Raw genomic sequence first — 131,757 nt, forward strand, 5'->3', positions numbered from 1 at the left:
CTTATTCTGAGAAGACACACCAAAATATGACATTAAGATTACCTGTCAGTTTGGTTCAGCTGATGTATTTCTAGCAATTGCAAGTTACACGGTTCATTTCTTTGGTATGATGTGCCTTTCAACAGATCTCTTGGCTGCTTCCCTACAGATGATGTACTCCAATCCTCAGGGATTCGTGGACTAACGAGTTCAAGAGTTTTATTCGCATATATGCTATTAGTATAAGCTATGGGAGGGAATTTTTCCCTCCCAAGCCTCAGTTTCTAGTAGATTACTTTAAATGCAGGCGTCTGTAAAGAGCAGAAAATGCCCATATGGTAATGTTTCACCTGAGTAATCATATTTCCATTACCTTTACTTAACCTCAAGGCAATTTAGCTCAAAAACAGATAAATGTAAAGTTTGGAACTGTGTATGTTTTCCTATGTTTCATTATTGAAGAATAAAAGGCCATCAGTGAAAGGAGTCACTGGAAAAGAAAACAAAAACCCTCCTATATGAAAGCATCCATCAATACTTAGGAAATGCATGACTTTTAGGCATTTACAAATAAAAAGGCCCATCTCCCCAAATCCCTTAAAACTAAGTACATTTATATCCAAATAGTCCCACCTAGATTATTTTCCAGCATTAAATATACAAATATGTGTGCTCTAAAAATGCTCTTAAAAAGTACAAAGATTTAGAGGAGTCTGAAAGATTAAAGAAACATTAATGAATAATTTTTCAAAACTATAGCTCTTTAAAGAAATAATTTTGCCAGCTTTTGGTACAGGAAGATTTCACATAAAAATAACTATATCGTGTTTTTCACACAATTTTATCCAAAGGACCATTAATATAGTATAATATTTTAAAGCCATATCCTTTTACTTCACTTTTGTTCTTTTGCTTGTACTTATCAGCGACCTAAGTAAGACAAAATTACAAATATACCGAATATACACAAAATGATTCTATTTGGTTCACATTTTAACATTACCTTTTTACACCATCTGCCTCGGGATTTTCAATAAAAATTCTTTTAGTTTGAAAATCTTCATCTTTGCCAAAAGACAGTTTCTAGAGCTTTGGAAAGTTGTCATGCTAATACAATCAGAAAATGAAACGGCACGGAGCAGCTTAGGAAGACACAGGAGAGTGGGTGTTTTATTACATTTCTGTACCAGATCATTGTTTCTAGGAGGTAATCCATAAATTTTTAATCCTTCTAGTGTTCTTGAGCAATGTAAAAAGGACTGCTCCTGACCTAGTTCAACCTCCTTTATCACAGTAGTGGCAACAATTTTATTGCACAAGAGAAATGGGTTTTTCTATTATCTTTTGGGTTAATGTTTATTGGATAGCTAAGGGTAATTTATGTTCTTCTCCTCAGATAGTGAATATTGATATCTCCTTCAAGGTCCAGAACAGGGAATAGTCCTTAAATTCAAGGCTGCAGGCAACATACAGATGAGTGAATGGTTTTTAATATTGTGACAGCTAATCTCCGTTAAATTACAGCATTTCCATAATTCAAAGTGCTTTTTAGTGTACATTATTTTGTGTTTAACATTATTTTATGTTATGAGTGCAATTGAGTGGGGAAAGATAGGATTAACTAATATTTGTACCTTCAGGATAAATGTAATCAAGTTTACCAAAATAACATAAACTATTATCTGGCCCATATTTGTTATTCCACAAATCATGTAATAATTGATTTACACAAGAAAGCCTCCCACGAATCTTGTGTCAGTTTTGCCTCAAGCTCACATGTTGGATCACATATTGGATACCCAAATTAAGACAATATGTAAGCAGAAAAAACAAAGCATTGAACCCTTTAAGAATGTAATACTGTGTGGGGTTCCTGGGTGGGTCAGTCAGTGGATTCGAGCCCCTCATCAGGCTCTGTGCTGACAGCTCAGAGCCTGGAGCCTGCTTCGGATTTTCTCTCTCTCTCTCTCTCTCTCTCTCTCTCTCTCTGCCTTTCCCCCACTAGTGCTCTGTCTCAGTCTCTCTCTCTCTCTCAAAAATAAATAAACATTAAAAAAAATGTAACACTGTGATTTTACCTCAAAGTGGGAGGGTACAGTGAAGATACATATTCATTGTGAGTTTTTTAAATGTTTATTTATTGGGGGGGAGGGGCAGAGAGAGGGAGACACAGAATCCAAAGCAGGCTCTAAGCTCCAAGCTCCGAGCTGTCAGCACAGAGCCCGAGATGGGGCTCAAAGTCACAAACCTCGAGACCATGACCTGAGATGAATTTGGGCACTTAACTGACTGAGCCACCCAGGCACCCCAATACATATTCATTCTTAAGTGTATCTCTGTGCACATCCAATCCATAAGAGTTCAACAATTTATTAATATGCTTTAGCCACTGAACAAATTTTGTGTTGAAGGGAGCTAAGACTCATTAAATGAATTAAATGCATATGTAGAAGTGATTATGATGGCAATTTCACCAGATAAATAAATATTAGTAAATGAATAATGGTTATATAAGACTAGAAGCAAACCAGAACTAAAACTGGAAAGATATAGAAAAGAACTCGTGAACAAAAAAAGTCTCTAAGTTCTGTTGTCCGTACTTAGTACATTTCATATTAATCTGTAGAGTCAACAAGGAAGATTTCAGGTTACAGAGTTAACACAGCAGATTGGTGCCTTTAAATTCTTTCTTATTGTGTTGGCTTAAGAAATACAGTTGATCCTTTAGATGAACAAATAAAAGATGTGAGATAGATATAGATATATATCACATATCACACATATCATATAGATATGAATATATATTCATATATATCAGTTCAATATAACTGATTGAATATATATATGAATCATATATATATGTGTATGTATATATATATATATGATTCAGCCATAAAAAAAGAATGAGATATTGCCATTTGCAACAACATGGACGGACCAAGAGAGTATTTTGCTAAGTGAAAGAAGTCAGAGAGAGAGAAAGACAAATACTATATGATTTCACTTATATGTGAAACCTAAAAAAATAACACAAATGAATAAATGAACAAAAAGCAGAAACAGACCCTTAACTACAGAGAAGAAGACGGATGGTTGCCAGAGGGAAGGGAGTGAAAGGATGGGCAAAATGGGTGAAGGGGAGTGGGAGATACAGGCTTCCAGCTATGGAATGAATAAATCACAGGAGTAAAAGGTACAGCATAGAGAATACAGCATAGTAACAGTGTTGTGTGGTGACAGATGGCAGCTACGCGATGGGGAGCACGGCATAGCGGATACACTTGTCAAGTCACTATGTTGTATGCTGAAACAAATGTAACATTGGGTGTCAACTACACTTCAATAAGAAAATAATAATACAAGAAGATAAAGGTGCTTTAGAAGTGGGGGAAAAAAGAAATACAGTTGATTCTTGAACAACACATAGGTTGGAGCGGCAAACCCCCACACAGTTGAAAACCCAGGTAAAACTTTCGACTCCCCAAAAACTTAACTGCTACTGTTGACAAAGCTTTACCAGTAACATGAACCGTTTTTGTATGTTATATGTATTATATGCTATCTTCTTACAGTAAAGTACGCTAGAAAAAAGAAAATGTCATTAAGAAAATCATAAGGAAGAGAAGACATACTTTTTCAATATTTTAACGTTTGTTTATTTTTGAGAGAGAGAGAGAGAGAGAGGAAGACAGAGTGTGAGTAGGGGAGGGACAGAGAGAGGGAGACACAGAATGTGGAGCAGGCTCCAGTCTCTGGGCTGTCAGAATAGAGCCCAACACAGGGCTTGAATTCATGAATCAGGATATCATGACCTGAGCCAAAGTCAGATGCTCAACTTACCAAGCTACCCAGGTGCCCCAAGAAAATATATTTATAGTACTGTTACTATATTTATCAAAAAAAAAAAAAACCTTCCCATATGTGGACCCACACAGTTCAAACTCATGTTATTCAAGTGTCAACGGTACTTGCATTTTAATACGCCCAAGGGAGAAAGACAGAATTAAAAGAAGTCTGAGAGCATCTGTGGCAACTGTCATGCAGAAGTACATTTTAAACGCCAGCCTCCCAATTTGGCTTTAGTAGGTTATTTCATGATGCAATTGCAAGATCAATTGCCTAATGGTATAGGCAAGAATATTTTTGGTCTTTAGCCACTTTGTGACTCTGCAAATTTGTGCTTATAACTGATTGCTAATGCAGAGCTCTGGCTGGAGTTCTCTTAAAGTCTTGACTTATTGTCAAAGCACTAAGCAATCTTCTGGTAAATCATATGCTTAATTTTAATTCCACTTCAGAAGCCTGAAGTTTTATTGCTGACTTTCTGAACAATCTGGAGCAGTACAATTAGTTGGGATAGGCTAGACCGAGGTAACAAAAAAGTACATAATCTCCCAAAGTACATAATCTCCCAAACCCAACACAGTCTACTCAATCATCTAACAGTCTGAGAAGGATACCCTGGACAGCAAGCACCTCTCCTCTTTGTGGTGATTCAGGGTCCCAACCCCTTTCATCTTAGGTCTCTGCCATTCTTCATGGTCCCACAGTTGCCTGCACCCAGACAACAGAAAGGGGAAAAGCAAGTCAAGGGGGAACATGCTCCTTAAAGCTGTGGCCTGGAGAAGCCACACATCACTTCTGCCAACATTCCACTGGTCAGAATTGGATCAGAGAGCTGTACCTAAGCTAAAAGAGTTTGGGAAATTAAACCTATCTGTGTGGGGAAGGCAACAGAAAAGGATAAAAATGACTGCTGGTGAATAGTGTACAATCTCTGCCTCAGGGAAATCAGCTCATCTTGTACCTTTGGATGCCTTCATTTACAAATGCGTAACAATTATCTACATCCATATACCAATCTTGAGAGTTTGTAAGTATACCTATGAAGCACTTTGCTGTTCCATGGAGAAGCAGTATGTATCAGTTTTGAATATACTGCTAGTGTTTATACCACTGCTATGCTATGGTTAATTTGAAACGTTCCATTGGGTTAAGTAACGGCAAAGGATGTAGAACTTTCTCCCAAAGAACATTATCAAGAACACCATGTTAAGCACAATAAACAGATTAACTAAATGGTATGCTAATCCCATGTGTTTTTATTCCAGTTACATTACCCCATATGGAGATTTCTTTCTCCCTGGTTGAAAGCATTAGTATGTCTGCTCCAGAACTGACAGACTAAACTAGTTCACATATCAGAAATGCAATTCTAGAAAGCATCTAGTACCTTTTAGGATACTTTCATAAAGCTATGGGAAACCCAAAAGATTCCACCAAAAAACTGCTAGAACTGATTCATGAATTCAGCAAAGTCGCAGGATATAAAATCAATGCAGAGAAATCGGCTGCATTCCCATATACCAACAATGAAGCAACAGAAAGAGAAATCAAGGAATCGATCCCATTTACAATTATAGCAAAAACCATAAAATACCTAGGATTAAATCTAACCAAACAGGTGAAAAATCTATACACTGAAAACTATAGAAAGCTTATGAAAGAAATTGAAGAAGACACAAAAAATGGAAAAATATTCCATGCACCTGGGTAGGAAGAACAAATATTGTTCAAATGTCAATACTTGGGAATGCAAGCTGGTGCAGCCACTCTGGAAAACAGTATGGAGTTTCCTCAAAAAACTAAAAATAGAACTACCCTACGACCCAGTAATGGCACTACTAGGCATTTATCCACGGGATACAGGTGTGCTGTTTCGAAGGGACACGTGCACCCCCATGTTTATAGCAGCCCTATCAATAATAGCCAAAGTATGGAAAGAGACCAAATGTCCCTCAATGGATGAATGGATAAAGAAGATGTGGTATGTATACACAGTGGAGTATTACTCAGCAATCAAAAAGAATGAAATCTTGCCATTTGCAACTACGTGGATGGAACTGGAGGGCATTATGCTAAGTGAAATTAGAGAAAGACAAAAATCATATGACTTCACTCATATGAGGACTTGAAGAGACAAAACAGATGAACATAAGGGAAGGGAAACAAAAATAATATGAAAACAGGGAGGGGGACAAAACAGAAGAGACTCATAAATATGGAGAACAAACTGAGGGTTGCTGGAGGGGTTGTGGGGGGGGGGATGGGCTAAATGGGTAAGGTGCACTAAGGAATCCACTCCTGAAATCATTGTTGCACTATATGCTAACTAATTTGGATGTAAATTATAAAAATTACAAAAAAATAAAAAAAAATAATTGACATGCATGAAGCACAAAAGTGACAGGTCTTCCAGGGAAGAGGAAGACACTTTCCCATCTCTGACCTGCCCAGCCACCTCTCCCTTCTCCAAATAGTCTCCTCCATGGCCTTATAGGCGTTGGGTTTGAAGATGGCATTCACTCATGAATATTTATGGAGAATCTACTCTATGCCAGGGGCATAAATACTAAATACTAGAGACCCAACAAAGATGCAGTCACTGCCCTTAGCCTGTAGTCTAAGACACAAGAAAGATCTTAAGGTTTGGTTCACAAACACAAGGCAAAACCATGCATCAAAGCAAAGGGGGAAGAGTTTCAATTCCAAAGTATTCACATTGTCCTTAATATATCTTGAGAACTGTACAGAGCATTACAGTCAACATTAACACGTTTTGGGCCATGCAAACATGCATTTTTGAAGCAATTTTCCATCTGAATATTGGTAAATCTATGTAAGAAAAAAATTAATGAATAAGTCATGGGGATGTAATGTACAGCATGATGATTATAGTTAATAATACTATGTTACATATTTGAAAGTAGCTAGGAGAGGGGATCTTGAAAGTTCTTACCACAAGAAAAAAAAATTTGTAACTAGTCATGGTGACAGATGTTAGCTGGACTATTGTGGTAATCATTTTGCAAGGTATACAAATATCAAATTAGTATACCATACACTTGAAACTAATACAATGCTATGTGTCAACTATACCTCAATAAAGTAATAATTTTTTAAGAGAAAAAAATCACTTAAGTTTCAGGTGTGTCTTTGAATTTTATTCCAAGGGCTTGCATTATCTATTCAAAAAATACATATATTTCTTAAATTAGGGCACAGATTTTTAATTATTTTATTGAAAGTAGGTGGGAGTAAGACTCATTCTCAATGATGAAGAAAGGTAGCCATGGTGTATAGGAAGGGAGCCCTGGGGGAAGGCAGGAGTCTCTGGATTCTAATACCAGATGCCCCCAGACTAGTGTGGAACTGAGCCAGTGATTTCTCCATCCAGCTTCAATTAAATCACCCGTCAAATGAGGATGATCACACCTTCCCTAGCTCACCATTAGACTGTAAAATGAAAGGGAGCCCTTGCCTTTCTTCTCTGGTGAACTCCTACTCACCCCGGAGCACTAATGCAAACATCATCTCCTCCATGAAGCCTTCCTAGACTTTCCTGACCAGATGGAGTGAAATCCTCTGGGTTTCAAGAGCAACATCTCTAGCCTGGTCCCAGTTTCCTTACATTGTCCAACTTGTTTCTCCCGGAGCCAGGAAGTTGTCTTAAACAGTCTTTAAAGCTCCCGAGGGGCTACCAGTGAAAAGGGAAAGGGTTAACATTAGGCAGATAGAGATAAAGGACCTTCAGGGAGGCAGACTGCAGCTACAAGTGGGAGGCTGAAGAAAAGGCCAGGTTTGGAAGAAAAAAAAAAAAAAAAAGGATGAAGGTATTCCAGACCTACCTGGGCTAGGTGCCATGCATGCAGTCTCACAAACTTTCTGATAAGGTCCCAATAAGAAGTCAGGGACAAAATTCTTCAGCAGCTACCCAGCCGGGACACATCTCACTCTTTAGAGCGTTATACTTTCCCTCAAACTATCGCTTCGCTGTTTCCACAAGATTCATTCGACTCCGTGAGACAAAGACCAGCGTCTCTCCGACCCTCCTGTGACACCAGCTCACACCTAAAAGTTCCAGATACTTAAGGAACAGTGAATGACTGACACGCTTCCTGTCTGCCTTTGTACACGCTTCTCACGTGATACTGCAAAGAATGTAAGACATGAAGTCTCTTCCCATTCACAAATGTAAAATCATAAATACAAATATTACAGGGCTTTTTTTTTAAGTTTATTTATTTTGAGTACGAGTGTGAGTGGGGTAAGGGGGGGAGAGAGAGAGAGAGAGAGGAGAGAGAGAGAGAGAGAGAGAGAGAGAGAGAGAGAGAGAGAGAGTGAGTGCGTCCCAAGCAGGCTCCATGCTGTCAGCCCAGGGCCCCACCACCGTTTCAGGAAACATGAGATCATGACCTGAGCTGAAATCAAGAGTCGAGGCTTAACTGAGCCACCCATGCACCCCGGGGTTTTTTTGTTTTGTTTTGTTTTGTTTCCTTTCAAAAATTCAATTCCATTGGGGTATCTGTTCAATGTAAGAATAAAAAAATTTTTAAACAAGTTGAGTGGTGTGAACAGAGCTCCGTATAGTCTCCGTTATTTGTTTTACTCTTTAGCTAGTACCTGACTCTTCAAAATGTGTTAAAATGCCCAACAGATGTTTGCTAAAATAATGTATTATCTTTATCTTTTTAGAGCTTTAATCGATATAGGACAAACCAAGGCCTTCGTGCTCTCCTCCCAAGACCGGATGGAAGGAGTTACATGAGACCAAGACGAGGAAAATGAGCAAAAGTGAATTGCACAAGACATTCCTGTGTAGTTACAGGAGGCTTAGTTTGGCTTTTCTCAAAATTTTCCTACAGAAAAACACCAAATTGCTGGCGATAGTGATCCAGTGAGATCCGAGACCTGGGGCAACTTTCAGGGTACCGCCCTCCCTGCTCCCAGCTTCTCGGTGCTTTCCCCCCACGACCTGTGGAGTGCCGCACAGGCACAGCCGGCTTTTCGTTCCGCGGCCCGGCCTGCGCGTCCTCAAGCGCAGGCTGCCCCCGCGTCGGCCTGCTGCCTCGTCCGGCAGGAGCCCGAAGAAAGCTCGAGGGCAGCCTCGATCCCGCCGACAGGACATTTTAACCCGAGTACAGGATGCGCCTGCGCCCCGCCGGCAAGCTCGGCCGCCAAAGACACGCCGGACCCTAGGAGCCCGACGGTCCCGGAACCCGGCGCCCGGGCCGTGGACGCAGCGGAGCATAATAGCTGTTGTACCGCCCCGCCGCGAGGCCCGGAGGAGAAGCGGAAGTTGAGGGTGCTGACGCAGCTGGGGGAACCTTGCCTGGATGGCACCATCCTGCCAGCGACTCCGCCCCCGCTGGAGGGGCTCCGCTCCGGAATTCAAGATGGAGTCGCTGAGCCGAGCTGGGCAGGAGATGAGCCTTGCGGCCCTGAAGCAGCACGACCCCTACATCACCAGCATCGCAGACCTCACGGGCCAGGTCGCTCTGTACACCTTCTGCCCCAAGGCCAACCAGTGGGTGAGTGCGGCCAGGCCGCTGAGGTCGCCCGCCCGGCCACCGCCTCTTAAAGGGACCGCGCGGACTGTCCTGGGTTGGGGAAGATTCCGGAGGCCAGGGCGGCAGAGGAGAGGCCAGGGACTGGAGAAGAGACAGGCCGGTCCCTGAAAGGTGTCAGGGGCTTCGAGGATTGGAAGAGAGGAGCGAGAGAAGTAGGCCCAAGACGTCCCGAGGGAAAAGCCGATAGAGGGGAAGATTGCAGGAGGATCAGTCCCATGGGGTCGGGTCCGGGGACATGGGCGATCTGCCTTCTTTGCATATGTGTTGGAGGATGAGAACGGTGGGGTCAGAAAGATACCTGAAAGATTGCGTTTGAAGCTGTGAGGGTTATTAGGTAAAGTACATATACATAATCTATAAACACCCGTGCTCTCCCCTAACAAGCACGTAAATAAGAGCCCCCTTCATAGAGGTCATTTGGATTTAAAGCTTGAAATCCAATTAGTTTCAATTCTTGGAAGGGAGGTGGTGGGGATAAATCCGGCTTTTATCTAACTGCACTCTGTTTCCAGAGTTTTGGAAAAGATTTCAAGGCACTTAGGAAAAGGGCTTCCATGTTAATTGGATTCCCTTGAAACCTTTGGAAAAGAGACCCTGTAAATGTGTTTCGTTCCAGCTGTGCTGCTGGTGATGTCACCTCTGAATGCTCCCTTCAGACTAAGTACTTTTTGGCTTTTTTTGCACGGGAGGGGGTCTGAAAAGTTACATTCAATCTGTTCTCTGACTTGTGAACCCCTGTTTAAAAGTAATATAATTTCCAGTTTTCTAGTAATTGACCCTCAGTAATTTGCTCATTCAGCTTTAGGCTTTACATTTGTCAAATAATCTGTAAATGTTTGTTGGATTGAGTTCATAAATGACTAATGTTCACATTTCAGTAAGAAATGAAATGCTTATACTAACAAAGCTCTGAAATATTGTAATATATTCTTTAAGGTATAAAACAGAAACATTGGTTATATTTAATCAAGAATTTTGTAAGAATGATTTGACATTTATAAACACTTAATTCAGATGAAGAAAGTGTTCAGAATCCTCTTGCTTTACTTTATCTTCTTTCCTTTACCTCCTGGAAGAGAAGGAGATACGGAAAGTCAAAAAGAACAAAATTATAGAATTTTTTTTTTTTTAGTGTAGCTGTTTTAGACATTGCCTTAGTTTGAATTGTTCTGAATCATTTTACTTTATTTGGTCTGCATATAAATTTGTGAGCTGTGAATTGCAGACAAATGGTGAAGACTTGGGGGCAGGAACTTATGACTAACAAGCTTTTATTTCTAGTTTTTCACGGATTTTCAGTGTTGTGGAATTTTAATTGTGGAGTCCTGCTTTACATATGAAATGCAAGCCATAATCTGAATTGAAAAATAAGCCGCCGTTATTCATTCATTTGGATAATGGCACATAGAACATAAGCAAAACTTTTTCTTTGTTATTTTACAATGAGTTGTAACTTCTCACAAACTATTTTGCTTCAATGAACCAAAGATAAAATTAAAACTATCATCAATGTTTTGGGGCACCTGTTAAGCGTCCAGTGGTTTCAGTTCAGGTCATGATCTCGTGGTCTATGAGTTTGAGCCCCGAGTCAGGCTCTGTGCTGACAGCTCAGAGCCTGGAGCCTGCTTCCGATTCTGTGTCTCCCTCTCTCTCTGCTTCTCCCCCATTTGCTTGCTCTCTCTCTCTCAAAAATAAATAAACATTAAAATTTTTTTTTAATTTTAAAAAGAAAAATGTTGCAGATAATAGACATGTTGCTGTATTGAACATTGTGTATACATTAGTATGCATTAATAGCATAGAAAGGATAAGAAAGAAACTGGTAACAGTAGTTTGTGGAGTAAAAGAGTTACTTGACCTGTTCCCAAGTGAGTAATTTTAAAATAAATAAGCTCATTTTAAACATGAATTATTTCTTCTCCATTAGGACCATTTGGGGTTGAAGTATGGGGGAAAAAAACTAATTGACTCATTGTCTATTATAGGAGAAGACTGATATAGAAGGGACCTTATTTGTATATCGAAGGTAAGCTTTTTAAAAAAATGATACATGTCTATTTTTAATCTAATGGTGAATAGTGTCCTATAAAGTTCAGCGTTGTTGTACGTTTGTCTTTGGAACCTTCCTGCTTGTCCCTATTCATCCATTTGTAGCTGTGAGATTCTAACCAAGTTATGTCCCTTCTTTGAGCCTTCCTATGATTCAGAGCTAGTAATGTGTAATTTTAGCTTGAGAGTCATTTAGAAAGCCTGGATTACTCAGTTGCACACTTTATATTTTCAACTTTTCTGAGAGGTCATTATGTAAAATAGGATTGGTTTACAAACTACAGCTTTTGTTTTATTAGGCAACTTTTGTGTCCTAACTGTAACTGACAGGAAAGGATAGTCATGAGTCCTTATTTTTCTGGATCTCCCTTAGGTCTTGCTCTGACTGGGGCAGGTTCCTTCCCATGGTTTCTAAAGCAGAGGGATTCAGCAGGAATTATTACTGACATCTGGTCCTCCCCACCTTTTTGTATTAGGAGTTATCTTTTAAGGATTGCCTTTCTCCATTGATGGTAATTAACAAGAATTTGTCAAATATTCTCTAAATTCTGGTGTATGGCTTTGAGATCTTGTCCAAATACACTGCTTTTTTTTTCCTTTGTATGTAAATGCTTTGATATTACATATTAACTATAGCAGCTCTTTAGTCTTTGCCACTTTGTTTCCTGCCCTTCATCTTTCTCCTTTAAAAAAAAAAAAAAAGGCCTTTATCCTTCACCTACTTCATTATTCTTTATTACCTATGTAAATCTCTAGAAACTCATTGTAGTTAGAGCCTCGGTATCTATGATATTTGGAAAGTACTTTCCTGGCCTTACTGTTACATAATAGTACAGATCCACTGTTTGTAGAAAATATGAAGTTTAGTATAATAAATGATTTGGTTTAATAATATTCATAGAGGCTTACACAGTGTTGATCCTAACAAAAGGAAACCAATCAAACTATTTGGGAAATGTGAGAATATTTTATGTGCCTTGGATTAAGGTCTGCCACAGTGTCAGAATATCACTTTGCAGAGACCTTAGTCTAGAAGAAGCCTGGATTTGGAGTCAGAAAACCTAAAGCTGAATTCTAGTCACATTATTTGTGTGACTTTGGACAAAAGCCTTAATCATTCTGAGTTTATTTCCTAATCTATAGAGTAGTATTCTAAAATCTCTCCCATGTACACAGAGAAATGAATGAGAAACTGAAATGTTGTATACATATGAGGAGTGTCTAAAGGGTCATAAACTGACTCACCCTGATAGGAGAACCAAGGACATTTGCTATTATAGGATTCGAGGCATTTTCTGTCTAACTCAGGAGAACTGTGGAAAGACCTGTTTGGTGTAAGAAACAATCATGATTGTTATGGTTGACAGTCTATACTAAAACCAAGTCTGTACCGTATTTAAAATAAGTGATATTTTTGTTGAGCGAATGTTTATTAAACATCTACTGGCTATCTATCTTGGGATACAACTGCAAAAAAACAAGACAAGAACCCTATTTGTGTGGAGTTTACATTCTAGTGGAGAAAGACAGTAAATATAAAAAATAATAAGTGGTATGGGAAAAAAGAGGTGGGCTGGAGGTATTGAACTTGAGAGCAGGCTGGGAACCTGAGAAAGAGTAGTTCTTAGGTAAGTGTCACTGAGAAAGTGGTATTTGAGGGGAAGCTTGCAGGGGGTGAGATAACTAGATTCGGGACGAGTGTTCCAGGCAAGGGTCTTTAGGTAGAAGTGCTCTCCTGTAGGGAAAGTGAAGAGCTCGGTGTGGCTGGAGCAAGAGAACAAGGGAAGAGGCAGAGGAGAGGAAGGCAAGGAGGACACATACCAGCCAAGGCCCTGGTGGCCTTAGCAAGGCCATCGGCCTTCAGTCTGAGGGACTAAGCCCTTGGAAACTTCTGAGAAGAGGAGGGATATGATCTGTCTTAAATTTTTTTTTACAATTTTAAGTGCTAGCAATATTGTGTAATGCAATAATGTAGTTATTCTTTGAAATGGAAATAAAGAAGTAGATAACATTTCTGTGAATTAAACAGTGACTACAGGGTTGTTTGGTTTTTGTTGTTGTTGTTGTTGTTTTTTTTTGTCAAATCTAAGGTCAGCCTCACCTTACCATGGTTTTACCATTGTGAATCGACTGAATATGCACAATCTGGTTGAACCAGTGAATAAAGATTTGGAATTTCAGCTCCATGAACCATTTCTTCTGTATAGAAATGCAAGCTGTAAGTATATCTGTCTTATTATGGTTCATATGTTTACAATTAAAATTGAGTGACTTTAGTTTCTATCACACTATTTTTGGATTTGCAAGTTAATAATAAAAAACATAATCTATGCTCTTATGGTTATAAATGAGTCTCTTAGTAAGATCAAGCCTTTTAAATTGAGCTTCTAAAATTGAAACAGTATACACTTTTGTATACAGTAACATTTATATTGTTTTAAATAAACTATTCCATATAATAGCATTACATTATATTCCTATTGTTTGTTTTATGAAAGTAAGTTTCACCCTTTGTTTTGGTTGTGACATTCAATTATTGGCTGTCCATGCCCCTGAACAACAGAAATGGAACTTAGTTTGAGAGATACAGGATGGGGACTGATACTGATATTTCTATCCCTAAAGCAAGTACTGTCTTTTGCCCTGGGAGTGTTATTTTTCAGTCTGTTTATTGAGTGTCTGCTGGGTCCAAATTCTGGACCACTAGCTGTTGTACTCACTGTTAATGATACAGTAACCTACGTACGGCCGGAAGGCAGTTAAGTCAGCTGTGACTCAGATGCAAGTGGCAGCTACTCAGTTGTAGAGCAACTTCTAGAGACCTTTCAGGCATTTTACAGACTCCTCAGAATGGTTGCATACAGTCCACAAAGCTCTTTCAAGAAGTAAGATACTAAAAAGTAACCTCAATTCCTGTATTTCAGTATGGGTGTTGAAGATATGAGTGTTTGAGGGCAGAAGAAAGGCAGTGTGTTTGGCACTGAGTGTAGGTAGATCAGACCTGGTTGTGGTAGCAGAGCGACTGTCACTATCATCCAAGGAGATTGCCAGAGAGATGTTACTTCTCACTTAAAAAGGACAAGTTACTCTTTGGATTTCACTTGACTGGGCGGTAACTAGTATTGAAGGAATGTCTTCAGTGTAAAATAGAAGTAGCTCTGGAAATTAGGCAGCTTTTAATTCCCTGAGTGAGAAAGGATGTTGTTTCAGAGACAGAAGCCCCAAACTCTTCTCCACAGCTCACTTTATGTATCTGAGTGAAATAGAGTCTCTTGATTTTGCAGTGAACTATTTGTCCAGAAAGTTCCTCTCTGAGATTTAATTTCTGGGGACATACTGGAACTAATGTTAACAGCAGAATTACTTCAGATGGCAGCTTTCTTTGTGCTGAACTTTCTATTAAAGGGAAGATTCTACAGCGAAACACAGATCCAGTTTTTTGGTTTTTTTTTTAAGGGAAATTGGCTTAATTCTGCTCCTTACTACCTGGAAACTTAATCTAGCTATTGCTTCTAACAAAAGTTTGAAAGTAGTCTGGAAAATTATCAGAGACCCATGGATTTCATAACTATTTAGCATAAGCCTAATGTGAATCATAGTATTTCTTTCACAAGCAAAGGTTCCTGTGGAGTTGAAAGTGCAGCATAGCACAAATAGAATTAAATCACGATTAACCAGAATTTCACTAATCAGAGCCTCGGTTATCTGGAAAGGTAGATCAGACTTTTTTTGTGCACATCTAGCAGATACCTGGAGTACAACCTGACGTCACCATAAAAATGTGCTGTAACTTTAACCCCACTATAGTATCCTAGATTAATTTGTTGTGATGGTAAGAATTTAAATCGTCAGGAGTGTTTATTACGTTAATTAGAATATTCTCAAGCAGAAAGGTACACTAATGCATTTTATTCTAGAAAGATTTTCAACAAGAAGTTGAAACAAAGGTTTCCTTAGTTGAACAGAAAACTCACTTAACCAAAGTTGTCCAATCCCCCAGTTAGTTGAGGCACTGAATTATTTTCTAAGGGCTGTATGGTTTCTGGTATTGCTAATTAGAAATGCAAGAGCACATCAGCTTGTTTTCAGACTAGAGAAAGGCCTGAAAAGGTCAAGTACAACTCTGTGGGTGTATTAGAAACAGTCTACAAGAGGAGCTCGGGGAAGGTATTTAAAGGAACAGCTGTATCAGGGAGAAGTGACAAGGCAGGGTGAAGTGATTCTGGGAGTGTGATGGCCTCTCTGGGGTCTATGTTTTGTCTACCTAGTCTCAAATGTGGAAAACAGTCTTGTCAAGGCTGCAAGCTATTGAGTTGTTAAGGGATTTGTTCTTTAAACAAAAAGTTAATTAGTGTCTGATTGTGTATACAGGTAATTATACCTGATTCTGTGCCTGCTCTTCTGGCATTGTCTTGTGGGAAATATCACTAAAACACTGACCCGTTTCACTCGTTATACCTTCAGATCCAGCTTCTTTCACTCATGTCAGTTTTTGGAGTTACTAGAAAACTGAGCTCTCATTTTTCCCAGTTCTAAATAAATTGTTTTGTTTTGTTTTATTTTTTAGTTTTGATTTATACAACACCCCACCCCCACCCCCACAAGGAAAAGGTAAAATCTTGCAGAGAAAATGCCTACACTAGCCAAGGGTTTAGGTTGGTGATTCTGTTGAATATTCTGGAAGTAGTATATTCTATACTCATCAAAGGGCCTTTTGGCAGTCATGAGACCCCTATGAGGCTGTGGCGAGGGTTGGGAAGACTGCACATTCTGTAATTGATTAAGCAAAGGTGTAGTTCCTAACACCTTATTTCTGACTTATAGTGAGGAGACAAGAGTCCCAGAGAAGTTAAGAAACTTGCTCAAGAGTCACAAGTTTGTAAGTGACATAGGCAGAATTCAGATCATCAAAGCCCGTGTTCTTTCTGGATGGCTGCAACAATAAAATTACTTAACTTCATCAATCCACGTTCTAGAGCAAGGCTGTCAACTAGAACTCTAATAATGGGAATAATGGAAATGCTCTGTATCCCTATCCCATAGAGCAGCCACCAGCTACCTGTGACTACTGTTGAGCATTCAAAGTGTGGCTGGTGCTACCAAGACATTTTCTTTTCCTTTTTAGTTTATTTAATTTAACCAATTTGCATGTAAGTAATCATATGTGGCTAGCGGCTACCATAATGGACAGAAGAGATGTAAAGCATGCTCCAAACACACCCTTTTGTTGTGCCATGTCTGAATTTGGATTAGATTTTTATGCCTCTCATTTAGTCATTCTTTTTTAAAATTTATAAGTGATTCCTAGATACAAAGGCTGCAGAAGATATCCCTGAGGGTGGCTTTGCCATGGTAACACTCTTTTGGCATGAAATTTAATTTTCGGAAAAGAATTCTATTCTAGGCTTTGCCATTTTCGGGCTGTAACCTTGAATAAATCATGTAAACCACTGATCTGACCTGCTTATCTTAAAAGAGCATCATATACATGAAGGTATTTTGTCAGGCACTTATAAATATAAAATATTATAGACTGTGTCTCCATCTCGGACCCAAGCCAAGTGATCTTTTTAAAAAGTGGAAGAGTTGTAAGGGATTTTAATATTATCCAGGTTCTCTTATAACCCAGGCCCGTAGTGTCCTTCTTCACATCCCTTCTAACTGGCACCAGGACAAGCTGGAGACTCTGTTTGTCTTTACAGATATTATTTTCGGATGTTATAGGGGCCATTACCAGACAGCCTGAGGTATGATAAGTTGAAAATCTATACATGTTAAAAATGAGAAATATTAGAACGTACAAATTTTTTAAAGCTCTCAACAGAAGCAGTTCTGGTCAGTGGGTCACAGTGTTCATTTTGATCAGTATACTGGAACGCAAAGCACCCTCCTGTCTAAAACTTGGGATTGAGGTAGGTGTTTTATTTGTGGACACCTCTTCCTAAAAAACACTAATGATAGTTTGTTTTTGTTTTTTTTTTAGTTTTTTTTAATGTTTATATATTTTTGAGAAAGAGAATGACAGAGCGTGAGCAGGGGAGGGACAAAGAGAGAGAGACACAGAATCCAAAGCAGGCTCCAGGCTCTGAGCTGTCAGCACAGAGCCCGACGCGGGGCTCGAGCTCACAAAGTGTAAGATCATGACCTGAACCGAAGTCAGACGCTTAACCGACTGAGCCACCCAGATGCCCCCAAAACATTGATGATAGTTTTAATTTTATTTTTGATTGGTTGAAGAAACATAGTTTTTTTTGCTGTGTAAATATGCATTTCTACTGATCTGCTAATCTTCTCTTCTCATTTGTAAAGAGAATCCATGTTACCAACTGTATTGTAAAACCATTCTTTGGAGACTCTGAACTTCCAGGAGTTCCATGGCAGAGGCACATCAAAGTAAATCTCCTTCAACTCCTGTCCAGCAGTATCATGACAGAAAACCTTCCTCCTACAAACATTTAGAATTGCTGTATAAAATATTAAATGCATAGCTTAGGCAAAAAGAGAATAGGGGACATTTCAGTGGCCAGCATCAGAGTGAGAGCTGAGGGCTGAAGTGAGGAGCTTATAAACTGACACTGGCTGCCAGCTGTTAGAGCTTCTTATGTATGGAGCTCTCCTTCAGTAAGGACCCCATTACAGTGACACGGGGCCAGGAGACAAGGCCATGAACTCTCACAGGTGGAGAGGTGGAGCTGAGACACCTTTATATACATACAGCCAGGTCCCCTAATGCGCTACATATTAATGAATCAGAAAGATAGCCCACCAACCAAAGAGGAGGACAAGGCAAGTTTATCTATCTCAGTATGGGCGGTGGTTAGAGGGAAAATGTCTCCCCCTGAAAATTGTGGCCATGAGCCTTCTCTCATACAGGATTTGGGGTTCAGGTTATACCATTCATTTGGTATAATTTCTTACCCAGGCCAAAAACTAACATAACAATTGATCCTCAGCTGGTGAGTACCCTAGGACACCTGGTAAAAGCAAATGCAAAATTCTTCTAGAGGGACAACCAGATTGCCCAGGGAGCTCATTGATAAGCCTCCTGGTCTAAAATTACTAACAAGGAGTAATTATCTACAAGGAGATAATTCACAAGGAGTGTGCATTATCTACAGGGAGATAATTCACAATCAGTAAAAGGTAGAACACAACAAACAGGATTAGCCAAACCTTCCCAGGAACTTTAGTTAATGAAATGATCAGAGACGTTAATGGATGTAAATGTCACATGTGTAAAATAAAGTGACAGGTAGCTTTGAAAAATAACCAAGTCGAATTCCTAGAACTTAAAATTTTAATTATTGAAATAAACTCTGCCTGGACTCAGCAGTTAATTTGTAACAACAGAAAAGAGAATTGAAGAATAGAAAAGGACATCTGAGGGAATTCTCCAGAATTCATCCAAAAAATGAAAAGAAATGGAAAATGGGACCAAGAGCATAGGCTTGGAAAGTCTAGCATGTAACAGAGAAGAATTTCAGAATATAAAATAGGTTTAAGAGAGACAGTATCTGAAGAGATTACAACTAAGAATTTTCTAGAATCCTTGAAAGACATGAACCTCAGATTTAGGCAGTAAAATAAGGCACCAAGCATAGTAAGTAGAAATCACAAAAAGAAGCAACCAAAGGCTACTTGAGACTAATTACTTACAAAGAGCACCAGTTAGCATATTTAGTTGCAGCTCCTGAGTTCGGAAGACAAAGGAATAATGTTTTCAGAGTACTGAGGAAAAAACAACCCACACTTCAGTAGTTCAGGAGAACAAAATAAAGACATTTTTCAACAAAAACGGAACTTTTGCCTCCAGCAGCCCCTTTCTGAAGGTGCTTCTAAAGCAGTGCTGCCTGGTACAATAGCCACTAGCCGCACATGGCTGTTGAGCGCTTGAAATGCTCCTAGTGCAACTGAATTCTGAATTGTATTTAATTTGGTTCAGAAATAAAATTGAGTACAGAAGTAAGAAATGAAATTTACAAACTATAATGAGCAAAGAAAAGGAGGTGAGTCAAAGTAAGCATGGACTGTATAAAACAGTGAAATGACTGACGTGAGCAGAGGTGCTAAACAGGTGAAGCAGGATGGTGGGGAGGCTCAGTCGGTTAATCACCCGACTCTTAATTTTTGGCTCAGGTCATGATCTTGCAGTCATGAGATTAAGCCCACCTTGGGCTCTGCGCAGACAGCAGGAAGCCTACTTGGGATTCTCTCCTCTGTCTCATTCTGCCCCTCCCCTGCTTGCATGTTTTCTCTCTCAAAATAAATAAATATTTTTTAAAAAGGTGAAGCAAAAATACTAGACACTAATAGCTTAAGGTAAAAGCTCTTCAAACCTAAAGCATCCCACGACTCAAGTAAGAATAGATAAATTGATTAACCATAGACTTAAATCAAGCTGTTTGTGTTCAAATGATTCAGGGTAACCACTGCAAAACAAACAGGATGTCTTTTAAACCAGTGCAAACCAGGATGGGGAAAGAAGTGAATGAACATGGGAAATAGAGAGCCCAACATAAAATGACGTGAATAAATCAGTAACTAGAACAAAATGTTAAGTGAACTAAACTTGCCAGTTCAAAAAGATTGTAGGACAGGATGAAGATAACAGAATTTGTGAGTAAGGCTGTTTTCAAAAAACTTAAAACTCAAAACCTGGAAAGATTGAAAGTAAGGGGATGGAATGCAATCAGGCAACTGTTAACCGAACAGAGCTGCTGCAGCTGTGCTAATCATACCTGATAGATTTCAGGTGAAAAACATCAGGGGCTAAAGTTGCCACATAATGAGAAGAGGAATGAATTACCTAGAAGATAAAACTACCCCATATGGGATATCCCATATCCCATATGTATACCTAGTATATGCCAGAAACACATATCAAATGTTAAAAATCCATAATCATAGGGGGAGATTTTAACAGGCCACCTCAGTAATTGGCAGATAAAGCAGATGGTTGTGAGTTACTGAAACAGTACAGTTAAACTTGATCTACCGGGCATATAAAGAACCCTGCCTGCTTCCAGCAATTCGAGAATTTGCATTTTTTTCAAATACATATTAGAATTTTATAAAAATAACCATATGTAGGCCACCCAGCCCAAGAAGTTAAGAAAAAAGAGAAATCTGGGTTAAGTTGGAGGAAAATACAGATGAGTAGCAATTAACTGCAGAACAAAGAAATTTCACTAGAAGGATAGAACGAAATCAACAGCAAAAACTCTCCCCCATAACCTGATTGATCCAACAACAACAAAAAGAGTGGGGATGGGGACAGATCGGGCAATATTAGGAATAATCAATATATTTTTTACATATTGCAACTAAATGTAGGAAACACGTTTTTTTTAAAAACAAGAAATCACTATGAAAAACTTTCTGCTTATATGTTTAAGACTTAGATTGTATGGTTTCTTAGAAGAAGCATAGTATAACAAAACTTATTCAGGAATAAAGAGATCTGAATACACTCAGAAACAATAAAATGTTGCGTCAGTAGTTTAAAATCTTTCCCATCACATCTAAATAAAATGCTAAGAAGAATGTCGTATTCAGTAAGTGGTACGAGGACAGTTACTCTCCATTTAGAGACTGGCCTCTGAAAAAGCAGATATAGGATCTGTACATTTCTGATCTTCTCACAGGACACTTATCTCGACAGTCCACTCTTCTACAGTGAGGAGATCATGATTCTATTACCCATTATTCCTTCAGCAAGCATTTGGCAAGCCCCTGCTACACGCAACTTAGCTTACTACTCTGTTTCTTCTAGAAAACGCTTTCCCTAAGACCAGTGTCAGGAGTCCTTTGATTTCCACTTCCGTGGAAATTTAATTTTGGAATGCCCCAAGACTATTCTCTGTAAACAGGGTTCTGAGCAATTTTTTTTTAATCCAAAATTTGGTATTATATCAATCAACAAAAAAGTAAAAGTAAGCAAAATTGGTTTTTCTCTTTGTTACAGCAAGACAGTCTCCATCGTAACTTGGTTCATTGAAAACATTAAAGTAAAGGTTTGTGGTCCCAATAAGCTCTATAAAGTCAATTCTGGCATTCAGTGATTTCCTTTTGCAAAAACTATTTCGGTATTGTCTTTTACTCTGTTTTTAAACAAACAAGCTGATTATTTAACTCAGACATACACCTTAATACAGTGATACTTAATGAACATGTGTCATTTACCAAGCACTTTACCAAGCGCTATATATACCATTTCGATTAAAACTATAAGGTACTTTTAAAGAATTTTAGTTATTTTTTTAATCCTTAGGTTCTGTTGCATTTTCTTAGAAAAATTATAAGCAAGAAGTCATTAAATTGTGTTAGAACTCTACCTTTCTGAAAGGGTCAGGATTCTTAATGAAATATGTTACTATATCAATCCCAGTGCTATGACTATTACTCCTAAAACAGCTCTGTTAATTAATGGTAAAACTTAATGATTTAAAATCTGTGATTAGAAATATCAGCTATAAGTTTTAATGATTAGGCTAGTACTAGTGAAAATCTGATCCACCAGAGACTGTGGAGGAATTTACATGTTTAGGGTTTTTTCCTGGTCATTTTTAGCAGCAACACTGATCCATTAATTAGAAGAAATACACAGTCTAGATTTTGTCTTCTCAAACCTAACTTTATTCCTTCCTTAGATCAATGTATGATGGTGGTTTTAGCCAAAAAAAAAAAAAAAAAAAAAGGTTATTTTACTTTATGTGTATGTTAGACTTTGCATTTTTTTTTACTGAAAGATAAACAAGGACAGTTATTCACGTTTCCTGCATCCAACACCTCAGGGCATGGATCTCCCACTGAATGACACTTTTCATTTTTTTAAATGTTTTCTATAATCCAAAAGCACTTTTGGAAAAATGAGCAAAGTATGTTGCCCTGTAACCTGCGTAACAACAACAAATCACTGTAACAAGCAAGTGAAAATAAAAACGTTATTGCTATTGAATATTTTTAAGAACTTACCTCCAAAAGTCTGTGAGAAGTACCTCTTTGTTTCCGCTTCACTTACAACTTTTCCTTTATATCGGGCATCAGTCTCTTGATAGAGAGCATTTTTAATTAAAATTAGATCACTAGAAAAGGCAGGGAGATTCATTTCCATAGTGTTGAAAATACAGCTGCCAAATGGAAAGTTTTAGTAGAAGAAACACTGTAATGTGTACTTTTTTTTTTTTTTTTTTTTGTCTCTGCTTGCCCTTTCTCAGTTCAAGGGCAAGACTCAGAACAGTAGAGATGGTAGGTGGCTCCTGGCATTTGCACAGATCTTCAGACTCCAAGCACAGTGCAGGAAGTGTCCTTGCAAGAGAAGTTTACAATTTGTCAGGTCAAAAAATGTGACTTCTACCTCCAGACTGAAAGAGGAATTTATAAACAATTCTAAAAGCTCCACAGTCCATTCCCTGTGATCTTTGAATGCAGCACAGTGCTTCTCGAGCAGCCTGAAGAAAGGCAGGCGGTGTTCGCCATCTGCAGCAGCAGTGCTGTGGTTGGTGTGATTCCGTAATCAGTGGAGGAGAAAGGACCTGTGGCAAGTGCATTAATCTGGCCTTCTGGACAAAGATAAGGAAAGAGCCTTGCTGTTGCCACGTTAGTAGATTGAGGAGGTAGAAACACCATGAAAACATAGAGTGTAACTGAGACCCCAAGGCTGACTTGGTGACGCTGTCAGGTCAGACATTTCAAATGTCTCTGTTGCTCTCTCTGTTGCAGCCACTGTTTGGTGTTCTAATAGAGCCTGTAGTGTTCCAGTGGAGTCTCTAGTAGGGCCTCTGCCAAGTACCTTCTGGTTAACTTTGTAAGTCCGTGAACATTTCAGAATTTCCAAAGCAGATTCATTTAGTGTATCTCACTAAGTACTGGCTTTTTTCCCCCCTAAAGTAGAGTTGTCAGGTAAAATGCAATTTTATCTTTGTTTTTTATTGTGGTATTACCATAATTATAAATATTTTAAAAGTTAACCATGCATGCACCATTTATCTCTTTTAGATAATTAATAGTTTCTCTTCTGAGAACTCGCAAAGAAAAGCATCAATTACTTATAGCTAAGTGGCAGAAATGTGTTCTTTATATATATGTATACAGGTTTTCACCTCTTGTTTACAAAGTGAAGTTCATTGTGGAGGTAAAAATTGAAACAGGGGTGCCTGGGTGGCTCAGTCGGTTGGGCGTCTGACTTCAGGTTGGGTCGGGTCATTATCTCACAGCTCGTGAGTTCTAGCCCTGCGTTGGGCTCTCTGCTGACAGCTCATAGCCTGGAGCTTGCTTTGAATTCTGTGGCTCCCTCGCTCTCTGCCCCTCCCCCGGTTGTGCTGTCTGTCTGTCTCTCTCTCTCTCTCTCTCTCTCTCTCTCTTTCTCTTTCTTTCTCTCTCCCTCTCTCTCTCTTTCTTTCTCTCTCTCTCTCCCTCCCTCCATCTCTCTCTCTCTCTCTCTCTCTCTCTCTCTCTCAAAAGTTAAAAAAAAAAAAATTTTGAAGCAGAGTAACCACTAAAAGATTTGAAGCCACTCTGAAGTAGGCAGAATAAACCTCAAGACTGAGGTTCAGTCCCCTGGAGGGTCCAGGCAGATCTGAGCTACTTACAAAGTCACTACTTCCAGGGATGCTCGGCACTTTTTTTTTTTAAACAGAAAGGCATGGGATAAGCATTTGCTACCATTTAAAAATGACATTTTACACAGACACCTGGATTTCTACCTTTCCTTCTTATGACAAAGTGGCTGTATGGCCATACAGCACCTGCATCCCTGTAAGCACTGATAGTCAGGAACTCTGGGTAGGGCATGCCCCCCACAGCCTCACTGATCCCACCACAGCCTCACGGATCCCACCACACCCTGTGTCTCTTAGACTATCATGGGCATTTGCCTTACAACCCTGGTTTGGATGATCTGTTAGTAAATCGGCAGAGAAATACATATATAGCAGAGAAGTTAGGGAAAGGAGAGAAAAGAAGTTCCCTCTTTTCTCACCTACTATTTGAACTGTTTCCCAAAGCCCTAAATGTGGATTTTTGGGAGCACAGAAAACAGGAACTCAGCTCCTTGGAGGCCAGGGACCATGCTTCCCAACCTTTGTTGTCCCTTCTGATACATAAAAGTGATCATTTCTGTGTGGGACACTGGGGTGAATAGACCACTAGGGGTCGGACAGGTCCAACATTTGGCATACCCATAATCACTTGCAGCGACCCACCCCCACCCCCAGGGGAAGCTCTGCCTTGAGAGCAGCAAGTACTGTGTGGCAGGAAACTCTTAACAGCAGGCGTCAACCCTGGTGTGACTCCCAATTTTGTTTTATTTACTTAGAGCTGCCATTATTTAAGAATAGGAATATTGTAACTGGAAACGATCAGTTGTAATATTCTTTGGGTTTATTTTCTTAATTTCCCAAAAAAATTAGTGGTCATTTCATGTATCTGAATCCCATACTAAGATTACAGTGTTTAAAGGGACTATGGAAGTGATATTGCCAGTAAATGGTTTCAGGCTTGATTTAATTTAGAGAGGGGCACTAAATGTGAAAATACTAAATCAAAGAGTATGCAGAATAACATTTTAAAATTTCCTGACCTATGTCTTTAATCAGTGTTCACTAAATAGACACTGCATTTTTTTTTTTATCATTTATTTATTTTTGAGAGATAGAGACAGAGCATGAGCAGGGGAGGAGCAGAGAGAGAGAGGGAGACACAGATCTGAAGCAGGCTCCAGGCTCTGAGCTGTCAGCACAGAGCCCGACTTGGGGCTCGAACTCCCGGACCGCGAGATTATGACCTGAGCTGAAGTCAAGACACTTAACCAACTGAGCCACCTAGGTGCCCCTAGACACTGCAATTTAATTTAATTTTTTTTTAATTTTTAAAAAGTGTATTCATTTATTATTTCTGAGAGAGAGAGAGAGAGAGGGCGCACACGGACAGAGGAGGGGCAGAGAGAGAGAGGGAGACACGGAATCCAAAGACACAGAATCCGAAGCAGGCTCCAGGCTCTGAGCTGTCAGCACAGAGCCCACATGGGGCTCAAACTCACGAACCACAAGATCCCACCTGAGCCAAAGTCCAACGCTCAACCGAGCCACCTAGGCGCCCCTGCAATTTAAATTTTAGAAAGTACACTCTCTCTTCTATGTTTGTGTTCATTGGTGTTTTAAGATGTGTGTTCTTTGGCCATAACAGGTAAGCTGCTGAGGTAACTGAATCCCATTTACCAGCTACATGTATGGATTCATAGCATTTTCCTGCCTGCCTGTTTGCCACCTACCACAGTTCCTGTCAAAATCCTAGGCCAGCCAGGCTGCGGCCCCACACCCTTTTTCCTGTGTTCTACTTTCCACCTCGGAGCCTTTCTCTTCTCTCTTTCCTTTAATGTCGATGTGGAGCCACCAGGCTAGGCTTATTGTCCTAAAGGAAATGATCTTTCAAGGCAGGGGCATTTGCTGTTTCACTAGCCGGGGCAGGCTACTGTTTACATAATCTATTCCATTCTTACATTACTTTTATAATCAGAAGGATCTTCCTTATGTTTAGAGTAAATGTTTTTGGCCATATTCAAAACACATTTTCTTGTTCTTCCTTCCTGTGTAGAGGATCTTTGTCAGTATCATCTTTAGAAATTTTATAACTCTTAACACCATTGCCAAAAAGCTTTTATCAAACCCCTTTTGTGTTTGGCACCATACTGAGAAAATCTCCAACCTCCTCAGATCCTTTTAGAAAGTAGGTCAGATCTAAATAATAAATGAATCAAAAAGACAGCATGTGCACGAGAGTGATTCCCAGCTCTGTTCTTGTGACATTTCACAGCATCTCAAGAAGTCTCGAGGGATTTTACAAAGCCTCCAAATTAATTTGGATTCTCTTGATCTTATACATGCCGTATACCATTCCAGATGAGAAGCAGAATGAGATGTAACATCAAATCATAACGGGCTGCTGGATCTGCAAACTGCGCTCTCTGAGAAAATGGAAAACTCTTGCTCCTCAGCTTTTTCAGATTTCTCAATATTGGGGCACCTGGTGGTTCAGTCGATTAAGCATCTGACTTCAGCTCAGGTCATGATCCCGCGGTTCGTGAGTTCGAGCCCCGCGTTGGGCTCTGTGCTGACAGCTCAGAGCCTGGAGCCTGCTTCGGATTCTGTGTCTTCCTCTCTCTCTGCCCCGCCCCTACTCGCTCGCTCCCTGTCTCTCAAAAATAAACATTAAAAAAAATCTTTAAAATTTCTCAGTAGTAAGTAATCTAATGGCTTTAATCTTTTGTCAGTCTTGTTTTTCATGATTTTAAAAGAAAGATGCTGTCATTTAAAAAGCAAAGGAAACACTTAATTTTCGATATTCTTTTCTGCATTTTGATGTTTTTCATGGAAGTACAACTTAAAAGTGATTAAATATCCTACCACACTCCCTAACTCTTTGGTGACTTGCCTGTACTGCATGACTTACTTGGGACAGCCGTTAACAGCTGCAAATATGGTGGGGGGTCCAATAGATAGATAGTTTGCTTTTGTCTTGAGAAAAGCCACTTATAAATCAGGATGCCATCATTATTTGCCACAGCAAAATAATACTATATTGTCAAATCCTTAAATTGCTGTAGTTAATCAAGGAAAATTATGTCGGGATGTTTCAGCAAATGAATTGTTCACGGTATGTGTTGGGCCTTGGAGTGGAAGTTCTCTTGAGGGAAGAATACTTGGCTTTGGCTTGGAGACAGGCCCTCCATGATCTGAGCTATCTGGTAACTTGTCTGTCTTTCCTCACCGGTGACAGTGACAGGCTCAGGGGCAGCTCTCAGGGCATTCTTGCCAGTTGCATGCACTGTGCATTTGATATGTTGGCAGACAGAGCTGATTCTTGGATGCGTGTCTGAACCTCTACAGGTCCACTTTTGGCAGAATCGAGTGTGACTCTTATCCCGTACCCATTAAGCTATCGTTATGGCTTCCTTATCTTTATTTCTTCTGCAAACATGCCTTTAAAAGTGTTTGGGTCTCTTTTGGCAGTTTACTTGATAATGTACAAGAGTGGAAGGCGTGTGTCTTATTTCTAAATTCTAGAGTATTTCTTTAAGGGAAAAAGAGAGGATATAAGTAAAGTTTTGTCAACGTAAGTTGATAGTTCTGCTGGGTTTATTTTGATTATCCATATGGAATTCTTTCTTAAGAGTTGGGCTTTCAACCCCCTATGAAAACATTATTAAATGCCCCTGTTCAGCCCAAAGAATGTTCTGAGCCTAATGTATTGCATATCACAAACTTTCTGATCAGTCTAAGTTACATGGGTGTGTCCATCAGAGGGAAACTGGAATCTTGTATTTGGACTCTTGTGTTTTGTGTGTTCTTTAGCCAAGGTTGGAAGAGGCATATTTAAAGAAAGATAGTTGCATGTACTTGCCATATATGGAGTCTTTTCAAAGCCCAATCTGATTACTCTATGTAGGAGCAATCCTTAGCCGCAAGGAATAGGAACATAACCAAAGATACTGCGGAAGATACTGCTTATATCTTGTCTGTAACAGAGCTTCCTTTGTGTTCCTTGTCAAAGGGATGTCAAAGCTAAATTTAATCTGTTTACTTACATGTAAAATATTCCAAGATTACTTGTTATTCATTAGACATTGATTCTGCTTGAAGCGTTGGTGGTGTTTTATAGTTCTGTGAACAGAAGAGGGGCTGTGAACCTGGATTCCAAACGTGGAAAACTCTTCACATCAGGCTGCATGAAGGCTCAGAAAACAAAAGCCAACCTGGTAGTGTGGTAGTTAGTGTGCACAGTCACCTGCAGGACACATAGCCAGACATGGAGCCCAACAGTCAAGGACGGTTTTAGTGAAATTGAAGGGTTTCTCTACCAGAGAACAGGTTAGGAAAAAAATTCACGTTGATGATTTCATTCATAAAATGAAGCCATTCACTCACTGTATCAATGTTTTCACTCCCTTTGCAAGGACAACTGAAAAAAATCCAATTAAACTTTTATTTCTGTCAAAAAAGGAACTTTAAAGTTGTGATTGGCCATGAATGTTTTTGTAGAATATAATGACGTTAATTCAGCATGAATAAAAATTTGCCATTAAAAAGCTTTTGTACACTGAAAACTATAAGACATTAATGAAGGAAGTCGAAGAAAACACAAAGAATTGGGAAAATATTTCATGCTCCTGGATTAGAAGGAGTAATATTGTTAAAATGTCTATACTGCCTTAAGCAATCTACAGATTGAGTGTATTTCGTATCAAAATTGCCATGACATTTTTCACAGAAATAGAATAAACGATCCTAAAATTTGTATGGAACCACAAAAGACCTCAGATAGCCAAACTTGCGGATGAAGAAAAAATCCAGAGGTATCACAGACCCAGATTTCAAGATAAACTACAGAGCTGTAGTATGCAAAACAGTATGGTACTAGCACAAAAATAGACACGTAGATCAGCGAAACAGAAGAGAGTACCCAGCAGTAAACCCACACATATATGGTCGAGCTAATTTCCAACAAGGGAACCAAGAATATACCATGGGGAAAAGACAGTCTGTTCAGTAAATGGTGTTGGGGAAAGTGGACAGCTACCTGCTACTATCTTATCTTACACCATACACAAAAAATAAATTCGAAATAGATTAAAGACTTGAATGTAAGACCTGATACTGTGAAACCCTTAGAGGAAAACATAGGTGGTAAGCTCCTAGACATCAGTTTTGGCAATGATTTTTTGGGTTTGACACCAAAAGCAAAGGCAGAAAGAGCAAAAATAAACAAGTGAGACTATATCAAACTAAAAGCTTTTGCAGAGCAGAGGAAACCTTCAACAAAATGAAAAGGTATCCTACCAAACAAGAGAAAAATGTTTGCAAGTCATATATCTGATATGGGGCTAATATCCAAATTATATAAAGGACTCATGCATCTCAATAGCAAAAGAACAATCTGATTAAAAAGTGGGCAGAAGATTTGAACAGACATTTTTCCAAAGAAGACATACAGGTGGCCAACAGGTACATGAAAAGATGCTCCACATCACTAATATCAGGGAAATGCAAATTAAAACCACAGTGAGGTTACTCCACACATGTTAGAATGGCTCTTGTCAAAAATACAGGAAATAACAGGGACACCTGGGTGGCTCAGTCAGTTGAGCATCTGACTCTTGATTTCAGCTCAGATCATGATATCATGGTTCGTGATATCAAGCCCGGCATCTGGCCGTGCACTGACAGCACAGACCCTGCTTGGGATTCTCTGTCTTCTCTCTCTGCCCCTTCCATGCTCAAACTCTCTCTCTCTCTCTCAAAATAAATAAATAAAACTTTAAAAAAATATATAAGAAACAACAGGTGTTGGAGAGGATGTGGAGAAAAGCAAACCTTCATGCACTGTTGCTAGGACTGTAAATTGGTGCATCTACTATGGAAAACAGTATGGAGATTTCTCAAAAAATTAAAAATGAAACTACCATATGATCTGGCAATTCCACTTCTGGGTATTTATCTGAAAAAAATGAAAACACTAATTTGAAAAGATATATGCACTTCTGTGTTTATTGTAGCGTTATTTACAATAGCCAGAATGTGGATATAACCTAGGAGTCCATCAACGGATGAATGGAAGAAGAAAATGTATATATACACAATGGAATATTATGCAGCCATTAAAAAATTGAAACCTTACGTTTTGCAACAATATAGATGGACCTTGAGGACATCATGCTAAAATGAAGTAGATCAGATAGAAAAAGATAAATATTATATGATCTCACTAATGTGTGGAATCTTTAAGGAAGAAAAAAAAAAAACAGGATGCCTGGGTGGCTTAGATGGTTAAGTGTCCAACTCTTAATTTCGGCTCAGGTAATGATCTCACAGTTTGTGAGTTCGAGCCCCTCATCAGGTTCTGTGCTGAGAGCACAGAGCCTGCTTGGGATTCTTCCTCTCCCTCTATCTCTCTGCCTGTCTGTGCTCACTCTGTCTCTCTCTCTCTTTCAAAATAAATAAAAGCTCATGGATATAAAGAACAGATTGATGGTTGCCTGAGGTGGGGGGAGGGGAGATCAAAAGGTACAAATTTCCAGTTACAAAATGAGTAAGTTATGGGGATGTAATATACAGCATGGTGACTATAATTCTATATTCTGTCATCCTTTTATTGTATGTTTTTTAACTTATTTATACTCTTTTATGTGTTAGTTTAGTCTATAAGCATAATTAAAGCTCATTAAGTTTTTGTTTTATAAAAAAATGTGTTCTTTCATGTAATGAGGCAATGGCTGTGTGGTGTCAAGACCACTGGCCTAAGAGTGAGAGTACCTGAGTTCTAGCCACAGTGCCAAGACTGTTTTCTTCTGATTTGTAATAAGCTATTTAGCCTTTCCATGAACCTCAGTTTCCATCCATAAAAGTGCACAGTGAGACTTCTGATCCAAACAAGATGGCCTAGACTTACTTGTCTCTCCTTGCTTCTCCCTGTTAAGTACAACTATAAAACCCAGAAATAACACAAGAGACAATCAGTAGAACTCTGAAAGGTGGAAAGGGGAAGACTCACAACTGGCAAAACAGCACAGCAACAGGGTCTTACAACCCTCTCGCCCAACAGAAGGTGGGGACCCAGGCCTGGTATTTGCTGACCTCCAACCTAGCAACACAGGACAGGTCAGGTAGGCTCATTCCCCTCCTGGATCAAGTGGTAGTCCTGCCAACAATATCAGGTTTCTGCCAGAAAAACTGGCAGAAAGGATTAGAGGAGCCCTGCTGACAATGAGTGGCCACCAGGGGGAGTGCTTTCCCTCCCTCCCACGAAGGGGAGGGAGGGGTGGAGGAGTCGTCACATCACTGGCCTAGTCTGGGAAGCAGTCTTCATCTGTGAAAGTCAGAGGCTCTCTTCCAGGACAGGCACACCAGGTGGCCTAGCCATGGGGAACTCCTCCCACACCTTCAAGATACTTGGCTGAGAGCTGACTAAATTCTTACTTCAAGAAATTATAAAGAGAAGAGCAAATTAAGCTCAAAGCATACAGAAGTAAGGAAAGAATGAAGATAAGAGCAAAAGAAATCAATGACATTGAAAATATGAAAAGAGAAAAATTAGTGAAACAATAAGCTGGGTTTTTAGAAAACTTTTAAGTTTATTTTGAGAGAGATGGAGACAACACAGGTGGGGGAGGGGCAAAGAGAGGGAGGGAGAGAGAAAATCTCAAGCAGACTCCTCACTGTCATTACAGAGCTCCGTGTGGGGCTCAAACCCACGAAGCAATAAGATCATGACTTGAGCCGAAACCAAGAGTTGGACGTTTAACTGACTGAGCCACCCAGGCACCACAAATTAAAAAAAGATCAATAAAATTCACAAACCTTTTTAGCAATACTAAGAAAAAGAAAACACAATGTACCAGTATCAGGAATGGAATAGTAGGTATCACTATAGATTCTCCAGACATTAAAAGGGTAATAAGCTAATGCTGTGAACATTTAAATAGTTTATTTTTCTTTAATTTTTTTTTTTACATTTTTTAAAATTTATTTTTGATAGCACAAGTGGGGGAGGGGCAGAGAGAGACAGAGACACAGAATCCGAAGCAGGCTCCAGGCTCCAAGCTGTCAGCACAGAGCCCGACACGGGGCTTGATCTCACAAACTGTGAGATCATGACCTGAGCCAAAGTCAGACGCTCAACCAACTGAGCCACCCAGGCACCCCCTGTGAACAGTTTTATAGTCATAAACTTGATAACTTGGAAGAAATGGACCAGTTCCTTGAAAACCCAAACTACAAAATTCAACCAAGACAAAATAGATAACATGAATAGTCCTATAGCCATTGAAGAAATTGAATTCATAATTCAAAAGAAAAAAATCTCCAGGCCTAGATGGTTTTACTGGAGAATTCAAAGAGGAGTTAACACTAATTTTACATAGTTTCTTCCAGAAAACAGACAAGAGGGAACAATTTTCAACTGATTTTATAAAGCCAGTATTACTGTGATACCCAAACTAGGCAGACAGTACAATAAAAGAAAACCACAAACCAGTATCTCTCAAGAAGTAGGTTAAAAAGGGGGCGCCTGGGTGGCTCAGTTCATTGAGCATGTAACTTTGGCTCAGGTCATGATCTCACAGTTTGTGAGTTCAAGCCCTGCGTTGGGCTCTGTGTCGACAGCTCAGAGCCTGGAGCCTGCTTCAGATTCTGTGTTTCCCTCTCCCTCTACCCCTTCCCTGCTTGCACTCTGTGTCTCTCTCAAAAATAAGTAACATTAAAAAACAAAAAAATTTCTAGAGAAGTAAGTTAAAAAAAAATCCTCAGCCAAATATTAGCAAACTCAACAATATAGAGAAAAGGGTTTTATTCCAGATCTGCAAAGCTGGTTCGGTATTAAAAGTAAGGGACGCCTGGGTGGCTCCCATCAGTTTAGCACCTGACTCTTGGTTTCAGCCCAGGTCACGATCTCAGTCATGAGATCGAGCCTCTTGTCAGGCTCCGCACCAAGTGTAGAGTCTGCTTGGGATTCTCTCTCTCCCTCTTTCTCTGCCCCTTCCCTACTTGTGTGCACACACATACACACTCTCTCAAAAATAAACATTAAAAAAAAAATACATTGAACATCAGTTTAATCCACCATATCAAAAGACTAAAGATGAAATAGAAATATCACATGATCATATTTAGTGTTTTTGATTCAGGGAAAAAACCCATGTCCATGCATGATAAAAACTCTTAAGTTGGGAATAGAAGTAAATTATGTGATCTTGATAAAGAGCATCTGCAACAGACTTACAGCCAGCATTATACTTACAGTGAAAGGATGAATGTTTTCCCTTTAAGATTGAGAACAAGGCAAGGATGTCCACTGTCAACACTGCTGTGCAACATAGCACTGAAAGTTCTAACCACTGCAATAAGGCAAGAAAGAAAAGTAGGCCTACATATTGGAAGAGAAAGGGGAGAAAAATAATAAAAATGTTATTCGCAGATAACAGACTAAGTACAAATTCCTAGAACTAATTAGTGAGCTTGGTAAGATATGAGAATACAAGATCAACATTCAAAACTCAGTCACAATTAAAAACTACCATTTAGGGGCGATGGCTGGCTCGGTCGGCAGAGCATGCGCCTCTTGATCTTGGGGTCATGAGTTAGAGTCCCACAGTGGGTGTAGAGATTACTTAAAAAAGATAACCTTAAAAACAAGCCACCATTTATAGCCCTTACAAAGAAAGTTAAGTACTTAGGCATAAATTTAACAAAACATGTACAGGATCTGTGTGCTGAAAATTACTGATGAAAGAAATCAAAGAAGATCTAAATAAATGGAGAAATAGACTGTACTTGTGCATTGAAGCATTCCACATAGTACAAATTCACCTATTCCCAAATTGCTCTGTAGGTTTAAAGCACTTTCTTCTATCAAAATCCTAACAATGTTTTTTGTAGGCATAAACAAACTTATTCTAAAACTTCTATGGAAAAGCACAGGCCGTAGAAGATAAAACAATTTGGAAAAGCATAAAGTGGGGGGAATTATTAAGGCCTACTGTATATATAGCACAAGAATCAAGACAGTGTGGTACTGGTGGAGGAATAAACACATAAATAGGATAAAATAAATCTGGAAATAGACCCACACAAATATACCCAACTGATATTTGACAAAGGTACAAAATACTCCTCAATAAAGAGAGGAGAGCATTTTCAACAAATAATGCTGGATAGAACATTTAGACCAAAAGAAAACCTTAACCTAAACCTTTTTATACAAAAATTAACTCAAAATCAATTACCAACTGATGGAGCGCCTGGGTGGCTCAGTTGGTTAAGCGTCTGACTTCGGCTCAGGCCATGATATCATGGTTCTTGGGTACAAGCCCGCATCAGGCTCTATGCTGACAGCTTAGAGCCTGGAACCTGCTTCAGATTCTGTGTCTCTCTTTCTCTCTGCTCCTGACCCTCCCCCCCCCCCCAAATCTTTCTCAAGAATAAATAAAACATTTTAAAAAATTGATTACCTACTGAAATGTAAAACTATAAACCTTTTAGGAAAAATCATAGAAAATTTTGTTACTGCGGGTCCATCAGGAAAGAATCCTTGACACCAAAAGCATGATCCATAAAAGGAAAAATTGGTAAGTTGGACCTTGTCAAAATTAAAAATCTTTGCTCTGGAAGGACCTTACTAAGAATGAAAAACAAGCTCCAGATAGAAAGTATCTTCAAACCACATATCCAACAAAGGCCTAGTATCTTGAATATCTAAAGAACTCATAAAATTCAACAGTAAAAAACGTCCAATTAGAAGGGGCAAAAGACATGAACAGACATTTGACTAAACAGAAAATATGGATGACAGAGAAGCACATGAAAAGATGTTCAGCATCAGTAGCTTCTAGGGAGATGTAAACTAAAACCACAGTGAGATGCCACTATATACCTTCAGAATGGATGAAGTTAAAAATAGAACAGATGCTGGCAAGGATGCAGAGAAACTGGATTGCTCATATGTTGCTGGTAGGAATATAAAATAGTACCAACACTCTAGAGAACAGTTTCTTCTTTAAACTGGACATGCAACTTCTGTGACTCAGTAACTGTGCTTTGGGGCATTTAACCCAGAGATGAAGACTTACATTCACACGAAAACCTGTGCATGAACATTCATAGCTGCTTATTTGTTAATAGCTCAAAACTGGAAACACACCACGTGTCCATCAGTGGATGAACATTTGAACAGGTATGGCCACACCATGAAATACTACACAGCCGAAAAAGAGAGTGGGGGTGGGGATGAACAATTGGTGCAAGCAACAACTTGGATGAATATCCAGAGAATTATGTTGGGTTAGAAAACCCAATCTCAAAAAGTTGCATGTTATATGATTCCCTTTATATTCTGTAACATTCTTGAAATGACAACATTAAAGAAACAGAGAACAGATTAGTGTGTCTGCCAGGAGTCAGAGATGGGGGAGAGGGACCAAGGGAAGAGGGTGTGGCTATAAAAGTCCACCAGGGATCTTTGTGGCCACAGCAATGTTCTGTAACTTGACTGTATCAGTGTCAGAAGCCTGGCTGTGAAATCATACTATAGTTTTACCAAACGTTACCAATGGAAGAAACAAAGGGCACATACAGTCTCTGTTTATTTTTTCCAAGTGTGTGTGAAGCTACAATTATTTCAAAATTAAAAGTTTAATTTAGCCCTTTTCCTTTGGAGCGCCACTGAAAATCATGGTGTCGCCATGGTGTTACTGGTATTGTAAGAACAAAACATACCCAAAGTCTCACTTCGGCAGAAGTGTCCCTGATGCCAATATCCACATCTTTGACCTGGGGCAGAAGAAGGCAAATGTGAATGGGTTCCCACTATGTGGCCACATGACGTCAGATGAATATGAGCAGCTCTCCTCTGAAGCCCTGGAGACTGCCTGTATTTTTGCCAGCAAGTACATGGTGAAAAGCTATGGCAAAGATGGTTTTCATATCCAAGTGCAACTCCACCCCATCCCCATCACCTGTATCAACAAGATGTTGTCCTGTGCTGGGGTTGACGGGCTCCAGACAGGTATGTGGAGTGCCTTTGGAAACCCCCAGGGCACATGGTTAGGGTCCACAGTGGCCATGTCATCATGTCCTTCCAGAACCATGTGATTGAGGCCCTACGGAGAGCCAAGTTCAGGTCCTCTGGCCACCAGAAGATCTTCATTTCCAAGAAATAAGGCTAAGTTTAATGTGGACAAATTTGGAGACATGATGGCTGAAAAGCAGCTCATCCCAGATGGCTGTGGGGTCAAATACATCCCTACTCATGGCCTCTTAGACAAACGACAGGCTCTGCACTCATGAGAACCTCAGCACTGCTCCCTCCTTATTCATGCCCACCAATAAATTCTACTTCCTGTCTTAAAAAAAAAAATGTTTAATTTTTAAAAAAAGACATAATGATATCTGCACTGCCTGCACCAGTCATTTTAAGTATGAAGGAAGGTGCAGCCTGGGCCAAGCTGTGAGTATCATGGTGGGCGCACGTGGTAGCAATGAGCCATAGCTATTCATGTTTGTTTTGACTTACAATTTAGTATTTCTGTCCCACCTTATCCAGAAAGTGTTTACAGTGGTTTTTATGTATTGTTAACCTTTAATTATAAAGTTTGTTTATCTATTCACCAAATAGTTTTTGAAGGGTTTCTTAGTGTTGATCACACCACACGTGCTGGGAATGAAAAAGGAAAAGAAGTGTGATAGACTGAGCTCAGCCCCAGCATTTCCATTTCCTGCTTGAACGATGTTGATCATAGGCTGGACCTGGAGCTGGTGTTTGTTTTTATTGTAATTACTGATTCCATATTTCAAGCTTCGAAATATTGATGGAGGTTCTGTTGTTTGGTTCTGCTGGTGGGTGAACTTGGTTTTCGATAATTAAAACACTTTTTTTCACATTTCACTGTCAATTTGAAATGCATCTCACAATGTTGATTCTTAGTTTAACAGCACTTTCCTTTCTTGGTAACACAGAAAATAATGGTACCTCTTACACTTAGTGGCACCTTAGGCTCAATGAGATCTGGAAATCATGTCTGAAAACTTTCTTTCGCAATTTTCATCTGAATATTTTACCTATCTTAATTCTATTAATTATTTTATTAAGCAGTTTAAGGGAGAGGCTTTTTTTTCTTTAGAGGAACTCTTAACAATTTGAGGGTTTGATGGTAAATTCTGTTGGTGGTTAATTCTCTGACATTCTGTGGTAATAATATAGTATTTACGTATACTCAAATGTTGAAACCACATTTCCCATTATCTTTTTTTCTCCTTTGTTTTTCAAGTGTCGATATACAGCATCTGGTTTTACGATAAGAATGACTGTCACCGCATAGCCAAACTCATGGCCGAGTAAGTATTTCTTTTACAACATAGATCTAATTAATGATATATGAGAGATGAAAAAATTACTTTCCCCCTCGCTTCTGTTTGCTACTGAGTCTACTAATTTGTTTCTCCCCTGATTTCCTGCTTATTGTCCAAAAATTGGAAGAGGCAGAAAAGCTTAAAACTAGAATTATCTGTAACCCTACTACTCCCATTGTTAGTGTTTTAGTCTGTTTCCTTCCCGTCTTTTTATTTGTACATTAGGTCGTGTGTGGTGGTTTTTTACAAAAATAGATCACCCTGTACCTCCTACTTTTCAGTTCAACAGCCTTTTTCCAGTTTACGCTAAAGAGTCCTCTGTGGTATTTGTAATTTTATCCAGTCCTGAAGACAAATCTTAATTTAACCAAACCCTTATTGTTAAGCATGTGCTTAGGGCTGACCCCAGAGGACGCTATCACGCCCAGGGCACAGGCAGGCGGCGCTAGACTCTGGCGAGACGAGTGGTGCGGCGCTGCGCTCCGCAGCCAGTAGAGAACTCCTGCCCGCGCCTCCTTGACGTGAACTCCGCTGTGGCGCCGACTCTAGGTGTAGTGGCCCCCCAGTTCACTGATGGGCCGATGCTTTGTATGTCAGAATCTTGGAATTGGAAAGCAATTTCATTGAATGAGAGTTCTAAAGGGTGGCTTACTGTCTTTTCTCAAGCTAGCCCACAGGAGCCACCCCTCATCTGGCTTCTCTGTGCTGCTGGTGCTGCTGGTCTGGGTTCTGGGAGCCCGAGACACCGTGGCGCTGGAGGGGCCTGCGGTGCTGCGGCCACCAGTGTATTCTGGCTCACCTGTGTTTCCTTTTCAGTTTTTGCCTAAATCTCCCCAGAGATGTGAATGAACCCCCACCCCATCATCGGAATTCCTTTCGTTCTCCTGCAAGGTTTTTATCTACATCTTTGGAAGAAAACGGTCTTAATTTTTTAAGAAACAGTCCAATTTCACACTAATGTCTGTAAAAGTGTAAATAAATAAGCCCCAAACCTCAATTCCAGGCATATTTGCATTTTAAAAGAAGCCCATATGGCTAAAGCAAAGTTTTAATCGAAGACCACTGTCATGTCCTGATTGGATGTCTGTCCGCCTTCTGCTTTGATGGCTCTGGCCATGAGCTCACAGGATAGGCTGTGTTTATTACTGTGGGCATACACCCCTGAAGACATTGTTCCAAATGAACTTGCATCAGTCATGTTGGAAAACATGTTGCCTCTCTAGAAACACCCCTCCTTCCTTTCCTTTCCTTTCCTTTCCTTTCCTTTCCTTTCCTTTCCTTTCCTTTCCTTTCCTTTCCTTTCCTTTCCTTTCTTTCCTTCCTTTTTTTTTTTAATTTATTTATTTTTTTAATGTTTTTATTTAGTTTTCAGACAAAGAGAGACAGAGCATGAGCAGGGGAGGGGCAGAGAGAGGAGGAGACACAGAAGCAGAAGCAGGCTCCAGGCTCTGAGCTGTCAGCACAGAGCCCGACGTGGGGCTCGAACTCACAGACCGTGAGATCATGACCTGAGCCAAAGTCAGACGCTCAACCGACTGAGCCACCCAGGCGCCCCCTTCCTTCCTTTCTTTTAATGTTTTACTTATTTTTGAAAGAGAGAGAGAGAGAGAGAGAGAGAGAGAGAGAGCGCGCGCGCAGGGGGAGGGGCAGAGAGAGAGGGGGACAGAGGATCCGAAGCAGGCTCTCTGGCTCCGCACTGACAGCAGAGAGCCCGACGTGAGGCCTCAGCTCACTAACCTCAAGGTCATCATCTGAGCTTTGCGAAGTTGGACACATAGCAACTGAGCACACTTTATTTTTACAACACCTTGTCCCTGGAAATGAATTAAAACTACTTTTTTTACAAAGCCATTTACTTATTTGATGACTACTTTTTGTATTTTTGAAAGTGACAGCAAAGGCAGTTTACTTCTAATTACTTAGAAGACACAGATATATTGATTCTTGGTTATCCTGAAATCCAGAATATTTTTCTGAAATATCTAAACTTTGGAATATGTTAGTATATAGACTTTCTCCTGCAGGTTGAGAACTTTTGGGCCCCAAGTAAGAAATATGTTTCTTTTAGCTTTAATAGCTACTTACAGGAAACCATTTTGAGCTTTTGTCTAAACTGTCAGGGCCAGTGGTACCCCTCATACAAGACTTCAGGTGGTAAATGAGGCAGAAGACTGAAGGCCTATCTGAAAATATTGTACTGAAACCAAAAGTAGGATGAGGAAGTAGAAACAGAAAGCAAAAGGGAAAAGGAGCATTTGAGTTTCTTTCACAAGAAATGCCCAAAAGAAGCACATTTGCTTATGCTTCCAGCTGGTTTTACTAGAAGCAGGGGAGTTATTGAAAGTGATTAGAGAGTGCCCTCATGAAACTGTTAGTAATGAGTTTTCAAGTGCCTGGCCTATTTATGGCCGAAGAGAACACCTTATATGTTAACATGAACTTTGTGATAAATGGTGTCGTGGTCACCAAAGATAAAGAAAAGACTACTTTATCTTTCTTTGCTCTGACTTTGCCTGTGTACAGCCTCTGTTTGCTACATAATTCAGAATATTATCTCTGCCCACCAGAAATACAGGTGTGTGTTGGCAGATTGTGTGTGTGTCTCAATAAATGTGCCTGTCGGTGCCCATTCTGTTAAATCACTGTTTCAACAGCTGCAATATAATAAAAATTCTCCAAGTAAAGAAGTTGACTTATTCCAAAAGATGTTTATAAAAACTGAGAAGCTCTGTGGTAGAGCATGCACACCTCTAGACCTGTACTGTATCCGAATTTAGAAATCCTCTCTGGTCAGTGGCAGGGTTGAAAATCCACTAAACTTGGGAAATGCTGACTCTCCTAAAGAGGAAATCCACCCTGCCAGAAACTCTTCCTAACAATAAATACTTGTTTGAACAGTTGCCTACGAAGACTGAAATTTGGAGAACTCATGGAAGTGAGCCTTATTCCTGATTTATGGGTAGTCTTGAGGGCATATTTGAGAAGAGGGTGCTCCTAAGAGAGTTTGGATTGGAAGAGGCCTGATAGAGTCCCGGCATCTTTCCTGTCCCTTCTTGCCACCTGGACATGCTGTTGAAAGCAGAAGTGAACATTGTAAAGAGGCCTGTTCCACCGGTCTAATAGTGGCGACTATTAGAAATGTTTCTGGGGCACCTGAATGGCTCAGTGGGTTGAGCGTCCAACTTCAGCTCAGGTCATGATCTCACAGTTCACAAGTTCAAGCCCCGCATCGGGTTCTGTGCTGACAGCTCAGAGCCTGGAGCCTGCTTTGGATTCTGAGTCTCTCCCTCTCTCTCTGCCCCTCCCCCACTTGTACTCTGTCTCTCTCAAAAATCAAACTTTTTTTTAAATTAAAAAAAAGAAAGAAAGAAATGTTCTTTTGGGGGGCGCTTGGCTGGCTCAATCAGTAGAGCATGCAGTTCTTGATCTCAGAGTCTTGAATTGCAAACCCCATGTTGGACATAAAGCTTACTTTATTAAAAAAAAAAAAGGAAAAACTGAACCAAAATTACAGATCCAGATCCAGTCTGGAGCAGGGATGAGGGGAATACCAGGATGGACAAACCAGGCAGCCTGGCAAGAGGGAGGAGAAACAGGCTGTGTGACCAGAGTCTTCAATGAAGGTGAATTCAAGCTGGTGCAGCTTGTAACTGAGTACAAATACAAGTCTCTTGAAATAGCACTCTTTTTTTCCCCCTCATTATTAAAGGAGTGCCTGTTAATTATGGAAAATGAAGGAACGGACAAAAAAGGAACGGGAAATTGCTTGTGATCTGCCATCAAGAAATAACCAACGTATATCTCTCCAGTCTTTTTCTCCTTTGCAACAGGTCTCACAGTTGGGGCCATATAGTCTTTCTTGTCTGGTATGGATATAAATGAGACAATATGGATGCTAATTGGTCTGACCTTCATATCACATACCAGTCTTCTTTCATTCTACTGTAAAGTCTGTGACTGTACATTTATTTCAGAAATAATCATCGTATTCAGAGCTATAAGCATCTAGATAGAGAAATAACACCATTACTTCAAAGCAAGATCTTCTAAACAGAAATCTTGCCTTAGAAGATTCTGGTCAAGTAAATTTGGGGAAATGTATAAGCTCACCCTTCTTGGAGAATCAAATATACTTTAGTACGTTAAAAACTCAGAATGAGTCTGCTGTTTAAAAAAAAAAAGTGCTTAATACTGTTTAACCCAGTGTTTTCAAATAAAAGAACCATCCCACGCACATGAATGGGAGCTCCTAGGCAGGTTGTTTTAAAGCAGTGAACTGACACTGAAGTGGCCTATTCTTGTCCTATTCCTGTTGTTCAAAAAAACCCAAGGGGGCACCTGGGTGGCTCAGTCGGTTAAGCGGCTGACTTCGGCTCAGGTCATGATCTCGAGGTCCGTGAGTTCGAGCCCCGCATCGGGCTCTGTGCTGATAGCTCAGAGCCTGGAGCCTGTTTCAGATTCTGTGTCTTCCTCTCTGTGACCCTCCCCCATTCATACTCTGTCTCTGTCTCAAAAATAAACGTTAAAAAAAAAATTAAAAAAAAAAAAACAACCAAGAAACAGATGTTCTGCTACTGAATTGTTTTATTGCCTGTCCTTATCACCATCCAGAAAGTTTTCAGCTTATACAATAATCAAGTTGTCCTGTGCCCATAATATCCTGTGGCAGGTAATCCTGTTCATTAGAGCTGGGATTAAAACCTAAATGAATCTTAAAAAGAAAAAGACCCCAGCCCTCTCTGGCATTCTTAACCCTCAACTTTTCTTGCTTTATTTTCAAGTGCAGAATTAGCCTGAGCACCAATCAGAATGAATAGCACTGCCATGATCACCCTGACCTCACCACCCACTTGGTGATTTCTAAGGAGAGAATAAGGGAAACCTTTGAAGATTTGCTGAAATCTTTTTTTTTTTAAGAACCTCCTCTCCCTCCCTCTCCCTCCCTCTCCCTCCCTTTCCCTCCCTCTCCCTCCCTTTCCCTCCCTCTCCCTCCCTCTCTCTCCCTCTCTCTCCTTATCTCTCCTTCTCCCCCCTTCCCCCAGTCCAGTGTCAGTACAGACTTTCCACAGTGGTTGCTCAGCTATGCAGCCTGCCTGTGTGTTGCTGACTACATGCTTTTGAAAATGTACTTCACCTGGTAGTTTGAGTTTGAGACTTCAAAAAAGAGAAATAATTTGGTCATTGTTAACATATCTGCTCCTACCATCTCTAGAAAAGAATTCTGTACTCTGCCCTTCTAACAGTGAGACACATCAGTTGGCATTGTTGCACATGAGCTGGTAAAGCAGTTAGTTATGTACTCCCAATACAGACCGAGGCCCTGCAATTGTGTTCGGAGGAAGCGTATCCTATGACGTTCTTCCCGTATCCTCGGAAGACAAACACCAGGAGAGTTCGTGGGTCAGATTGTGCCTAAAGAAGTCTTTCTAAAATCTGGTTCTCCTCCTCTAGTGTGGTAGAAGAGGAGACACGGCGGTCCCAGCAAGCTGCTCGGGACAAACAGAGTCCCAGCCAGGCTAACGGCTGCAGTGACCACAGGCCCATCGACATTCTGGAGATGCTAAGCAGAGCCAAGGATGAATATGAGAGGGTGAGATGGACTGGGAGGACCAAGAGGGGAGAAGGAGGCAGGCGGGGAGTAGGGGGAGGAGGCGTGGGGGCATGTGCTGGGGAAGTCACCTCTAGGCCAGCAGAGATAATTAGTCCAGAAAGAATACATGTCTTACAGTTTTTAGCCTAAAAGGGAAAGAAATTTGCTTACGTCCAAGCCCTTGACTTGGTGTGAAAGTTTAGAATGCTCTTTTTCTGTTCCCATAAAACTACTGAAAATGGTTTCAGGGTGCAAAAGTTAGCCTGCAGCAGGTAGTTCTTCAAAAGCTTCTTGCCTGTTCTTCACCCCTGCGGCCTCTGCTAGGGCTTAGGAATATGTGTAGCCTGATCATTTGCACCTGCTAATGCAAAGGGTATATTTATGGTCTGCAGTTGATGGTAGGTTCACAGCCTTCATTAAGCATTATTTGGAATTCTACCCACGTGTGAAGCTTTTCTAGATTTTTTTTCTTTTCTGTATATTAGTTTAAAAGTGAAAGGATGGCGTTTTCTCCCTGAAATTGAATAAAATGGAAGTTGTAGTGCATTTGTTAACTTATTCACTACACACTTACGAACCGTCCACTATGCGTCAAGCAGTGGGCATTTCATTAGTGGTCTTCAAACTGCGTGGCTTTGGAACTGCCCTGACTTTTCACTTGACATGGGCCCCTGAGAGCTTCACGCTTCATAGGAGGCAGACTGAAGGTTTCCACTGCTGCACTTTGTTTCAGTGGAATTGTAATTGTCACCTTACTCTTTACTCATATGTGATTAAGTACTTTTCTTTTGTTTTTTGTGTAATCCTCACCTCACCAAAAGTTCCAGGGACAGGTGTGAAAAGCACTCTCTATGGTGTGTTTCCCAAACAATTCTGCTCTAACACTAGCCTCTACATAGTTAACAGGTGACCCTTAGGAAAGGTTCCAGTTGGTCAAGTGAGTTAAGGAAATGTTGTTAACATGGCTCCTCCTCCCCCATCCTCCTGGGGCTTTGGGCTTTGCAATGCTCAAGACTCTGAGGGGCCCTACAATAAGTACAGCAGCACCGATTCCCAGGTTGATCGAACTATGGGACCATTTTTCTCATATTCCACTTCAGCATCTCAAGAATCTAGAGTTTAGGGAGCAGACTTTGAAACAGTGCTCTGGAAGGTAGTTTCCTCCAGCAAAGGAAAAGTCCTATTCAAACACCAAAGGAAATCTCACTTCTGAGGTAGAGAAGTGTACATTAGAGCCCCTGAGAAGTTCAAGTTGCATCAAATTCCTCAGTGTCTCATAGAGAATTAAGAGGAATTTATGGAACTCTGAAAATTAATGTAGGAAAAGCAGTCATCTCTGTAGTGGATGCATAAACACTTAGGATCCTAACTGGATGAGAATAAATTCCGAGAATAATTTTCTGTTCTTTTAGGTCACCTTATATTCCCCCAAATTCCCTCTCATATCCTTAATGAGATCTGGCTATCTATATAGATGCCTTGTTCTGTTTTTATAGAGGCCTTTTTGTGTTCTGAGAACAGGTAGCTAATAAATCCAGGGCTCTGTCACGCATTCCTAGTGATGACTAGATCATGGTGCCACATGGGACAGAAAGCGTAGGTGCTGTGCACCAGAGCTGGTGCTCTGGGAGGTGGCCTGGCTTACTCCTCAGCCTAAGAAGCAAGTAGCCACAAAATGAAAGAAGGAACAGAGCCTTGGTTTTGTCCACAAAGCTATAAAGGAACTCTAGGTCAAGCAGGCAATCTGAAAATGTGACACATTGCAAAAGGTAAGAATGTGGAGAGCACAGTAATTACCGTTGTAAAGAAAATTCCCCCATGCTATGGAATAAGTAAAATGATGTCTATGGCTAGATTAAAACTAATAAACCTTTGGGAATTTTGTAAATCTTTGGTACTTCCTTTTTATAATGTATTCTTTCTGGTTTTGAAAACTATCTGTAAATAGGTGGAGCTTCCTGAAAGAGCAGGTTTTTTTCGTGTCTACACTTGCCTGTCGTCCAACCAAATGGGAGTTGGAATTCGCAGTGACCCATGAATTCATAGCCAAGTGTTTGCATGGGCGCTCTCAGCTGCCTCGCAGCTCCAGATGGCCCTTTGTTTATCTGTAGTAGAGACTTAGATTGACAGTCTAGGGCAGAGGTGCAAGCCATGCCTCAGTGATGGCATGTAACCCCAATCCTAAATCTCCCCCACCCACCATGAATGAAATTCCACGCTTTGGGGTGAAGGATTTATAGTAAAGACTGTTGGGAAATTAAAACTCTATAGTAAACGTTTTCTTCTAAAGTCCTATAGTTTGTTTTAACCAACTTACCTTTTTTAAAGGTAAGAAACAGGCCCCCAGGTGGCTCAGTCGGTTGAGCGTCCAACTTTGGCTCAGGTCACGATCTCATGGTTCATGAGTTTGAGCCCCGCGTCAGGCTCACTGCTATCAGCATGGAGCCCGCTTTAGATCCTCTGTCCCCCTCTCTCTCTGCCCCTCCCCTGTCATACTCTCTCTCTAAACAATAAACAAAACATTAAAAAGTAATAATAATAAAGGTAAGAAAGATAGCTAAAGCCACAATCCTTTACAGCGGCCCCTTACTGAGTTGCTTGTAGCCACAGGATATAATCCTGGATTTTGGTTGAGAGGTTGTTTGTATTTCATATTTAAAGATTAGAGTAAAAGAAAAAAACATAATCCCACCACCTAGAAATAATCACTGATAATACTTTGTATCCTTCCAAAAATATGTGTAAATGTGTCCCAGAGTGTGTGGTATGCTTCTCTACACTAGTTTTATTATTAACTAGTTTTAAAAGTCGCTTTTATTAACTCTTTTGTAACCAGTTTTTTTTTTCAAAGAACAATACCTTGATGACAGTAGCTATTTATTCATCTCACAGGGGAGTCCCTGTGAGATTTCTTTCGGTAGAATGAAAACTTTTTGAAAAAGAGAAGAGTGGTATTAATAGCTGCATGTTTTTTCTCCCGTGCTTTACATAAACAATATGCTGTTCTTTTCTGATTCTCTTAAGAACTCAGAAATATATCCTGTGGCTAAGTCTTCGTGTTCAGCATTTTCTGTTAAGATAAACTAGTTGAAATACAATTGGTAGATCAAAGGATTTTGTCATTTTTAAGGTTTTCACTAAATATTATAATAAAATTACCCTCCAGAAAGTTTGTCCATTTCCCCAAATCTATACAAATAGCAAGTGTCATCTACAAACTCAGATTAAACCTTCCAAGAACAGCCCTGCACATGTATAAAAAAAATGTCTGAGACCTTTTAAAGTACAGCCCATCTTGTAGTTCATGTTAAGTAGAGGAGACTAAACTGCCCCAAAAACCACATGGGCCATGGAAGCACATGTAGTGGGTGGGCCAGGGTAGCCCTGATGCAAACAGAACCTGGCCCTGCATCAGAGAGTCATGTGCAGCTCAGCTCCAGCCAGTTGTTGCAAAGGTGTCCAGCTTCTCTCCGAAAATAACAAGCTGGGATTTTTTTTTTTTTTTCAACGTTTATTTATTTTTGGGACAGAGAGAGACAGAGCATGAACGGGGGAGGGGCAGAGAGAGAGGGAGACACAGAATCGGAAGCAGGCTCCAGGCTCTGAGCCATCAGCCCAGAGCCCGATGCGGGGCTCGAACTCACGGACCGCGAGATCGTGACCAGGCTGAAGTTGGACGCTTAACCGACTGCGCCACCCAGGCGCCCCAGAAGCTGGGATTTTTATGTGAAAAACTCCCAATTTTGAAAATGTTTCTGAACATTGTATACCCTCTGCTCTTAGGAACTTGTTATGAACATTGTTTTGAGCTTTTCTGTGATGCAGTTTAATTCCAAGCATTCTCCATAATGTGTTAGTACATATTGATGGTGGTGTTGCACAAAGGGGTAGAAAATAAGATATTTCATAGGCAGTTGAAGGGGGTTAAGAAGTACAGACTTCCAGTTATAAAATGAGTAAGTGATGGGGATGAAAAATACAGCACAGGGAATGTAATCAGTAATGTTGTAATAACTTTGCATGGTGACCACACTTGCCTGGGTGAAGCCTGTGTGATAGGTAGAATTGTCTAATCACCATGTTGTGCACCTGAAACCAATATAACATTGTGTGTCAACTGTATTTCAGTAATAGATGTTTTTAAAAAGATATTTCATAGGCTGTCCCAGGCTATTTCACCTCTGTCTAAATGGATAACACTGAATAAAAAGTGTTATAAGGATTATGTCATTTGAATAGAATAAATGCATTTTAGCCATTCATTTAACATTGGAGTACCTAACGCTGTGCTAAGCACATGTACTTATTCTCTGCTATCAAAATTAATGTGTCCCTGGACTGAAGTTTGGGGCTTCGTTTTTAAATCTGGTCTCCTGAGTGTTCTAAACTGTTTCTGGTGTCCATTGTGACATGGGTAATGGATCACATAGCCCAAATATAATAACTTCAGTTCCTAAGAATTCATAATTCTGTGCCCACCTAATGATCTGTTTTTAGGATTCTCTTTAAGACCAAAAGTATTTTCACTTTTGGTGTTACATATAAGTTAACAGGAATTTTAAAACATTTAATGACTGTCATCTTGATGGTGATGCTTAGAGATCTTTTTAGTTTAAGTTTTAAGATTATACAGTGATTTCAACCAATAGTGTTGGGAACAATTGGCCATCCACATACAAAAAAATAAAAAAAAATCCACAACATAAATGTAACACCTTATACAAAAATCAACTCAAAATGGATCCTAAATCTAAATTTAAAACTACAAAAATTTAGAAGAAAAATGCATTTTACCATATGACCTAGGTATACCACCGCCAGGTATTTACTCTAGAGAAATGATGCTTTTGTCCACACAAAAACCCGTGCATGAGGTTTTATGAATATAAAAGCTCTATACGTAATTACCAAAAACTAGAAATAGCACAAATGACCTCCTATGGGTGAGTGTTCCATAAGACAGTAATGTGGTCATGCAGTGCAACACTACTTAGCAGTAATATATGCACTTCAAGGGATATAAAAACAATTGTCACTATTATCTAAAACCAAGTGCTCAACTGTGTAGAAATTTTATTTTTTAAGTTACTTACCTGAGGGTCCAAAGCAAAACATTTGGGGGAATTTTTGCTTGTTTTTAAAATAGCATTGCTGATAACCTCAGATGTCTTATGAGCCAAATAGTAGTCAGCAAACTGTTCACATGATATACTTTTCCTTTTAATTTCAGAATCAGATGGGCGACTCCAATATCTCCAGCCCTGGGTTACAGCCAAGCACTCAGCTCTCCAATCTGGGAAGCACCGAGACTCTAGAAGAGACGCCATCTGGGTCACAAGATAAGGTTTGTACAGTTAAAGCCCTAGCTTTGCCCAGGGTACAAAACACAGAGTAATATTTTATAAGGATATCAGTGAGGTACAAAAAATATTTGTTGTTTACCTGTCGAGGGGATACATACAGGCAACAACATGGTAACTCCTGTCATTTGCCCTGTGTTTCCGTCTGGATTTTGCAAGAGCCTCCACTCTGGTTATAGAGCTTTTGCCATTGCCACTCCCTTCCCTGCTCTTCACCCAGCAGCCAGAGTAATCCTGATAAACCAGAAGTTAGAGCACGACATCACTCTGCTCAAAACCGCCCAGTAGTGTCCCATCGCCCTCCATTAAAAGCCAGGGCCTTGTCACTGGTCCATGGCCTCCTGACCCCTGCCTCATCTCTTACTTCCTGCCTTGCTTGCTTGGCCCTGGTCTCGTTGGCCCTTCTGCCTTTCCACAAATGTGCCAGGCTTGCTCCTGCCTCAGGACAGGCCTTTGCACTTGTTGCCTTCGCCTGGAGTACTTTCCTCCCATATAGGGCTTGCTCCCTTTCTTCCTTCAAATCTCAAGCATTCTCCATACAGGTGAGGCCTTCTCTGGTCACCCTGTTTTAAAGAACCCTTACCCCTGTCCTCCCATGCCTTATTTTCTCCCTAAGGCTTCACCAGCTAACCTGGTTTGCTGTTTTCTTACTGTGTGCACTATGTCTCCTCCCCATCTGAATGTAAGCTCCTGAGGGGGCAGGCACTTCTGTCTGCCTTGTTTGTTGCCATATCCCCCGCACTTAGCATTGTAAATATTTGTTGACTAAATTAGTTTTCTTTATAACCAATGGCTTGATAAATGAACAAATACCAAGTAAAACCCATAGCTTTTTAATTAAACTTCTTATTTTGAGATAATTACAGATTCACATGCAGTTACAAGAAATAATACAGAGGGGCACCTGGGTGGCTCAGTAAGCTAAGCGTCCAAGTCTAAATCAAGACATCTCAGGTCATGATTTCATGGTTCGTGAGTTTGAGCCCTGCATGGGGCTCCGCACTGTCAGATTGGGGTTCTCTTTCCCTCTCTCTCTGCCTCTACCCCTCCTGCGTGCACACATGTGCACACGTACGCTCTCTCCAAATAAACTTTAAAAAATAAATACAGAAAGATCCCATTTCTGTATTTACCCTTTACCCATTCCCCCACTGATGACAGCTTGCAAAATAAAGTACAATATCACAACTAGGATACCGGTAAAATCTACCCATCTGGTTCACATTTCCTCAGTTTTATTCACATTCACTTCTTTGTTTATGTGCACGTCTATATTTCTGTGCAATTTTATGTCATATGTAGCTTTGTATATCCAACACCACAGTCAAGATACCGAAGACTTACATCAACACAAGGATCCTTTGTGTTGTGCTTGTATTCTCACACTGACCCCCCTGTCATACTTCCTTTCCCTCTCCTCCCATCCTTAACCCTGGTAGCCACGAAGCTGTCCCCGTTTCTATAATGTCATTTCAAGGATGTTATGTAAATGGAATGACATAAAAACCTTTGGGATTTTCTTTCTTCATTTAGCATGATTTCATTGAAATTATTAGGTTTTTCAGTAGTTTGTTCCTTTTTACTCTTCCACCCAGTCAAGTAGAAGTACCAAAATGTGTTTAACCATTTCTGGCAGTTTGCCTGTTGAAGGACATCTGGGTAGTTTTCAGTTTTTAGCTGTTGCAAATAAAACTTCTGTGAACATTTCTGTACAGGTTTTTGTGCAGAAATTTCCATTTGTCTCGGATAAATGCCCAGGAGTGCAGATGTTGGGTCATTTGGTAATTTCATGTTTTAGTTTATTAGGAAACTGCCATAGTGTTTTCCAGAAAGGCTGTACCATTTTACATTCCCATCAGCAATATATCCATAATGTTTTTAGATATTTAGATGATGATTTAAGCCAGTTTTTTAATACTATATTCCCATGCTTCATTTTTACTGTGTTTGCATTTAGAGTCCTGAAGGTCAAACATATATTAAAAACTATGCTATATAAAATGCAATTTTTGCAAAACATGTGTTGAGGGAGAGAAGGAACAGCCTGCCTGTGTTCCTTCTGGCCCGGCTTATCAGCCCTGGGTGTTCAGTGGAGGCAGTCACTTCCCCTTTGCTTTCTGAATGATGGGCTTAAGGGTTCTTGCACTGCCAACTCCCAGAGTTCTTGTCAGAACCAAATGAAGAAACAGACCCAGGACCCAGAGAACCATTTAGAGCACAGACCTTAGGATAAAAGAGGTTTCCTATTACTGATCAGTATTATAATTCAAACCAGGCTCAGGAAGTCAATGCCTGCTTTCTGAAAGGGTAAACAAAGCTTCCCAGAGCCCTGCCCAATATCCAGAGTCTGTCCTCAGCACTGCAGCAGAGTACTCTCACGTCTCAAGAGTACAGCAGGTGGCAGGCCACACTCTTCTTGGCTGGATAGGTTTTGCAGTGGGTTGGAGCAGCACTCCAACCACGGCCAGGAGAAAGGCAGGGAGGAAATGAGAACTACGCAGAGATTTCCAGGCAATTGCAAACAATCAAAATGCTCTTAAGCTTTGTTTCTTAAGTCCAGTAGCACCTGGTGTCAGCATTTTTATTGTACAGAGAATAGCTCTTCACATGGCAACATAAATTATATAATCATGAGATGAAGGTAGCATTAACACCAGTATTGTATGTGTGTGAAAACTGAGACCCAGGCTAATTTTTTTTTTAATTTTATTTTAAGTAGGCTCCACATCCAATGTGGGACATGAACTCACAACCCCGAGACCAAGAGTCACATGCCCTATTGACTGAGCCAGCCAGACACCCTAAGACTCACATTAATTTTGTAAAACTCTAGCTGCTCTAGGATTTGAACAGTTTCTTACTGGGATATAATTAATACATAGTATACATATTCAAATATAAAGTGTCAACCTTGTAACATTTTATAAATGTAACTTAAACATTGTAACTACCACCAAGATCAAGAGATAAAAAATTTCCATCACCTTAAAAGCAATAAAAAATGAGTTCATTTGCCACAAATAGGGCAACTGCGATGAAAAGGAGAAAAAAATCTTAATCATTAAGTTTATTTTTTTTTTTTTTAACGTTTATTTATTTTTGAGACAGAGACAGAGCATGAACGGGGGAGGGTCAGAGAGAGAGCGGGAGGCACAGAATTTGAAACAGGCTCCAGGCTCTGAGCTGTTAGCACAGAGCCCGACGCAGGGCTTGAACTCACGAACCGCGAGATCATGACCTGAGCTGAAGTCGGACGCTTAACCGACTGAGTCACCCAGGCGCCCCTTAATCATTAAGTTTAAAGACATTTATTTTTATGCATAGCTTCCATTGTATTATACATTAGAGGCTCTTTGTAATAAACTTTCAAACCAAGTTAATAACAGGGGGAGTGAGAAATGGACCCCAAAGAATGCCTTAAGAACCATAAAATACTGTCCATTGAAAGATGAAGGAAGAGTGTGAGGGGCACCTGGGTGGCTCCACCAGTTAAGCGTCCGACTCTTGATTTCGGCTCAGGTCATGATCTCACGGTTCATGAGTTGAAACCCGGCATCGGGCTCTGCCCTGACGGCTCAGAGCCTGCGTGGGGCTCGTTCGTTCTCTCTCTCTCTCTCTCTCTCTCTCTCTGTCTCTCTCTCTCTTTCTCTCGCCCCCCCTTTCCTCTCTTTCTCTCTGTCCCTTCCCTGTTCACACACACTCACACACTCTCTTTTTCTCTCAAAATAAATAAACTTAAAAAAGAAAGAAAGAAAGGAAAGATGAAGGGGAGTTTGACGAGCTGTAGCTGCTCAGCCTGTCAGCAAAAGCTCCGGTGTTGGATCTGTGGGCACACAGGGTTCCGCTGGGCACACAGAGAATTGTACCCTCCCGTGAGAATAGTGCTGCCGCTATTCCCTCCTTCTCACAGTCTTCTGAGATCCCAGTTTATAGGTCAAAGTGATCTGGATCTTGTCAGAAGCCATGTGATTGACTAAAATTAGCTTAAATCCATAATCAACCCTCCACACAGATTGTACACGTGTTTAGTAACACTGCCACCTGGTGCTGAGGAGCAAATGCTGTCAAGTCCCGATAATATTCGGTTCCATTTCAGTTTCACAATTCACAAGTCCCTTGGGACTCTTTCCCTGGTATGTTTTATATTGCTTTTTGGTTCCTAAATAATACATAGCTTCTGGTGTGCCCAGTACACTTGACCAGGTCAGAAATCTGACATGGACACCATAGGTCCAGACAGAAATAGGAAATTCCCTAAGTGACAAGAGCTATGGGGTGAGGAAGGGATAGAAAAGCCTAATTCAGTATATTGGAATTTGGCAGTGCGCATACTCTTCCTCCCAGAATCCCATTTCACAGGGAGAATGGTGAGACTAACCCTTGATGTAAGGGAGGCATTGCAAAACATGGAGTCCAGACTTGAAGCATATTCAGACATGAGGGAAGAAGAAAATTCCCCTTTTCTGTGGATGAGGCGAGATGAATCCATGAATAAGTAAGTCCAAGTACCAGAGCAGTGCAGCCAGTTTTTCTTGTCCTGGGCAGAAGGTAGAAGGGTCCTCTCAAATGCAGAGACCGTAAAGCCTTTGTGTGGAGAAGCATGCTTCCTTCTCGTGTCTCTTGTGACTGATTCAGCAGCCGGGTACATATTTCCAAAAGTTGGGCACGGTTTGACCTGTAGCCATCTCTTAGGTGTATCTCTGTTTTCCGGAAGTCCTTACCGTTATCCAGTTGAGTAGGTGTCCTAGACTATACTTATTCGACATCTCAGTGCAGGGGCATAAGGGTCAAGAGCATGGACTTACTGTTAGCACTGGGTTGGAGTCTGGGTCTGTCGTACTCGGGTGTCACCTACAAAGTGGCAGTGCTGCTAGCACTGCCCTCACTGATGAGTGATGCGTGTCAGGTGTGCAGCACAGGGACCCCCCCCCCCCCCCCACACACAGTACATGTCCTGTCTGAGGTCAGTCTTCCTGCTGTCGTAACTTCGTTTATCTCTTCTTACAGAGATTCCTCTGAAACCCTATGAATTACCACACATCCTATTCCAGAGACAGTCTGAGAATGTTTCTGACCTGGCAGAAGTTGTAGGGAGGCTGCATGGAGAAATCTCGAAGCTTTCTGCTACTTTTGCAATCAGGGTTCAGGGCTCTCCAATATGGTTTCTTTTTTTTTTTCTTAATTTTTTTTTTTAATATTTATTTTTGAGAGAGAGTGCAAGTGGGGGAAGAGCAGAGAGAGAGCAGACCCCAGGCTCTGAGCTGTCAGCACAGAGCCCGACACAGGGCTCGAACTCATGAGCAGCAAGATCATGATCTGAGCCTAAGTTGGACACTCCTCCAACTGAGCCACCCAGGTGCCCCAGTTTCATTTTTTAATGTGAAGTCAATTTTAAACTGTTAGAAATACTTTTTTTTTTTTTTAAGCATAAGTGTAAAAACATTCAAAATGTACATGCAGGTAATTTTAATTGTTCAAAAGTCCATTTATGTTCCACTAGACAGGTAAAAATTGCTACCTGAGTCATGCCATTTTTGAAGCCAAAGGTGTATTTCATGTTGAGTTATCTCTATGTCGTGTTGTTTGATTGCTCCTTTTCTTATAATGTAAAATATTTGTATTCTTACCTGGGAAAGACTCAAGTTTTTGCAAAGTAGGATAGCCCCAATGTGGTCTGTATTTCTCAAAGTATGTACATCCACACGTTGTTTTGTGTGTATATACATACATATAAAACAGGATGTGGTGGTTAAGACTGACATAATTTGTATTAATGAATAAAAATTAGTGTAGTTTTCCAGTACTTTTTGCCAAGCAGTCTTGACCATTTTGTTCTAAACGTAATGTGTATAAAAAGAGAATTAACCCAACTCAAAAATGGGCAAATGACTTACATAGTCATTTTTTCAAATCTACAAATGGCCGATGTGTTGGCAAGAACGTGGAGAAGTTAGAACCATTTTGCATCATTGGTAGAAATATAAAATGGTGCAACAGCTTTGGAAAACAGTTTGGAAGGTCCTCAATTCTATTCCTGGGTGTATACCCAAAAGAATTGAAAACAAGGATTAAACATACTTTACACCAGTGTTTGTAGCAGCATTATTCACAATAGCCAAAAGGTGAAAACAGCCCAAGTGTCAATGCTCAGATGAATGGGTAGACAAGATGTGGTATATGCATACAAATGGAGTATTTGTCAGCGTTTTTAAAAGGAAGGAAATTCTGACACACGGTACAGCATAGATGAATTTTGGGGACACTGTGCCAAGAGCGAAGTAAGCCAGTCACAAAAGGCCAAGTATATGATTGCACTTAAACAAGGTACGTAGAGTAGGCAAATTCATAGGAACAGAAAGTAGAATAGAGATTATCAGGGGCTGTGAGTGAGGAAGTAGATAATGGTGGTAGTTATACAGCATTGTGAATGTACTGAATGCTGCTGAGTTTTACACTTAAATATGGCTAAAATGGTAACTTTGGTTATGTATATTTTGCCATCCCTGTCAGAAATCGGTGGGGAGGAGTGGAATTATGTCTGTGCTCATCAGTGGACATTTATGATGTCAGAGATCTAAAAGTGAATCAATCCTAGTGCCCATCTGGGGAAATGGAACCTATGTACCCCTGCTACTAGTTATGTGTCCTGGACAGAGAGGACGAGAAGTGTGTCCCAAATGGGAATTTGCTGTCTGTTTTTGAATTACCTTGAATGGATTTGAAATGATACCAGTGAGTTTTAAATAAACAACTATGTCTTTTTTTTATATTTAATGTTTATTTTTGAGAGAGACAGAGAGAGAGAGAGAGAGAGAGAGAGAGAGAGAGAGAGACAGAGCACAAGCAGGGAGGGGCAGAGAGAGAAGGAGACACAGAATCCTAAACAGGCTCCAGGCTCTAGGCTCTGAGCTGTTAGCACAGAGCCTGATTGCTGGGCTTGAACTCATGAACTGTGAGATCATGACCTGAGCCGAAGTCAGACGCTTAACTGACTGAGCCACCCAGGAGCCCCAACAACTGTGTCTTTAATGAGTCATTGCATCAGGGCATGACAGATTTATAATACTACAGCCTTGATAGCCCATCAGGTGGTAGTGTTATTTTGCATCATGGGGTATGATATTCCAGAAGGATTTGATGAATTTTTAATATTCTAACATAGTATTTGATGTTTCTTAAAACATATACAAACACAGGTTTATTATGATTGCTAGTAAGACTGTCTGGTGTTCATATAATGATAATAGCCAACTTCCATTTATCGAATGCTTGTTGGGCACCAGGTATCATATTGAGAAATTAACTTTCACATCAGCTCTGTGAGAAGTAATTGCCATAATTGCCCCCATTTTTCAGATGAGGTAACTAAATAGACTATAATTTTCCCAGCTAAGCTGGGAATTAAATCTGGGTGTCTTTGATTTCGGATCCTAAACTCTGCAACTTTTTCAGAAGTAAAAACATAAGGAAATTAAACCGTATACAATCTTTTGCATTTTTTTTTTTTTTTACCTCCACAGTTTATAATAGATGTTAGTGCTACATTGTATTTGAAGTAAGATCCTGAATCTGGAAAATTCCTTAAAGTACAAGAAGTGTTGTGACTACAGCATTAATGGGGGGGCGGGGGGGGTGGGGCCTGAATCTTGCCATTTGAGAATCCCTTCACTTAAAGCCTTTTGTCCCATTAACTTGCCAAGAAATATTACATTAATTCTCTTTACTGGATATTTTCTAAGAAGAAATGATTCGGTATGGAATTACAATTTTCTTTTTTTTAATTTTTTTTTTTAACGTTTATTTATTTTTGAGACAGAGAGAGACACAGCATGAACGGGGGAGGGGCAGAGAGAGAGGGAAACACAGAATCGGAAGCAGGCTCCAGGCTCTGAGCCATCAGCCCAGAGCCCGACGCGGGGCTCGAACTCACGGACCACGAGATCATGACCTGAGCCGAAGTCGGACGCTTAACCGACTGAGCCACCCAGGTGCCCCAGGAATCACAATTTTCTACAACTAGAGGAAGTTTCTGCCTCTTCTGCACAACTGTTCCTTTGCCCCACCTCCGTTCTCTCACCCAGCAGGTGATAAGGCACCCCAGTGGCACTCCCTTTCCATCCACCCCTCACAAGTGAGCCACCCTGCACACCCCCTCGGTACTGGCCTCCTTTCCCCGGTTCCCTCCACAGCAGAGGGAGCCTCAACCCCTCCCCTAAGAACCTGCTGCCAGTAAGTCCCTCTCTTCCCCACCCCACGCATCTCAGCACAGTGTCCTGGGCACCTGCTAAACCCGATACAGGTGTCCCCACCGTCCCCTTTTCAAAAGTTCACATTAAGCCACTTTTGCTTTTAGGAAAGACCCACATCGGTAACTGTTTTGCCAACCGAAAGAAATCCAAAGACAGTTTTTGCTTGTGTGAAAAGAGGTAAAAAGTGAAATAACATTGGACATTTGAGCTACTGATGCAGTGGGCACCCTGGACAGAGGGCAGCCCTGCCCAGCCCCTTCCCCAGGAACCACACTCAGCACCCCAGCCTCAGGCCGCCACAGCCTTGACCTGGGTCTGTGAGCACCTGTTAGCAAGATGTGTTCTAAGGTATCAGAAAAGCCGAAGAGAGGGGCGCCTGGGCGGCTCAGTTGGTTAAGTGTCCAACTTCAGCTCAGGTCATGATCTCAACTATTCATGGGTTCGAGCCCCACGGCAGGCTCTGTGCTGACAGCTCAGAGCCTGGAACGTGCTTCAGATTCTGTGTCTCCCACTCTGATCCTCCCCTGCTTATGTTCTGTCTCTCTCTCTCTCTCTCTCTCTCTCTCTCTCTCTGTCTCTTTCTCTCAAATATAAATAAACATTAAAAATTTTGTAAAGAAAAGCTGAAAATGGATTATTTTGGGGACCCAGAGATACTCAAAATTTTTCCATATGAATCAATGGTGATTGCTTCTTCACTTTCTGCCATTTTGGCTTAGAAACATTTCCCAGGAACGCTCCCCCTTCAGATAGCAGGGAAACCTGTAACTACTTGTCACACGGATGCAGCAAACACTTGCTTGGGAATACCAGTGCTTTTTTCCTGTAGAAATGTGGTCACACCATAGTGCACTCATCCTTCTGCTTCAGGGGCAGTGTAGTGTCGGGCCTTTATCAGCCTTCTGAGGAACTGAAAACCGTGTGTTTCAGCGACCGTCTTTTTCCACGTGAATATATATCTGAGCAGCTAAGTAGTGTACACGCTTATGGAATAAAACCATATGTCGAGGCTGTATGTGTTTTCAAAGTACTTAGGTTAGTTCCCCACTGGAACACAAGCCCTGTCAGGGTCAGACTTTTTTTGTTCCTCCCTACTGTGTCCTGGGGGCACAGGTCAGCGCAGGTCCTGGCACCCTGCAGGCACTCTGAAAATAAAGGGCAAATGAATATGACCATAGCACATGAAGGGAAGGTGTAGGAAAGCTCAGGAGTGGAAAGCGTAAATATTCCCCCTCCACATCATTGCAGTAGTATCAGTAAGCCAGACCACTACAGCAGATGCAAAGTGAACATTCTCAGACCTACATGTCTGCTTCTTCTGAAGGAATCTGTGATCTTGTAGTAGAAAGGAGGAAAGGCCTGCTATTTTAAAAAACAGTTCAGTTTATTTTCTGGTACTTAAGACCTAGTCCTCAAGGTGCAGTGCCTAGCTTTTTATCAAGAACTATGAAAATAAAGATAGGATTACTTACTCAGCATTTGGTCCCTCTGTCCTCTTGAGTCTTACTTCCTTGCTTGTGTTACTGGTACAGGGCAACCAAGCACTATTTGTAATATTTCTCCTTTACGTTATATCCCTTTGCCAAGAAAACAAGGTGATTTCTAACACTATCCTGGGAGTCCCTAAAACTTGGATCTTAGTACGAATGCAGATTTCTGCCCACCAGCTTGGGGAGACAAGATGCATTTTGGCCTTAGTCCCTAGCACATCTTCAGTTTGTTCCATTTCCTTATTTTCAGACTCCATCTATCGTTGCTTCTGCAAAATGTTTTGGTTAATGGGAAAGAAGTCTGGTTACACTGGTTTGCAAGAGATTTCTTTCATTGGGCAGTTTGATTTGTTTTTCAGTCTGCTCCATCTGGACACAAACACCTGACAGTGGAAGAATTATTTGGAACCTCTTTGCCAAAAGAACAGCCAAGTGTTGTGGGTCTGGATTCAGAAGAAGTGGAGAAGCTGCCAGGAGATGCCTCCCAGAAAGAGCCCAGCTCATTCCTACCATTTCCCTTTGAGCAGTCAGGAGGAGCCCCTCAGTCGGACAACCTGGGTGTCCATCCTGCCTCCCACCACTCAGTCCAACCTGAAGTCCCCACCCCGGTGCTGATCACTCCCGCCTCCATCACACAGTCCAGTGAAAAACAGGCCCCCGTCTATGCCGTCCCGTTGCGCCCTGTGCTCAGTCCGACTCTACCAGCAGAAGCTCCTACGGCACAGGTTCCCCCCAGCTTACCCCGAAACACCACCATGATACAGGCGGTGAAGACCACACCAAGACAGAGGTCTCCACTCCTGAGCCAGCCAGTCCCTGAGCTGAGCCACGCCAATCTGACTGCCACCCAGAGCCCCTTCAGGGCCCCACTGAGTGTGACAAACACAGCTGGTACCTCGCTCCCAAGTGTTGATCTTCTCCAGAAACTCAGGTTGACCCCACAGCATGACCAAATACAGACGCAGTCACTTGGGAAAAGTGCCATGACATCCGGCTTTTGTTCAGCAGCCGGCCAGCTGGCCACACCTGAGAGCTTCATAGAGCCTCCCCCTAAGACTGCAGCCGCGCGAGCCTCAGCATCCCTCAGCAACATGGTGCTTGCTCCCCTTCAGGTACCGGCAGGAGGGTGGGGGGCTCTAACTGGGTAGGATGGGGCTGCAGAGAGGCCTTGATGTTGACGCCCATGAGACAGTCGCTTCAAAGAGACGACTGTTCCGTACACCCAGGGCCAGAAGACAGGAGGTGGAAAGTCCAGTAATGAACAGCTAGACCGTTGGTACACGGTGTTGTGACTCAGTTCCACTTTCCCAGATATCTCAACTGATATAAGCTAAAAAACAATATCGGTATTTTCCTGTCAGGGCATGCGTTGTAGGGGGTTTTGTTTGTTTCTGCCTGACAATTCCAGGAGTCTGCATTTGACTCAGGACTATAGATCCAGATTATCCCCAGCGTTGTCTCATCCCCAACTCCCTTGGTACTCACTGAGTGCCCACCTCGGGCCATAATCACATCCCAGATTTGGAGATACGGGATCAAGTAAAACTTCCCAATGAAGCTCATATTCAGCTGAGATCTGAAGACTCAGTAGGAGTTAGTCAGCTCTTTCCTAGACGTAGAGAAAGTGTTTGAGGTCAGGAAAATAGTGTGTGCAGAGGCCTGGAGATGAGAGGCATTTGCTGAACTTAAAGACCTGTAGTGTGGCCAGGCCTCCTCTGGGAGGACCTTGGGGGCATAGGTACTGGCTGAGGAGCAGGACTTTGTAAACTCTGTGAAGCAGTCCGAGGCTTGTTCTCACAGCCCCAGGGGGCCTTTCTAGGGCTTTAAGGGGAGGTGGTGAGCTGGGAAAGGAGAAGCTGGAAGTAGGGCCACCCGAAGGAGGCCAGACAGTTACCCAGGCTTGAACTGGTGCGGCCTGACTTCGAGAGTGTGGACCAGCAGGTTGTTAACAGGTGTGGGCAGTGGGGCCTGGTGGTCGATTGGGGGTGGGGCATGAAGAAGAGGCTTGCCACTCAGAGAGGGATGAGGCTGGTGAGTGTGCAGATGAGAGTCAGCTCCAACTGCGGTGATGCGTACGAGATCACACAGCTTCTCGAGAGGGGCAGAGTCTTCTGCTTGAGAGCAGTGTTGCTTGCCTCCCAAAACTTCAGTCCTGTGCCCTTTGATAAGAATCCACAGTCTTAACATCATACCGAATAGTATTATACAGACGAGCCCATCATAATAATCATGTGTGATTTCTTAGTTAGTGGACTGTTCTGTTCCAGTCCTTTAAAATCTTGCACAGAAAGAAAGGGAGTTCAGTATCTTGGTTATATTGTTCAGTTTTCATTTCGGGCCGTTTCTGTTGAGGTTCTCTGTAGTATAAGCAGAGAGAATGTTATAACAGATTGGTGTCACCCCCTGACACACCCGTGCCACCACTGTTCTGCCCCCTCCATGTTTTGGCCTTGGGGACAGCTCCCAGCTCTCCAGTGAGCCTCCTCACAGGGAACACTTACATACGTGTATATTTCCATTTCCATTTCATTTAAGGCCTGGGGCTTCACTGAATTCTAATGCATTTGCTCTACAGCAAGAAGTTCTTTGTCTCCCAGTGAAGGAGGACAAAATGTAGCAAGCACATGGAAGGAAGGTGACTCTGCATGAGGACTGTTTAGTGCCGCCCTGTCCAGAGTCCACACGGCCTTAGCAAGGTCTCGTGCTGCCAGAACATGGCGTCTCTACAGACTCAACAGCAAAAATGTGCTTGGGCTGTCCCCAGCTCTTAGATACAGGTTTCTGCTTTCCTTAGAGACCTCTTGACGGCTCTGCACACAGCCCCTCTCTTAGGGAACCCGAGCGGTTCGGAGGCTGTCCCAGAGCCCTGGCCTCACAGATGACACATTGGTTACATTGTTAAATGTTCCTGTCAGTCTCTTCCCTCAGGAATCTAGGAGCTAGTTAATGTCTGAACTATTCCTTATTGCTAATGTGGGTTTATCCCCGGTCGCTGGGAAATCTTCATGGAAACTTGTTAGGTCTGTTCATCTTTTCTTTTTAAACATTGCAGTCTATGCAGCAAAACCAGGATCCTGAAGTCTTTGTCCAGCCTAAGGTGTTACCCAGTGCCATCCCGGTAAGGACCCCCTTTCTCTGAAGAACACATTATATTTAAGTTCTTCTGCTGTGTGTGCCATAGAACGTTGTACCTTTCAAGCCTAGAGCCCTCTTAGATGCCCCTCCTAGGTCAGGTTCCCCTGCCACCCCAGCCGAGTTCATCGCCACGGCCCCTGTGGGCTTCCAGTCACCCAGTCACCCTGGGCCTCCAGTCACCATCTCTGTACTGATGTCTTCCCTGACAGTACGCAGGGCAGGATCAGCCACCAGCTGGGCTGGGCGCTCTGTGTGTGTCAGCTGAGTGCACGTCAGCCTGGTTTCCGTGAGGAGGAGGTGCTCTTTGCCCCGGAAGAGCTGTGATGCCCTGGTTACGAGTCGCTGTTGTGCTCTGGGCGCTCATTGCTTCCCGCAGCTGTAACAACAGCGCCTCCCGGGCCTGTGCACTCTGTCCTCTGCTTGTTCTCTCCTGCTTCACTTTTTAAATGTTTTCCCCACCCTCCATTACCTACCAACCTCAAAGTGCACACTTATTTTTTTCAGTTCCTAAACTTCTATGTTCCCATTTGCCTTTGAGCCTTTGCACCCTCCTCAAGTCTTAGAACTTCAACTGCAGCCAGCTCCTGACTGGTGGTATGAACTGGTCTTCCCTATATCTCATCCTGCTGCGTGGGGATCAGCAGGGGCGTTCAGCCTGGCGTGGCACCAAACTGTGGCAGTTTATGAATGGGAGGGGTGACAGAAGAAAGGAATGTAGATGTCTGCTGATTGTATCAAATGTGGGAATTATTAAAAATGCTGATTATTACTGGCTTAGTGTATTCTGATGGTTAGCCATCGTTAGCATAGAAGCACATCTAAATGGGGGTAGATGTTCATTTTATTTGTAAGAGGTTGTGTCTTTGTTTTTTAATTTTTTTAAGGTTTTTATTTATTTTTGAGAGAGAGCAAGACAGACTGTGAGGAGGGGAGGGGCAGAGAGAGAGGGAGACACAGAATCTGAAACAGGATCCAGGCTCTGAGCTGTCAGCACAGAGCCCGACACAGGGCTCAAACCCACAAACTGTGAGATCATGACCTGAGCTGAAGTTGGATGCTTAACCAACTGAGCCACCCAAGTGCCCCAAGAGGGTGTATCTTTGATACCTGTAGTGGTATAATAAATGTATTAAACACTACAGAAGAAACTAATGCTTCATATAACTGGATTTTTTTATTCCCCCCCCCCCATTTTTTTTTTTTTGAAGTAAAATACAGATAAAGTGCAGGTGTTTTATGAGTTTTAACACACATATATTCCTTGGGTAACCACCCAGTCAAGACATGTAACATTTCCATCACCCCAGAAAGTTCTCTCTTGCCCTCTTCCAATCATTCCTGTGCTCCCCATATAAAACTTTACATTTTTAATTACCATAGGATTGTTCTTACTGTTCATATCTGGCTGTGGTCCTATTTCCTTTCTATGATGATCAGACTTGGCATCCCAATAAACAGGCCCTTCGTCCTTTAACAAGCTTTGTTCATGACCATTGCTCCCCTGCAGGTCGCAGGCCCCACGCTGGTCACTGCAACAACCATGGCAGTGTCCTCAGTCCTGCTGTCCCCAAGTGTTTTCCAGCAGACAGTTACAAGGTCCGCAGACCTTGAGAGGAAAACAGGCGCCCCCTCTCCCCTGACTGTTGGAACATCAGAAAATCAGAGAAAGCCTTCCATTATTCTCAGCAAGTCTCAGCTCCAGGATACATTAATACATCTAATAAAGGTATGTAGGACATGAATGGAGTCTTTAAACTTTCATTCTTTAATTTAAAAAAAATATGTAAGTTCTTCTTAGAAAATCCGTTCATAAAGTAAATTCAAGCCTAGCCAGGAGTAATGTTTCTCTCTTTCTGAACATACACTCCTAATGGAAAAGTGACTGAGTGAATTCCGAAGTATGGTTTGCACTTGTCTCTGGGTGGTGAGATCCTTTGGGTGATTAGTTCTACAAAGCATTATACAGGTTTTTTCCTAAACTTTTGTCAAGGAAGTAAGTTCTACTGAGGTAAATGAAACATTACCATCTCTTCCAGAATGATTCCAGCTTCCTCAGTACACTTCACGAAGTCTACTTGCAGGTTCTGACCAAGAACAAAGACAACCACAACTTATGACTGGAGCAGAATAAATCCGAAGGCAGAATGTCGACCTCAGAAACAAATAGGCCTCGTCATGGAAACTTCTAAACAGAACTTTAAGTTGTGAGAATCCTGAAATTGAGCCTATGAGAAAGAGACTCATTCCTTAAAAATGTTTTCCAAGTGACGTTCTCAGTGATAATGGAGGTTTCACTGTGAAGCATCACCAGCAGACCTTTGTTTTGACAAAAAAAAAAGCAAAAACAAAAACAAAAAAAGACCATTGTGTTAAAGTTGTGTGGGTGTTTTCATCAGCTCTAAGAAAGGATGTGAAATTAGGAGTCTGATTTTCAGCTTGCTTTCACTTTCAAGGTCTTAGGAGGGGTCACCAGCCTTGCAGCAGAATTCAGCCCAGCCGCGCCCCTTCCCCTGCTCCTCCCCACCGTAGAAACTCGAGTCTTAGGCTCATAGTCAAGTTCTGAAAAGAGCAGAAGTCTGCTCTGTGCAAAGTAGCTTTGAGTTTTAAGGATCAGAGTTTAAGTTGGCGAATTAAGACTGATTTGTTCCAAGTGAAGTATATTTTATATGAATGCCCCATCTGGGCCTTAAAAGTTCTGAAATTTCTCAGTTGTGCTTTGTTTCTAAGTGTCCCCCGTGCTGCCATGCAGCGGCTCCCAGGGCAATGATACCATGAGAAGAGGGCCCCGCCAGGCCCTGTGACAATATGGGAGTAGCATGTCACACCTTGGAAGCAAAGGCTGGGGCTGGTAAAGACCAAACGCGATCAGAAACCTTCACTTTATGTTAAACTCTTCAGTGGTTTGGACAGTGTTAAGTTTTGTGTGAAGTGTAGCCTTATTTTCCTTTTCTGTCTAAACGCAGAAATCATTGTTGATTGTTTTCCTTAACACTTTGACAAAAGGACCAGTGGACCAATCTGACAAAGCCATTCTGGTTCCATTCCTCGAGTCTACTGAGAGTAGTTTTAAAGCTATGCAGAAAAGGGAGCTTTTATTCACACTGCCCTTACTTTATTGTAGAATATGGAGGTAAAAACAAAGTGTGAAATTCAGAACTTTACCAATGTATTCCTAGGCTGTGAGTACTTGTGCAGCCCAAAGTGTGAAGATGTGTAAAGATGCTTTGTTATGCTGCTATTGACCTGCCATGATTTATATTTATTCTTTTATGGCATGTAATGGTGATTAGTAATATTTTAATGTAGATTTTGATTTATTTCAGCAATAGTAATTTTAAGATACTCTTTGAATGAAAGTGTCTTCGTTTCTATGATACAGATCATTTTGTAGTATTTAACCAATTAAGATGCACTGCTTACTTTTCTGAGCACTATTTAATGATGGGGTAAAAACCCAATTGGCTCAACCAGCTAGCATAAGGATTAGCTATGAATAATGCTGATGGATGTGATGGTTCCTCGGAACAATCATTTAAGCTTTAATGGTAACTCAATCATAAATCCATAGATTTTTTTTTTTTCCTAGCTGAGATTTTAGAAAACTACTTGTGAATGACATACTTGTTTTAGTTTGGTCTTAGTTCTTTTTTAGCATAAAGAATACTTTAATTGGCTTTTGTTGGTCTAAACATGCTTCCTGGGCAACTTTTCTGCTTGTCAACTTAGTGTCTTCTCTTCCTGTCTACCTGGTTATTTGTGAATTGTTCAAAAGTCAGGGAAGCTCATACATTCTCATACTCCATTGGGAATAGTTTGTTTTCAAAAGTAGTGTGTAAATTCAGCAACCAAAAATGAATTGCTCGTATGTCACCCAGGAAGGAGAACATCGAAGTAAGATACAGCGTGTTACAGCAGGAGATGGTGTTGGGGGAGCCCATGTGACTCCAGAAACAGGTTTTCTCAGAGAAGAGGTTTGACTACACCCCCAGTGTAGCTTCAGTGGGCTTTGGCACGTGGAAGAATCAAGGGATTCTTGTTGTGATAGGCATTTGACTTGAAATGCCTTGAGTATGTATATAATATTATGTGGGAGTTAAGAGCGACTATCTTAAAGAGGGTCTGCAGTCAGATCTGTTAATGTTCACCCTTTAATTCCAAGCAAGGAATATGTTAGAAAAGAGAATCTATGATAAGGTTTCTTTAGTGGGAAAATAAACTTTTAAGTGCCCAAGTCATGGAGACCTGAAAAGGGTAAGCCTGTTTCAACTCTAAGATTCATGTATGATTAACTTAAAATTCAGAAGCCAGAAGTTCACTGTCACGATTACCAGGAAGTTTAGGCCAGAATGAGTCCCCAGAAAAGTCAGGCTAAGCCTGAACAGTCGCAGTTGTATGACCCTGGCCCGGAAGTCACAGCTCAGTTGCCTTACTCCTCGGTCACACTTAATATCCAGAACCTCATGCTGGCTTAGGTTGCATGTTTACGTTGCTGCGGTGACTTAACTGGAACCTTCACTTCAAACCTTAGTTCAATCAGAATGGACATCAAAACACAGATGCTTCTTGCTAGTTCTGCATTTAGGCCACCATGTCCATCTGTGCGCCACCCCCCCCCCCCCACCGCCCCAGGCCAGTGGGTGGCCCTGCTCTTGTGTTGTAGTCACGTGGTGTCCTGAATGGACTCCTGCACCTCCCAGACAGCCTTGTTCCTTTAAGGCAGAAGCCCCTCCTTGTCGTGCGTCTCTCCAGAGTTCCTAAGGTGGGACTTTGAATCCTAAGTTTCCAAGTGACTGTCAGTGTCAGGAGACGCCTCTCATACTGTCTACATGGGAGTGTCCACAGCTCACCTTCCAAGGCTTTTCAGCAGCCTTCACAGAGTGGTGTCTTGCAAAGAGCCCAAGTTGACTTGGGTCCTTCTCTGCTGAAGGCTGCACACACCTTGTTTAGAATGTGTCCGGCCCAATTTTGCATGTCAAGCATCTGTTCTTTGCCTGCCTGTGTTTCCTTGTAAGAACTATAAACCCTATCAAATCCTGTACTAGGTAAATATGTTTAAACCATGCAGCTTTATTCTTCCCCCCACCCCCCCAAGAATGTAGCTTGAAGTTTTCTCATTTGGGTAGAAGAGGCCATAACTGCCATTGTATTACTAATAATGCAACATGAAATTGAAGGTGCCTAACTGCTTAAAAAACAAAATCAGCCATCACACAGTAACTGGGCAAAAGGTAGAAACAGGAATGAGAGGGGGCACAGGCATGGGGCGTCTGGTCCACGTGAGTGAGGACAAGGATTCACGGGGACAGGTGTCCCGCATTCTTGCTGCATATTTGCTGCTGAGCACACGTTTCTTTCTTACCTAGCTTTGGTTTTCTTCGGTTGTGTTCAGAGTACCTTCTGGAACCAAGAGTGCCCTGTGTTTTCAGGTGTATAAAATGTTAAGATCTAAACCAAGTAAAGCACCTTGCACGGGCTTTTTAAAAGCTGTGCCTGAGAACATTTCCCTGAGTGGGCCGGGGCCTCAAGGAGCCTGTTTTCCAGCAAATTCAGCAGGAGAGATGTGTGCAATGTTTCGCTCGGTTTTGTATTTGACATCATTTGAAATGCTAAGATGCAATATCGTTCACTTTGGGGAAAATGCAGAAGCGTGTTTCCCTTTTACCTGTGTGATCCTTAAGAAATGTGTTTTTAAAATATGTGTTCTAAATGGTTTTTTATTCTGTATTACTGCTTTGGCCATGTGGCTCTCATGACTTTCCGTGTACCAGATTCTCTGCTCCCTGAGGCGTGGGGGTGAGAAGCTCTGGAATTACAGCAAGATTTTGTTCCATGAGCGCAATACTTCATCATTAACATTTTTAATGGTATGGATTTTATATCATCTGTGTATGTTTGCAAATATTAAGTTATTACATGTTTTCAAATGAGCATTTTTCATCCTAAATTTTATATGTTTGCAAATATATTTTTTTAATAAAAGTTCAAAACCAAGTTTTAGCACCTACTACATTTTAATTGTGTTTTTATTTAATTTATAGAAATGGAACTTCTAAATGAGTTGCTACCGTTTGCCAGAGCCTCGCACTGGTGAGATGGGTTAAGGTGAGAGAGCAAAGCTGCCAGAGAAAGCCTTTGGCTGTGTGTTTCCATCCTGGGCCCGGCCAGCTGGGCCACAGGCCACACGGGCTCCTGGGCCTGAAGACCCTGAGTCCTGGCGTCTGTGGATGAGCGCCTCCTTCCCTGGTAGCTAAACATTAAGTGTGTAAATTCTGTGAGTAGACAGCTAAAGAACTTCATTTACTCTGCTGTGGTTTCCCCAGATACAGAGTATGCTTTTTCTTTTTTCAAAATTTTATTTAAACTCTAGTTAGTTAACATACTGTGCAATATTGGTTTCAGGAGTAGAATTCAATGACAACAACTAGTGCTCACCATGATAGAGGGTATGCTTTTTTTTTTTAGAGAGAGAACAAGCACAATCCAGGGAGAGGGGCAGAGGGAGAGAGGGGGAGAGAGAATCCCAAGGAAGCTCCATGCCATCAGTACAGAGTCCAACACGGGGCTCAATCTCATGAACCGTGAGATTATGATGTGAGCCTAAATCAAGAGTTAAAACACTGAACCTACTGAGCCACCCAGGCGCACTGAGAGAGGATCTTAAGCAGGCTACACGCTCTGCATGGAGCCCAACTCGGGGCTCTATCCCATGACCCTAGGATCAGGACCTGAGCTGAAATCAGGAGTCGACCACTCAATTGAGCCACCCAGGTGCGTGTAGGTTACGCTTCTAATCACAGACAAAAACACTGTTCTATGGGAGACTCTACAATCTGGGGTCAGTTCCCACATTCACTCCATTCATGAGTATCAAGCTATAATGTGCCCAGCATCCAGGATGGTAAGGGAAGAAAGAGGGAGGAAACTAGAATATAATCATTATAGGAAATAGAGAAAAGTTTAAAGAGGAAAAAACTGGTTAATCACCCATCTCCCTAACAACTGTTAACATTTTAGTAAAATCCAAACGAAATTTAGTTTAACTAAATTGTCAACAATTTAGTTTCCAAGCAAAATTCTCCATAAAATGTTTGTTATCCATGCCTACTTTCTTCAGAGGATAAGCTAGCCTGTCCTTTATGGCTGTTTACACACACACACACACACACACACACACACACACCCAGTCATGTACAGCCGCATGCTCCTTCAATACGGATTGCTGTTCCTTATTTTCTTGGATTTTCACAGTGAACCATTTTAGGGAGAGGAAGTCGAACCTGAGAGCAGCTGGGGTTATGTGCCAAAGGTTGCTTATTAAGCCAGAATGGGGTCACAGACCTGAAGCCAAGCAGGCCGGAGAGCTGGTCTAGAATTCCTTTCTTGACTCTGCTGTCTCCATGATCAATCATCCTGGATTGCTTTTTGTAGTTTCTTGGGTCTCGTTACCACCTCTACCAGTGTTTGTTAAAAGCTAGAGTGGTCTGCTCACCTGCTGGTTTGTATCTGTCGGCGCCTAGGAAACCAGGTAACTAGGCTCATTGGAATTTCTTGAAAAACTAAGGTCAGTGGGTCCTGAATAAGAGCTGTAGCAGATGGGTTTTAGGTTTCTTAGTTGTCTCTAATGACGTGTTTGTGTGTTTGGTTTTTTTTTTTTGGGGGGGGGGGGTTGGCCAGAGGCACTGGTTGTGCTTAGACTGATGTCAGTCCATCAGTCTGAAAAGGGCCCCAGAATGTGGATCCCAGAAGACAGCCACAGTCCACAGGAACTGTTTTCTTACCAGGTCCCTGTCACTCCAGAAAAACGAGTCTGGTGCTGCCTGAGCCCTGGCAAGGCCTGGGTGGCTCCCTCAGCCAAACCGCTCCCCCCCCCATTTTCTGTGAAGTCTCTCGAGATTTGGCAGCGGTGCCCTGGTTTCTGAAACAGGTGCAAACCTGAACCCCTGCACACATTGCTACCCAAGCCCCACTTTGTTGTTTCCCTGACATGTCCCCGCTCCCAGAGATTGTCCTTGCCAGACCTCTCACGGGCAGGGGTCTCTGCCCGAACAGAGCTGGACACCCTCTTTGTCCACTGGCACTGAGAAGCTTTCCCGACTGAGGTCGGACCCCTACCCTCCACCAGGCTCTCTGGGTGGGGAAGGGGAGTCTAGTAATGGTGTGTGGGCTGTCGCCCCCGTTGAACATGAATGTCCAGGGGCTCCACCCCAGCAGGCACCTCGCTCCCTTTTTAAACAAATATTTTGTGATTCCTCCTTTACCATCCTGACCTGGAATTCACATAGAATAAACCTATGCCTGCACACACAATTTTAAAATAATATCCTGGGGCACCTGGGTGGCTCTGTCAGTTGAGCATCTGACTTTGGCTCAGGTCCTGATCTCACACTTTCATGAGTTCGAGCCCCACGTTGGACTCTGCTGTCAGTGCAGAGCCTGCTTTGGATTGCCTGTCCCTCTCTCCACCCTTCCCCTGCTTATGCGCTCTCTCTCTCTCAAAAATAAATAAATATTTTTTTAATAAAATAATATCCTAATTGTGATATAAAGGAGAAATTTTAGGGGTGCCTGGGTGGCTCAGTTGGTTAAGTGTCCTGCTCTTGATCTTGGCTCAGATCATGATCTCATGGTTTGCAGGTTCAAGCCATACCTCAGGCTCTGTGTTCACTGGGCAGATTTTCTCTCCCTCTCCCTCTCTGTCTTCCCCTACACTGCTCACGCACATGCACACTCTCACTCTCAAAAATAAATAAACATTTAAATTTTTTTTTAATTTAAAGGAGAAATTTTTAAGTATTATAATGAAATGCTCCATATTAAGTATGTAAATGTTTGAGCACAACGACACACATTCCCCAAATTTGTAGAGAAGCCCTGCTTCACTCTGACACTTGTCCCCAGCCCACTCAAAAGATGGCTACTCTTTGGGCACCTCGGTAGCTCAATGGGTTAAGCCTCCAACTTTGGCTCAGGTCATGATCTTGCAGTTCATGAGTTTGAGCCCCACATCAGGTTCTGTGCTGACAGCTCAGAGCCTGAAGCCTGCCTCAGATTCTGTGTCTCCTCCTCTCTCGGCCCCTCCAGCACTCATGCACTCTTGCTTGCTCTCTTTCTCTCTCTCTTTCTCTCTCTCTCTCAAAAGTAAATGAGCATTGGGGCACCTGGATGGCTCAGTCGGTTGACTATCTGAATTCGGTTCAGGTCACAATCTCACAGTTCATGGGTTCGAGTCCCACATCAGACTCACTGCTGTCAGCCTGTCAGCATGGAGCCCACTTCAGATTTTCTGTCTCCCTCTCTCTGCCCCTCCCCTGCTTGTGTTCTCCCAAAAACAAATAAATATTTAAAAAATCAAATCAAACGATCAACATTTTTAAAAAATTTAAAAAAAAAAATGATGGCCCCTCTCCCACAACCACAAAGGGCCTGGCCAGGGCCCCGCACACCTGGGAGTCAGCCTCCTCCACCCCTCCGTCACCGCAGCCTGGCTCTTAGCTCTCCACGCCCAGACTCGCTGTGCCTCTCCCAGAAAGGAAACTGAGGAGCCCTTTCGGTTCTTCAGACCTCGGAGAGAGCAAGGTCATTAATTAGGACTCCTGGAGGGCCCTGGGGTCCTGAAATGATGGGCCGGTGCCGTGGCTGCTGCTCTCTCAACCAACCACCACCTCCCCAGGCTGTGTCTCAGGGAGAGGGCAGAGGAAGGCGGTGGGAAAGGCGGGAGGAGGTGACACACCAGACGCTAGTTAGTCCTCATCTGCCCCTCGCAGGTGGGGGCGTCGGCCCTTCAGCCCCAGACACCGTGCTTGACACCAGGTGTGCACGCTCGAGCAGAGGCACCCACACCCACGCATGCGTGTGCCGCTCCCGTTACACCATGGCTCCCTGTGAACCGGACTGCTGGAGCCCCTCTGCACCCACACCACGGCCCACGGTAGGGGTGCGTGTTACAATTGGTGGAATTGAGTGAATTTCACCCTCAGGACCACCTGGGAGACACAGGTCGTTACTTCATTTGTCTGATGAGGGAACTGGTGATTGAGTCATTTGCCAAAGAGAATCAGCCCAAGTTCACCCAGATAGAGGGCAGCAGAGGCCAGAGTTGAACCCAGCTGTGCATGCCACCTCCCTCTGGGTTTGTGGTTTGTGGAGAAAGCCATGGAGGTTCCTAGACAATTGCAAAGAGCATTTTGAAATGGCAGTGGTGTTGCTCCCCCTGACAGGGGCCATTTATCCGTTAAAGGACTGCCTCACCTGTTGTGGTTACTCCCGGTCATCTCCACACATGTGGCTATCATAGGTCTTCCTCAGCCCTAGGCCTGAAGGGGACAGGGCAGGCCCAGAGGCATCCTGTCGAGACACTGCCTAAGCAGGGTAACTGAGACCCAGGGCAGGAGGCAGGTGTAGACCCAGGCTGCTTTGCCCCTCCATAGCCATTGCTGCTTTCCAATTCAGTGTTTTAGAATTTGAAATGGGTTTACTGTTTTGTTTTGTTTTTTAATTTTTTTTTTTAACGTTTATTTATTTTTGAGACAGAGACAGAGCATGAACAGGGGAGGGTCAGAGAGAGGGAGACACAGAATCTGGAACAGGCTTCAGGCTCTGAGCTGTCAGCACAGAGCCCGACGCGGGGCTCGAACTCACAGACCCCGAGATCATGACCTGAGCCGAAGTCGGCCCCGCTTAACCGACTGAGCCACCCAGGTGCCCCATGGGTTTACTGTTTAAAAAAAAAAAGGCACAAAATGGAGCTACTTGTGCTAAGCCCCAAGTCAGCAAATTAATTCCTAACCTACTTGCAGATTCAACCACTCCCTGGGAGTGGAATTATATTTTGTTGTTGTTGTTTCAAATTTTTGTTTAAATTCTAGTTAGTAATAGCCAAATTATGGAAAGAGACTGAATGTCCATCAACTGATGAATGGATAAAGAAGATGTGGTTTATGTATTCAATGGAATACTACGTGGCAATGAGAAAGAATAAAATCAGGTCATTTTCAGCAATGTGGATGGAACTGGAGAGTATTACGCTAAGTAAAGTAAGTCAGTCAGAGGAAGACAGATATGTTTTCACTCATATGTGGATCTTGAGAAACTTAACAGAAGGCCATGGGGGAAGGGTAGGGGAAAAGAAAAATAGTTACAGAGAGGGAAGCAAACCATAAGAGATTCTTAAATACTGAGAACAAACTGAGGGTTGGTGGGAGGTGGGATAGAGGGGAAAGTAGGTGATGGGCATTGAGGAGGGCACTTGTTGGGATGAGCACTGGGTGTTGTATGGAAGCCAATTTGACAATAAATTATATAAATAAATAAATAAATAAATAAATAAATAAATAAATAAATAAATAAATAAATTCTAGTTAGCATACAACGTAATATTGGTTTCAGGACTGATGGGTTTTGCCTGGAGTGGAATTTCAAACCAATCAGTCTAGAATTTCCTAATCAACACTAATAAAGTAATTATGATAGACTTTGGCCCTTCCCCCAGAGGAAGGTAACCTTGCCTGAAATAATCCTTTGTTTTGTTTGTGACTTCCTTGTCCCTGCCCACTTCTGCCTACAAAAGCCTTCTACTTTGTAAGCTCCTCCTTGCTCCTTCTCCATGCTACAGGAGATGCTGCCCCAGTCATAATCCATTAGATCTCAAATGCACTCCATCGAATTTTGTTTTTTAGCAGAGTTGGTGGCAGCAGTGGATTCTGGCGTGAACTTCCACCAGCATTTGGGGATCAGAAACACAGGTGTGGTACCCATGGGAACCCCATTTTGATCCTCTTTCTTGCCATTTCCGAGGGCCATGGGTAAGTTCTTCTTGGTCCTGAGCTCTGCCCTCTTTGCACTGAGGACCTGATCTAACTGGCTTTCCAATACAGGGCTGGTCAGCTTGAGCTGGCAGACAGTTCCACCTGGAGCCAAGCCCCTAGCCTTTCAGACCAAACTCCCAGGTTTCTGATGGAAGACCCTCAACCCTTAGTTCTGTCCAAAGATCCGCATAGGAACTGTTCACGTCATGCACAGTTCTCCATCCATGCACAGCCCCCAGCCCACAGTTTGGAGCTGCTGGTTCAAGGTGACATAACTCCTACTGCTTCCCTCTGTCCTCCTCTCAGTGCTCAGTCTAGTAATCCTCCATCCAAATGGTCTTTCCACTCCAGAGACTATTAAACGTTTATTTATCTTTTGAAATAATACCACCAACCACTACAAGTGAGCCTCTCAGGCATCTTTCACTCCTCAGTCAAAGGCCAATCTAAGGGCCATGGTCATGTTGTCCCTTCATTTCCAAATCTAGGCCACTGGTTATTGATCTTTGGGGGTGACTCTAGATCTTATGAAGATGATATCTTCTGCACCCTCTTTAAGGATGCCTCTCAGGTCCATGAGGTTGTTTAATACTGCCAGAAATACTTGACATTTTGTAACTGAGTCCAACCTGGTTACACTTGATGAACAACAAGCCAGTTGGGGTAGGGAAAGCCAGCAAAACCAGGAGATGGCAGACTACTGTCCCAAAGAACCATTTCCCCTGGGCATGAATTTTGAGCTTCTTTTTAAGTTAGCAAAAGGAGGGAGAAGGAAGGTGCTGGAGTCAAAGGTGACTGGCATCTGTAGACATCCAAGGAAAGTCCTGTAATTTCTTTGCACCTGTTCATTTGATCTTTGTGTGTAGGAATCCGATCATGTCACTCCTGTAGATATTAAACATTGCATAGTCATTTCTGTACTCACTTCCTTATCTCCTTGAATGAGGCTGATTTCGGGGAAAACACTTTTTTGCAAATCTCAGCTATAAACAGTTTCTTTGATGACTAACATGCCTATGTGCAGGGCTAAGCAGAAGTTTCCAAGCTCTGTGTCACAGCAGCAAGGGAAATGGAAGCAACATGGAGTCAGACATGCTAAGTTTCTCCCTGTGACAGTTTGTCCCAGCTAAACACTGACAAGATATGTGAAGAAATGTGTAAGTAGCTCTGTGGTCAGAGGTTATCCAGGTTGGGGGCTGATATTCAGAGTCCGATAAGAACTTTTTTAGTTAGATCTTTTCCCCTAAGCTAAATGTACCCCCGGTGGGGGGGGGGGGGGGATAAAGACATCCCAACACAGGTGGGTGGGTGTGTCAGTCCTTTGATACCATTTAGACAGTAACACAATTCGTTGAGGAAATAAAAACAGCAGCTCTTGTGTTTCCAATCTAGTCAGGGTTACAAGACCAGAGGTGTGGCCCCAGAAACAGTTCAGAGTCCACCACCAATCCTTTTTACCAATCCCAAACCTCCCCTATTTATCTCAAAAGCCTAGTCCTTGTGCCTTTGAGATGTAAATGTCCCACGTAGTCTTCTCCATGCACGTTCATGTGTGTCCCACATAAATGTGTGGGAGATGTGTGGAATTTTACACCTCCAGGTGGTATTGACAAAATTAATTTGTAAACGAGCTCTAGTTTAATTGGCTTAAAGAAAATTAAGTGCTGAAATAAGTTAAACTCTGAGAAATATAAGAGAAACTTAATCCAAATGAATTTCTGGTTCACATGATCTGGGAAACTATTTGGTATTAAAGCTAGTTTAAGTTCGTTGGTTTAATTAAAACAGGCATGTCTATTTTTTTTTTATTATTCTTTAATGTGTATTTATTTTTGAGAGAGACAGAACAAAAGCAGGGGAGGGGTAGAGAGAGACGAAGACACAAAATCCTAAGCAGGCTCCAGGCTCTGAGCTATCAGCTCAGAGCCTGACACGGGGCTCAAACTTACTTACAAACAGTGAGATCATGACCTGAGCCAAAGTCGGACGCTCAACCCAGTGAGCCACCCAGGCACCCCTGAAACAGGCAAGTTTCTAGAGTTATCAGCACTAAATATAATACTTTTTTTCTACCCAGGTTTCCTAACTGGTCAAATGTCATATTTGTGTAGGTGTATGTTGTCAGTGTTCCAAAAATTGTATGCAATTCCTAAAGTCTGATATGTACTGGCATTAATGTTATCATAATTTCAGTTATTTAAAAATATTGTGTTTCACAGAAATGACCAAATTTCCTTTTCAACTCCATGATAATGAATTCTCATCAGATCTTTAACAATGGACATTTCTAAGTCTTTGTCATTTTCAAAGAGCTGGTATTTTACTCTGATGCTTGTGCCTGTAAAAGTGCCCCATCTTCTGGGAGACTCATGAAGCATGCTCTAGGGTAACAGGTTCCTGGTAACTTGAAGATCATAAAACTGAACTGGTAAGAATTTCCAGAAGGGATAGACAACCTGGATCCAAGGAGAACAAGAGTTAATAACACGAGAACTGAAGAGCATGATTACAGTTGTTAGGACATGCCTGTAATTGGACGGAGTCCTGAATTCTTCTAGTTTCCTCTATCTGGCTCCAACTCAGCAACCTAGTATTTCCAATTTTCTCCCATCCTTCCAATTTGGAATCACTAAAAACAAAGACTGCCCTTAGATCTCCTTAGAAGGAATTACATCAGGTCCTCCTCACCACCCAGATGGCTGCCAAACTTCAGGGACTTGAGTCTTGGTACACTTCCATTTTTTTTTAAGGTTTTTGTTTGTTTGTTTGTTTGTTTGTTTGTTTTTTAAGTAATCTCTACACACAACATGGGGCTGGAACTCACAACCTCGAGATCAAGAGTTGCACACCACCAATTGAGCCAGCCAGGTGCTCCTCACCCCGGTACACTTCTTACAGCTGAAGGAGGCCCCACCAGACACCTGGTCCTATACAGACCTGTATCTTTCCAGGTTGTTGCTAAGGGCAGGTAACCTTTCAGACTGCTGGATTTGTCATCAAAAACTCTGATCTGTCCGTGATGCTAGAGACCCCCTGGTCTGTTTCCCTATGTCTGGTTAACAGCCCCAAACTTGGGGAGCATTGTGTCCAAGCTCTTCGCAAAATAAGGACACAAGGGGAGCGCCTGGGTGGCTCAGTAGGTTGAGCGTCGGACTTCTGCTCAGATCATGATTTCATGGCTGGTGGGTTTGAGCCCCGTGTCAGGGTCTGTGCTGACAGCTCAGAGCCTGGAGTCTGCTTTGAATTCTGGATCTCTGGCTCTCTCTACCCCTCCCCCACTCGTGCTCTGTCTCTCTCTCTCTCTCTCTCTCAAAAATAAATAAATATTAAAAAAAAAAAAAGACCCAAGGAAGGGTAACCAAAACTGCCTGTGTTGTCTACCAACCCTTAAAATTACACATGTCTCCATGGCAGTTACCTTTCCAGTCCTGACCCAGAAAGTCAAATGGAATTACCAGGAGGCATTCATGATTCAGCTTTCGCTTCCTTTGGCAGGGGCCCTGCTTCCTTACTTAGGAGTAAATATAAATGAGGCTGTAATCAGGAACATCTCCTTTTTTGTTTGTTTGTTTATTTATTCCCATGAGATCATGACCTGAGCCAAAGTCAGGCACCCAACCAACTGAGCCACCCAGGAGCCCCAGGAACCTCTCCTTCATTCTTGAAAATACTGCAGAATCTGCTGCTAAAACAATAGCTGGCCAACAGAAATGCTTAGACTGTCTGGCCAAAGTTGTTCCTGATTACATGATAGCCCTTGATTATCTTTTAGCTGAGCAAGGAGGTGTCCACGCTGGGGCCGACACCACCTGTGGCATGTGGATTAACACTTTTGGGGAAGTTGAAACTCAATTACATAGGATCACTTAGCAAGCCACTCAGTTTAAAAAGGTGACTCCTGGAAGGAGCCTGGGTGGCTCCGTTGGTCAAGCATCCTACCCTTGATTTCAGCTCAGGTCATGATCTCAGCCACACATTGGGCTCTGGCAGCATGGAGCCTGCTTGGGATTCTCTGCCTCTCACTCTCCCTGCCCCCTCCCCCATGTGCGTGTGCTCGTGTGTGTGTGTGTGTGTGTGTGTGTACATGCGCATGCTGTCTCTCTCTCTCCCACCCTCACAAAATAAAGAAATAAGCATTAACAACAAAAAAAGTGGCCCTTCAAGGGGGGTTGACTTACGTTGCTTCGATTGCTTTGAGTCTCGGCTCCTAAGTACACTCTAGACGTTGGGACTTATCTATTTATAATAGTCATAGTTATCTCCCTGGCACATTGTATTCTTGCCAAAGCTTTAAATGCACGTTTACAGCTGCTAACCACCAAGGCAATGACCTCTCTAAAACTGGAATGTCAAGAAAGGAATAAACAAAATAATCGACTAAAAAATTGTGAGCCTGAATTGTGGCCTATGAATACTACAAAGATTCAGCAAAAACAAACAAACCCTGCCTGACCTGCGAATGTCTCCCAGAGGGTCAGGAAAAGCTATAAGAATTGGCAGAGCAGTAGCTAAGAGTGGCTGGCTCTGATGCCGTAAGTGTGGATCGCATCTCCCTCAGGCTGAGATTCTGATCAAAATGGGGGAGTTATTAAAAAAAAAAAAAAAGGCCCCAAATGGAGTAATTTGTACTAAGCGTCACGTCAGCAAACCAAAACTTAGTACCTAACCTAATTGCTCAATTCAGCCTTTTCTGGGAGTGGAATTTTAAAGCAGCCTGGAATTTCCTGACCAGCACTAGTGAGGTCACCTTCATGATAGACCCCTGGCCTTCCGGTTCCCGCAAAGGAAAGTACCTTTCCTGAAATAATCCTTTCTTTTGTTTGGGACTTCCTTGTCCCTGCCCCCTTCTGCCTGCAAAAGCCTTCCACTTTGTACAGCTCTTCTGAGCTCCTTTCTACTTGCTAGATAGGACGCTGTCTGATTCCTGACTCCTTGAATAAAGCCAATTAGATCTCCAAATTTACTTAGTTGAACTTTGTTTCTTAACAATTGTCTCAATTGCCCTCACCCATACCAGCTTGGCACAGGTACGATTTTTTTTTTTTTTCAGGGAATACTATTATTTCAAAACATGCTGTCCATGGTCACCTCTTCTTTGGAGCCTTCCTTGATCTGCAGCCTCAGCAGGCAATTCTTTGTCCAGATCACAAGACAGATGCACACATGGCCCCTGCTAACCTGTGACATCCTCAGAGCCAAGTACAGAGACAGGATCACCTTCCTTCCCCGAGCATCTAGCACAGCACCGGCACACAGGCCTCGGTACGTGGAATGAATGAGTAGACATGGAGTCAGACATGGAATGAATGGTGAATGCATCACAGGCCAGTGATGGCAGCAGCTCTTCTCTGTCCTGACTGGGTGACTGGCTGCAGCTGTGCTTCTGTTTTGCACAGGAGCACGGAGCAGATGCTTTCCGGAGGCCTCACCTGAGTCACCAGAACAGGACAGGAGACTGGGTGCCTGGGTGCCGTTGCTAATTGTGGGGAGAGATAGTAGAAGGCCTTGTGTTTGGAGGGCTTGGGACTTTATCTCCTCACTAATGCTCCCACTCCGCCCTCTGAGGGAGGCCCGCTAACGGCTTCACATTTCCCAGGAGGAGCTGTGGCTCAAAACAGGAAACAATCCCTCTCCGTGCCTTTCTCTGGAGAGCTTTAGTCCTGCCCTAAGCAACCATTCACTTCAGCTATTCCTCAACAACCCCCCCTACCCGGGACAAAATCCACTTAATCTCTCCACACTTAAACAAACACATTCATCTTTAATATCCACGGGAACAGTCTAGCCACCTCCACCAGCCTGGCTTACTCAGGAGCTAGCGGAGAGAAGGACGAAACTGAGGTTCTCCCCACTCAGTCCTGCAGACCACGCAAGGCAGGGCCCAGCTGCCCTAAACATGCCCTGAGTGTCAACAGTGCTGCCCTAGCCGGGCCTGGCACGGCGCCCCTGGGAAGGAGCTGACAGAGACTGTTGAGGCAGCTCCCTGCTCCCCACCCAGGGAGGCGCCCAGGCTGCACTGTTCACACTACAATGACGAGGCACCTTTCCTTTGTGCAAAAGGAACGCGGTCCTGGTGGCGCTTGGCTGGGCTCCACACTGGTGCTCGCCTTCCATCAGTGCCAGGTCTCTACAGCCCCAGGCCTTCCGGGGCGACTCCAAGGGTCAACCCCCCGGGTTAGTCCTGGGATTGGCCAAGGAGACACAGGGTCTGGTCTGCAGGAGCAGCCAGAAAAAAAAAGCCTTCTCCCAGAAGCACAGTGCTGGCTAGAGCAAGAGCACAAGTATTCCTGTTATAGCGTGAACCCAGGAGCAATGCAAGCATCCACCCAAAGGGGACAACAGCTGACTTCCTCCGAGCCGGCGACAATCCTGGGGGAGAAAAGCATGCAGACTCTGTGGGGAAAGACTTAAGATGCACAGTGACAAAAGCAAAAGCAACACGTGTAAAGGGTTTGAGACCTTTTTAAATTTAAATTTAAATTTTTAAAAAATGTTTTATTGTTTATTATTTTTGAGAGACAGAGCATGAGTGGGGGAGAGGCAGAGAGAGAGGGAGACACAGAATCTGAAGCAGGTTCCAGGCTCTGAGCTGTCAGGACTGAGCCTGATGCAGGGCTCAAACTCATGAACCATGAGATCATGACCTGAGCCGAAGTTGGATTCTCAACCGACTGAGCCACCCAAGCGCCTCTTCATTTTAATCTTAATTTTTTTATTTTTATTTTTTCCAAGCAGGCTCCTCGCCTAGTGCAGATCCTAATGCAGGGCTTGAACTCATAATACTGAGATCAAGACCTGAGCTGAGATCAAGAGTTGGATGCTTGACTGACTGAGCCACCCAGACACCCTCTTATTTAACTAAAAAAGAAATTCTTTTTATTCAGTAATTTCTATGCCCAACATGGGGCCTGACGTCATGACCCCAAAATCAATGGTCAAATGTTCTACTGACTGAGACTGCCAGATGCCCTGCAACCTGGGTAGAAAAAGGGGGTGGGGGGGTGGGGAAGACTGGAAGGAAATACACAAAATGTTGACCGTGATGATGTCCAGATGGTGTGATTTGGGGGGATTAAGGGATCCTTCTGTGTGTGTATCAGTCGAGGTTCAGAGAAACAGAACTCAAAGGAGGTCTATATTAAGAGCTTTGTTGAAAGGGATTGACTTATCCATCGTGGGCACTGGCCAGGCAAATCGTAGACATGCAGGGCAGGCCTAAGGAAGGGCAGCTGGGCTTTTAGGCACTGCTGCTTCAAGTACAGTAGCTTTTTTTAAATAAGATTTTCTCTTTTTTTCTTTTTTTTAAGGTTTATTTATTATTTTGAGAGAGACAAAGACAGGGCACATGGGGGAGGGGCAGAGAGAGAGGGAGAGAGAATCCTAAGCAGGCTCTGCTCTGTCAGCGCAGAGCCCAATGGGGAGCTCGAACTCACGAAACCGTTAGGTCATGACCTGAGCTGAAATCAAGAGTTGGACACTCAACTGATTGAGTACCCAGGTTCCCCTTAATATTTTGTTTTTGAGTAATCTCTACACCCAGCATGGTGCTTGAACTCACAAACCCGAGATCAAGAGTCTCATGCTCTACCAACTAAGCCAGCCAGGTGCCCCACTTTTTTTCTTTAGCCTTTCAACTGAATGAATCAGATCGACCCAGGTTACATCTAGAACAGTCTCCTTTACTGAAAGTCAATTGATCACAGACTTCAATCACACCTAAAAATACTTTTCTAGCAATATCTAGTTATTGTTTGAACAACTGGGAGACTATAGCCTAGCCAAAATGACACCTAAAAATGCACCATCACAGTATTTTTGTTAAATTTCCTAATTTTCTACAAGGAACATGTGTTACTTATATAATGTGGGGTTTTTTTTAAGCAATGAATGACTACCATGAGATACCATTTTGCACCTACAAGATGGTTAAAATAAAAAAGACCTGGGGTGGGGCACCTGGGTGGCTCAGTCGGTTGGGTATCCAACTTTCCGCTCAGGTCATGATCTCACAGTTCATAGGTTTGAGCCCTGCGTCAGGCCGTGTTGACAGCTCAGAGCCTGGAGCCTGCAGCCTGCTTCAGATTCTGTGTCTCCCCCTCTCTCTGCCCCTCCCCTGCTCGAACTCTCTCAAAAATAAGTAAACATTAAAAACAATTGTTTTTAATAAAATAAAAAAGACCTATGATAACAAACATTGACAAAGCTATGAGGAAATTGGAACCCTCATCCACTGCTGGTAAAATTGTAAAAATTATGTAACCATTTTGGAAAACCGTTTGGTGGTTCTTCAAACAGTTGTTTAAAAAAAGACACAATATGGGGCACCTGGGTGGCTCAGTTGGTTGAGCGTCTGACTTCAGCTCAGGTCATGATCTCGCAGTCTGTGAGTTCGAGCCCTGCGTCAGGCTCTGTGCTGACAGCTCGGTGCCTGGAACCTGCTTCGGATTCTGTGTCTCCTTCTCTCTCTGCCTCTCCCCCCGCTCATGCTCTCTCTCTCTCTGTCAAAAATAAATAAACATTAAAAAAATAATAATAAAATAAAATTTAAAAAGACACAATAGGGGTGCCTGGATGGCTCAGTGAGTTGAGCATCCAACTTCAGCTCAGGTCATGATCTCATGGGAGTTTGTGAGTTCAAGCCCCACATTGGGCTCGTTGCTGTCAGCACAGAGCCCACTTTGGATTCTCTGCACCGCTCCTCTCTGTCCCTCCCCCACTCATGCTCTCTCTCTCAAAACTTAATAAACACTTATCAAAAAAAAAAAAAGATAAAAAAGACACAATAGACCCAAAAAGGAGTCATTTGTGCTAACGCCCACAAAAGCAAACCTAACTTAATTGCAGATTCAGCATCTCTCAGGAGTGGAATTTTATTTATTTATTTATTTTTTAACATTTATTTTTGAGACAGAGAGAGACAGAGCATGAACAGGGGAGGGTCAGAGAGAAAGGGAGACACAGAATCTGAAACAGGCTCCAGGCTCTGAGCTGTCAGCACAGAGCCCGACACGGATCTTGAACTCACGGACCGCGAGGTCATGACCTGAGCTGAAGTCTGATGCCTAACCAACTGAGCCACCCAGGCGCCCCATCAGGAGTGGAATTTTAAACAAGATCAGTCTGGAAACTCCTGACAAGCATTAGTGAGGTGATGTGTGTAAAAGACCCCTTCACTCTCTTCCACCAAGAAGCCTAAAATAAGCCTTTGTTTTGTTTATGACTTCCTGTCTCTTCCCCTTTCTGCCTGTAAAAGCCTTTTCTGTTCCTTTCTGCTTGCTAGGTGGGATGCTGCCCAATTTGTGATTTGTCAAATAAAGCCAATTAGTTCTTCAAGTTTACTTGTGTAACACTAGTAAGCACAGAATTGCTGTATAATCCACGCCTAGGTGTATGCCCAAGAGAATTGAAAAGCTATGTCCAAGCGTGCCTGGGTGGCTCAATAGGTTAAGCATCTGACTCTTGGTTTCAGCTCAGGTCATGATCTCACAGGTTTGTGAGTTCAAGTCCAGCATTGGGCTCTGCCCTGGCAGCGTGGAGCCTGCTTGGGATTCTCTGTCTCCCTCCCTCTCTCTCTGCCCCTCCCCTCTCTCTTTCTCTCTCTTCAAAAAATAAATAAGTAAACTTAAAAAAAGAAAATATCTATCCACACAGTTTTACATTACCATTTAAAGCAGCATTATTCATAACAGCAAAAAAATGGAAGCAACCCAAATGTCCATCAACCCATAAATGCATGAACAAAATGTGGTCTGTCCATACAATGGAAAATGATTCCTCAATTTAAAAAAAAAGGAGTAATGCACTGATTCATGCTACATACAACATGGATGAGCCCTGAACATATGAAGTGAAAGGAGTCCGTCCCCCAAAACATATATTGTAGGATTCCATTTATCTGATACGTCTAGAATAGGCAAATTCATGGATACAGAAAGTAGCTTTGAGGTAGCCCTGGCCTGGCAGGGAGGGGTAAATAAGGAGCAACCAGTAATAGGTGTGAGTTTCTTTTTGGGGTGACGAAAATGTCCTAAAATTGGATCATGGTAACGATTGTACAACTCTAGAATTCTATGATTGCACAATTCCAAAAATCACAGACTTGTACACTTTAAAAGGGTGGATTTTGTGATGTGTTAATTATATCTCAGTGAAGCCATAGTTTTTAAAAAGAAGCATTACATGAGAAAGGAAGGAGCAACGTGTGTCTGGGTCCCAGGAAGTCAAGGAGCTGGTGCGTCATCTCCTGTCTCCAGGTTCCCTTTCCCATCCGCTCCTCCTCCCCATGTGCCTAGGGCCCCAGGGTCTGCAGATGTCCAGGAGAAAGCCATGTACAAAATTCTATTCAATCAAAGAGGATTCTCTCTTCTCATTGATCTTCCTTTGGCGTGCTGGCCACTGGGGTCCAACCCCTCTTAGTGCCAGCATAACGCTGCCAAGAATAGCTCCCAAGCCTGTGAAAAAGACAGCAGCCTTGCAGCCCTGTTAAACTCACTTGAACTGGCTTCCTGCAGGCAGAGAGTAGCCCAGCAAGGCTCTGAGCCAGCACTCCAGGCCTGGCACAAAGGGGAAACTCAGCCTCTGTGTTGCAAGCATGAACCCATTTCCTAGATATGAAGAAATTGAGGTCCCGTTCAGAAGGGCAGGGATCCACCCAAGGCCATGCAGGTTTCAGATTCCCTCTTCCACTTTCTACCCTGAGTGCATGCTGGGACATCTCCAGTGAGAGACAAAGGTGACTAAGTCACAGAACCACTTTCTAGAGAGTTCTTTGCCAAATATGTATCAAGAGCTCTAGAAGGGTTGCCACCCTCTGACCCAGTACTTTCCTATTTACAACTCTGGGTTCTGGAGATAACCTGCCAGGAGGACAAAGGTTATAGGCACCAAAATGTTCACTGCAGGGTAATATAGAATGGTGAAAAATGGACACCCTCCGAATATCCACCACTAAGGGGCGGCTAGTAAATGAGGACATCACTCTATGACAGGACGATACACAGCTAGTAAAAATGAAGTCTTGGAAAAATTTTAGAATGCTGATGAGAAAATGTAGGAGAAAAATGGCAAATTGTATATGATCCTGACAATGTGTTAAAAATAATAATTTTTAAAAAGAACCCGTAATAGCAAACACATATTGAGCAATGACTCTAGTTTTCAGCTGCACCTGATACCTGGGGTCCAGATGTGTCCTGCTGCCCCTCTCCAGCCCTTCTCCAAGACCTTGACCTTTGACCCTGCTTTATTTTCTTTATAACAATCCTAATGAATCAATATTCATCAAATGAACAAACGACTTTTAACCTTCTTTGGATGGAATTATGCATGATTTTATTTTACTTTAAAATTTTTCTGTACCTTCTAGGTGCTTTTTTTAAACTAATTAATCAATTTCTTTTATGTATTTATTTTAAGTAGACTCCATGCCCAAGATGGGGCTTGAACTCACAACTTTAAGACTGAGAGTCACATACTGTACCAACTGAGCCAACCATATGCCCCTATACCTTCTAGGTTTTTGCCCAAAGCATGTTTTACTTTTATTTTTATTTATTTAAAAAAATTTTTTAGTGTTTATTTATTTTTGAGAGAGAGACAGACAGACAGACAGAGCATGAGCAGGGGAGGGGCAGAGAGAGAGGGAGACACAGAATCTGAAGCAGGCTCCAGGCTTTGAGCTGTCAGCATAGAGCCTGACGTGGGGCTTGAACTCATGAACCGCAAGATCATGACCTGAGTGGAAGTCAGACTCTTAACCGACTGAGTCACCCAGGCACCCAAAAACCTGTTTTTAAAAATAAAAACAAAAGCAAAAACAAAAGTCAACTAAAAAAAAAAAAAAAACAGAGTTTTCATGAGTTGAACCTTATGTGATCTCATCTTCCTGGGGGCAACATTATCAAAAAAGGCATTTTCCCAAACATGCCTCCAGAATGAAATTTGGGGCATTGAGCAGAAAGATGGGTTTATGAAAACTTAATTAATCAATGTACAAGCCTATAGAGAATGCCCGCAGTGGGCCCTCTACTCGATCTCGGTGGCCATGAGGCTAGACACACACTCACATAGGAATTATTCCAGTCCCCTGCAGGCTGCAGCCCTGGATAGGAGTCCAGGAAAGTGTCTGGAGGCCCCGGACTCGGATGCTGGCTCCGATGCAAGCCCAATGCCAGTGCCCAGCCCAGGCGTGCCGCAGGAGCATACACATGGGCCTAGAGCTGCCAAAGCGATGCCCAGCACTGTCACTCAGGAATGCAGCTGCTTGGGACTGTTCACGCCTCATCAGTGCCTACTCAGTGGATGTGCAGGAGCACATCAGGGCAGCTCTGCCCCAAGCTTCACGTGGATAGCAAAGCAAGGACGGGAGGACGAGCACCCACCGCCTGGGGGTGTGCTCCCAACCCCAAAACAGCCAGGGCCGCAGCCTGGCTTATGAAACACAGGGGCAGCTTTACATAATCATGGAAAATCATGAGAAAAAGTGTCTTCATAAAAAGGCATCCCCTGACCTCAACAACATTTTTTCAAGATAGAATTTTGTTTTGCTTTTTTTGGACTAGAAAAGTCATCCGTGTTCACTGGCACTAAATTCCAACAAAAGAGAAATCTGAGAGTCCACCTGCCTATCTCTGCCGGCTCTCCTCGTCCACACAAACTTACAAACACGCACATACAGGGGCAGCATGCACACACATGCTTTTAGCTTTTTTTTTTTTTTTTTACTTTTTTAATGTTTATTTGTTTTTGAGAGAAAGAGTGCGAGTAGGGGAGGGGCAGAGGGGGAACAGAGGATCCGAAAAGGGCTCTGAGACAGCATGACCTGAGCCGAAGTCAGATGTTCAACCTACTGAGCTACCCAGGCACCCCGTTTTGTGTTGGGTTTTTTTTTTTTATCTTTGACAGAAGTAGAATCACACTCTACCTGCTGTTCTACACCTTGCTTTCACCCTGTTACCAACATATCATGACATCTTCCCACCAGATGCTGAAATTTCAATGCTTAACCGGCTGTAGCATATTCAGCCCTAGAGGGCACCCAGCAAAGCATTGACCCCAGGTCTGTTCAGCTCCAGAACCCAAGTCCTAATGGTCTTCTCGACGTTTTTCTCTGCAGAGCTCTTAGAACCCCCAAACAGAATTGCCTGAGAATCTTCTTAGAAGCACAGGCCCCACCTCAGAGACTCTGATTCAGAAGGTTAGATGTGGTGCCCAGGGAGCCGCATGCTGAGTAACTGCTTCAGGCAATTCTAATGATGTAGCCACTGAGAGGACTGACAAGTGTGGTCGTAGGGGCCATTAAGGACCTGCATTTCCCCCACAGGCCCTCCTGACTGTGGTCCCCAAGTCAATAAACTGAGTAAATGAGTAAACCCATTTCTGAGGTTTGGTCTTCATGCTGATCTGGTAAAATGACCACTCAGGCCTCTGCCAGTCCCTGTCCTTTGCTGCCCAGACCTGTTTGCAGCCAGGGTTTCCCTCAGGATCATCTCCCAGGTATGGAGCTTGCTGTCTAAGGGCATGGGCATTGTGGGAGCCTTTGTGCTGGAAGGGCTGGCTGGACGCCATGGGCCAAGCAGCAGAAGAAGCTGGGCCTTGGCTCTGCCCTGTGCCTTAGTTAAAGCACACAGGCTTTACAGGGGGCCACGAAGGTGCTGTGGTGATGCCGCCTGCACTCTCCAGGGCAGGCAAGAGAGGGAAATGGCATGAGTGAGTGTATGTGTGTGTGTGAATGTGGGTGTGTGTGTGAGCATGTGGCAGTCCCATGGTTCCAGCCATCTCTGCTCCTGCTCGCGCCCAGCCCGGCTCCCTGCAGTACCCAGCAGAAGTGGGAGAAGCATGCTTCCCACTCCCAGTCTCCCATACCAGTCGCCTCTGCTCAGCATTGCTGATGGGTCCTGGCATTTCCTTCTGAAATGTAGCTCAGAATTCTGTGCTCAACATTCAGCTCCAGGCAGCCATTACAATCCATCAGCACTGTCGTGGTGACCAAAAGCTACCCCCAATAACAGTGCTAGGCTGTATGTTACCCCTCAGCACCCCAGTTTCCCTCTCAAGCCCCTTCCAGTGATCCTGGAGGTCCCATGGGGAGCCGGCTGTGGAAACTTACATGGGGACTTGCCCAGGTTGCCCTAAGTGTGCCCTTCTTCCCAAGTGCTGTGTGGGTCCTGGGGATGGCTCAGCCTCCTGTGCATGACTCTGCTTTCAGGTCGCTGTGGCCTTTTGCTGACACCTGATGCTGGCAGCAGGACAGCTGTGCCACCTCCTATCCTCCAGCAGTGTCCCTTTGTGTCCCAACTCCTAAAAAGCCAGATTCCCTGCCCTGATGTCTCCCAGGGACACTCTGTCCCTGGGTGCAGCTCTAGCAGTTGCTGGCTGTGTGACCTTGGACAAATCATGCAACGTTATACTTTCATTCCCAAGGCATTTACTGAGCACCTACTGTATATGAGACACAGTCGTAGACCCTGGGATAAAGCTCTCCAGGAGGTGGCAGGGGACACCACAGATGGGAAGGAGGGCTGCTCTGGATCCAGGCCACGCGAAGGGTTCAGGAATGGCATTACTGACTTGGGGAATAACACATGCAAAAACTTCTAGGTGGAGTGGGCTTAGTGTTTTTTAAGGAAAGCAAAAAGGGTAGTGTGGCTGGAATGGTGTGGGTGTGGGGGCACCATCAGAGGACAAGGGAGAGAGGTGGGAGTAGCAGAGCATGCACACCACAAGGAAATGTGTTCTATGGGTGGAGGGAGAGCAAGGGGAGCTTAGCTGGGAGGCAGCAGAAGTTCTCTCTAGCAGCCCCAGGGAGCATAACCAGGAGGCTGAAAGAGGATGGGGGTGATGGGAAGGGAGTAGAGGAGCAAAATGGCAGCTTGACACCAGACATAAAGCCGTGACCAGCAGGACCCAAGGTCTCCCTCCCAATTGCCATGTGATTTATGTGGTGCATGTGGCTGAATAATGACTCAGGACCTGGGGACAGGAGTACCCACTTGGACAAACACCTCCAGTCAACTCAGGATTCTGGTCCCGAAGTGGACCCTGGGGAAAGAAAGCCAGGAGCCCCTGAAATACGATTGAAGCCAGGATGAAACAGATCTCATTCACCTGGAACCAAGATGAGAAGCTGCCCCCAGGGGACCCTAGAGCCCCATGGTGGGGAGGGGGGCTCCATCACTACTGGGTCTCCAGAGTCTGGTTGAGTCTCCTGCCATCATCAGAGACCAGGGTGGGTGCAGAGTGGCAAGGATTAGTCCCACCGGGCAGATGGGGAAATTGAGGTTTGGAATAGGAAACCACTGCTCTAAAGGAAATAGAGTTGGAAGACACAGAGCTCTCAAATGGTTTCAAAGCCATGTCCTCTTTTTAAAAAAATTGTTAATGTTTATTGATATATTTTGAAACATAGTTCAAGTGGGGGGAGGGGCAGAGAAAGACAGAGACAGAGACAGAGAATCCAAAGCAGGTTCTAGGCTCTAAGCTGTCAGCACAGAGCCTGACCCGGGGCTCCAATTCATGAACCTCGAGACAATGACCTGAGCCAAAGTCAGATGCTTAACTGACTCAGACACCCAGGCACCCCAAAAGTCGTGTCCTCTTTATTCAGACCCTGCCAGGCCTCTGACCATGATATACCCTGGTGATATCTCCCTTTGATCTTGCAGCCCTTAGGCCCTAATAATTTGTGAAAGGCCTGCCACTTGTAATTTCTCAGTTAACGTCAGCTGGTATTATCATTACTACTACTGCTAATTCTCATTTTCATAATCCCCATCTTATAGGCCCCCAAAGCCCTGGGGCTTACTCTCTTGGGACTGGGGCTTGTAGATGGAGCCATTCTGCTAGGGAAGACCTCTGTACCCACAAGCCATGTGACCTTGGCTGGTCTCAATTTGCTCATCTGTAAAATGGGTTACCAATGAAACCTCCCCTCCCAATTCCACCCAGAGCTGTGCGGAGGAAGGAGACAGAACATTCTGCAGTGAAGATGTGAGTCAGGCAAACTGAGCTAAGCCTAGAACCTGGAGTTATTATTACTTGTCTGTATAATTAATTCCGGCAGGGCAGTTCTGTTTCAGGAGCCTGGCAGCCCCAAGCTGCCCAGCAAATGTCTGGGTCCGAACAGGGGGAGGGGGAGGTTAGGCAGGTGGATAGAGTGGGGCTGGGTCCCTAGGAGCCCAGGACGACGTGGTCCTGGGTTTCCCGGAACGGCGCGGGAAGGCTAGGCTACTGGTCTCTCTTGTGGCCAGGGGGCGGGGCGGGGGCGGGACGAAGAGGGCTCCGCGGCGCAGAGGCCTGGGGTGATGCCGGCGCCCCGCCCCCGTGGGCGGGTCCGGGGAGTCTTGACTCGCCCCTGGCGGCGCAGGGCCTAGGCCCTGCCAGTCATCGCCGGAGCGGTAGTGCAACCCGTGCGTCTCCGCGACCGCGTCCTCGTCCTCCCCATCCGCTTGCCCTCCCGGCCACGCCATGGAGGGCTACCATAAACCTGATCAGCAGAAGCTGCAGGCCCTGAAGGACACGGCCAACCGTCTGCGCATAAGCTCCATCCAGGCCACCACGGCGGCCGGCTCGGGGTGAGTGCCAGACGCGTGGCGGGGGAGGGCGGCGTTCCGAAGGCCGCGGTAACTGTGGGCGCGCCAGCGCCGTGTCGCTCTGCACTAAGCCTCCTCGAGGGAGGCGGCCGGGTCGCGGTCAGGTAGCAGAGGCGCGCGCCTCGCAGGGCCCGGGCCGGAGGCGCCTCCCGCCGCGGCGCGCGCTCTCTGGCCGGCTTCCATCCGGTGGGCCGCGGCTCCCGCTGCGTCTCGGGCCCGCCCTGCCCCTCGCCGGGCGCAGGCTCCCTTGCTGCTCCGCGGCGCGCGGACTGCGCTTGGGAATTCGGAGCCGAGAGGGCCACTATTGTTGCACTGTGGCCGAGAGCCCGGCCCTGTGCCATGCGCTCTGCACGCGCGGCCCTCTGTGGGCGCCACCGCCAACGTTCCACCTTGCGGATGGGGAAACCGAGGCTCTGAGTTTGAGTCAGTTGCTCAAGGTGACACACGGCGAGGGCTGCAATTGAAATGCAAGCTGCCCTACGCGAGAGCGTCTGTTTTAACCCTTCATTTTGCGGGTTGAGTGGGGCCGGGCCCTCTCTCCGCCTCACAACCTCTCCCCTTCGCCTCTTCACGTTCCTGCCACCCTTGCTTTTGGGTCTGATTCTGGAGCAGGGGTCTGCTGAGATGCAGAGTGGGGAGGAAGTGGCCGTGTGGATGCAGAACCCTGGCACGCGGCGTGCAGGGGAGGTCTAAGACGTGACCTGCAGGCCGGAGGCGGGAGGAATGGGAGCGGGGATTTGGAAGGCTGAGAGAACCGAGGATAGAGGACAAGGTCCCAGGGCATGGCCAGCCGCCAGGGGCAGGGGCCGGAGGCCCATCCCCCAACATCCTTTCCCGCCAGCCTTTCTGGCTGAGAAGGTGCTGAAAGGCTGCTGCTGGTCCCAGGGAGCCGCCTCCGAAGGTAGCAGGGACATAATGACAGGGCGCTGTGCTGCTGGAGGCAGTCGGTGAGGTCCGTTGAGAGGGTGGGCCAGTGAGTTAGTTACTCCACAGGCTTTTTCACTCTGTAAAATGGGAACAGTGGTAGCTCCCACTGAAACTGGGTGGTTTCAGGGATTCCAGCACCTCCCTTGGGGCCTGGCATGAGGCTGCAGAGACTGCCCTGTGCTGGATTGATGAAGAGATCTTGAGGGTTGGGTAGGGGTGATTTTCCAGGAATCTCTCCACTCAAGCTGTGTGTTTAGAACAGCCCCAAAATTCTGGCTTCTGGCCAGTGTCATACAGGGTACATTAATAAGTAAATCTCTTCTGACTTTCAGGATGGGTACTCACTCACCTTTTATGCCTTCAAGACCTCCAGTTCTCAGAAGGGATTAGACCTCCCCTGGCGGGCAGCTTCTCCTGCCCACCCCCCACCCCCCCCCGCTCCCCCCCCCCCACCCCATGCATGCTTTAGAGCTGTTATTTCTATCGGGTTTATGTCAGACTTGCCCATTCTGATTGATGTCCCTTGCCTTACTCGCAGTGCCTCTCCCCTGCCAGACACCTTGCAGTGCCCCTCCCCTGCCTGACACACAGTAGGTCCGCACACCTTGTGTTGCTTGCTGGGTACTACTAGATCTCCTTCCCTTGACCATTTCAGTGGGTCATTCACCCTGCAGGGCCTTATTGATCCCTACTGTGTGCTAGGACCTGTCTAGCCAGGCTCTTGGGGATCTAGCTGCAGAGACAGCAGTTACCCGACTAAGTGGTGTTACATATCTGAGCATCTTGCGAGGCTAGATATGACCTGCAGACAATTGCAGGGTCCTGCCCCCAAATGGGTATCCCTGGCATGACACAAAGCATCTTTTATTGCTAATGTTGTCTCATGCGTTTTGAGAATAACCGTATGAGATAGATGCTGTTACCTGCACACTTTACAGATGAGGAAACTGAGGCTAGGGTGTTAAGTGAGCTGCCCAAGCTGCTCATTGGTGGCTAGCTATTCTGTGCTCCCAGTGAGGGGCTAGGGTTGATAGGAAGACTCATGGGGCTGGCAGGGAGTGCCAGGCTGGAGAATGGAAGTTGGGGAAAGGAGAAGGCCAGGTGCAGTGATGGCAGGTATCAGTCAAGTCAGTCTGAAGGTACTTGGAGAAATGAAGTAACATTATAATGGAAGGGGCCTCCCAGGGGGAAGTTGGAAAAGGGAAGACCAGGTGCAGTGATGGCAGATGTCACTCAGTCTGAAAGCATTTTGAGAGAAATAAGATAACATTACAGCTGTTGGGGGTGGGATCAGTGGCTCTCCTGGGTCCCTGTTACGTGGTTAAAAACCTGCAGGAAGAAGATACAGTGTGTGGCCCTGAGAGACACTCAAGTTTACATTGTAATGCCTTTTGGACGAACTCACTGAGCTCAAAAAGTGTCCATTTGCCAAAAGGAAAAAAAGAGCATAGAAGACATGATTCCTGTGTTGTTTGTGAGTGTGTAAAGACGCAGGAGAGACTTAGAGAACACTTCTTTTTCAGAAGGAAGTAACACTGCTACACAACCCCTGTCACGAGGGGTGTTCGAGGGTGTGTGCTGAGCTCTGTGTGTGCACAAAAGATGGCAACAGAGGACTCTGGATGTTCACCTTGAGGCCCTACCCACTCCCCACAGGGAGTGAGGCCCTGGCCCAGTCTGGGCAGCAGCCACAGCCAAAGTGAGCATCCCTTCAGGACACCCCTTTTCTGGGGAGCTTACGCCCTGGGGGAGAAACAGTGCTTCGGCCAGGTCTTTTCATGGCCCCCCACAGGGGCTGCGCTCACACGTTCTGTGTTCAGGAGGGTTCTGGATTCTCAGGAGCTTTCCCATTCGTCTGCCATCGCTGACCCCATGTCAGCTCCCCAGGCCCCAGGGAGTAAGGACACTGGCCTCTGTGTCAGAGGCGCTGAGGGACAGAGCCTCACAGAGGGCTCTTTGTGGAGGCAGCTTCAACAATGGCCAGGCTTCTCCGGGGTCCTATCCCTGCACATGCTGAGGGAACTGTGGCAGGGAGCCAGCTCATCTAGGCTTTAAAAAAGTGAAACCCGGTGGCCTTGTCAGAAGTGGCCTGGCTGCTGAGGCTGGTGATGAAGATTTTGTTGCTCTCATTGACCGGGGCTCTGGGCTGTGGCATTATCCAAATAGTGCTGAGTGCTGTTGGAGGACACCTTTAGAATTAGGCCTGAAGTGTGGGGTGGGGGGAGAGGGGGCATGAATTGTGCCTGTAGCGAGTCCCTTGGGTTCTGACCCACAGTGTTGGGAGGGATACCTGGGAATATAATGTCTGGCCAGACCTGGCTGGTGAGCAGAAGACGACAGGAACCTAACCCAGGCCCTGTTCTGAGCATCTGCAGCGTCCGACTTCAGCTCAGGTCATGATCTCCCAGTTTGTGAGTTCGAGCCCCACGTCCGGCTCTGTGCCTGGCTCTGTGTCCGGCTCAGAGCCTGGAGCCTGCTTCAGATTCTGTGTTTCAGTCTCTCTCTGCCCCTCTGCCACTTGTGCTCCGTCTCTCTCTGTCTCTCAAAAATAAATAAAAATGCAAAAAAAAGAAAAAAAAAGAAAGAAAGGCCCTTCCCATCCCAGGGAAGTTTCCCCATCTTGAAAGGAGAAGTCCTTAGATGGTTCTGAGCAAGCTCTGGGGTCCTGCCATCTGCTGTTATGAGCTCCACTTTCTGGTGGTCCCTGTAACTTTGAAGTGACAGGAAGGACATACCCAGCTTTGGCATTCGAGGATGCTTTGGCTGAGTGCTCAGAGGGCCCCTTCATGGCCTAGGCCCCTTTGAGTCTCTGGCCCCGTGTATGCCCTGTCTCTCTGGGCAGAAAGCTGCTGCCTGGGCCTCCTTTTCCTTGGGGGCTGCTTTCCACCCTATCCTGATGCTGCTGATTGAGGCAAGAGCACACACAGCCCGTTGAGATTTCCCCAGCAGCAGCATTTCCCAACTCAGTGTGAAAACACCAGCCTAGAGTGACTCAGTTCTTCGCCTGAGTGACCTTGGAACTCAGCACTGCTGGTGGTCAGTGTTTCTTGAAACCAAGAACCAGCTTAAGGTCTGACTGAGATGTTCCATGGTTTCCCGTCAGCTCTGAACACATTGTGGCCCCTGTCACAGCCCTGGTCCCTGGGCTTTACTTCCTTAGGCAACTCTGTGGTCACTAGACCCTGGGTCACAGCATCTGGAACTTGCACAGCTGTTCGCCCCAGATGCCTGGAGCGCCCTGAGGGTGGGGGCCTGCCCGGAGGTCTCTGTGCTCTTGCGCTGACCAGTGAGGCAGAGTCTGCTCAGGCTGTTTGTGGGGGTCTAGGTGAATGACTCCAGCGGCAGGTGGGCCCGGCTGGCTGGGCCTGCACGGTTTGGGCTTCTTGTTCAGAAGTTGCACTTGTGGCCTGAATGGATCTCTGAGGGCTGTACGACGGGACAGGGAAACGCGGACATTCGAGAACTTCCTCCACTGGGGGCTCCCCACCCCTTTTCCTCCTTTGAAAAACAAATCTGGGGGCACCTGGGTGGCTCAGTTGGTTAAGTGTCCGACTTCCATTCTGGTCACGGTCTCACAGTTGGTGAGTTCGAGCCCCACAGCAGGCTCTGCGCTGACAGTGAGGAGCCTGCTTGGTACTCTCTCTCCCTCCACCCCCACCACCTCTCTGCCCCTCCCCTGTTCACTGTCTCTCTCAAAATAAATAAATAAACTTAAAAACAATCTGCAACAGCTCTATTGGGTATTATATGCAAATCATAACATTTTAAGTGTACAGGCCGTGGCTTTTAGTAAACTTAGTAAATTAACCGTGATTGACACTTCATCAGGACACTTCATCATTCCTAAAAGGCCCCTCTTGCTCATTTGCACTCACTCCCAGCTCCCAGGCGACCACTAATCTAGTTTCTGTAAATTTAATTCTTCTGGGCATTTCATATCCGTGGAATCATACATAATGAGATCTTTAGGGTCTGTTTTTTTTCACTTAGCATAATGTCTGGAAGGTCCTGCATATTGTAGCATGTGGCTGCAGCACTTAGTTATTTTTGTTGCTGAATGTTCCATTGTGCGGGGATATACCACATTTTACCTGTTTAGCAGTTTCTCTTAGTATTTAAGTTTTTTTTTTTTTTAACATTTATTTATTATTGAGAGAGAGACAGAGCGTGAGTCAGGGAGGAGCAGAGAGAGAGGGAGACACAGAATCCGAAGCAGGCTCCAGGCTTTGAGCTGTCGGTGCAGAGCCTGATACGGGGCTCGAACCCACAAACCACAAAATTATGACCTGAGCTGAAGTCGGATGTTTAACCAGCTGAGCCACCCAGGCGCCCTGATTTTCTCATAGCATTTGCTTTTGTCCTAGCTCTTCTGTTGGTAGACTCTGTGACCTTGGGCAAGGCACTTCCCTTCTGTGAGCCTTAGTGGTTCCATCCTCAAAATGAGGAAGATGTTAACTTCATCTCTGATATGTTAAGTGCAAATATCGAACAACTGCCATTTTTCTGTGCACTGTGCCCAGCTCTTTACACATACACTACCTCATTCCGTGAGGTTCTGTTACTATCTCCATGTTTACCGAGGCTCAGAGAGGTCACATCCTTAGAGGCTTAGGGCCAGGATACATCATTTATTCATTTGTGCATTGTGTGCCAGGAGCTGTTCAGGCCTGAGGATACGACAGTGAAAAGGCTCAAAGTCCCTGCCTGCCCGGAGCTTGTGTTGCAGTAGGATAGACAGGCAGAAAATAGGCATGTGATGTCAGGTGGTGGCAAGTGTCAATGCGGGGAAGAAGAGGTCTTTTTATTTTATTTATTTATTTATTTGTTTATTTATTTATTTAGAGAGAAAGAAAGAATCTTAAGCAGGCTCCATGCTCAGCACGGAGCCCAACGCAGGGCTCGATCTCTTGACCATGAGATCATGAGCCGAAAATCAAGAGTTGGACGCTTAACAGACTGAGCCACTCAGCCGGCCAGAAGAGGTATTTTTAGATAATGTGGTCAGGGAGGGCTTCTCAGAGGAGGTGGCATGGGATAAAGCTGGGAAAGTCTGGAGGCAGTCTTTCCAGGCAGGAGCCAGCTAGGGCCATCTGGGAACAGAAAGAGGTTAGGACTGCTTTCAGGGTTCACTTCCACCTTGCACCCTGGGATTCCCTCCTGAGTATTTTTGTTTAAATAAATATATGCCTAAACAAGAATATAAATAATGCTGGGGCACTTGGGTGGCTCAGTCAGTTGGGTGTCTGACTCTTGATTTCAGCTCAGGTCATGATCTCAAAGTTCATGACCTAGAACCCCACTTTGGGATTCTATCTCCTCTCTCTCTGCCCCTCCCCTCCCCCAAATAAATAAACAAACCTTTTTTTAAAGATATATAAATAATGCACATGTTATAAATAACACACTGTATGCGCCTACCACCAGGCTTAAGAACTAGGACATTACAGTGCTTTAACATTCCTGGATGTCCCTCCTCCTCCAGAAAGAGCTACACCCTGAATTTTGCATTTTCAGCCCATTATTTTCCTTATTGTTTTAAAATATTTGTATATCTCTGTAAATAGGATGGTCTTCTCTGGTCTGCAGATCCTTCTGTAGTGCACTTTACTCACATGTGGGTGTTGGGTCTGTGTCGTTCACTCATTGTCCCTGTGCTGCAATGTATTCCCTTACCTGAACATAATGTGATGAGTCTATTTTGTTGATGCACACATGGGTGGCCTCCAGGAGTGGCCATTGTAAACGATGCAGGGACAACTCCTGTGTTTCCTAGAGGACACATTTTGCTGGGGGAACGTTGCTACTAGTGGAGTTGCTGGGCCTTAGTGAACATGCATCTGCAGCTGCTAATTGGTTTCTTTGTAACAGTTCAAAGATTACTCGGGTTTTCTATTTCTTCTTGAGTCAGTTTTGATAAGTTATTTTTTTTCTTAAACATTTTCCTGTTTTGAAACTTATTTGCATCAGGTTGTTTAGAGTATTGTATCATCTGGTATGCCTGTCCTTCCGCTTCTGACACTGGCCTTCTCTTTTTCTGGATCTTGCCTTATCAGAAGTTTTCTAAATTTGTACTCTTTTGTTAAGAGCTATCTCTTGGCTTTGATTTTTTTTTTCTTATTGTATATTTGCTTCCTATTTCATGAATTTCTATTTTTTATTATCTTTCTACTGTCTGAGCTCACTCCATTTTTCTAACCTTCTAAGTTGTTTCTTGACTATGGGTTTTCCACACTTGTGATTTTTACTTTCTTCATTGGGTACTTACTTCCTCTTCACAGTAGATGACTTCCTTTATACTTTTACATGTTGGGGTCTCCCTTGGTGAGGATGTTTGGCATCCCTGGTTTGTTCTTTTGCTGAGAAGCCTTGTGACTCCTTGTGATTTGGCCCAGCTTGAGTATGGGTGGAGAAGCGTCATTTTTATGGAGACTCGAAGCCATATTGATAACGGAGAGTAGCCTAGTCAGAGGGGTGAGGGACCTTCTCTGCACTTTTCCTGCAGGGAAACTGGTGAAGATATGGAGTGCATGCTAAAGGGAAGAGAGGGGGAACACCTGGAAGAATGTGTCTTCTGCTAAGTGGGACCATTGAGACACTTATCAGGCCTTACTCTAAGCAGCCAGTGCCCTCTTCATAGGTTGAACAAATCGAGGCTGAGAGTGGACCGTTTACTTTGGACAAACTTGTAGTCCCCATGCGTCACAGGGAGTAGGATGTAAAGTACCCTACAGCCCCCCACCCGTCTCTAGCCAGTTTGTATCCATGGGTGTGTCACAACACCAGGGGTGGGGCCTCCACCCCCAGAAGTCTGCCCCCAGGCAGGCTGGGGTTGCTGGGAAAACTCAGGCCCTGAAGCCACAGACTCCATACACTTTGGGCCCTGAAGTCCCTGTAGTAGGTTGAGCTTACAAGTAACCATCTCCTGTGTGCTCAGCACTCTACAGTTTACAGCCACATCTCAATCTTTGGCTTGTTTCTTTCCTCCTGCCTGCCGCATGGTCAGCAAGGCGTCATGGTCCCAGCCAGCACGTGAGGAGTTGGAGTAGCACTGAGAGGTTTGGCATCAGGTCCTCCAGCAGATGGTGTGGCTAGTGGTGACAGATGCATTATGTTACCGGGCCTCCCGGCACCCACCCCGCCTCCCACCACAGCATCCCCATTTACAAGTGAAGGAGCTGAGCCTTGGGGAGGTGAAGCACTTGTTCTTTCTTTACTCTGTGGGTACCAGGCCAGCAGTGAGGCTGGGATGCCGGCTTTGGCGGGAATAACACTGTAGGCTCACTCACCATGGACGTAGCAAGGAAGGGTTAAAATCAACACTCTTCAGCTTCTGGAGTGTCTTCACGGCTGACCTTCTGCCTCCGTCCGCGTCTCCTCGGCCCCGGCCTGGGCATGCTGCCGCCACATGAAGCCCCTGTGGGGAATGTCACCTGGGTTCACATGGTGGGCGGGGCGGGTTGAGCTGTTGCACCTGCCTTCCTTCCTTCTTCTCTGAGAGGTTGGCCCACTCTCCACCCGCCCCCTTCCCCAACTTCTCATCATGGGGTCATAACTTCTGAAACATGGGGTCCTCAGAGACCGGGCCACCCTGGGAGGCTCGGGAGGCCTGACATCAGCCTAACTGGTGTTGATGGGGATATCCTCCAGCTGAAGTTCAGCACAGGAATGAGGGAGCGGGGTTCCTGCCGGCAGAGCAACGTTTCCTATTTACATCTCCTCACCTCCCTCTTTCAGGCCTAGTGTCTTTTCCCCATGACCAGGAGTTCATAGAGATGGCTAAGTATAAGATGATTGTGTGCCGGGAATGCGGTACTAAACCAGCATGGGCAGTTCTGGGTTTCTCTACTAATGTGTCTGCGCTGGGAGTGACTCACCCCCTAACCCAGTGGGGGGAGCAGACTGGCAGGGGAGGAGGGAGGTGCGCGTGAACTCCAGATGTTGCATGCCCCCTTGGGTTTGGCATTGGGCATGTTTCCACGTGGACCTCCGAGCAGCATCAGAGGGCTATGCTAAGCTGCATGGAGCGGGTGGCTGGGAGGCACTGGGCTCTGAGGCTAACATATTGACAAAACTGTGGACAAGGGAGGCTTCAGGACCAGCCAGGAATTACAGCATGTCCCCCAGTCTCTAGCCCCAGTGCTGGGTTAATTGTGTGGGGCCCAAAGAGACCTGAACAACTCTCAGCTAAGGTAGAACCTTTGCACTTTCTGTTGTTAACGCAGGTTGTTATTTGCTCTCTCAAGTAACTGTATTTCATAGAGCAAGAGGCTAAAGAAAGGGGAGACCCCTTGACCCCACCACTCCAGGGCCGGAAGGGCAGTCTCTTGTGTCAGCGCCCCCTGCAACCCTTGTTGGGTTTTCATTTTTTCATGATCTTAGCCTTTGTGGAAGATGAGATTATATGTTTTGCCTTTTAAATTCTGCACAAAGGCTTGGCTTTTAATGGCTATACCAGCTTTTAAAATGCCCGTTGAAAAGCTTCCAGGTAACCAGTGATGTCTCAGAGAGCCCGAAGCCCCACTTTTCCGACTGCCGACCCCATGGACTGAGGCTGCTGGGAGATTTGTGTTCATTCTATGAGCCTTACTCCCTCACCCCCCTGCCCATGGCCTGAGAGAGCCAGCACGCTTGGCAGCCTGGGAGGGCAGGGTATCCCTCACAAGTGGGCACCGTCCTGAGCAGTGCCTCCGGGATATAGCTCACGGGTCGGACATAAAGGGGTCACTGCTTCCCGGTTGCTGAGCTCTCCCAACTGCTGTTAGGAGCCGTGAGGTAAGAACTAGGCTCTACTTTCCAGCCTTGACACTGCCTTGCACTGGGTCTATTCTGGGCCCAGTCTCCGGGGCCCCTTCTTTCTTATTCTAGTCTGGCCCCAGAAATATTCAGTTGCTGTGTCTCTGGGGATCTGGACTCTTGGGCCCCAGGAGGGTGAGACCCCGTGCCACCAATACAGCATCCTTGAGACCCCGTGCAGCCCTCCCAGGAATAGGAGCACATGGCTCTGATTAGCCAAGCCTGTGACTCCTTAGCACATGTACCCCCCAGGACCCCATATGTGGGCCTGAGGTGAGTGCTGTAGGTCAGAGGCCCAGGGCCATGATGCATGCGTCTGTCTCTCTCCTGGCCCACAGCCACCCCACATCATGCTGCAGTGCCGCGGAGATCATGGCTGTCCTCTTTTTCCACACCATGCGCTACAAGCCCCTGGACCCCCGGAACCCTCACAACGACCGCTTTGTACTCTCCAAGGTAGGAGCCCAGCCTGCCACCCTTCTCCTGGGCCAGGTGTCTCACGGGCCCTGGAATGGTGAGAAGGTGCCGGCAGCAAGTGATCTCCAAGGGGACCTACCCCCTAGTGTAAGCCTGGCCCCGGCCCACCCTCTCCACCCACGCTCCCCGTCCACCGGCTCGGCCCAGCCCGTCTCTTGGTGTCTTTGTCTGTGCTGACCCAGCTGGCACACTAAATCCACGTTAAGAAATAAACAACTGTTGATAGGGGACCGTGAGAATGATCTGCCAGGTGTTCTCCCCCTGTTTCGTGTCAACAGGTAGGACTCAAGTCCATGTCTGGGGTACAGCTTTGTGGCTTTGTGCACACATCTTTCTGTGCTGGGCCAGCACTCCAGGGCCACTGTGTGTTCCCTGAGGAGTGGCGCACCACACCAGGGTTTGGGATGAGCCACCCTGTCCTGCCACTCACTCATGAGAATCACAGCCACAAACTATTCCACAGACCCCTGAAATCCACCTGTACCCAGCTCTGGCCCTGTGGCCTCTGGGCTCCCAGGGCAGGCATGAGAGCTTAGAAGGCTGTCCAAGTCCGCTCACATGCCAGAAACCAGGGATTAGGGCTGCCGGCTGTCTGCTGGGGATTTGGCATCGACCGGCCCCACAGCTGTGCTCCCCCTGCACCTGTCCCCGAGCCCACTCGGCCTTGGCTGTGGGAGCTTTGAGCTGGAGAGGGATGAAGGGGGAACGTGGCCTTCACTTGCTACTGCCCTGGAAGGGCCAGCGGGATCGGCCGGGCCCCGCTTTCAGTGTGTGGCAGGAACAGCCCCCAAGTCTCAGCTCCCCAGCTGATGCCCCCTCCACCGTTCATCCCCTGGCAGGGCCACGCGGCTCCCATCCTGTATGCCGTATGGGCTGAGGCCGGCTTCCTGCCTGAGGAGGAGCTGCTGAACCTGAGGAAGATCACCTCTGACTTGGACGGGCACCCTGTTCCGGTAAGCAGCCCCCACCTCGAGCAGCACAGGCCTCTGTCTCCACTTCCTATTTTTCAAGGGCTGTGGGAAAAGGGGGCAGGGTGCTCACCGAGAAACCGATGGTGTGGAAAGGGGGAAGAGGGCATTGAGGTGAAGACGGAAGGATGTAGTGGGGGTTTCCAGGGCACGGTCTTCACCCCAAGCTGGTCCTTAAAGACAAGCAAGGTGTTTTGAGGCCCCAGCCCAGGGATCAGCTGCAGAGACGACCTCTCCTCAGGCACCACACATCCAGCCTCCTTGCCCCGCTGGGCTTCCCTGGCTGTGTAGACAGGTTCACCGGGAAGTCAGTGAGGGTGTCACAGCAGGATGCTGGTGACACCCCAGGGAAGGGTCCCAGCTTACTCCTCGAGGTGCTGGCTCCTGCTAATGTTCAGAATTCGTGGGTCACCATGAAAACTCACCCCTGCCCCTCCCACCGAGCCGGGCACCCACAAGGGTCAAATGTTTCATCAGTCTTGTCATAGACTCCTCCCGGACACTGTGTAGTAAGGTGGGTGATGTGGGAGCCTGAGGTCACACAGCAAGCTTGTGGGCAGGGCTGGCACAGTTACCGTTACAGGAGAGTGAGAGGTCACACCTTGGGTGGAGGCTGCCCGCCCTGCACCTGGAACAGCGGTGGGTCGGGGAGGGCGGGCCCAAGACCGGGTTCTGGGAGGGTAGTTGGGAAATGCTATTGCCTGCTCTTTCCCCTGTGAGTAACTGTGGCTCTCTGCTATGACAGAAACAAGTTTTCACCGATGTGGCCACTGGCTCCCTGGGCCAGGGCCTTGGGGCCGCTTGTGGGATGGCCTACACGGGCAAATACTTCGACAAAGCCAGGTAACACTCGCACTCCCCAAATGCTACCCTCAGTAGTTTTGGGAGGGGTCCTCAGTGGCCCCGCCTTAACCGTTGCACCCAGGTACCTCCTCTTGGGGTGGGGAATAGAAGCTGAGTAACCATGCGTGCGGGACCATGACCGGCCCCATTTCCAGATGAGGAAATAGGCTCATAGGAGCAGAGACATGCCCAGTGTCCCTTCCTAGTGACGGCAGGGCCAGGAGTGCACCGAGAGTCATTGGGCTGGTGAATTCCTGTGGCATTCCCCAAGACCAGCATCTGGACCCTGAAGTCTCAGAAGGCCCCACCCCTCCAGTGTCTGGCCACATGCCCAGGCTCGAGCCACATGCCTTCGTCGTGGGGAAGGAGATTATGTGTTCTGCAGGGTTCTGGGCATCCCTGAGCCCCACCTGTCAGCCAAAGAAGCAACAAACACTGGGGAGATTGACCTGCAGAGGGTGGGCAGAGAGATTTGCCCCTCCAGCCCAGGGACGTGTGGAGGAGAACCCCCTTGCGCCAGATCTCAGTCACAAGGCAATGTAGTGTGGCCAGATTGGGCCTGCAGACCGAGGTCTTTATTGGTAGGAGGGGAGAAGTGTTGGCTGCGGCAGATGGTTCCTTCATTCCTTTATTGACTGGGACCCTGTGCTCAGTGCTTTCTAGGGTTTCACCTTGATAAGCCCCCTGTGGGCTGGGTGGTGACATGACTACACTTACCCCTCTCACAGATGGGAAAACTGAGGTAAAATACTTTCCTAGTGGTGGCGGCAGAATTTGCACCCAGGACCAGCATCCAGAGTGTATTAAGAGGCCCCAGGCTGCTCTGAGGGGCCCGACGGAAGCAGATTCTGGGAGCCCGTGAGTAGGATTCCTGGAGGAGTCCCTCCCCCATGCCCTGCAGTCCACTGGCAGGACAAGGACCACAGCCAGGGCAGTCAAGAGGGTATGGTGGTCACCGTGGATCCAGTGAAGAGAAGGGCTACCGAGAGCCTCATAGGATGTGACACTATGTGCAGGGGAAGGGACTCCTGAGACCGCTCTCCAGGAGGTGAGCTGAGGCTGGGGGCTTTCAGACCCTCTTGGGGCCAAGCTCAGCTCCACCAGAAGTGATTCACCATGAGGTGAAAGGCACAAAGAATGGGATGTATGTTTAAGAGTATTTTATTTGGCCCAGAACCAGAGATGTGAGTTAATTATTCCCTACAGATGCTTGAAATAATTCCCTGTGAAGGGTCATTTCCTGACCCTAACATAATGGAACAAGCCAGTGTAGGGAGAAGGGGTTTAGCTGGGTTCTCAGCAGCCAGGGCTGGCTAAGGCTCAGGCCCTTAGACTGTACCTTGTCGGGAGCGGGCGGGGATGTCAAGGGAATTACCCGGCTCCCGGAGGTAGTGCCCTGATCGAATAGATCTGGCCTCAGGTCACGTCTCTCCTGTCATTCAACCAAGAAACATACGTCAAGTTGGCTCACTTTCATTTCTCTTTTAAATAATTTTGTTTGAGTTGTCGAGTACAGTTACAGCTCATGTGAAAAATATGGAACAGCATTAAAAAGAAATGAACCGTTTTCCTAGTCTCAGCTACCTCCCATTTGAATCTCATTTAATGTACCATATTTCCTCCATGTTATTGAGAGAAGAAACTTAGAAATTTATAATCTTAGTATGTATACAATTTTATATTCTGCTTTTTAGAAAAATCTAAGCATCGTGAATATTTCTCCCTTCACTGTTAAGAGCTAGTTTTTTGCTTTTTTTTTTTAATGTTTATATTATTTTTGAGAGACAGAGACAGAATGCAAGTGGGGGAGGGGCAGAGGGAAAGGAGACACAGAATCCAAAGTGGGCTCCAGGCTCTGAGCTGTCAGCGCAGAGCCTGACGCGGGGCTCGAACCCACAAGCCATGAGATCATGACCTGAGCCAAAGTTGGATGCTTAACCAACTGAGCCACCCAGGCGCCCTGAGAGCTAGTTTTAATGATTGCGTAGTGTTCTCTTTTATGGATATAAACCTGTTAGGCAGTCCTGTTGTTGGACATTTGAGGTGCTCTTCAGATAACCTCTGCAGCAAAGGTGGGCCTCTCTTTAGGGTTCCTTCTCTTCAGGGTAGTTCACGACCATGGGCATTTGCAGCCCCCTCTCCAAATCTAGCAACTTCAGTACAGAGCCTCAAGGTTAGCCCCAGCTTCTGTGGGGCCCCTTTCCTGCTCACGGGCTTCCAAGTGTCTCCTCAGGACCTTAGCACGCCCTCCTGATCTGAGCCTGAGGCTACGCTCCACCCTTGGCCCCAGTGTGACTTCCCTAGAAGTGGGCTTGGCCTTGGGAAGGCAGCCAGTGTGCTTCCGTGCAGTCTCCTGGGGAAGTCAGGTTCCCTACCAGTCTCCATCAGGCTCCTCACTTTCTGGAGCTTCTGTACCAGATGCGACCCCTGCAGCATCTCTGGGCCCCCTTGCAGCCTGCAGAGGGGACAGGAGGCCAGCGTGGGGACAGAACACAGCTTCAGACAGGCCTCTTCGAGTGTGGGCCCTGAAACTCCTGCTCTTGGCCCAGGACCCAGCGGCCTGGCCTGCTGGAGGCCACAGAAGGGAAGGCACGGGCAGAGGGAGGATGTTGGAGCCCTCCCTGACCTGGCGGCCTGCAGAAGTGCTGAGTCATGCTGACAGCACACCCTGGCTGTCCCCGCCTCTTTTCCAGCTCCCCTGCCTTGGCCTGGAAGTCGGAGGCCCTGAAGCTAGAACAGTTCAGCTGCAGCCCACTCCAGGGCTTCCCTGCTGCAGCAGCAGGCAGCTGTGTCCCCTCTGAGCCTCACTCCCTGGGGCCACACAGCTGGACCCCAGGCCAGGAAAGGGAAGGATCTCCATGTCCTGTCACTGCTTCCTCTGTGTGTGTTCCTAGACAGCAAGGAATGAACAGTGTGAGCTAAGGTCCCCAGCTGCGTGATCTTTAGACAAGACCCTCGATTTTTGAGCCTGTTTTCTTGTCCATGTGATTTGGGAACAGCAAGTACACTTACCTCAAGGACAGGGCTACTCAGCACAGGGAACCCCTAGGTGCCACACACAGGCCCGTGGATGATGAGGTCATTGGATCTAACGCCTGTGGCCGCTGCCTCTCAGCCACCTCCGTCCCCCCACATTTCAGAGTCTCTGAACTGGTGTCCCTTCCTCTAGCCTCATCCCCTTGGCTCCACCCTCCCTAGGATCTAAGGAAGGCTCTGTTCACTAGGTAACTTGCCCCCAAGTTCAGTGCTCTTTTTATCAGTTAGCACTGCCTTTGAAGCCATCATGGTTGCCTTGTGGACTCAGGACAAGGCCCCCAGGACAGAGAAAGGGCTAGGCCTAGCGTGAGTCTTGGGGTGAGAAGCAGCCTTGGAGCCTCAGGGAGAGCCCATCCTAGGATGCACTGTCCCCACCGTGATCCCGGTCCTCAGATGCCCCTGTTAGTGACCCTTCTCCCACCTGACAAATTGCCCTGGGATGCTCCTGGTGCCATGTCTCGGCCTCCCCATCCTGCCCCTGGGATCGAGTCCCCAGGGCTCCCCAACATTACTAGTTCCTGGGCAGGTGGAGAGAAGTAGACCCACCCCATGCAGGTGTCTCAAGTCCCGTGCCCCCAGTGAGAGTAACCCCACCAACTGTTCATTTACTCAGCAGAGCCCTGGGTGTGGCCCCAGCTGGGCAGCAGGGACCTGACGGACGGCACTGTCGGATGTCTTGTGCGGCTGCTGTGCCCTTCTCTGGGGACAGCTCTCCAGGAGGGATGGGCTGGGAGCACGGGGCCCCGGATGAGGGGTTAGCCTCTGACCCACTTCCTTTCTGCAGCTACCGCGTCTACTGCATGATGGGAGACGGGGAGCTGTCGGAGGGCTCTGTGTGGGAGGCCATGGCCTTCGCCAGCATCTACAAGCTGGACAACCTGATTGCCATTCTTGACATCAACCGCCTGGGCCAGAGCGACCCCACCCCGCTGCAGCACCAGGTGGATGTCTACCAGAAGCGTTGCGAGGCCTTTGGGTAAGTACAGGGAGGGCTGTGGCCTGAGCACGCTCACGGCAAAGGAGCCATCCCAGCTGGAAACTTTTTAGGTTCAGGGGCTGAGTCAGCTGCGAGCCAAGCCCCATCTAAAGAAGGTGTCTGTTTTTCAGCGTTCGACTCAAAATTTCAGACTTACACTAGCAACCCAGGCCTCCAGCTGGAGTTGTGCGCTGAGGCCCAGAGTGAGTGAGTTCCTTTATTGGTGAGGCTGTGGGACATGATAGTTCTCGAGGGGTTTGAGCATCCGTCCGGTGGCCACTACCTGTACATGGCCCTAGCCAGCCTGAAGGGCAGAAGTAGGCCCCCTCTCCTGGTGAAGTGGGAAACACGGGGTTTTCAGATTTCCTTGAGGGGCCATGAATGGTTGGGAATTTGGGGTCACGTACTCCCAAGCAGGGAGGTCATCTGGGTGGGTGTTAGCCAAGGGGGGCCCTCACCTCAGTGTCCCTCCCCTGACCCAAATAAAAGCTGTGCTGTGGTTGAGGCTCTAGGGAACCCAGGCCCCCGCACTCATCCTCTGCTGAGGAGGCCCTGGGCTGGGGCTGTGGAGGGTTCCAGGGGCCAAGGGCCTCCAGGGCCGCTCTTGTAGAGGAGTCTACCTGGCAGAGGTCAAAGGTGGGATTTCAGTCTGTGGTTACATAGCAGCCACAGGTTGTTCTCTCTGGTGACTGACAGAGGAGGACACTGGGCCACCAGTGTCTCTAGAGCCTCCCCAGGCCGTGTTGGCTGGGGACTTGCAGCATAACCCTGGCAGTGTCCCTGGGTCTGTGTCCATAACCTGTGTCCACAAGTCCTGGTTGTGTCAACAACTTGCATTGTGAACTTGGGCAGGCAGGCTTGTTCCATCCTCAGTGCCTCAGTTCATGTGTCTATAAAATGGGGGAAACAGAGTGCCTGGATTTCCCCAGGCACTTGGGGTGAGAAGCAGCCTTGGAGCCTCAGGGAGAGCCCATCCTAGGATGCACTGTCCCCACCGTGATCGGAAGTCAGTCGGTTAAGCGTCTGACTTCAGCTCAGGTCATGATCTCGTGATCTGTGAGTTGGAGCCATGCGTTGGGCTCTGTGCTGACAGCTCAGAGCCTGGAGCTGTTTCAGATTCTGTGTCCCCACCTCTCTCTGCCTTCCCCCCTGCCCCATCTCTCAGAAATAATAAACATTTTAAAAAAAGTCTTTACATTAAAAAAAAAAAAATTGGGGAAACAACAGTACCCAGCCCAAGGGATTGTGGTGAGGCTGCAGTGAGTTCATATGTGTGGTGCTCGGTGAGTGCCCACAGAGTGCGCACTCCGGACACGTTAGCTGCTATTTTATTGCTACTAATTTGATTGCTGTTGATTGCTACTGGAGTCCCAGAAAGGAGGGCCTGAGAGAGAAAGTTCGGCCTGCCCAGGCTCCTTCCCTTCTATCTTTGTCAGCCTGGCTCACTTTGTAAGTGTTTCCAGCACCACATCCAGCATTTATGGAGTGATGAGATGTGTTCCCTGAATAAAAGGCCAACAGCAGACACATTCCAGACCCAGTGCATTGTCCCCAATGCAGCTTTCAGGAAATGAGTAGATTTCAGGGAAACGAGTAGATCAGAAACGAAAGAGAAAATAAATGGACCAAGCTTTGCAATACTTAGGAAAGAGAAAGAAAATCTATTCAGAGGCAAATAAGAGGAAGTAAAAGAATGTGTACAAAGGAGAAAGAAAAAGAGAAAATGAAACCAAAAGTGGGAACAGAAAGTCCAAAGTCTTTTTTTTTCTTTTTTTAATGTTTATTTTTGAGAAAGAGCAAGTGGAGGAGGGGCAGAGAGAGATAAGGAGACAATCGGTAGCAGGCCCCTGGAGGTCGGTGCAGAGCCTGATGTGGAGCTCGAACTCCCTAACCACGAGGTCATGACCTGAGCTGAAATCAAGGGTTGGATGCCCAATCGACTGAGCCACCCAGGCGCCCCTGACACTCTTTAGTGTTTCCCAGCCTATGGCTGTGCAGCAGAGTGAGGGCAGCCCCTCGGGGGGTGGGCCCCATCCCTCACTGCTCACTCTCCTTCCTCTGTCCCCAGCTGGCACACCGTCATCGTGGATGGACACAGCGTGGAGGAGTTGTGCAAGGCCTTTGGCCAGGCCAAGCACCAGCCGACGGCCATCATCGCTAAGACCTTCAAGGGCCGGGGGATCTCAGGTCTGTCTGACACCCTGCCTCGCTCACCCCACCCCTGGGACCAGGCCCTGTGGCCAGTGGAGGCAGTAGGGCTTTCCACAGGTGGGGGTGGTCTCTGAGGTCCTGTGTCTGGGGTAGTACTGACCGTTTGCCACCTTACACCGCATGCACCTGGCTGGGGAAGGGGGGTCAGGCGATGCTGTGCTCTGAGAAGTGACTCAGTGGTCAGCGTGGCTGAGCCAGGATTGAAGCCCAGGTTGGGCAGGAGGAGAGGAGGGCCTGCAGGAGGACTCACGAGTGACACAGTCCCCCACACCCTTCCTGGTTGTCATCTGCACGGCATCCTTGGCAGCTCTCGCCGTCTGCCCTGAGTGGAAGGGCTGGCGCAGAGGGCCCAGAGAACCTGGGAAGACCGGGTAAAGTGCGTCCAGAGTCCTGTATGAGCAGAGGGCCTGGAAGGGTCTGGAAGATGTTCCTGGCTGGGCCTGAGAGCATGATGCAGGTGTAAGCCTCCTCCCCAGCACTCAGGCTCCTGGGGCTCCAGACCCCTCGGGCTGAGGCAGCCCTGGCCCATGGTAGACATGGGAAAACATGGCTAGAAGTGGTCAGGGAACTTGCCCAGGGACATGGGGCCTAACTGTAGACCTCGGGCCAGCTTCCCTGTGCCACGTGCCGTGGCAGCCCACCTGCCCACGTGGACTCGGGAAATGAGGACAAGTACTGCTGTGTGGGAGAAGGTGCGTGGGTCTGGAGCCTTCTGGTAGGGGGTGGACATCAAGGAGAAGACCCTTGGGATCCTCCCCACCCCAGTGCTGCTGCCTGCCACTGATGCCTCAGGTGTTACCATCAAGTGGGATCTGGAAACCGCAAAGCTTCTGGGGCAGGCGGTGGTCTGTGGGGGTGCTGCATGCTATGTGGGAGGGTCAGTCCTTGGCTCTGCCTGGGCCGCAGTGACCTCAGAGGAGGGGGCTCTTAAGCCTTGCTGGTCCTCACACAGCAAGGCAGCATGGTGAGGAACGTGCCTGGGTGCCATTCTGCTGCACAGCAGTGTGTTGGGTGACCTTGACTGTGCTCCCTCTGCTCTGGGCCTCAGCTTTGCCTCTCTCATGGGCAGCATTCCTCCTGACCAACCCATTCAACAAACTGAGTAGGTTTCTACAACAGATCCCTCCCTGCATGTAGGGAGGCAGTACAGCGGCCCATGCATGCTCCCCTCCCCCGTTGGCTGTGGGCTCCTGGAGAACTGCCAGCTACTTGGTGGGCACCAGGCATGTGGACTCCTGGTCACCACGACCCTCTTTTCCTGACCCCCGTAGCTCCCAGCACAGGGCTCTGCCTCACTGGGGCAGCATCCTTCCTGCCCTGTATTTTCTCCTCCAGGGAGGCCTCCTGGCCTGCCCTCAACTGGTGGAGCGGTTTCCTGGCCCTCGGGAACTACTGTCTTACTGGGCCCTCTGCCCTCCTCTGTTGCACCCACAGGCATAGAGGACAAGGAGGCTTGGCATGGGAAGCCCCTCCCCAAAAACATGGCCGATCAGATTGTCCAGGAAATCTACAGCCAGATCCAGAGCACGAAGAAGATCCTCGTGACTCCCCCACAAGAGGATGCCCCCTTAGTGGACATCACCAACATCCGCATGCCCAGCCCACCCAGCTACAAAGTTGGCGACAAGGTACAGAGTTGGGCCTTGCTTTTCTGGCCTGGCTGGCGTAGTCGTTGTTCTCTGGTTTCCAGAGCCTGGGGCTGAGATGTGTCTCTGGGAGGCTCAGAAAGGGAGAGAAGAGGGATTTGCTGGTGAGGAGGAACCCTGAGGGGTTGGTCCTGCCATCTCCTCCGTGGGGACTGCCAGCTCTGGAACTATTTGCCTGCACAGGCTCAGAGAGGACAAGAGACTTGCCCAGTCACACAGCAACCTACTGGTAGTGCTGGGATCAAAGCCCACAGCACCTGAGTGTCTCTCCATCCCTGGCCCTTCACCCTGAGTCCCTAGGTCTGAGCTCAGGACTCTTCCCCCCCACCCCCCACCCTCTGGTGTGTGGCCTAGCAGAGCCTCAGCAGGCCTGTCCTGCTCCAGGGCCCTCCCCTGTGTGAACCATTACCAGGCTTTATGACTCCCAGGCCCTCTGTGTATTCCTGTGTGGAGTGGGGTAGATTCATGGACCTCTGTCACAGGAGTGGGGGCATCTGTTAGAACATCTGCAGCTTGGAGGGCTCACAGCTGGGCTCAGGACAAGAGGCTGCAGGTACTTCCAAGACCTGTAGAAGTTCTCGTTGGCAACCTTACAGAACTTAAATTTCCATGGGACTGGGTGTTGCCGGGCTTCCTTTTTCTGCCCCTATTGTTCTCCTTTTCCTCCCTAAAAGTTGCAGCCCCTCCGCTGAGGCCAAGCCAGGCTTCAGGCCATCCCGGTGCTCAGAGCCCTCATGCTCTATCCCCCACAGATAGCTACCCGCAAGGCCTATGGACAGGCCCTGGCGAAGCTGGGCCGCGTCAACGACCGCATCATCGCCCTGGATGGGGATACCAAGAATTCCACCTTCTCAGAGATCTTCAAAAAGGAGCACCCAGACCGATTCATTGAGTGCTACATTGCTGAGCAGAACATGGTGGGTGCTGGGGTAGGCAGGTGGGCACAGAGCCAGCCACAGCCTTGGGGCTGAGGTCCTCCTGTTCCCCTGGGGCAGCTATGTTGGCAGTGTTAGGTGCCTGCTGGAGGCCATCCCAGAGAGACCACAGGACCCGGCATTGACCTTGAGTACTGTAGTGGCAAGGGAGAGGGAGGTGCCCGTGATCGTCGGGTGCACATATCCCGGATGAGGGTACAGACAGGAGCTGAGTGAGACTGCGGTCACACGCAGGAAATGCGGTGTGGAGGCCACGCGTGCTGGTGAAAGGCGTGCAAGGCCTGTCTCTTGGGGTAAAGGGCCTTCCAGGTGGTAGGACAGGCACAGTCACAGGCTGGAGCATAATGGATCCAACAGCCCTGGTCCTCTGGCCAAACTGCCCAGCCTGGCCTACAAGCCCCCAGCGACTGGGAGCTTCCTCTGTCTGAAGGCCATCTGGCCCTACCCTATCCAAAATTCTTTCTCCCACTGAACTTGAAGTTCTGTCTCTGAGGCTTCTAGTCTGGGCAGCTGGAGGGTCCAGACCAAACTGGCAGGGTGTGTGGGCTGGCGTGGGCCCAGGGGCTGGGGAAGGAGGACTCACATCAGGAGGCAGCCAGTTTGGAACCACTGCCTGCATTCGGTGCTTCTAAGCAGGGATTTGGGTCTGGTACTTCCTCAGGCATAAAGAGGGTTGGGGAGGACTGGTGTCTGTAGAGGGCTGGGGGTTGGCCAGGAAGATGGGGCCTGGGGTTTTGCAGAACCCCAGGAAAGAACATCTGTGTCCAAGTTTTTAGCCTACCCTCTGCAAGGTCTTGCTTATTTGCTAGAAAAAAAATCCCCAGGAAAGTAATTTTAAAAGAATTTTTGACGTGGCTATTCCAAGTCAAAGAAGTTTGATGTTCAGAGACAGACTGTGGAATCCGTGGGTACCCAGGGATCTCTTGCATGGGGAGAAGGGAATTCACTTACTAGGATGACTGAATCCTCCGACCCTCAAGAGGGGTGAGACGTTCTGGGCTCTCCGGCCACCCTCTCCCCCATCTTTGGGGCCGACACTGACCACCCCCCTACCTGCTTCCCAGGTGAGTGTCGCCGTGGGCTGTGCCACACGCAACCGGACAGTGCCCTTTTGCAGCGCTTTCGGGGCCTTCTTCACACGGGCCTTCGACCAGATTCGCATGGCGGCCATCTCTGAGAGCAACATCAATTTCTGTGGCTCCCACTGTGGTGTGTCCATCGGTGAGTTGAACGGGGCCAGGACGCTTGCACCTGTAACTTCCCCAGACTTTCAGATCAGGAGGTTGGGGGTCCAGGATTCCATTCCATGGGTGGGGGGCTTATTTCAGTTGTATCCTTTCCCACACCCCAGGGGAAGACGGGCCCTCTCAGATGGCTCTGGAAGATCTGGCCATGTTTCGGTCAATCCCCACTGCAACCGTCTTTTACCCAAGTGATGGTGTGTCTACGGAAAAGGCAGTGGAATTAGCAGCCAATACAAAGGTTGGTCACATGGCTATTCTTTTTTTTTTTTTTTTTAAATGTTTGTTTATTTTTGAGAGCAAGTGGGACAGAGGATCTGAAGTGGGCTCCGTGCTGACAGCAGAGAGCCTGATGCAGGGCTTAAACCCACGAACCGAACCACGAGATCATGACCTGAGCCAAAGTCAGACACTTAACCCACTGAGCCACCCACAGGGCCTGGTCGGTCACGTGGCTATTCTTGACCAGTATGGGTGGGGGTGGGGGGGGTGGTGTCAGCATGCCAGCCAAGAGCTGGTCTGGTCATTGACTGCCCCACAGTGGTGTCTCCTGACCTTGCCACTGGTGTTTGTAGTTTGTAGAGGTTAGATCAGGAAAAACAAAATACACATGCCCCTTCCTGCCACATAGCAGACGTTGCTAACCCAGCACCGTACTCTCCTCGCTGAGAATCTGCAGCTCCTGCACCATCGGGCCGTTGACGCCTGTCTGCTCTCCTGAGCTGGGCTCTCCAACACCAAAAGAATGCGCTGAGTAACGTGGTTTCGACCAAGAGCCACAATGCCGTAGACCGGGGTGCCCCCATGGGTCCCCTTCCTTTGCCAGATGCCCTCTGGGGGAAAGCCCGACTTAGAGACCAGCCTACCTGAAAGAAAAGCCATTTTCTGTCTGGGGCCTGGGGCTGGCCAAGCTGCTGGGCTGCTCTCGCTCAGGAGGAGTGTCTGGAGAGGTCCACCCTGTTGAGGAACGACAGTCCCTTTTCCTACTGGAGGGGCAGCCAGCATGAGGTGGCCTGTCACACACCCATGGGGGGACAGCATGGTGGAGATTTGCAAGTGAGGAAGGCTGGCCTTTCTAGAAGGAATCCACTCCCTGAGGTTGGCCGTGCCACATCCTATAATCCTTTGTCATTCTGCTCTGTTCCAGGGTATCTGCTTCATCCGGACCAGTCGCCCAGAAAACGCCATCATCTATAACAGCAATGAGGATTTCCAAATCAAACAAGCCAAGGTCAGTGCCATACATGCCCCAGTGAGATCCCCAAAGCATGCCCGAAGCCAGGGCTCACCCCGGGCCACCAATCCCTGAGCCTCATTGGCATCCATGTCCTCCCCAGGTGGTCCTGAAGAGCAAGGATGACCAGGTGACTGTGATTGGGGCCGGGGTGACCCTGCATGAGGCCTTGGCTGCTGCCGACCTACTGAAGAAAGGTGAGGAGGGAGGGACCCAGCAGGTCCCAGATTGGGTGCCGATGGTGTACTAGGTCTTGGGGGTGAGAATGAGTCTCCTCGAATTAAATGGTAGTAATAAAAGCCACCTTTTGAGCACTTGTGACTATGTGGCCAGCATGATGCTAAACGCTGGGGCTGCAGTGGCCATAGGCCCAGGGCCACAGGGCTGAGGTGCCTCAGCACGGTGGTCAGAGCAGAGGTCTAGAGCCTGCCAATAGGCCTGAATCGCCACTTAGTGGGGGCACTGGTTATTAAGCATCACCATGCCTCAGTTTCCCCATCCATAAAATAGAGATACTGTTACCTTCCCAGTGGGGCTGTCCTGAGGATTTAATAAATGTGACTTAGCATTGTTATCACTGCAGGCTCACAGATGTTAGCTACTGATACAGTAGGGGAATTAGCCCCCACCCACACCACAGAATCGCAACAGACGCCTCGTCTTAGCCGTGCTGAGCAGGAAGGAAAAGGCAGACATGGGTGTCCTTAGGAAAATGACCTCAGATGTGGGTAGGAACTGATAAGCAGAGAGGCCCAGGCAGAAGGAACAGTGTGTACAGGGCTCCAAGTTGCTGGAGAGAAGCCAGGGGCAGCCCAGCCCTGTCAGGGATGGAGACCCAGGGGGAAGACTTGAAGCAGGCACGGGACAGACTTGTCCTTCTGAGGCCATTCTGCTGGGTCCCCGCCTGACCTGGCACCTGGGCCTGCAGCCACCGCACCCCGTGAGCCCCGGCCCTGTCTCGCGTCAGACACCTGGAGCTGTCCTCTGGCTTTCCCTGTATCTTCGAAGGTACCTGGGAGGATGAAGCACAACTGTGCAGGTCCCTGCCGTGCCACTCCGCACTCTTTGGTGGTGCAAAGGCTGAGATCTCCTGACCCAGGATATGAGGGAAGAGAGAGGGGCGCTTCTGTTCCCCAAGACAAAATGCTCCTAAACCAGGGGGTGCGGGATGGGCCCAGAGGATGTGGGCATCACAGATCAGCAGAGATAGAGGGCAAGCCACTGAGGGTTGGCAAACACTAGCCAGGTGGAGGGAACAGAGGGACGGAGGATGTAGGCCTGTAACTGCAGTGACTCTTCAGACACCTCCGCCTGCCCCCACCTATCAGAGGACACACCCACAGCATCCAGCACATTTTGCTCAAACCGCGCCCTTGTGTTTTCTCCCCTCACAGAGAAGATCAACATTCGTGTGTTGGACCCCTTCACCATCAAGCCCCTGGACAGGAATCTCATTCTCAGCAGCGCCCGAGCTACCAAGGGGAGGATCCTCACCGTGGAGGACCATTACTACGAAGGTGACGAGCCCTAGCTAGAGAGTCAGGGGCAGACGGGTCAGGGGAGGGCCAGGGCCACAGGACCACAGTCAGAGGGCTGGACGTCTCTCCATCCCCCACCCCAGGAAACCCAGAGCCGTCCTGCGGAGCAGCTAGCACTTGGCCTCTTAACGGGCCCCAGGCTTGGCCAGGGACCCAGCAAACGCAGCTGCTGGCATGGCTCCTTGGAGCCCCTGCCACCCAGGGAGCCCGTGAGGATCTTGACCTTGCCTCTAAGAGTAGAAAAGGTGGCCTGTGTCCCTGACATAGTTGGGCGTTAAGGCTGTTGTACGGGATCGCACTGGGAAAGCAACACAGAATCTCTGTCTTGTACGGTCCTGTGCACAGCAGCCCCTCACTAGCACACTCCATGTGTCCTCCAGGACAGGCTCCACGCCAGGGGAAGAGATGGGCCTAGTCTCTGGGGTCAAGTCCAGATGCTCATTCGTTTATAACCGCTGCCCAGAGGATGGTGTTAAAAATGATACAGAGGCTGCATTTGGGCCTATGATAAAACATAAGTATCGTGAGTGATTGGTGATGTCTGCTCTGGCCGCAGGCCTGGGGGAGGGTGTATGTGTGCAGTCTCTGTCATCCTTGGGTAAAGGAATAAACTCAGATAAGCAGAGGGCCGGGGAGGAGGTGCCCACTGCTCACCCTGAGGCCCACGTGACCTGACTCGCCTCCTTTCCTTTACCCAGGTGGCATAGGTGAGGCAGTGTCCTCTGCCTTAGTGGGTGAGCCTGGCATCACTGTCTCCCGCCTCGCCGTTGGCGAGGTACCAAGAAGTGGGAAGCCAGCTGAGCTGCTGAAGATGTTTGGCATCGACAGGGATGCCATTGCACAAGCTGTGAGGGACCTTGTCGCCAAGGCCTAGTAAGGGTAAAGTGTGCAAAGGGTTCTACACATTCCCGAGATTCTGGCAAAGGTGCTCAAAGATGTAGTGAGAGGAGTAATAAATTTATGTTTTGAGAAAAAATGAATTATCCCTGAAGTGTTTATTTGATGTGCATGCAGCCAGTGCTGGTAGAGGGCGAGGGAAGGCATCTGGGTCTTGGTCAGTCACCTCCCCTGGGCCCAGCATCTGCCCTCAACCACCAGAACTGCTCCTGCCCCCAGACACCGCCAGACAACGTTAAACTGCAGCCTGCCTTCCAGCCCAGAGGCCACAACGCAATCTCACCTCACCCTCAGCCAGCGGGCCCCGTGGAGGTGAGGGAGCCTCCTCCTAGTCTGGAGGGCCCCTCAGGGCCGCCTCACCTTCCTCACAGCCCTGTGGTCAGAGGTCTCCCTGGGTAGGGAGGCGCATTTGTTTATTGTCCCAGCTCCTCAGGTCCTCTTAATGAGTAGCCTCAGAGAAGCAGAGAGAAACAGGGCAGTCCCTCTCCTGGGGAAGGTCATCCACTCAGGTTGGCATCAGAGCGGCAGGTGGTGAGGCAAACGAGGAGGCCCAGCTGCAACCCGGCACCACAGACCAGAAGTTCTCAATCCCGTGTGCAGAGTTTATGAAGATGCAGGTTCCCAGGCCTTGCCTCTGGAGCCTGGGATTCCATGTGACAGCGGGTCCAGGAGCTTCTGTTTTCACGCTTAATGGGCTCCGCAGACCTGTGTGCCAGGCCTGCCCCACTGCTGGTTCTCTCATCCTGTGACCAGAGGATTAGTTCTCCCCCTACCAGCCTGAGCTCAGCTGGGGGGCAAGGGGGGAGCAGGCACTACAGAAGGCCCACATGTGGGGGCCGTGGGAAGCAGTCTAGCCCTCTCTTACTACATGGGAAAGGGAGGTGGGGGGAGGATAACTCTCAGCCACAGCACTGGGTCCTGACACAAGTGTGATTGCCCCTTTTTGTATAATCCAAGATAAAAACAGCAAAACCATAGAACAAAAACCACCAAGGTCTGCAGGCAGCAGCCCGGAGACTGAGAGCTGCGGTAGGTGTGCCACCTGGTGGCCATGCCTGGTACCGCGATGCCTTAGAAGCACAAGGAAATCCAGACAGAGCTGGAGGTGGGTGTGCCATCTCGTGGCCATGCCTGGTACTACCTGGCCATGCCAGGACAGACTCCTGCCTGGTACCAATGAAAGGCCCTCCCGGCCCAGCTGGCAAAGAGGGGAAGCTGGAGATCACATTTCTTCACACCACACAGTCATGCACGTGACATGGCTACGGGAGTGTATGGGGTCATTTACAGTCCCCAAGCTGCTCAAAGGAGGCTGCAACTTGCGAGCCTGACAAAGGAGCAGGCAGGGAGGCGGCAGCCTCAGAAATCTCTGCAGACCAAAACCCTCTGGTGTAAGAGACCTGTATTCTGTTCCCACCTGCGCCACTCTCCACTCTGCCACTGGGGGATCATCTCCCCAAGCCTCAGTTTCCTCATCTGTGAAATGGGAATAACGGCAGCACCTCCTAATAAGGCTGCTGTGAGGACGCAGTAAGGGATGCAGGAGTACCATTAGCACTGTGCCAGGGGGCTGAAGACAGCTGCAATTCAGAGCGAGTCCCAGGCAAGGGCACCAGCTCTACCGGTAGAGTGGGCACTGGGTTGTGTGTGACCACAGACGAGTTCAGGACACACAGGGTTCCACCTGCTGCAGGCCAGGCTGGTTTCCAACACCTGTTAGTTTTTCACGGCACTGTATGGATATACCATATTTTATGTATCCACTCATCAGTTAATGGATACTTGAGTTGTCTGTATATATTCAGGATACAAGTCCCTTATTAGATTTATGATCTGCAAATATTTTACCCTATTCTGTGGGTCTGTCATTTTAAAAGTCCTTTTTCTTTTGAATTATAGATTCATGAGAAGTTACAAAGAAAAGTATAGTGGTCTCTTGACCCGTCGCCCAGCTTCCTCCCAATGATGGCATCTTACGTATTAGCACATTACCAAACCAGATAATGGACACTTTCACAATGTCTTAAGTGACCACAGACTTACTCGGATTTTACCAGTGTTCATGTCTTTCTCATTCATAGGACCCAAGGGTTTTCCCTTTTTTTTTTTTTCTGTGAGGAGGATGGGGAGGCAGGACTGTGAGTTACGTCACCTGCAGTTAGGGGGTGGGGGTGGGGGGCAAATGATCCTTCCCTCAGTGAAGTTCCTCTGCTTCCGAGGGGCTGAGAGCCACACAGATGCCTCTTGCTGCAGAGCTGGGGTCATAACTGTGCTGCCCAATCCCACCAAAGATTTCCTCCCAGATGGTGTGTTGGAGGTAGGGACCTGGGTCCCCCTCACAAGGAAAGCCACCACCTCAAACAGTCTATCCCTGCTTCCTGGGCTCCAGGATCCGGGGCTTGGTAGGATATTACTTTTACAACTAAAGCATTTTGGAGGCACGTTCCAGTCACACACACACACACCCCCCCCCCCTCACCGAATATGGCCCATCTGGGCCTTCCCTATGCTCTCTCTGTCCCCCTCTGGCAAGGGGAAGAGGTAACAAGACATCAAGGGGACACCAGGCAAATGCCCTGGGCAGGGTTCCAGAAATCACTGACCCTCGGGGATCTGGATATGTGGATTTGAAGTATGGATCACAGACAGTACGTAAGTGCAGAAAGTGGGAAGAGGAGGGGACAACCATAGGGCTCCTTCCCCTGCCCCAAGTGGCAGCTCAGTGGGGCCCCCCAGCAGGGATACTGCTCCCACTGTCCACTCCAGAGAAAGGGGGTCACCCAGACATGGCCCCTAGTGCAAGAGGAAGAAAGTTTCCCCTGAAGTGGATGCCACAAAGAGGCCCAGGTTGGGAACGCAGGGTCTGTGTTCCGCCCATTTGGTGCTAACGTACTTGAGGCCAGGTCCAGCTGTGGGAAGAACGAGCCTTTGGTCCAGCTGGCAAGGCAGGAAAAGGCTGGGAACTTTCCAGGGCTGTCCTCAGGGTTGGGGGTCCTGCTGCTGCCCCTATGACCTGGGCCTGACACCGGGAGTATCCTGCTCCCAGCCCCTCTGGGAACTGGGAGGGACAATGGGAGGGGCAGGGAGGGGCCCAGGAGCTGCGGAAGAAGCCTCTATGTTAGTCGGCTCAAGCCACCATAATAAAATCCCACAGGCGAGGTGGCTTCAACAACAGAAACTAAGTTGTCACTGTTCTGGAGGCTGGGAGGTCCCAGATTGAGGTACCAGCCAGCTTCTGGTGAGAGCCCATGTCCTGGCTGGTAGACGTGGCCTGCCCTCCACAGACATGTGGACACAGCGTGCGGTCTGGGGTCTCTTCTCATAAGGGCACCATCCCATTGGGTCAGGGCCCCCCTGCTCATGACCTCATTTAACCTTTAGGTGCCTCCTTAGAGGCTCCATCCCCAGATGCAGTCACATTGGGGTTAGGGCTTCAACCTATGAATTTAGGAGGGACATAGTTCAGTATGTAAGAGCCTCCAAATCCACCAAGTTCACAGCTTGCCTCCTGCTTCTGCCTGAGTCTCCATCACTCACCAAGGGGGAGTTTACTGGTACACAAGTTACACACGGCCCGTCTTGATGCTCCTGTTGGTGACTTCAGATCTGAGCATTCAGTAAGTAACGCTCGTTACATATGTTCTCGGAGGGGAGGGTGGAGGGCAGCTGACCAGGGTTTTAACAGAAACTTCCTGTCCATGTGCCACACCCTGAATTCAGGGGGTTTCCACCTCTCTTCCTCCGTGCTCAAAAGACAAGGAACCACTACCCAACTCAGAACCGGATGAGAAGCTTTCTCTCTCCAAGAGAGCATTTGGAGCCAAGCTGGGGTCCACCAGGGTAGGAGTTGGGGGGGGAATCGCACGTTAGCTGATCTCAGGGACACAGTTTCAGCCGCTAGCCAGTCTGGCTGTCAGCAGAGGCCTGGGTTGCATATCCTGGGAGGAGGAGACTGAACCGCCACCATGAGGAACGGACTCATGGACCAGAGACCCCGGGCTGCCGCCGTGCCTCCTGGCAGTCAAACAGCACCTAAGCTGCAAGATGCATGCTAGCACAAAGAGGAAGCTTTCAGGCAGCTCCCATGAGACTGCACAGGGCTCTTCCACACTAACGCCCCAGGTCCTATTGATTTTACTGCCTACATGACCCCCAGTGTGCCACTTCCTGCCCCATTCATCCTAGTCCAGACCTCCATCACCTCCCCCTGCTCAGGTGACAGTCAATGGCCTCCAGCCACCTCTTGACCTCTTTCCATCCCCTCAGTTCATTCTCAGTGTGGCAGCCCAAGGAACCTTCTAGAACCTGGTACAAATACTCTCCTGTTCAACAGCCCCCTTTCCATGACTCCCACCAGATGAAGCCCAGACACTGGCCGAGGCCCTGAGTGGCCTTCTGCCCCCCACTCGGCCTCCCCTCAAACTGTCTCCCCCTCGCTGTCCAGGCCCCAGTACAGGCCCAGTTCCAGCTTCTCTCGGTTCTCTCCCACTTCCTCTTCTGCCTCCTACCCCTCCCCAGCCTGGGCTGGTGCCTAAACACTTAGGGCTGGGGAAAACACAAGTCAGTCTGGCCCAGGAAGAGAGGACCAAACAGGAAGAAGTGAGAGATTGGTGGGGGTGGAGGGTACAATCACAAGAGGCTTCTGGGAGGAGGTTACATCCAGGAAACAGACTGGATTCTGACAGAGTGGGCTGTGTGTACATGGGGGGTGGGCGAGGGCCTTCCAGGAGGAAGGCACGGGCTATCTGGGCAACAGCAAACATCTAGCTTGACTGGAGGCCTCGCGGAAGGGGTGGAATAATATGGCCTTGAATACTTCTGATTTTACTTTTTCAGGAAGAGGAACTTCTTTCTTTCCTTCTCCAGTGTTTTACTGAATGCTTTCCATTGCCCAGGTTCTGTGCAAAGAGGAATCCAAAGGTGAGCCAGCCTCAGTCCACGGCCTCTAGGCCTGTGACTTCCCAAAGCTGGTTAATGAAGAGATAGGAGGTTTCCTTCCGCAAGTACCAGGTCCTAGGCCCCAGGCAATGCCTTCCTGTGGCTTTCCTTAGCAAAGACAATGCAGACTACAAGGCTCAAAAAGGGGTTTGCTAAACCAAGAGAAAATAAAGGCAGAGAGTACTTGGAGTCTGAAATTAAATCAAATTCAAACTAGTCAGACTTTCCAGAGGTTCCTAAACTTCCCAAACCAAAATATCATCAGACTCTCTGTTCATATCGCCCACACGCTTGGGAAGTCTGTGCACAAGCCGGAAGTGCGGTGGTGATCTCCAAGGCCACTCACCCTCTCACCAGCCTCTGGAGATAGTTAATCTAGACATCGTGGGGGCAAAAACTATCTTCCCCACGCCACTGCCTCACTGTCTGTGCTCATTTCCGTCCTCTCTCTCTCCTCCCAACTCAAACACAGTAGGATAACAGAAGGTGGGGGAGGGCAGGATGAAGCAGAAGGAGAAACTTTAATATTTTAACCCCAAATTTAATATTTAAAAAATTTTTTTAATATTTATTTTTGAGACTGACAGAGAGCCTGAGTGTGAACAGAGGAGGGGCAGAGAAAGAGGGAGACACAGAACCTGAAGCAGGCTCCAGGCTCTGTGCTGACAGCTCAACATGGGGCTCGAACTCATGAACCATGAGATCATGACCTGAGCCAAACCAAAAGTCAGATGCTTAACCAACTGAGCCACCAAGTACCCTTGATTTGCCTGGACTCTGTTTTGGTTTTGTTTTGTTTTGTTTTTGGCTTTAGCAAGGTCTGTATTTTCTTTCTTTCTTTTTTTTTTTTAATATGAAATTTATTGTCAAATTGGTTTCCATGCCTGGACTCTTAAGTACAGTCAGAATCCACTTTCTTTGTTTTTTTTTGTTTTTTTTTTTTTTAGTATTTATTTTTGAGACAGAGAGAGAGAAACGGGGAAGAGGGACAGAGAGAGAGAGAGAGAGACACAGAATCCGAAGCAGGCTCCAGGCTCTGAGCTGCCAGCACAGAGCCCAACATAGGGCTCGAACTCACAAACCGTGAGATCATGACCTAAGCTGAAGTCGAATGGTTAACCGACTGAGCCACGCAGGTGCCCCAGAAATTTAATATTTTAATAAGTTTTCAACCAATGACAAATAAGTTGCAGGCTTTCTGAACTAAATATTTCTAAATTCTCATGCTTTAGAGGGTTCCCTAGAAAATGGCCTTCCTGAGATCTCTGGCTAGGAGAAATCTCTTCCTTTCTTCCTTTCATAAGGGAATTCGATTTATTACCTTCTATCAAGGCAATGTGTTCTGAGTTGTGAAATCCTTAAAACCTGGGTAATTTCTTGTTTCGTCTTTATTTTCTCCACATAGCCAGGGACAATGCTTTTGCACAGGGCAGATGTCACATGAATGGCTGTCCAACAAAGTGGGTAATTAAGAAAAGAGTAGCAAAATAGTACATCAGCCTGAGAAAACTTTGTGATGGTGGTTGGAAGAGTTCCATGTGCAGACACATTGCCGAAGGTTTCCTGCATTTCATCACCATAGAAACACAGGAGTGCATCCACTGCTATAGCGGGAATGACTTTTACTTTTATAAAGGAATGTTAAATCATGTGACCTCTGGGATGGCTTTGCCTGCCTTTGCAACTCCAGATGACAGTTCGTCGAAGCTTCATTACTATGCCAGCCACCCACACAGTCACTGTCGCTGGTGTTCTTTGTTCCTCAGTGTGGATCTATATTTCCGTCTGGAATACTTTTTCTTCTGCTTGAAAGTCTTCCTTTAACATTTTCTATACATGTTGGAGATTAATTACTTTGGCTTTGGCTATCTGAAAAACTTTTTTTTTTAAGTAAATTCTGCTCCCCAACGTGGGGCTTGAACTCACAACCCCCGGATCAAGAGTCACATGCTCTACTGAGTGAGCTGACCAGGTACCCTTGAAGACTCTTTATGACACCCTTGCAGGCCATAGAATTTCAGGTTGACACGGTTCCCCCCCCACCGCCTTTGATATTTTAAAGATTTGTCCTCATTGTCACCTCACTCACATGGTTTCCAAAGAGAATCCTTGTGTTTTTGGTTCCTCTGTAACATGATGTTTTTCTCTGGCTACTTCAAAGATCTTTTTACCACTGGTTTTTATCAATTATTTATGTAATTCATTGTGACATGTTTTGGTGTAGTTTTCCTTCTGCCTAGTGTGTTTGGGGTCCATTGAACTTCTTGGCTCTGTGGGTTTATAGTTTTCATCAAATTTAGAAATTTTCTGCCATCATTTCTTCCAGTATTTTTTTCTTTTGCACCATTATCCCCTCTTCCTCCTGAGATTTCCCTTATGTGCAGATTAGATTGCTTAAAATTGTACCACAACTCAGTGGTGCTCTGTTGTTTTTTTTTTTTTTTAATTATTTTTTTCCTCTGGGCTTCATTTTTGGATACTTTCTAGTCCTGTGTCTTCAAGTTTACTAATTGTTTTATCTGCAATGTCTAATCTGCTATTAATCCCAACCAGCATGTTTTTCATCTCTAGAAGTAGGATTTGGGTTTTTCTATCCTCCATATCTCTGGGTTTTTTTTTTTTATTTTTGTTTTGTTTAATGGGCTATAATCTTTTAGCAAACCTGAGTGGGAGGTGCAGAGATTTCCCATACACCCCCCCATCTCCACATATGCACAGCCTCCCTCCCTATCAACATCCCCACCAGAGTGGTGCATTTGATACAGTTGATGAACTTACACTGACACATCATTATCACCCCAAATCCACAGTTTACATTAGGGTTCACTCTTCAGGTTATATTTTCTGTGGGTTTGCACAAACATATAATGACATGTGTCCACCATGATAGTAACACACAGAATAATATCACTGTCCTAAAAACCCTATGTGCTCCTGCCTAGTCATCCTCTACATAACTTTTTTAATACATGGAATACAGTTATAATAACTTTAATGTCTTTGTCTGATTATTCTAACATTGTGTTGGTTCTGGGTCAGTTTTTTTTTTTAATATTTATTTTTGAGAGATAGAGTGTGAGTGGGGAACAGGGAGAGAGGCAGACACAGAATCCGAAGCAGGCTCTAGGCTCTGAGCTGTCAGTACAGAGCCCAATGTGGGGGCTCAAACCCACAAATTGTGAGATCATGACCTGAGCTGAAGTCAGATGCTTAACCAACTGACCCGCCCAGGTGCCCCTGGGTCCTTTAAGTTTATTTACTTACTTTGAGAGAGATTGTGCAAGCGGGGGTGGGGTGCAGAGAGAGGGAGAAAAAGAATCATAAATAAGGTCCACATCATCAGCGCAAAGCCCGACATGGGGCTCAAACTCACAAACTGCAAGATCATGACCTGAGCTGAGATCAGGAGTCAGACGCTTAACTAAGCCACTGAGGCACCCCGGCTTTGGGTCAGTTTTAATTGATTGATATTTCTACTATTTCTTTTCATGTCTGGTTATTTCTGATTGGGTATCAGACATTGTGAATTTTACCTTACTGAGCACTGGATATTTTCTGAATTCTCATAAAAATTATCAGGCTTTTTTCTAGGATGTACTTTCTTGGTATTTTATATAGTAACCCCTAAATCATGAGCTTCTGCAGTCTGGCTCCTGGGAACAGATCCTGTTCCACCCCTATGTGGGTTCTGAGGATTGTTCCCTCTGATCCACACAGAGGGCTCTTTCCCCAGCCTTGGGTCTTTTCCTTGCACATATGTACCAATGCGCACTCAAGCTGAGTGCTCAGAGAGGATCCTGGGCATCTCTCCAGCCTGCTTTCTCTCTCTCTCATCTCCAGTAGGCTACACTGAATTCTAGCCACCTTGGCTTCCCTGAACTTCTAGCTGCTTCTCCTCGACTTGAGGAGCCCACTGGGCACCACCTGTGTTTCCCTCCCTGTCCTCGGCCTGGAGACCGTCTCCAGGCAGTAAAGCCAAAGCAATCAGAGGGCTCACCTCCTTTGTCCCCATCTCTCAAGAAGCACTGCCCTTCATTGTCTGATGTCCAGCATCTTGAGAACTGTTGTTTCATTCATTTTTTTTTTTTTTAGTTTTTTTTTTTTTTTCAGTCAGGAAGGTAAATACAGTCCCTTTACTCCATCTTGGCTGAAAGCAGGATTCTACATCCTTTATTTAGATAAATAAATTGTGTGTAGGATGGAACATCCATGCATGGAAGGCAATGCTTTAACCAGTCACAGAAGACTACATATTGCATGATTCTATTTATATGAAATGTCCTGAAAAGCAAGTCTATAGTCAGAAAGTCAATTAGTGGTTGTCTAGGGTTGGATAGGGGAGAATTGGGGTGTGGGGTTCCTTTCTAGGTGATGAAGCTGTCCTCACATTGATAGTGGCCATAGTTCCACAACTCCACGAACACACTGAAAGCCACTGAACTTTGCACTTTAAATGGGTGAATTGTATGGCATGAGAATTTCAAAGTTCTCACAAACAGAAAAGAACAGCACGTGAGCTGCAACACTTAGCAAAAATCAATTTTGAAAGCATGCCCGGGGGATATCCAGGGGCAGCAGGGTCCTCAGGACACAGATACTGTTTGTATGAAGCTTAAACACAGGGAAAACAACTTCCTAGACTATGTTCAGGGATGCCTATAGGCCTGTGGTGCAGAGAAATGCTCCACATACTAAAAGTGGCTTCTGGCCCCTCTGGAAGAATAGAGAAAATGACAGGGGTGTGTGCTGGGGAGGGAGGTACAAAGGGGGCAGTTTTACCTCCAATGTTTTATTTCTTAGTCTGGGGCAAAATCCTTCTCTATCCTTTCCTATATGCCTTAGAGTTTAAAAAAAAAATGTTTATTTTTGAGAGACAGAGACAGAGAGACCGAGTACAAGCAGGGGAGGGACAGAGAGAGAGGAACACAGAATTTGAAGCAGGCTCCAGGCTCTGAGCTGTCAGCCCAGAGCCCGACACAGCTGAAACCCACGAACCATGAGATCATGACCTGAGCCGAAGTTGGAGTCGGAAGTTCAACCAATTGAGCACCCCTGAGAGTTTTCTTAATAGGATCACTTGTAGGACCAATCACTCTGCACTCCCACCCAAGTCAGGCACCCTGCTTCCTCGTGTAGTCCAAGCCCCTTGCCTGGGTCTGACTTCCCATCTCATGCAGGTGCAGAGAGAGCACCAGAGAGTTTAAGAACCCAACCTTTTCTACTTGAAGCTTATTTTCTTTTCCCCAGAGTAATGCAGCTTTGCTATCACCCTTGCACATGCCGTGTGTTTCCCAACCTTCTGAAAGCCCAGGAAAAAGCCTCCCAGCTCCTAAAGACAGCTGCCAGTGGAACCATGTGAGGTGCTCCTCTGTACCTCCCCCCAGGGCTCTGCCCTCTCCTACTGCCCGCCACCCCCCCAAGCCCCCCCCCCCCGCTGCCTCCAAGAAATGCCAAGCTCCTAGTAACCCCCACCTTCAGGCCGCATGCCCAGCAGGCACTGGTTGAAAGACTTCACTGAAGCCCTCCTCTCACCTCCAGCTGGTGTCCCTCCCTGAGAGCTCCATTTCTAGCCAGCCTCATGCAGGCTCGGGGCTGAATCAGGCCTAGCCCCTAGGTGCCAGGTGGGGAGAGGGGGGCCCAACCACAGATAGGCAGGGCTGGGAGCAGGACTGCCACTCAGGGGACCACTTATCCCTGGGGGACCAGTATATAAAGGGCTCTGCCCAGCTCCCAGGCCTCTGCACTCACCCCTGCCTGAGGCTGCTTCTCTGCCCCCAGCCTCTCACCTGCTCATTCTTTTTAACTTAAAAAAAATTTTTTTTATTGTTTATTACTTTTGAGAGAGAGAGAGACAGACAGACAGACAGACTGAGAGCAAGCAGGGAAGGGGCAGAGAGAGAGGGAGACACAGAATCCGAAGCAGGCTCCAGGCTCTGAGCTCTCAGGACAGAGCCTGACGCGGGGCTTGAATTTACAGACCGTGAGATCATGACCTGAGCTGTAGTCGGCCGCCCAACCGACTGAGCCACCCGGGAGCCCCTAACTTTTAAAAACTGAAATGTCACCTCCATAAAGAAAAGCACATAGAACAAATACACAGTGTAACAAATCGTTAAAAAAAGAGATACCTGTGTAACCAGCAGTCAGGTCAAGAGACAGAATGCCTGGCAGTTCTTTAAAAAACACCTTTAAAACTCACGATACATTCTGAACGTAAAGATAGGCACAGAGATTAAAACAGCAGCTACAGACCCTCCATGGGGTTCTATGAGCCTCTAAAGGTTTTCCTTACATGCTTCAGATTTGTCTTAAGAGGCAAAACATTACAGATGGAAGTTGAGGCCTTCAGGTACCCTCCATGCATCTCCCTCACCCCCAAGAGGTGGCCAGTGTCCTGGCCCCACATTCCCACCCCTGGTCTGTGAACTTGAACTTCACACCAAACTGCAGTCTGAGCTCCACACAGTACTATTTCATCACTTTGCACTTAACCTTCCGCAATGTGATCTGCCCTCAACTGTGGATTTGAGATTTTATCAGTGTCGAAGCCCTGAAGCCGGCAGCTTTCTCCCACAGAGAAAGCAGAGGAACCAGTATTCTGCCGCAGGAATCCACCTGCAGTTCTGGATCTAGTCTCCTGTTGAGGACATTCAGTTGTTTCCAACTTTGTATTTTACAAACAACGAGGCAACGAACATTCCTGCACCTGTGGCTCTCAAGGTCCCCACCAAGACTTTCTCCAGCAGTGCAAACTCTGGGTCCTCAGCCTCCCCAAAGAGTACCAATTGCCTTCCAGGAGAAGGGGGCCAATTTACAGCCCACCCTTGCTAACAGGGACCCACTGCTTCGAACGTCAGCAATTAGCAGATGGTAGGGGTTGCAAGGACCTATTCATTCTTTAGATCTCCAGATTAGATGTCTCCTCTTCCAGAAGGCTTTTCTCAGTCCTCGCTGCTCTCCCAGGAAAAGCCAGCACACCCTCTCCGTACCCACAGTCCACCAGGCGCCTCACCCCATCCTCCTACAATTGTCTGCTCACACACCTGCCTCCCCCAGGAGACCATGAGGCCTGTTCCTTGTTTGCACCGGTTTCCTCCCATCCTGCAGAGGCCCTGACAAACCGTCAGTGCATACTAAATGCTCACAGAATGAATCGGCTTTCTTCTGGGAGTCATGACCAGAAATGTACTAGAAAAGCCACCCGTGCAGGACCTGACCTTCATAGCTACTCGAGAAACATCAGTGCAACCTGCCTATCCCCGCAGCCCAGATGCTACCAGCAGGAGATGCATTTGGGGGACTCGGTGTGGGGGGCAGGGGGGGTTCTCCAGCTCTGCCTCTGCAACATGCTGGGGAGGCTCATGAGGCTTGAGGAGAGATTTCAGCGTGGGGTGTAAGACCCACACAGGAGGGGGCAGGGGTTCTTTCTGCCGCAGCCATAACTTTCAATAGAATTTCATGACAGTGGTAATTACTGCCTTTCATATCACTTGGTTTTAATTTGTGCCAAGAGTGGGGGTATTTGACATTCAATTTTTCTTTTTCATAACTTAGATCCACATGAGACCCACTCACCGTTCATATCAGCCTTAGACCCTCATTTTCCTGCTGTCGAGCTGGCTCATGTCCAGAGCCCCTAGCGAGGGCAGCAGTGAAGGACGTTGCTGCCAGGTCTGGAATCCGCTCCCAACTCACAATCCACTGCTCTTCACTCCCGACCCAGGGAAACTACGTCCTCTCCCTTTCTACAGGTTTCCCGGATGCTACTAGTCTGGGCTTGTACTGACAGCCTTGTTATGAGGCAAGCATGCACGAAGTAAAACATTCACGGAGTTCATAAGAACAATAGTCTCAGATTCCCTGAGTGCTTACCGGGTGCCAAGCTGCAAGAAGGCTTCCGTGCAGTAGCTTCACAACCTTATAAAGAAGGTGCTGTCGGGGCGCCTGCGTGGCTCCGTCGGTTAAGCGTCCGACTTCAGCCCAGGTCATGATCTCACGGTCTGTGACTTCGAGCCCCGCATCGGGCTCTGTGCTGACAGCTCAGAGCCTGGAGCCTGCTTTGGATTCTGTGTCTCCCTCTCTCTCTGCTCCTCCGCTGCTCATGCTCTCTCTCTGTCTCAAAAATAAATAAAAACATTTAAAAAAAGAAAAAAAAAAGAAGGTGCTGTTATGAACAAGCTACAGGTGAGGAAACTGAGGCTCAGAGAGGCCGAGTAACAGCTGGGGATGGGTCAGGCAGGTGTACACCTATATTGGCTCCACACCTGCATCCTATGGGTTGGCCATAAGCACTGCCACCTTCTGGCACACATTAGGCTGACTACGAATACGAGCCCAACAAAAACAGGGGCGTTTGACATCCAGCTATTGACAAACCTGCATGAGGACTTAAAGACAATCTTTTTTTCTTTTTTAAACATACATTGTTTTCAGGGCACCTGGGTGGCTCAGTCACTTAAGTGTCCGACTCTCGACTTTGGCTCAGGTCATGACCTCATGGTTTGTGAAATCAAGCCCTGCAGAGGGCTCTGTGCTGACAGAGCAGAGCCTGCTTGGGATTCTCTCTTCCTCCCTCTGCCCCTCCCCCACTCAAAATAAATAAATAAACATTAAAGAAAAATAAAACCACTGGCACATTTAGAGGAATAGCTTTAAAAAAAAAGACATTGTTTTCAAACGGGGCATTCAAGAACATTTAAGCTTAACGAGATCCATTTTTAATTCAAAGCAAGCCTTTTATGAAATGCATTATTTTTAACTTATTTGATTCAAAGTATGCTTAATTGTTTCTGAACTCATGATTTAAAACCCAGGAAGTTGCTTCAGAGGACTTGCCAATATTATTGATGGCAGGTTTCTACTGGACTGTGACCAGCCGCAGCTGCCTTTCTCTTAAACGGGCTTTGGATCTCTGCCACCCACCAGATGGTGGACATCACCTTCTGAGGTCGCTGGGTTCTGGTCACCTGCCACTGCTAAGGCCACCCGGCAGGACTGGCAGCCTCCCCTGCTTGTCCCTACTTACCCTTGACCCTCCCCATCCCAGAGCAGGGGCAGGGGACAGAGAAGGAGGGGCAGGACAGTGCTGGGGGTATAGCAAGGGCTCAGTGGATGCTTCATGCTCACTCGTGTTCATTCATCAGCGTTTCCTGACTGCCCACTGTGTGCCGGGCTCGGTGTGAGCCTGCAGTGGACAGAAAGGAGGAGGCACGCTGCTGCCCTACGGGAAGGGGAAGGCTGGGGACACAAATGGCTGTTCCCCCTGAGGGTCTGCCTTTGTTCCAGCTTCTGCCTCCCTGTGTGACCCAGCCCAGCCCCTTTCCTTTTTTTTTTTTTTTTTGTTGTTGTTTTTGAAATGTTTATTTTTGAGAGGCAGTGTGAGCAGGGGAGGGGCAGAGAGAGGGGGACAGAGGTTCTGCACTGGGCTCCATGCTGACAGTAGCGAGCCCCATGCAGGGCTCAAACTCACGAATCGCAAGATCATGACCTGAGCCAAAGTCAGTAGCTCAACGGACGAGCCACCCAGGTGCCCCACCCCTTTCCTTCTTTAAGCTCAGTTTTCCATCGTGAATCCACAGAGATCCCCACTGAAGATTCACCCTCTCTGAGGGTCCTTTCAGCTCTATGGCAGCTTGCCCATGCCCCATCCTACCTGCCCTCCATTGTCTCTGCCTGTCACCAGGCCCACCTTCCCTCTTCCTGGAGCCTTTGGGGACCAGGGCAAGGGACTCACATGCTCTCCCTAATAGCTCCTGAGCAAGCCCTGGAGACTGTGGGAGATTTCTTGTCTCTGCAGAAAACATCACAACAGAGCCCCCAGCCCAGAGCCCCAGGGCAAGTTGTCCTTGACCTCTCAGAGCCTCAGTTTGCTGATTTATAAAATGGGAAGACTACCAGTTTTCTCCTCATGGGACTGTTGTGAGGATTAATTGTCTTCGATGCTGTAGGGAAAGCATCAAGCACAGTGCTAGACTCAGGGTGTCCCCTTCACGAGCTCTTAAAACACACACACACAGTAAGTGCTAGATCAGCCCTGTTGAGTGACAGCTCCAAAGGCTGCCTGTTGAGCTCCTGGCACAGAGCAGGCACCCATTCTGTGTCAGAATGCATGAATTTGGTAACAGAGCCCCAAACTGCCATGCCACCCACAGAAATCGTCCCTCCACCAACACAGGTGAAATCAGCAGAAAGCTAAACTCCCATCTCAGAAGAATAAAAAGGAAAATATCTTCCCCCAGAAGACTTGGAGCTTTGTATGGTGCTTAATGTGGGCTGAACAGTAAATGGCAGGGCTTTCAGAGTATGTATTTCTCAGCAGGGAAAGAGAATAAATTGGGGGTCTTCTAAGGTCGCTGAAAAAGCCTGATTTGGGGACTGGTGTTAAAGTTTCAAAGGTTTATTTTTTTAATGTTTTTATTTATTTTTGAGACACAGAGAGACAGAGCATGAGCAGGGGAGCAGCAGAGAGAGAGGGAGACACAGAATCTGAAACAGGCTCCAGGCTCTGAGCGGTCAGCACAGAGCCCGACACAGGGCTTGAACTCATGGAGTGTGAGATCACGACCTGAGCTGAAGTCGGACGCTTAACCGACTGAGCCACCCAGGCGCCCCAAAGTTTCAAAGGTTTAAATCACTGAGACTACAGAGGGTTGTATTCAATCACAGGAAAGACCCAGGGAGTGCCCCAAACCTCACAGGTCTGGCCTCACCTGAGCCGTACTGACTTGGGCCTAGAATCCACCTTTGAGGGTCTTCCTTTGCCCCCCTTCCCCTTCTCTGCTACCAGGTTCCATTTTCCAGTTGCGCGCATCTCCCCTTCGCCAGAACCAAGAAGATAAGAAGGTGCCTGGGAAGGTAGTCAGGACTCAGAGGAACCAACAGGAGCTTTTCCAGCCTCTAACCACCCACAGGGTAGTCTGAGGTCACCTGCTGGGCACAGTCAGGCCGCAAGAGGGAGCCAGAGGTCCCACCCAGCTTAGAGGGGCCAAAGAGAAGGCAGGTGCACGGTGGGCTCCAGAGTACAAACCCCCAGCCTGCTGGAATGAGGCCAAGAGCATCCGTGGGAGGTCCTGGACTCACTAGCCCCTCCCACCTTGGCAAATTCGAAACACCTCGTTTCCTGCTATTAAAACTTGAGGAGAACAGGGAGCTCCCAGCTCATATCAGCTATGCACACTTTAATAAGGAATAAATTAAGGAAATGTGACTGTAATGTTGGGATGAATGCCAGAGAATGGGTTAGAGATATGGACTAGCCCCAGGATCCTCTTACAGGTCAGGACAGACGTATAGATGTATAACCTTCGCATCCCTGAGTCTCTTAAAAATGGTCCTCCAGCATCTCCTTGCTGGAATATTTCCCCAGGGACTACTGACACGATGGGGATTAAGAACTCAACACAGTATCTGGCACAAAGCGGGTCCTCCCTGGCCTGAGCCTGCAGCAAAACCGGCCACCAGAGAGCGCTGTAGCACAGCCAGCTTCAGGCTTTCTGGCCACGGAGCTCCTGGACTCAGGGTCCCAGCGGTAAAGGCTGGTGACTTCAC

At 45.9% G+C, this 131,757-nt stretch overlaps 2 protein-coding genes, 2 long non-coding RNA genes and 1 pseudogene across 6 annotated transcripts; 4 read left to right on the plus strand and 1 right to left on the minus strand.

Moving 5' to 3' along the window:
* Positions 1-9,110: 9,110 nt before the first annotated feature.
* Positions 9,111-67,161, plus strand: DCP1A (decapping mRNA 1A). 2 transcript variants are annotated; one of them, XM_015085271.3, is made up of 10 exons: positions 9,111-9,350; positions 11,375-11,415; positions 13,529-13,656; positions 37,252-37,318; positions 42,785-42,923; positions 48,154-48,267; positions 58,382-59,134; positions 61,075-61,140; positions 62,665-62,883; positions 63,194-67,161. In XM_015085271.3, exons 1-10 carry the CDS (start codon positions 9,156-9,158, stop codon positions 63,272-63,274), a joined length of 1,803 nt encoding a protein of 600 aa, XP_014940757.2. In that variant the 5' UTR covers positions 9,111-9,155; the 3' UTR covers positions 63,275-67,161. The 2 variants fall into 2 exon arrangements, with proteins under 2 accessions (XP_014940757.2, XP_026894766.1); XM_027038965.2 differs by lacking the exon at positions 13,529-13,656 and having other exon boundaries at positions 9,321-9,350.
* Positions 33,606-37,244, plus strand: LOC113593571 (60S ribosomal protein L10-like; annotated as a pseudogene).
* Positions 45,679-68,731, minus strand: LOC128315013 (uncharacterized). The gene is made up of 3 exons (XR_008297400.1): positions 68,496-68,731; positions 48,017-48,250; positions 45,679-45,993 (listed from the first exon to the last, which is right to left on the minus strand). It is a non-coding gene; the product is annotated as an uncharacterized LOC128315013 (long non-coding RNA).
* Positions 68,732-71,678: 2,947 nt separating this feature from the next.
* Positions 71,679-87,353, plus strand: LOC106987014 (uncharacterized). The gene is made up of 3 exons (XR_003413821.2): positions 71,679-72,898; positions 78,012-78,223; positions 86,076-87,353. It is a non-coding gene; the product is annotated as an uncharacterized LOC106987014 (long non-coding RNA).
* Positions 87,354-89,312: 1,959 nt separating this feature from the next.
* TKT (transketolase) lies at positions 89,313-115,351 on the plus strand. Of its 2 annotated transcripts, XM_015085268.3 has the most exons (15): positions 97,571-97,667; positions 98,212-98,257; positions 99,609-99,726; positions 100,587-100,700; positions 101,461-101,558; positions 105,379-105,570; positions 107,639-107,757; positions 109,216-109,409; positions 110,180-110,344; positions 111,427-111,583; positions 111,714-111,844; positions 112,751-112,834; positions 112,941-113,034; positions 114,232-114,354; positions 115,074-115,351. In XM_015085268.3, the coding sequence occupies exons 1-15, from the start codon at positions 97,586-97,588 to the stop codon at positions 115,247-115,249; spliced, it is 1,893 nt and encodes a 630-aa protein (XP_014940754.2). In that variant the 5' UTR covers positions 97,571-97,585; the 3' UTR covers positions 115,250-115,351. The 2 variants fall into 2 exon arrangements, with proteins under 2 accessions (XP_026894764.1, XP_014940754.2); XM_027038963.2 differs by lacking the exons at positions 97,571-97,667; positions 98,212-98,257 and adding an exon at positions 89,313-89,532.
* The last annotated feature ends 16,406 nt before the right edge of the window (positions 115,352-131,757 follow it).

This window comes from Acinonyx jubatus, chromosome A2, assembly GCF_027475565.1.
Source record: "Acinonyx jubatus isolate Ajub_Pintada_27869175 chromosome A2, VMU_Ajub_asm_v1.0, whole genome shotgun sequence".
NCBI lineage: Eukaryota > Metazoa > Chordata > Mammalia > Carnivora > Felidae > Acinonyx > Acinonyx jubatus.

Bases quoted from the DNA above. Each gene is read 5' to 3' on its own strand.
- TKT (XM_015085268.3), top strand. From the start codon at position 97,586: ATGTTACCGGGCCTCCCGGCACCCACCCCGCCTCCCACCACAGCATCC. The intron at 97,668-98,211 runs GTGAAGCACTTG...TCCCTCTTTCAG, and splicing joins AGGAGCTGAGCCTTGGGGAG to GCCTAGTGTCTTTTCCCCAT. The intron at 111,845-112,750 runs GTTGGTCACATG...GCTCTGTTCCAG, and splicing joins AATTAGCAGCCAATACAAAG to GGTATCTGCTTCATCCGGAC.
- DCP1A (XM_015085271.3), top strand. From the start codon at position 9,156: ATGGCACCATCCTGCCAGCGACTCCGCCCCCGCTGGAGGGGCTCCGCT. The intron at 59,135-61,074 runs GTACCGGCAGGA...TAAACATTGCAG, and splicing joins TGGTGCTTGCTCCCCTTCAG to TCTATGCAGCAAAACCAGGA. The intron at 62,884-63,193 runs GTATGTAGGACA...CATCTCTTCCAG, and splicing joins CATTAATACATCTAATAAAG to AATGATTCCAGCTTCCTCAG.